Source organism: Biomphalaria glabrata, chromosome 12 (assembly GCF_947242115.1).
Source record: "Biomphalaria glabrata chromosome 12, xgBioGlab47.1, whole genome shotgun sequence".
NCBI classification, from domain to species: domain Eukaryota; kingdom Metazoa; phylum Mollusca; class Gastropoda; family Planorbidae; genus Biomphalaria; species Biomphalaria glabrata.
This window is the reverse complement of record NC_074722.1, coordinates 34,118,245-34,240,140: the sequence shown is the minus strand read 5'-3', so window position 1 is coordinate 34,240,140 and position 121,896 is coordinate 34,118,245. Positions and strand designations below refer to the sequence as shown.

Sequence of the window (121,896 nt, the reverse complement as noted above, 5' to 3'; positions counted from 1 at the left end):
TCTCTTTCTCTCCTTCTCTTTCTCTCCTTCTCTTTCTCTCCTTCTCTTTCTCTCCTTCTCGCTCCCCTTCTCTTTGTCTCTTTCTCTCCTTCTGTTTCTCTCCATCTCGCTCTCCTTCTCTCTCACTCCATCTCTCTATCCTTTTCTTTCACTCCATCTCTCTATCCTTCTCTCTCATTCACTCTCTTTCCTTCTCTTTATTTTACTCCTTCTCTCTGTCTCCTCTCTCTTTCTCTCATTACTAGAACGGGTGCGTGGAATTTAGGGGATTGTATTTAAAAAATTAACCAGGATCTAGGATGTAAGTACAGTGTTCACATATAACGAAGAAGATTCCTCTGAACGATCTCTGAGGAGACACGTAATAGCTTATTTAAAGTAAGTCTATATAGATAGAGGCGCTGTGGCAGAGTGGTTAAGCGCTTGGTTTCCGAACCTGGAGTCCTGGGTTCGGATCTCGGTGAATACTGGGATTTTGAATATAGGGATTTTTTTACCTGACCTGAAAGTAAAAGCTGGCCACATGACACTGTGCTCATTAAACGAGGGCCTTAACATCATCTGCCCTATAGACTGCTTGGTCTGAAACGTAAACGAGGGCAGACGCATATTTGACTCTCCCTCCATATCAAAAAGCTCCTGTCACCGCCCTGTAGATTATGTCAGCTAATAAATATATATTATGATTCAACCTCTCTTAAACAGTATGTATCTTTATCATATAAAACATTCACTCCAGGCATTTAAATTTATCAGAGTGTGTGATAAAGTGAAGTACACTATCTATTCAGGCCAAAAGAACGCCCGCAAAATTTACAATTACGTTTCATGATAGTCCGCAAAATTTACAGCTATGTTTAATGGTGGTCCGCAAAATATACAGCTAAGTTTCATGGTGGTCCGCAAAAGTTACAGGTACGTTTCATTGTAGTCCGCAAAAATTACAGATACGTTTCATGGTAGTCCGCAAAAGTTACAGCTCAGAATATTTAACTACAATGATTTTTTATATGTTAAATCTAGATGGAATGTCATCAGAGAATGTCAACAAGGCCCTTAACAATTGTGTTCTCTATCTTGAGGTTCGAACTGGCACCATACCCTATATTTAATTTCGGGATCCACCCAGCTTTAATGGGTACCTGGCATTAGTTAATGAAAAGTAAAGGCGGTTGGTCGTAACACAGTAACAGATAACTTTTACATCATCCTATAGACGGCAGAGGGCAGTATTCGAGCCTGGAACCGTTGAGACCACTAGACGACAGTCCAGAGCGCATGTCACACGACTAGGCAGCCATGTATAAACAGGGCCGGCCTTAACAAGTGCAGGGCCCTATGCGATACGAATTGCGCGTGGCCCAGTCTGGGTAGGGAAAAAGAAAATAAGTGAAAATTAAGTTTTGTATTAGAAAATAAATTCGTCTTAATATTGTATTCATTCTTTACTAAGTACAAAATCATTATCAAATTTTAAGAGCCTTGCATGTAGCGAAGTCATACTGTAGGCCTATATCATCAAAGTTCTTTTTCCTACATAGATCTCGCTCAGTAGCAAGAATCACCAAATTGTTCAATCTATCTTCGTGAATTGTTGAACTCAATTAATTCTTGATAAGTTTCGAGCGCTGGAAGCACCTTTCCCCATATGCCACAGTTAAAAATACTCTGCATTCAAGTAGTTTGGTAAAGCAGTGTATCTTTCGTTAGTGGACAGATAAGTTAATATTTCTACCGGGGTTTTGCGGTATTTGATAGAATATGCCTTAAAGATGACAATTTTGTCTATTTTTCAGGAGACATTTATGGATTTTAATAATTTCAGGAGATTCCCAGGAGCTCCTGGAAAATCAGGAAGCCTCGAGAACCATCGTTATAAGTTATAATGGTTTTAATTTAATAATAAGAATTAGCGCTGGGCCTATGAAAGTGTGGGGCCCACAAGGTATAGAGAGTTCCAGACTGCCGATATCTTTGCAGTTACCAACACCATGTCTCCCCATAACACCTGGCCATGCGCTGAAGTCATTCCCATCTTGAGTGTTCAAGTCACCCAAGACAACAAGTTTGACCGTGGTGTCCATTGCATTTTTCCGAGGACTCGCATCAAGTCGCCATAGAAATTTCCTTCGCGTCCGGTTCAGCCAGCAATGAGAAGCATATGGGCGCTAATCACTGTAAACAAAGAATTTTAGGCCATCCAGTGGGAGTCTAAGTAACATTAATCGATCAGCGAGACCAACAGGTATGTCCTGTAAAGCCTACTCCAGATTGTTATTTTCCTAGGGGGATATTATATAGACCAATATAACCTAGAGCATATCCATTTCCCTTTCCGTCAGTGACCCTCAGTTTAAGCGACATTTCACATTAGATTTATGTTATGAACCTTCTTTCGGGGTGTAATGTGTGGACATCAGTAGACTGTAATGAGTTTTATAATCTTGTACTTAGATCTAGATCTATGCGAATTTCAATCCGGTCCGTTCATATCCTGATTAATCGCGTTCCTTAGCAGTTTGTTTTTTTCCTTTTAGACATTGACAATGTATAGAGGCTAGTTCTAAAATCAAAGGGAATGTACTCTTAAAGAAATGATTTAATTTCCGACCGAATCGCACATGCGCAATTCACAAAGTAGTTATTTACTATCGAACCCGTGTATTTTCACATTGTGACGTCTGGCTGTTAGGCAACAGACGAATTAAATTTGCGGGCATGGCCCATGAGCAAGCATCACTTTTGCTTAGCAGACAATTAAAAGGTACAATTTTATAACATTAAAAAATTACAAGTGTAAATCTAGAACATCACTGTGACTGTCTTTGTTTGGGTTAGACTTAGAGTCAAGAGACGAGTCATCACATCAGTCACTGACTGAGTCTGTGAAACTGTCTACACTACATCACTACACTCCTCCTACAGTCTCAGTCTAGACTCTAGTCTCTAGGTCAGTAGTCGTAGACTCTAGAGCTAGACTCTTAATTCTAGACAGTGAGTTGAGTGAGTAGATCTAGTCCTAGACTACAGTCACTAGAGACTAGTAGAGTTCACTAGACTAGACATCAAACTCACATTACTCAGTCTCATGAGTCTGCAGTCATGATGAATGATTATTTCAATATTTGGTATAATTATTTTTTTTGACACTAGACTTGTAGACTGATACTGATAGACTAATAATATTGTAATATATTATTACTTTTTTAGATTTACTCAAGATAAAGTATTATAAGTGCTCCTTCATCCCTAGTGACTAGTCATGACTAGTGCCATTACTAGCATTAGTCTCATTAGAGAATGGAATGGGTTGCCTGAATCAGACAGAAAAACCAACATTGATTAACATGTAGATCACATGGGCATGGGTAATTTCCACAATTAACTGGCATATTTACATCTCTAGGCAAACCTGGCAACCACTGGCCAGATTTTTTGTGATGATTAAGCACTGAATCAAGACAAAAATATTTCCAAGGGGAGATAACTGTGTTGATTTTTAATATCGCCAGCTTAAAACATTCGAAGAGAGAGAAAACAAAACATATAGAAGTAATAGAATTAATGGTGCTGTAGAGAAAGCAGACTCACAGACCTATATAAATATTGCCAGCTTATAACTGATCGCGCGAGAGAGAGAGAAAATAAAACAAATAGAAATAATAGGAATATTACAATATTAGTAGAAGTGGTACTTTTAAAAAGGGAGGGGGATACTAATATATTATTCTTAAATTAAAATGAGATCAATAACATGATACTATCATTGGAATCTTTAGCTTTATAGTTTAAAAGGGGGGGGGGGCTGAAATGGTAAAATTCAATATCCTACCCTCAAACTTGACTTTGCATTTACTAATGATTTATGATTGGCTGAATTTTAAATTAGAGAGAGGTAGCGACATAATCTATAAATAATTTTTAAAATAATATTAACAATTATAATTAATCTAAAGGGTTGCTGGTGGAAGTGAAGCAGTAAGTTGGGAAGCATCGTTACTTCCCCTCCCCAGAATCCTTTGATGCTTAGGCCTAAATTATATAATGTGATTTTCCCCCGCATTCTTGTGATTGTCCTTTTTATTTTTGTTTTGTCCGCTTTTCTTTTGAATCATGAACATTCTGTTGAAAATTGTTATTATTGGTATTTTCGGAATAAAACATGCTTCAAAATTAAGTCTCTATTGAAGAGTGCCTAATTTTCCACCTTGTCATTCAAAAAGTGCCTGATTTCCCAGTCCCGGGTGCCTAAATTACTGTGAGCTTAAATTTCCAGACACCAGTCAGAAAGAATAAAATCATAAGCTAATAGCAGAACTGAGTTTGTCACCCAGTCCACCTCCTGTACACACACACCCTTTTCCATTCATTTGACCAAGACAGACTCAACCTTGGGTCACAGAGGTCATTTAGCTTCCCTCCCCTTATCGCTGGTAAAGCAAAGAGAGACATCCATGAGCCGCTATCCAAAAATGCCATCATCGGACGTCTTAGCTAACTTGTGTTCCCCCCCCCCCCCCTTTTTCACTTTTTACTATTAAAACTTAGTTTTCTTTCCTCACTTTCTCTTCCCTCCCCTCTTCTTGACATTCTTTTATTTTCTCCCACATATGACTCCCCTCCCCTCTTGTGATTGGTGTGCGTGTGAGTCGTATCGTATGAGTGTGACTTATATAAGGCACCTGTGGTGCATTGCTCCAGTGGTCAAAAATGGTATGCCTAGTAAGTCAGGTATGTCTTTGATGGTTATGAGATATGAACAATATGGGTATTTGGCGCAGTAGAAAGAGGAAAGTGGGCACTGTTTTCTTGTTGAACTTCCAGACCGCCGATCAGCAACATCAGAACAGAATTATAATACGACAAATTTCGTATTTATCACTAACTACCAGGATTCACTTGTCCAGGTACTATGTAATGTTATAATTATCTTTGACTCAACTCTGTGTTTTGACACACAGAAAAGTCAGCTCTGCAAGTGTTTATAGTGCTTTGTTAACAGCGCTTTATAAATTAAAGTATTATTGTATAGTTATTTGCAGGAGCTTGCATACCTAGATAAAAACCATCTTAAAAGCATTATAGAAAATCAAATACCAACTAAATACACATCAAACAGAATAAATAAATGCTGGTTTAATAATAGACTAAAGAAGCTTTGTAAACAGAAGGAAAACCTATATAGAAAATTTAAAGAAACTAATGCAGAAAGAGTTTACAAAAAGTATATAAAAATTAAACACTTAACCCAAAAAGTAAGCAGACAGCTGCAGAGTGAATACATAAACAATGTAATATCTAAAGACAACAACAAAAACCTATGGTCATACATTAAGTCTAAGAAAATGGAAACAACAGGCGTAGCGCCATTAAAAGATGAACATAACATAATACATAATGATAATGAAACTAAAGCAAACATTCTAAACAAATACTTTGCATCAGCATTCTCAGCCCCAGGAGACAAAGACATATTACTGAATTTGAACCAAGTAGACAACATAGAAGATATAGTAGTACAAGAAAATGGAATTCAAAAACTATTAGCCAACACCAAACCAAATAAAGCTTCTGGACCTGATGGTATTCCAGCTAGATTACTCAAAGAACTAAGTAATGAGCTAGCCCCAGTGTTCAAAATACTCTTTCAGGCTTCACTTAACCAGGGCAGAGTACCAAAGGACTGGAAAGAAGCTAATGTCACCCCCCTATTTAAAAAAGGAGAAAAATCTGACCCAGGAAACTACAGACCAGTATCACTTACCAGCATCACATGTAAAATCCTAGAACACATAATATGTAGCAACATCATAAACCACTTAGACAAACATAATGTCCTCACACCATACCAACATGGCTTTAGGAAATATAGATCATGTGAAACACAACTAATAGGACTAATTGATGATTTTTCAAAAGGTTTAGATAATAGTGAACAAATAGATGCTATCTTACTAGATTTTTCTAAGGCTTTTGACAAAGTTCACCACCATAGTTTGCTTAAAAAATTAAAATATTTCGGCATTAATGGTCCACTGCATCAGTGGATTAAAGACTTTCTGATAGGGAGAGAACAAACTGTAATAATAAATGGCTCTAAATCAACACCGATAACAGTAAACTCAGGTGTACCTCAAGGAACAGTCTTGGGTCCACTACTATTTTTAATTTACATAAATGATTTACCAAATTGCATTAGTTCAGGAACAAAAGTCAGATTATTTGCAGACGATTGCATAATATATAGAACAATAAAAACAACACAAGACACAGATATTTTACAAAGAGAATTAGATGAATTACAGAAATGGGAATCAAATTGGAGCATGTCTTTCCACCCAGAAAAATGTCAGTTGTTAAGAGTAACAAAAAAACTAAAACAAATTAATTCCACTTATCTTATTCATGGCAAACCAGTAACACAGACTAAAAACGCAAAATACCTAGGTGTTATAATAAATGAAAAACTGTCATGGAATCCACATATTGATGAAACTACAAAAAAATCAAACAAAGCATTAGGATTTATTAAAAGAAATTTCTATAAATCAAATAAGAACATAAAACTAAAATGTTATTTAACCTTGGTTAGGCCAATAATAGAATATGCATCCTCTGTTTGGGACCCCTCAACTCAAGAAAACATTAAGAAACTAGAACAGACACAAAATAGAGCAGTGCGATTCATAACAAACGAATATTCACATTTGACTAGAGTAACACCTTTAGTAAAATCACTAAATTTAGAAAGCCTTCAGGACAGAAGGCTCAAAAGTAAAGTAGCAATCATACATAAAACACTGAACCATAATCTTCAAATACAAAAACAAAATTTAATAAAATACTCTGAAAGACACAAAGATAAAGGCACATTCCTCGTCCCATATGCTAGGACAAATTTGTACAAATACTCCTTCTTCCCTAGTGCTATTAGAGCATGGAATGGGTTGCCTGAGCTAGCCAGGAAGGCCAGTGACTTGGCAGAATTTAAGTCATTGGTTAATATGCATGACTAAATGCATGACGCGTAGGACGTAATCATCTTCTTTTTTGAAGTAACGTCTGTATTATATAAGATAAGATAAGATAAACCTAACCCTAACCTTAATGGTACCAAAACCGTTATTATGAAATTAGGCCTATACCTAGAGGCAAAATGTCGGTTTTGCACATTAACGTGACCGGTAGCAAATCAGTTAATAGGGGAGATCTGCTAGCTTAAATATATAGCTCCTCCTTCGTAGCTGAAGATGAGATTATTTCTCATTTTCTGAAGATGGCTATGGAAGTCCAATTTTTTCTTTTAAAAAGCCGACCACATAGATGGCATGGGTTGCTTGGGTCTGCTGCAGATATGCCTGCTTCTTTTCTCACTTTCCTTTTTTTTTTTCAATCTTAGACCAACATTCTTTGTTGATTACCGAGCTCCTTGCCTTATATCAAGAGACACAACACTCACTGTCTCAGGCAATGAGAAAGGATCGAGCGCTATAGTTAAATTGACCTTCCCAGGCAATTGTTGCTGAGGCATGGATACTGTTTATCTGTGACAACTCGAGGATTTCAACGTCTGTTATGCGGTCAAGCCAATAAACCAAATGGATTATTCTCTAATGCAACTCTAATGTTTGCTTATGCTCCAATTATGTCCAACCCAAACCAAAGATTAGCTAGGTAATGTGCACATTCATGGATTTTTAAGCTTTAGCGGTACTGTATCAGCTTGCACTTGTCTCCTCTACCGCCTTAAAATCGTTTTCAAATCTACCTTAGTCTGGTCCCCTGTCTGGAATGAGAAAGGAGGGGGTGGTGGAATTAATGTCTCAGTAAGTGTTTTACCATTAATAAGATACCTTGTAAGTATTTTTTTAAAATCTCAATAATTTCAAATAAAACACACACACACATTTTATATATATATATATATGTGTGTGTGTGTGTATTTGACTGTTACTATACTGTACCGGTACTCTATACGAACAAGAAAATAAATTACACATTTATAAAGTCTTACCACACATACACACATAATGAAATAAAGCATCAGCAAATTTTTAAAAAAGGAACATCCATAAGAAAAGAAAAAAGAGCAACACTAGTGTTAAAACTTGTGTTAAAGAATACTAAGGAAATCGTCAAAACATAAAAATAATTATACATAGACCTAATAGATCTTTTCCTCCTCAAAATTTAGAACTCAATAAAAGTTCAGTTGATGGATTCTCTGCTGGTCTAATTGATGATGATGACTTGTTTAAATGGGAGACTGTCATCTATGGCCCTCCAGAAACTCTCTAGTAAGTATAAACTCATTGAAAATTTTGTATTTCAATTGTATCTGCAGTGCTTGGCATTTTTTTTTTACTTCATACATGAAGTCATAACTCTAAACAAAGAATGTCTTTAAAAAAAATATATATTATTAGAATCTTCTTATATTTACCTTGATTCAGCTTCAGCTATTTTATCATGTAATTATTTTTTCACATAAATGGCAATTTTCATATTTAAGCAAGCAATTCATTGTACAAAAAAGTGCAAAAAAAAAAAAAAATTTACACAGTTTGGAAATTCTATAAAAATGTAGACAGACACATACATTGAGTAACTTTTTTTTTTTTTTTTTTTTTTTTTTTTTTGCAACTATTTTTCATTATAATTGTATGTCTTCAGTGAAGGTGGAATGTTTAAAGCCCATCTGATATTTCCCAAAGAGTATCCACACAGGCCACCAAAGATGAAGTTTGTGTCTGACATGTGGCACCCTAATAGTAAGTTAGGTTTTAAAATTGCAAGTACCTTGTTGTGAGGCACCTCTTTTCAGTGTTGTATATCAATATGTTGTGTAGCCCATATAACACATTTTTTTTTAAGCTTGTATATCATTTTCATTTTTTGTTAGGTTTAGTTCTAAACTATGTGTTTTCCCCTTGTTCATTGTCAGTTAAAAATTCAAGCTCATTTCTCCAAGTTTGTTAGCAGCAAGTAGTTTTATATTTACTTGTCCTTGAAAGCGTTTAGGTAGAGGGCACCACTTTCAGATTTTGAAATCACTGAGGGTAGATTATGTAAAGCTCATGTTTCTATGGCTAATGGTTAAAGAGGGTCCTAAGTGGTCAGCACAATGAATATCTGTCTTTAGTTCCTTAACATATGTCAGATACTCATTAGAGTTGGGTGGATTTAATGGCATCCTGATTTTCTAAATTACAGGGATACGAACTTAAGATTGCTCTGTTTGGAGGCCCATTGCTTTACCACTCGACTACCCCGCCTCATAAAGAACTATTAACGCTTGTGAATTTTCTTCTGAGATACCCCTTGGTTAAGTGCATAATTTAAATCCAGTCATGTTAATACATGCAAATTATTTTTAAAAAAATATATCTCATGACATTGATTTCTATTTCTAGTTGACCAAGAAGGCAATGTCTGTATTTCTATCCTCCATGAGCCTGGCGATGACAAGTATGGGTACGAGAAGGCAGCCGAACGGTGGCTGCCAGTTCACACTGTGGAGACCATTTGCATCAGTGTGATCTCAATGCTTGCAGACCCCAATGATGAATCTCCGGCCAATGTAGATGCTGCGGTGAGTGCTGATTGTTTTTATTTTGTTATGAGCTTTCAATGATATGTCTAAACAGTTGGGCCACATTGATAATTACTTTTGCATTAATTCTCAGAAAATGTGGCGAGAAAATTTTGAAGAATTCAAGAAAAGAGTCACCAAGACTGTTCGTAAAAGTGTTGAAGAATTATGATAGCCTTCTGTTAGGAATAAATGTGCTTTAAAGTAAGTGAAGTTTGAAGTGAAGTAAAGTAAGGGAAGTTTGAAGTATTCTGATCTTGTCCTAGTGAGCACTAAAACATTTTTATATCTGAATGAATTTGTGTGTGTACTTAGGTCAAAAACTGACTAGTATTAGTAAAGTTCCCCTTTCAGAGCATGCGGTCTATAAGGCAGCTAATGTAAAGGTCACCTGTCTCTGTGGCCCTTGGCTAACGAGGGTGTCATGTGGCCAGCACAATGACCAACCGCCTTTACTTTTCCCTAATTTGTGTCAGGTACCCATTAGATTGGTAAACTCAGGGGCTCTCTAAAGATACAGAAATTAAAAATCCCAGCATTCAAACCCGGGACACTCGGTTCCGAAGCTAAGCACTTTACCACTCAACCACTGCGCCTTCTGTCTAGTATTAATGTTACTTAAATAAAGTATCTCAATTTTAAATAGCATACTGGATATATTTATAAAAGACTTAATTTTTCAATTTCTTTTTTTTTTTTGTTCTCATTTTTCATGTTGGAGGGTTCAGATCAGTAATCCCATATCTGAGACCAACTGCTCAGTGGTCTCTAAATCAGACAGTTCTCTGTATAGTTTTTCTTCTATAGTAGGGTTTTAGGGACCAGAGTCTTTTTTGGGCCATTTGTTTAATGTTACTTGTATAAAAATTCTTTATTGTTAAATACATCTATATATGGAAAATTTAATGTTTCACCTGTTTTCAATAACTTTCAAATCAAATAAGTGTTGTTTTTTTTCTCCCCAGCTGGTCCCTGATAAAGTAACCACACTCACTGTACTGGCAGCATCCGTCATGGTCACGATGATGTTCTGTAGTTTATTTTCCTTGGATTTAGCCTTTGATGATGACCTCAAAAAGTTCTAGCGATTGGTAGTTTTGTGTGCATGAGAGTGATTGTTAGATGTTCCGAGAGTTTTACTATTATTGCTGATTGTGTGGTATTTTTTTTTTTTTTTTGACAAAAATTCAATATGAAACTTGGAGAACTGAAACATTCAACTGCTGTTGTTAACTTCCTTATAAATGTAAAGATGAGTGGTATCGCTGAACTTTTCTTTTTCTGTCAATATGATTCACTTTAAATTTGCATATCTCTGTAATAAATTTGTCTATGTGTGGTTCAAATTTTTAATATTTAAATGAACACATGTTATCCTGTGATTGGCTAAAATAACATTGAATTGTGCTGTGTTGAAAAGTTTAAACTGTAGGCATTTTTAAAAGGTTTCTAGCAAAAAAAAAGAAAAATTTCAGGACTTAGTTTGGAAATCTTTTTAATCATAATGTATATAATTTGTCCTTAAAAACTATATCTAGTGTTTGACATTGATTTGAAAATTTTGATCCACATGGATATACATCACTTTTTTTTTTTTTTTTTTTCAAATTTTTATTTCAACATGTCACTCTGAAATATTATTGACTTGAGAAAAATTTGTTAGCGTAACATTCTTGTGTCTCATTTTTTTAATTTTTAAATTAGAGATACAATGTCAGTGAACTTTGTGGTGCCTGCATGTTTCATGGATGCAGGACATATCAGTGTATTCTGCAATATGTAAAAATTGTTTCATGTATTTATCACTTGTACATTTTGAAGCCCATGATCTATATTACTCAGACACCTTTGATTATCTCCCTTCCAGTTAGCTTGCAGATTTTCTTGATTAAAATGAGATTTTGAATGTTCTGAAGCAATATATAAATAATCCTACTTTTTTTTTTTTAAATGCTAGATAACTCCATTGTGTAGATTAATTTTGGTAACTATTTCTGAAATGTTAATTTAAAAAAGCTAAAAATGAAAATCTAGGCCAGTGTATTCTTTCCTTTTAGAAAAAAAATTTAGTTGTAGTTGTCTTTATTTTGTAACATTCTGTAAAATATCCCATGAAATCTTTTAATATTGCCGCCTTAATAAACAATAAGTTCATACCATACATCATTTTTAGAATTTGTGATTACTTTTAGTTCATAGCTTCTGAAACCTGTCTAGCAGCATTGGCGGCACCTGAGTTTGTATAACACAAACTTTTTTTGTGTGTAATCTTATGATTAATTTCACTTGATTCTTCCGTGTTTACATCCTGAGATTTCTTGCAGGACTTAAAAGTGGCTCAAGTGGCCTGCTTAATCATTTTCTTTTAATTCTTACAAATGCATTTTGGGAAATGAATTTGGACTGTGTCAAAAATATTAATGATATTTTTATTTTCCAGAGTCCAGATGTTTTGTTGTACAGCTGCATACAATGTTATTTGATATTTGAATGGCAATTTATAGCGATGTCTTTTCTAAGGATTTGAGATTTGACACAAGGTCTTGCTCTAACTTGTTGATTGCTATAAATACATATATTATATATATAAATATCTACAAATATATTTCTACCTAAACGATGTCATTGCCAATTTGAACTTGTATTACATTGTCCTGAAAGTATCACATCATCAGTAGGTGGCCTGCTAGCATGCCTAAGTTTGTCCAGATTGAGAACTCATGGTTTTTAAAAATAAAACATTACTATGCTTTTTTTTTTTTATGACTTGTTTTTTTTGTTTTTAGTGTTTAATTTTTATAACAGGTCTTTAACCTGTTTGGTTGAACAATGGCAACGTTTCTGAAAATTGGGCACAACATTCTGGCAGCAAGAGGGAAGGAAAGCTGGAATAATTAATTGTTTTTGTAAATATATAATTTTTGAAACACTGTTTCAACTCAGAAAAAAAAAAAAAGACTAAAACAAACTAGTTTTAATAAACATTCATTATTTAAATTAGGATTCCAATAGTAAATATATTTGCAAAGAAAAAAAACAGGAAAATAAGTTTTAAGTTCTTTTTTTTATTACATTCTTAACTTCACCTGTACCCTGCTATGCCCTGACTGACAACTGGCTAATGAGGCAAACTTTTTTTTTAAGCTAGTGATGCGCCACAGACATAAGTTTGAGAAACATTGATTTATATTTGAATAGAAATTGTTACCCCTTGTTCTGTGTACAAAAATACAAGTTCACAAAACACATTAGTGAATGTTTTATGCAATAACAATTGAAAATTGTAATAATAAGGGTTTTCTAATCTTGACTAAGACTGCTTTATTGATCCTTATGGAAATTTGTTGTGATAACAAGGACTCTTTTCCCATATAAAGAAAATTAGAAACACACATAAGTAGAACAGACACAACATAAACAGTTCATTCAGCAACTATACACAGGCATCTTGATCTTCCAATATTTTTCCTAGACCTTTTTTTTTTCCATAAAGTTGATTTAAATGTGATTTTTGATGCCCCTTTTCATGATGTTTTCTTGGAGGCGCAACATCTAAAGCCCTTACAGATTTAAAAAAGACATTTTTGTTTACTTGTAAGCATCCAAAACGCAATTTATTTTTTTAAACATAAAAGGCACACATTAGGAAGACCAAGACCTTAACTAGATGTTTTTATCTATAAGAACAATTTGATCTGTAGGGGTATAAAGTGTCCCATAAGATATATAAAACTGAATAACTGTAAGCATCAAAATGTGCATACAAAAAGCATACTCCATTTTAAAAACATAATTGTATACTAAATAAAGATACCCATCATTCCCTATATGTACTTTATTATTACTTTTTGCTTGGATCGGTCTTATCTATGACAACAAATATTAACAACACTTGAAATAAATTTCTAAAACAATGTTTACTCTTGAAACCAAAATGTCTCACATACAAGTTTTTACAACAATGTTTACTCTTGAAACCAAAATGTCTCAAATACAATGAACTACAGTCCACACTCGCTGGCATGGACTGGTAATATATCCTGGGGATATCTCTCTAAGCAAATGGGACATTCAAGATAGTCAACTCTGTCATCAAGGAGAAATTCTTCATTGGTGAAACTATTGGCGTTCCTATATTCAGCTGAAGGTGGAGAGCAGAATACTTGGTGGGTGCCAATATCATGGCTGGGATACACAGCTTTATTAAAAATGAAAACAAAAATATATTTATGTTGTAAAATTTAAAATAATTTAGGAATTATTATTTTTTTTAATAAGTTACCGGTACCTAGAAATTAAACTAAATTTAAAAGGACATAAATCCAAAAAGCAATGGTATCCTTTTCAAATCTTGCATATCGAAAATCTCTTTTACCTAGTCCAAATAAGAATACTAAGGGCCTCAAAGGAGATTTTTTGGAAATTTCGAAATATCTTTTTCTTATTGATCTAGATTGAGCTTTAAAACGGCTCCAATTTCATTAAAATACTTGCAAGACATTTGTGTGCCTCTTTGAGTGTGGGTATCCAAAAGAATATTGTAATGACAACATAAGTATCATTTAGTATCTATCATCATGTGAAATAAATTGCCTTAAGGCACTCAGCAAGCAAAACTCAGCTCGAGTTGGGATTCAAATTGGAGCCCCTTTGATAGAATGATAGGAGGCTTAGTGGTTTGTGCCACCCAGCAACACATCTATTTCAATGATATTCTTTAAATTCAGGTTCAGACTTTTAAAAGACCATCAAACAGCATACTATATAGATCCTGGGTATAAACATACTCTATAGATCATGGGTATAAACATAACTACAGTTTTTTAACTTACCAAAACATTTATCACAGATTGTCGTGTCTGATTCTGAAATAACAGCACTTGACTTTCTAGAGGTAAAAAAACAAACATTACATCAATCTAAGATTACAAATAATTAAATACCATATTTACAAAGAACTGTGAGATAGGATTATGTAGTAGGAATTGGAATTAACTCTAAAGAGACCCAAGTATTGTTGATTTAAAAAAAAAAAAAAAAAAGAATTGAGTAAGCTTACAATATTAATCTTTATCAGATTTGTTTAGATGTACTTTGCACTCCATACCAGTTTTTTTCCATAAAACTAATATCTTATTACATCAACAAAAAAGTTTCAGACAACTGATATGATGAGTCAGAGTCCTCAGCTGTCTAGAGAATCTTTTTTTTTTGTACTCTTTAAGATATCATTTTGTGTTTTGCAATCCCACAAATCAGATGTTTCAGTCTACAAAAAACATTTTGTGACTCAATCACAGTTTAAGTGAATACGGTTTTTCTCATGTTTATGTCTGAGAAAACTTAATAACAGCATAAGAACTAGTTCAAATTTCATTCAAATTTTAAAATTAATATAACATTCTGGATATCCTAAGCCAGAACTAAAGATACCTTTGGAACATGCTTTAAACATACCTTTATTTTTTTTTAGTAAAGTTAGTTTCTATGTAAATCAAGTCAAAAAGTGCTATTTGTAATCAAATGCAAACTAAATTCTCAGTCATAAATTCTTAAAATCCATCTAAAAACTCTATTGAGACTTGTGACAGAGCAGGAGTTCTATCATATCGACTCTTATAAGTAAAAGTAAAGTTTCCCCTTTCAGACCTTGCCATCTATGGGGGCAGATGGTATTAAGGTTGGCCAAGGAATTTAGAGCAGGGTGTCAGGTGGCCAGCAAAACAACCAACCTCTTTTACTTTCTTCAACTAAAGTCAGGTACCCATTAGAGTTGGGTGGACTCAGGGGGGGCCCTAAAAATCCTGCAATTCAAAATCCCAGTCTTCACAGAGATTTGAATCCAGGACCCCAGGTTTGGAAGCCTAGGGCTTAACCACTCAGCCACCACGCCCCCAATCGACTCTTTTAGTGACTTCATAAGTATTAAAAGATGTTTGTTTTATAACTATTTTGGTGGCATAATGAGGCAATCAATGTTTTAACTGCCATCCATTAGATCTGAAAGATTGAGTGTAATTGGAAAACTAAAGGAGAAATGGTAATTTAAAAATTTAGCAAGGGGAATAATCTTTTACCTATTTTGTCCTTTCCCTTTCCTTGAACTCCAAGTTGACTTTATGTTTTGATTGGTTATTACACCTGACGTGTCAGCTATTTTTGACGTGCTCACCAATTTACTTTCATTTAATTTCAGCTGTCTCTGACTTGTCACAGCTCTGACACCCTTGAAGGTTTTGCCAAACGGCTTGTGTATATTGTCTGTAGATACATTGGTGGAACCATCCTTAACATCATTAGATTTTGTCTTCCCTCTACTGTTTCTCATCTTGCCGGAAACAGGGGGCATTTTAACACATTTGTTGGAACGCTTACGATGTTGCTTCACAGTTGTGTCTTCAACATGTGCTGGTTGATCATTATCATTATCACTAGAGCTTAAATATACAGTCTCAATAGTTCGATCACAGCTTTTATCCAGGTCGTCTTCAAACAATGAATTGTTAAAATTCAGGTTGAAATTTACATCTTCTTCTACATCACAAAATGAAGGGTTAGATTTATATAACTCATTTTTATGCTTGACTATTTTTTTAAACTTACTCTTGTTAATATCTAATGATTTACCAGAAGATGTATCAACAACACCCTCATCGTCGCCTGAAATAACCTCATTTATATCTGCATCACCTGACCGCCTTTTCTTTGTAGAGCTTGAAAACGAATCATTATATTTTTCAACGCAGCGTAACCTTTTATTATTTGGTGGGGTCTTGTGGGAATCCTTGAGTTCATTCTCACTGCCATGAGAAGCACTGGATTGTTTTAATCTCTGAGTTGATGGACTAGCAACATTCTTTCTCAGTGTTTGAAAGTTTTGTTTACAACGAGGGCTGTGACCAGGGTCATCCAACACTGGAGGCTTTGATTCATTTGCTGCATTCTCTTGGGGCTCAAATAAATCGCAAATAAAATTTTGGAACATTGCTGAAAAAATTTTCTTTTCTTCTGTAGTCAGTTTTCTGCGCTTCCTTTTTTCAAATTTATGCCGAAGATCTGAAGACAAAACAAAAGTTTCACAATTCAAGGCAATTTCTTAATTTATTCTCAACAAGTTGACATTCTAACATTTAGAATCATAAATCAAAGCAAGTATGACATTGTATACATATAAAGATTTCATTTCAAGATCAAATTCCCATACAAAGAACTTAATGACTAGGCAGAGATGAAGTCTTTATTTAACAACATGCACGGCTAGATTGACACATGGCTAACTATAGTCTTTGAAGGAACATCTGTAATTTATAAGATAAGATCAGCCAGGAAAATAGACTTGTAGAGCTTGCATAAGATATAATTTTTTTTTATTTTTAGATTTTTGGCACATTGGCACAATTTAGGTCATGTCGTACCCACAGTCAATCAAGGGTTACTTCTCCTATATAGGTCAAGTGCTAAGAGTCACACAACTGATGTATTGCAAATAAAATCAACTCACAACTCAAATAATAAAAATTTTAGTAATCTCATAAAAATATGTTGTAAATATATATATATATATATATATATATTATAAGTACTTTATCCGATCTCAACTCAAATTTTAACAGTCAGCCCCACCTCTTAGATAAAGCCCAGTATTTTTCCAGGATCAAGGCAATCAAACAGTGTTTTGAAGTTGTCTGTTCTAAAATGTTTCCCTCTAATATCCTGGTAGATGGAGCAATCAAGGAGGATATGCTCTATGATGTTTGCACAAGTGTCTAACTAACATGCACAACTATCAAATTACCTGCAATAGTTACTGTGTCTAAATCTTGATGTGAAATTCTTAAGGTGGAAAGAAAACTGCTGACATCAGTTTCAAACTGTAATTAACAACAACAAAATTTTTGTTAGCATCTTTCTTGTTTCTGTACTTTATTTGATTCTTAAAGTTACACCTTTATCTTAAATGCATCAAGGAGGAAAAGGTTATGAAAGCAGAACTAAAATTTATCCTTAAAAATGAAAAACTATAGAGCATGAGTAAATGCTTATCAAATTTTTTTTTAAATTATACAAAGTAGGCTTACTAACTGGCACTTCATTTTTCTTTGCCAGATGTGCTGAAAAAAGTCCCTTATTAGGTTGGGCCAAAGCTAATGGATGCTTAGGGCTACTCTCTGTGGCCTTCAAGACAAGTTTGGCCGTGCGGGACAGGGCATGTTCATGGTCGCTACCGTTTTCAGAACTTCCTGATATCTTCATCAAGCGTTGTTTAAGCATCTCTTTGGGATTTGGACTAGAACAAAATAAATATACATTTATATATAACAAGCAAATAAAATATGATGACCTTTCAATTCATGTCTACAGAAGGAACTAAATTAAAATAGCAATTTATAAGGAGACATTTACCTATCCATGTCAGAACCAGAACTTTCTTTGTTCCCACAAAGTTTTTTGAAGATACTGTCAATATCATGAGTTTTTTTAACCTCAGGTTGTACATCAGAACCCTTGTCATTGGTACATGGTTCCTCCTCTGGCAGATCTATACTCTTAATACGCACAAAAGACACTCCAAACTGCATGTCTTTTCTAAATGGCTGCCGACATATCAACTGCAGTCTGTCCCATTTTTGACAAATAATTTCTTTGGAAAAATCAGCTGGGGGGGAGGGATTCAGTGGTTAAATATTAATGCTAAAAACATTTGCCAAAATAATTGTACTAAGAATAATTTGCAATTATTTACCTTTAGTGCCACTGGTAGACATTTACTTTTAGTATAATTAGTAATTTATCTTGGTATATCTAATAAATATTTACCTTTAGTATACTTCTAAAGATAAACATCTAATTTATATGGATACTAATTTATTATATTAATAATTTCAAGAAAAACAATGTCTATTATTAAGTAGCCTGATAGGACCAGGGTATAAATTTCAACTAAGAACCAGAAATAACAGAATGAAACAATACATGTACCAGAAGCTAAAAATAGGGACTAATAAATTTTGCACTTGTGGAGTGTCACCAGAGAATGCTGACCATGTCCTTCAAAGGTGTATTATAATTCTCCATCAGGGGGCCAGAACAAGACACTTATCCCATAACATCACTAGAGAAGAAAAACTGTATGGAGATCAGTGTGATCTTGAAATTTCTGGGCAGTTCATGTCATCTATCTATTAGTCACCTGAACCCTCCAACATAATAATGAGAGCGTAGAAGAAGAAGGACATCTAGTATCACTAGTAACTTTGGATCTTATTTTTTGCCTTTAGTATTATTGGTACCTAGATACTTATTAGTATTATTATTATTTCTACTAATTAATTCAAATTAACAATTCTTAGCTTAGGACTATTTTGTCTCACTAATCCTTATAATTTATTAGATCTAGATCTAGTCTATATTTATTATTATATCCTTAGATTTTAGATCTAGTCATAGTCTGTCTAGTGTTAGACTTAGACTTTAATTAAGGCTTTAGATCTACTAATCATCTACTAATACTACTAATAATAACTAATAGTAATATTCTATGTAGTTAGTTATACACGTAGATATATTGATCTAGAATTAGATCTAGAATCTAGATCTAGTCTAGGTCCACATTTTGAATTTAATAAACCATTTGATTTGATTTAATTGTCATTGTAAACTAGCTTTCACTTTAGATTTAGACTTAACTTAGGCATTGTAAACCTTAAACTAGATTTAGACTAGACTCCTTTAAAAACTAAAATCAAGAACAGTCATCATGAAATTGCTCTGGCTATTTATCCTAATAATCACCAAATGCACACTAGCTGAACACAGAACTAGATCTACCTTTGTCAACACTAAACTTAAAAAGGAAACAACAGTCATAATCAATCATCACACTTTAGAACAATGCAACTTCAAAAATAACCTAACATACACATCTATAACATTAAAGAAGATTACCCATCACAAATGGAAGTTCTCAATCAGACACAGCAGAAATAAATACCTATCACTGTTAATATTAATGGCAGGAGATGTAGAGTCAAATCCAGGGCCTAGATCTAAAGATAGATGCAACATCTGCAAAAAAATATGCACCCTGAAACAGAAAGCCATTCAATGTGACACCTGCGATGAATGGTACCATGCATCATGTCTCCATATGAATACACCTGTGTATTATGCCTTAGGCAACAAAGACGCATCATGGCACTGTGTACCGTGTGGGTTACCTCAGTTTACATCAGGACTGTTTGATTCCTTTGATGCGGACACTTCTAACCCATACAACATCCTAAACACCATCCCGAACCAAACTCACCAACCACTAGCCAGATCCACTCCTGTTAAACCTAAATCTACTAAAATTAATACAACAGCCTCACTAAACAAACCTACTAAAGAAGTAATACCAAAATACCTTAAAACCTTAGTTATAAATTTTCAAAGCATTAGGAACAAAACAGCAGACTTAGAAATTTTATTAGCATGTGAGAAACCAGACATAATTGCAGGAACAGAAACTTGGCTGCATCCTGAAATTTATAATGCAGAAATTTTCAATAGTAATTATGAAATTTTTAGAAAAGATAGGGCTGATAATCATGGAGGAGTTCTTTTAGCAATAAAAAACACTCTTATAGCAGAAGAAATTACCTTACCTAACTCAAAAAATGTAGAATCAACATTTTGTAAAATTAATACCACCTCAACATCCCTAATAATAGGCAGCATTTACAGACCACCAAATTCTAGTTTAGAATACATGCAGGAACTATGTAATCAGATTACTACACTTAAAGAGACAAATAAAAATGCAGTTTTTTGGATTATGGGTGATTTCAACCTACCTGATATAAATTGGAAAACACTAACCATAGATAAACACCAAAACCTTAAGGACATAAATGAGCTTTTCATAGAAACTTTACACAACCTAAGTTTAGATCAAATCATTAAAAAGCCAACTAGATTAAACAACACATTAGATCTCTTCTTAACCAACAGACCTGGATTAGTAGTTGATTATGAAATTATCCCTGGTCTATCAGACCATGAGATCATAAAAATACACAGTCAGATAAAAGCAGTAGCCAATACAAAACCCAAAAGAAAAATCTTACTCTGGAATAAATGTAACCTAACACAACTACACCAAGCTGCACTAAACTTTCAACAAACATTCTTATTAGAAAAAGACATTAACCAACCAGTCGATGACCTCTGGAATTTCATTAAAAACCATCTTAAAAGCATAATAGAAAATCATATACCAACTAAATACACATCAAACAAAATAAATAAATGCTGGTTTAATAATAGACTAAAGAAGCTTTGTAAACAGAAGGAAAACCTCTATAGAAAATTTAAAGAAACTAATGCAGAAAGAGTTTACAAAAAGTATATAAAAATTAAACACTTAACCCAAAAAGTAAGCAGACAGCTGCAGAGTGAATACATAAACAATGTAATATCTAAAGATAACAACAAAAACCTATGGTCATACATTAAGTCTAAGAAAATGGAAACAACAGGCGTAGCGCCATTAAAAGATGAACATAACATAATACATAATGATAATGAAACTAAAGCAAACATTCTAAACAAATACTTTGCATCAGCATTCTCAGCCCCAGGAGACAAAGACATATTACTGAATTTGAACCAAGCAGACAACATAGAAGATATAGTAGTACAAGAAAATGGAATTCAAAAACTATTAGCCAACACCAAACCAAATAAAGCTTCTGGACCTGATGGTATTCCAGCTAGATTACTCAAAGAACTAAGTAATGAGCTAGCCCCAGTGTTCAAAATACTCTTTCAGGCTTCACTTAACCAGGGCAGAGTACCAAAGGACTGGAAAGAAGCTAATGTCACCCCCCTATTTAAAAAAGGAGAAAAATCTGACCCAGGGAACTACAGACCAGTATCACTTACCAGCATCACATGTAAAATCCTAGAACACATAATATGTAGCAACATCATAAACCACTTAGACAAACATAATGTCCTCACACCATACCAACATGGCTTTAGGAAATATAGATCATGTGAAACACAACTAATAGGACTAATTGATGATTTTTCAAAAGGTTTAGATAATAGTGAACAAATAGATGCTATCTTACTAGATTTTTCTAAGGCTTTTGACAAAGTTCACCACCATAGTTTGCTTAAAAAATTAAAATATTTCGGCATTAATGGTCCACTGCATCAGTGGATTAAAGACTTTCTGATAGGGAGAGAACAAACTGTAATAATAAATGGCTCTAAATCAACACCGATAACAGTAAACTCAGGTGTACCTCAAGGTACAGTCTTGGGTCCACTACTATTTTTAATTTACATAAATGATTTACCAAATTGCATTAGTTCAGGAACAAAAGTCAGATTATTTGCAGACGATTGCATAATATGTAGAACAATAAAAACAACACAAGACACAGATATTTTACAAAGAGAATTAGATGAATTACAGAAATGGGAATCAAATTGGAGCATGTCTTTCCACCCAGAAAAATGTCAGTTGTTAAGAGTAACAAAAAAACTAAAACAAATTAATTCCACTTATCTTATTCATGGCAAACCAGTATCACAGACTAAAAACGCAAAATACCTAGGTGTTATAATAAATGAAAAACTATCATGGAATCCACATATTGATGAAACTACAAAAAAATCAAACAAAGCATTAGGATTTATTAAAAGAAATTTCTATAAATCAAATAAGAACATAAAACTAAAATGTTACTTAACCTTGGTTAGGCCAATAATAGAATATGCATCCTCCGTTTGGGACCCCTCAACTCAAGAAAACATTAAGAAACTGGAACAGACACAAAATAGAGCAGTGAGATTCATAACAAACGAATATTCACATTTGACTAGAGTAACACCTTTAGTAAAATCACTAAATTTAGAAAGCCTTCAGGACAGAAGGCTCAAAGTAAAGTAGCAATCATACATAAAACACTGAACCATAATCTTCAAATACAAAAACAAAATTTAATAAAATACTCTGAAAGACACAAAGATAAAGGCACATTCCTCGTCCCATATGCTAGGACAAATTTGTACAAATACTCCTTCTTCCCTAGTGCTATTAGAGCATGGAATGGGTTGCCTGAGCTAGCCAGGAAAACCAGTGACTTGGCAGAATTTAAGTCATTGGTTAATATGCATGACTAAATGCATGACGCGTAGGACGTAATCATCTTCTTTTTTGAAGTAACGTCTGTATTATATAAGATAAGAAGATAAGATAAGATATTTAGCTTTAGGATTACTAGTAGATATTTAGCTTTAGGATTACTAGTAGATATTTAGCTTTAGGATTACTGGAAGATATTTAGCTTTAGGATTACTAGTAGATATTTAGCTTTAGGATTACTAGTAGATATTTATCTTTAGGATTACTAGTAGATATTTATCTTTAGGATTACTGGAAGATATTTAGCTTTAGGATTACTTGTATATATTTAGCTTTAGGATTACTAGTAGATATTTATCTTTAGGATTACTTGTAGATATTTAACTTTAGGATTACTAGTAGATATTTAGCTTTAGGATTACTAGTAGATATTTAGCTTTAGGATTACTAATAACGCTTCTTGATGAACACTTTAACTAAAGATGTCTGCATTCTATCATGAACATATTATGGTAAGACTGAACTACAAATAGCGATGTTATTGCAAATGCAGGTATGGACACTATAGAGGGACTGCTAATACTTCAACAGTTATGCTGGGCATGGCAGCAACCTGAAAGGTGGTCAGAGTAACAGTGATGCCCCCTGGAAGTATTTTAAAGACTAGATAAGGCACCAACTTGCTTTAACTGACATAGAAGAGAGTACTTGGCCGCAGGTGGCTTACGAACAATAAAGCTGAAGATTTCCTACAAAGGCTGCAGGTAACACACTCAAGTCCAAAAGAACAGACATAGGGGAGAAAAGAAAAGATAAAATGACCACTGGTAGACAATTGTTATGCCACTGGATGTGGCAAAATATGTTTGTCGCAGCTGGGACCGCATAGTCATGTGAAATACTGCACTCGTCATTAATCTTCCAACTTAAAGACAAGCCTTATTATTATTATTAGGACTCAAAGACAAGCCTTATTATTATTATTAGGACTCAAAGACAAGCCTTATTATTATTATTAGGACTCAAAGACAAGCCTTATTATTATTATTAGGACTTAAAGACAAGCTTTATTATTATTATTATTACTGATAACTATTTTCTTTAGTATTACTAGTAGATATTTACCTTTAGTAAACATCTTAGTGCAGCTTGTTGCTCTGTTGAGTAAACAATCCATTGGTGACATCAAGTTGATGCTTGGCACCAAAGGTTTGTATTCCATAGACTGAGGCCAGTCAGAGCATCCTACTCTTATTTCAAGACTGGCGCACCACTGAGTACCTGGAATAAAAATGATACTGTTAGCTGTCTGGTGTTGAAAAATAAATCCCACAAACAGAACTGGATTTAAGACTTGAAAAGGCCCTAAGCTGTGAGATTTGGGGTCCCTTTTAATCAACATAAACTATAAGGCAATTTATTCCTTAGCCTTTACCACAAAAATGTTTTGGGCTTAAGCTATAGCTTATGTTGCCTGTACGTAAATTTAACATAGCCCACCTATGTATCAGGTATTCTAGAAATAAAATCATACATTCACAGGACTCCTTAAGGTGATGGTGTGTAACTTTGTAGGTACTAATGTCCATAAAGTTCCCCTTTCAATCAGACCTTGCGATCTATGGGGCAGATGATGTTAAGGTCATCTGTTTCTTTGGCCAACGGTTAATGAGCAGGGTGTCATGTGGCCAACACAACAACCTTCTGAACCATAAAAAAAAAATTACCAATGTCAACGTAAGCAAGTTGAGACGCTCTATCTAACTGTAGGATGACTTCCAGTTTTCCACTCCTATCTTTTGGGTGAGACAGCCAACATTTGGTCCCATCACTGTCCATGAGATTGTTAGCTTTGTGATTGTCATCCTAAAATTAGAATTTTAAAAGAATATAAATAATATATAAGCTATGTCACATACTTCACATAGACCTAACTTTAAACTTATCTGATCATTATTCACTATGTGTATGTTTAAAAATTGTTTTCATTTTGTACTTATTTAAAATTTAACTTATTTATTTTATTATCATATTATTAATTATCATGACTTATATTTATATATTATAATATTATTATTAGTTATATTTATATTTTTAAGAAAAATTACCTGTACAAAAATGGACTAGATCTAAATTTTATCTTTTTTAAGTACGGTAGGTCTTGATCTATAACTAGATCTATAGGTATACCGATCTATAATCTACCCTATAATCTATATGATACATCTTTTTATACAACTAAACAATCTTGTATTCAGTGTTAAGATTACCTGAGAAGAAAATGAAACGATGTATTTAATATTTACAGGCGCCATTTTATGTGTTTATGTTTCCCGGGAGTAAAATAAAAAGTGTGAAAGTAAAGTGATTTGAAACAATTTTTATAGAGAAGTCAATATTTCGTGTAACCATGCAACATTTTATGGACGCAGACAAAACCTTATTCGACAGGAGTCTGGAGGAGGGGGGGGGGGGTCAAAAGTTACCTTCCTCTTTGGGTCTCAAGTGTTTTTCCCGAGACCTTTGTAAGAGTTCTCCAGCTGTATCTTCCAAAAACTAGATCTAATTGCTGCGATCTGTTTGCCTCTATCTTATCTTATCTTATATAATACAGACGTTACTTCAAAAAAGAAGATGATTACGTCCTACGCGTCATGCATTTAGTCATGCATATTAACCAATGACTTAAATTCTGCCTCTATAGTCTATTATGTCTGCCTATATGTCAGTGATTAGGCCCCCAAGAAATATCTAGTACTGACATAATATCTAAGTTTATTGGCGTATCAAGGTAGGCTATACGGTTTACCCGAGTTCAGGAATACGACGTAAGGTCCCCTAGTCATGTGTGTGTGTGTGTGAGAGAGAGAGAGAGAGAGAGAAGTACAACGTGTTTCTCAGGGGGTAAACGAAAGCAAAGTTTTCAAACCTCGGGTGATTGGTCAACCACGCAACTTGCTAGGATTCCGATTCACATACAGAATCTGCAGATATTCTAAGTGTAAATTGTTTGTCACTAGTTTATGAACCTGAAGAAACTGTAGCCCTACTAACTGAAGGTCCAATGAAAAAAAAATCGTTGGTAAATGTGCCTGTACATTCATTTTTTTTTTTTTTTTTTTGGTTAACTTTTAACATCTAGGCTACTTTAATATGAATATAATCAGAATTTCAAATTATTCAGCTTCATAGCTTTCTATTATACTCGATCTAGACTCTTCAGCCTTATTCACTACAAGGTGTTTCGCTTTAGCTTCTTCTTCTTTCTCTGCCTGTTTTTTTCTTTTCTCTTGTTGCACTGGACTAGGTCCTGTTCACAATAGAGAGGGTTCTGTGAAATTGAAGGTTGGGAACTGAGTCATATTGACTCATAAACTCTCTCCAGATTGTCAAGCATTTCATTCATCAGTGCTTCACATTTGAGACCAAAAGAAAATCCGCTGCAGAGGACAGACGCAGACGGCGAAAAGAAAATCTTAATCGACCACCGGCGGACAATGGTTATGCTTGCCCTGGATGTGGCAAAATATGTAGGTCACAGCTGGGGCTGCGTAGCCACGATTCCTAATTAATCTTCGGACTCGAAGACAAGCATTATTATTATTAACTATTGTATCTAGCTAAGATCTAAGCTGCAATTTCTATTTGGTTAAGCAGAAATAAAAGTGGGACACCTGACATGAGTCTACATCATCAGCTGTTCCTTGACTTGCGTCGTAGGTGTGTTGTGATGGGTCGGGTAACAAAATCCCTCAACTTTTCCCGGTCAGCGGCTGTCCATAGCAGAATATCAACGGTTAATATTCTTTCAAGTTGTCCAGCCAGCTTTTTTTTTTTTTTTGGATGACCCTTTCTCCGTGCTCCCTCCACTGTGGCTTGAAGGATGGAGTTTTAACCCTTAAAACGCGTGTGGTAGTTTAGCCTCTAAACATTAGAATTGTGTATGCACTCATTGTAAAACAGTTCAGCACTTTAAGGGTTAACTTTTATTTATTTCACTTTTTAAATTTATTGTACCTACCAAAACATGAACTAACAAGGTTACAAAAGACAGTTTGTGTGGAAACACAAACTCAAAATCGGCCCCCGAAGTGGTCCACCCAGGCAGGCTTCAATATTTTCAGAAAGAACATCCGAATGAAATTATATCAAAGACAAATGAGAGATAAGAATGGAGAAAGAAGGTTAACAGATCTTGTGTAGTGCCCCAACGGTCCCGCAAAGGATAGGTGAAAGTGAATGTAAAGTTAGATGTGAACCTGGCCTAACTAGTTCCCCTTTCAGTCCTTGTGGTCTATAGGGCAGATGATGTTCATCTGTTTTTGTGGCCTACGGTTAACGAGGGTGTCATGTAGCCAGCACAACGACCAACCGCCTTTACTTTTCCCCAACTAATTTCAGGTACCCATTATAGCTGGGTGGACTCACCCAAAGATTCCAAAGTTGACCACCGGTTCGGAAGCCAAGCGCTTTACCGCTCAGCCACCGCGCCTCCCCTGGCGTAACTGATGTCAAATAATTGATCTAATTTCTAAGACTCAATCTGTTATTCGAATCTTTTTTTTTCAAATTGATTTCGAACATTTTAATTGTCCAGCAGATATAATTGTATAATTTAAATTAATTCAGATTAATGAATAACGTATCGTTACAGCTTGTCTATGGTCTATTTGATTTGGAGTCATTCTCACACTTATATTTCGTAACTAGGGTTAGGATTTTAGTTATTCGGATCCTCAATAGAAAGAGTGGAAACTATTCCTGATTATAATAGAAAATTTTAGGAAAATGAAGTTTACAAGATTACTATTCGTTTTAAATTAGGTGTAACTTATAATGCATACTAATTAGCTTTTTCTCTTTAAAAAACTGCTTGCATAACAGATTTTAAAAATTAGATTTTTTGCTTTCAGGAAAAAAAAAAAGTAGCCGTTGCATCAGAACTTTAAATGGTCTAAAATATTGTGATGTCATATTTTCAATATCTTTTCTAGTTTACGAGATCTAAACGGGACGGACGGACAGACATTTCACACAAAACTAAAAGCGTCTTTTCCCCTTCCCCTTTCGGGGGCCGCTAAAAAACAATGAATTAATTATTGGTATTTATTTTTTGTTTCATATCAAATATGAGAAATAATTTATACATCATTGATGTAGTTTTAAAAGCTTTGATTAAAAAAAAATGTTTTTTTTTATTTTGCTTGTCATTAAACATTTTGATTGACGCCTACATTGGCTAATAAGAATGTTTGTTCCCATTGGTTTAAAAAAGGCATATTTTTAGTTGATAGAAATGAACAAAGTCAACAGGTTCAACCAACTACAGTTTGTTCTGACAAATGGTTCACAGACAATGGGTTAACCATCTTCTTTTTTGAAGTAACGTCTGTATTATATAAGATAACCATCACTTTGCTCACACAAAAAAAAAAAAGGTTCACACGTACCTAAGCCTATATCAACTATTGATACACTGCGCTTAAATTAATGATAAAACTTTTTTAACTTTCAAAATCCAAACAGATTTAAAAAAAAATACAAGTTTACAAGCCAGTAATGTTTCAACTAGAATTTTATTTCTTTCAATTCACAGAGAAACTAGTACATGTATTCAGAATTCTATTTCAGTTTTACTACATTCTGTAACCATGAAGTGCATTAAACTGTACAAAGACCAATTCACAACAATCATTGTTATTACTTTGTAGCACCTATTTGTGTAGATAAACCTTATAAGCTTATCAAGATAACAACAACAAAAAAATGAAATAAATATATTTACTTCTAAAGGCAATAAATTTAAAATATGCAAAACAAGCCATTGTAACACACAAAAAAAAAGGTGGATATTAAGATACAGAGCTTTTAGTTTTTAAGTCACAAATATTTCATCGCAAGTAGTTTAGAAAAAAACAACAAAAAACTAAATATCAACATAAAATGAATATCACATTATTTTTGTATTTATGACATACACTGATAAATAAAATAACTGGGAAGTCAAATTTGTAGGCAAATAATCAACACCAAAAAAAAGTTACAACTGAAAGAAATAAACAATTTCATAAAATGTGCACCAGTTTCTTTTTAAAAATACCAAAGTATTAGTATTGTTGAAGAACAACAAAAGATCATGTTGCTGTTTTTCTCATAATTGTAAAAGGGTTTAAAGAAGACAAGGACTTGAAAATTATTTCTTTATTTTTACCTAAGTATTTCTAAGGGCCAACAACAAGCCAATTATTATCAGTCATATGGTAGCATACAACAGAAGAGACTTTTAATGACAAAGTTGGGATGCAAAAAAAAATTGTGTGATTTTTCTAAAAAAGAAAAAAAAATAATTTGTGAACAACTGACTCCTAAATCCAAAACCAGCCTTTGTAAGTTGAAGGTGTGACATTGATCATTTAGGGTATTCACTGAAATAGTGAGCATCCATAGAGTAAGAGAACAAATGAAATGAAAACTAATTAATGTTTTGAAACAACTAAGACATTAGTAAAGGTGCTGCTTCTTCCCTTGTGTAATTAGAGCATGGAAGGGGTTGCCTGAATCAGCCAAGAAAACCAACAATTTAGCTGAGTTTTAAGTCTCTAATTAATATGCAGACTAGATTAACACATTGATACACATAGGACATAATTATCAATTATCTTTTCTTTTGAAGAAACATTTGTAATTTATAACATAAAGATAAGCAGAAAAAGAAAAAAAAATTCAATTATTTTTGTAAACATTTCCACTAAACTGACACATTCACCCCCTTCTTTTTTTTTTTTTTTTTACAACATGGAGATGAATTAAAAAAAAAAAGTAAAATAAATTAATTTAAACCATTTATCTCAAATGTTAAAATTTTTTTTTATGAATACAACCCAAAAAAAAAAAAAAATAGAAAAATAAAAAAAAAATCAGGTTTAACAACAAATCAATGTACCAGTATGTTTTTTTTTAACCACAGGATTAAAAAATATATATATGTAGGACAAACATTTTTTTGGGTGAGAACAATTAATTAATTACAACATAAAATTCTTTGTAAAAACTCAAATAGGCAACATTCACATTTTTGTTTTACCATGAACTGATGAAACTTTTTAAGCCAATAAGCTCAGTGAATGTTCAATAGCTTTAAAAAAACAAAAAAACAGAAAATCACAACTGAAAGACATACAAAAAAATTTGCTTCAAAACTAAATCCCATTTTCTACTAAAAAAAAAAAAAAAGCCAAAAAATTATATAATAACAGAACATTTAAACAATTTTTTTGTTGTTTATTGCAGCAGAAAGTAAACAAATAGGAAGCGTTCAGTGAGACAATCATTCTATGCGAATAGATACACACTCATATAAATACAGTTGAAGGCTAAGGTCGTGGATTCTTTGTAGAAGTATCCAACTCTTTGTGACCTGGTTGAACTGACTGACACCAGGCTCACCTTCTTAAGAAGGTATAAATCTGTCCTTAAGTGTTAGTCTATCTCAAGCCAATACAAAACATATCAGGTAATGTATCCTATTCTGACTAGATAAATACATGCCTTACTTAATGTAAATTGAACCATCACTTTACATCAGCATTTTTAGATTTGCCACTCCAAGCATCCAATAAATGTTGTCCATACATGTAGACGTCTAGATACAGACGTAAAGGCTTAGGAAGTGGAAGGTGCCAGACATTTTCAGCAACGGAGGTGTGGTCTGCTCTGAATAGGGCTTTCCTGATAGTCTGCCTGCACATGGCTTGCAGCCTTGTGCAATGAAACTCGCCCCTCTCCACTTTCTCTCTGATTCTCATCACGATGGCGGGTTCAAAGGTCTTCTCCATCTTCACATACTCTTCTGGCAGGACCTCCCTCCCCAAGAGAATCAGCAGAAAGAAATCAAAGTTGAGCTCCGCCTTATTCTGCAAGGGCCGCAAACCGCTGTTTGTCTTCACGTTGACGTTGAGGCCAAGGTCGTACAGGATTAAATACTTGTGGGAGTGCAGGAAGGGGCAGTGCATCAGTGTGTTCCCTGAGTAGGTGCGCATGAAAGGGTCAGCGCCTTTGCGCAGGAGGAGGTAAAAAAAGTCAAGGCGGTTCATCAAGAAACTCTGATACAACGGGGTGGAACCGGAATCGTTTCGTATATCAACCTGTATATTAGGCAAGCTGAGTACCAGTTGCACCATTTCATAAGCAGTTTTGGTATCATGGTGAGATATGAGTAGGCTGAGCACTGTGGATCCCCTATTGTCTTTGATGTTAGGGTCCAGCCCTTGATCGAGGAGGTATTCAAAGATGGAGAGGTCTGGGAAATAACACGCTAAATGTAGAAGTGTTCTGCCTTCGGTGTCAACTATCCTGTGCAGCCTCTCCCCCATCATGGGCAGCAGTTTCTTCAAAGTGTCCACACACCACTGGTCATATCTCTTAAAGTAAACGCTGTATTCCACTTCCAGCCCATACGGCCGTTTCATAAGGTCACGTATAGAAGACTCAGGGTCGGCCCCTTTCTCTATCAAATAATCCACAATTTTGGTAGAACGGCAGCGAATAGCCTTGAGGAGAATGCAAACACCAAAGGAAAGGGTAGAGTTGACATCCACACCTTGCTCTTCAATCAGTGTCGCCATCTTCCCCAACAAGTCTTCTTCTAAAGCCTGGGTTAAGCTGAAGATTATTTGAGAATTCTCTAGAGAAGAAAAAGACAGAAATAAAATGAAACAATCAAAATTAAAAAAAACAACAACTTTTTAGGACTTTGAAAAAAGTCAAAAGAGGTACAGTAGTTGTATGTTATCTAGTTTTAAATTGTACTCAAAGACATATAAGTGGATTCTAGACTTTCCTTATGAAAATGTGGGTTACTATGATATCTTTTGTTACAACAATGGCAATTAATGCTAGAAATAATCCTTTTCACCACCACTTCAGAGCACTAATATCTAATCCACTCTCACAATACTGAATATTGTTTGCCAAAATGCTTTCTTTAATTTAATGTTATGATCAAGCAAAAGAGCTCAGTGGATTTTTAGAATTTCCTAAAGCATAAAAAATGCTGTATTTAACATGATTATAGCTCTAGTTATGTGATGTCAAAAGCCACATTAAAAAAAAAATTATATATAGGGAGGTATTTAGTGAGACAAGCATTAGTTAAAGTGAAATAATAGCAAGGAGGGTGCTAAATAATAATGAAATACATGATAGTAACTATGCTTTTTCAATCATATAGGCTTGATAAATTAGTCATCTTTTTTTTTTTAGAAAGCTTATATCAATTAACTTTTCTGTCTGGTAAATAGTAAAAAGTTTGTAGTCAATCCAAGATCAAGCTGAAATTTTGCACAATATTTTCTTTAACCTGACAACACAAGAATTGAAAAAAAAAAAAATGAAGTTAACTATTGGCAATTAATTATTGTTTGATATCTTAAAAAGGGAAAGAAATTGTACTTGACTGAAGAAGTGGTATAATTTGAATTAGTCTTATTTTAAAGTAAGTTTGAAACAAATAATACATAACTATACAATCTTCAATGGTCATAAGTACCTCACTAGAGAGTGGTTAGTATGTCGGCATGAGCCATTTCAAATTCAGGTCCCTTTTTTTTTGTAAATGCTTTTAAAAAACCAATTACGATAACATTCACCCAGATATTCCTTTCTTTCTCCCCCCCCCTCCATTTTCCCACCTGCTCCAGACCAGATAAGTGATAGGATCATTGCGTATTGAGAAAACTAAAAGCATGAAATAGCACAAAACAAAAACAATTCGCACAGATGTATTGTTGTTGGTCTAGATCTATTAAAAATTTAATAACATGACTGATCCAAACTAATTGTAGCAACTAAACTTCATATAAGCTTTCTTTTTTTAAAAAGTATTTTTTAAGTTTTACTTGTTCACAAGTGGGAAGAACATCTTCCAGGCTTCTTGTTTTGAAATAATTTAAATAATTTAAATTTTGTTACTAAATAATCTATTTCCAAATAAAGTTTTTTAATGGGAAATGTTGCTGCTGTTACATCTATCACATGTCCATGTTTTCTTGATGAACACTGATTAAAGATATTGTCAATGTGTGAAGTGTTTAAGTCAACAGCTGAATATAAAAGCTAAAATTAAGAGTATCATTGTTATGCAGTGTAAGCACACAGTTTCTAGCAAAATTGTATAAAAAAGTTTGATAAGCAATGGTAAGGATGAAATAAAACAACTGAATGTTAGTTGAGCTAGGGCAGATAGAAGTTTATAGATATTTTATGGGACAATAAGAACAATAAAGGAGCTTTTCTAGACATGGCATAGGCTCATGCACTGGTCATTTTCTTCAAATCAGGCTGCTCCCTAATAATCTTAATATAATTATTTTTTTTGTAATTGAAATAATTGTAATTGTAATTGGACCGACATAGCAGATCATACGAGTGAAATAAAAGTGCGTAATATAGCATTTTTTCCCCTAATTCTATCACTAATAGTAAAGTTCCACTTTCAGACCTTGTGGTCTACAGGGTAGATGATGTACAGGTCATCTATTTCTGTGGCCTACGGTTAACAAGGGTGACATGTGGCCAGCACAACGACAAACCGCCTTTACTTTTCCCCAACTAATGTCAGGTAGCCATTAGAGCTGGGTGGGCTCGAAAATCCCGAAATAAAAAATCCCAGTCTTCACCAGGATTTGAACCCGGGACCCCTAGTTCAGAAGCCAAGCACTTTACCATTCAGCCACCACACCTCCTATCACTACTGCAATAAGCTTTAATACCTGATGGAAATTTAATTTAAAATTGTACATTTCATACTCCAATTAAAGGAAGTACTTTCATCAAATATTTGTAAATGTGATATGATGTGCAAAAGAAAATGATTTTGGTGTCTGACTTTTTAAAAATAGCTGACTTGACCTTATGATGCCAAAGGATAACACCAATGCTTATCTTCAGAATTATGCCAGGAGTTTTTATTACCTTTTTTTTTTCACACCCTTACAAATAAACATTCTGTTCAACAAATCTAATATAAGGAACTTTAACTTGAACATTTATGTTGAGCTTAAAATGATCAAACAAAATTGTTGTCTTAAATCTCGTGAGTACACCTTTCATTTAGTATCAGCTCGAAAGATAAATGTGTGTGAGTGAGGAGGGGGAAGGTAAGGTGAAATATAAAAACTGCTTAGCATTTTGTTTTGTCCTCCATTACCCACCCAGAAGAGTTCTTCCTCTAGAGATCACTATATTCTCCGCTGGCCTATCTTCTGAGAAGTAATCAAACAACTATACATACAACAGTTAGAACTGAGGTCTAACTCATACTTTAACTCAGCTCTTACTCATATTTTAACTCACAAACTCTTGTAACATTTCTTCACTCTTTTTACTCAATCTTTTTTTTTTAACCATGTTTTCAATAAACTAAAAAAAAACAAACAAAAAAACTAACAAAGTCGTAAGTTGTGAGTATATATTTTTATGCCATAAGTTCTAACTAAAACTAATATGCAGTTTATAGATGAAATACGATTAAACTTATCATGAATAGATTGTTTTAAGTAAAGTAAAGTTCCCCTTTCAGACAATGCAGTCTATAGGGCAGATGATGCAAAGGTCATATGTTTCTGTGGCCCACTGTTAATGAGGCCAGCATAACGAACAACGCCTTTACTTTCCCCCAACAAATGTCAGGTACCCATTTAGAGCTGGGCTCAGTGGCGCACTAAAAAATTAAAAATCCGAGTCTTCACCAGGATTCAAACTTGGTACCCCCAATTCGGAAGCCAAGTACTTTACCACTCAGAAGCGAATACAGTACTGGATTCTTTCTGAAATAAAAATGTGTTACCATCTTCAGACTCTTACTTCTTTCAACCCCAAGCCTACGTGTTCAAGACTACAGGTACCCATACTGCCATCCTTCAACAAAAAAGAAAATTGTTCATCAAGCATTCAACATCAGAAAACTTTTCACCTCTCGTAAACAAGCAAAATATAGTTTTCTGCTGTGACATAATTTCTTGAAAAGTTTTATTTAAAAAATCCTCCACAGTCTTACTTCTTTTAATCTATATCTGACCCTTTTTTTTTTTAAACAGAGATGTTGCAAAGGGTATCAAGGCATAAAAAGCTTTTTTTAATTTCACTTACTAGGAACATATAGGCTAGCAGCTTCCACAACAAAGAGCATTGAAAGTTATAGAAAAGAAAACAACACTGTTATACCTTCTATCGGTGATGACAGACCCACCTATAAAATCATCTGCTAATTAATTTTTTTAGTTCACTAATAGGAAAATCATTTTACACAACTTACAAAGACAAGTTCAATTTAGTAAACTTTATGGGTCCTAGGAATATATTATTGCTTTATAAGACTATCAATGATCTATGTGAACCCTGATAAAAACTTCATACCGTTGACATGAACGCTTCTTGTTATTTCTTGGACACATATTATGGGTGGAGGAAGAGGAGGTGGAGGAGGAGGCTGAGGCAGCTCCGAAGTTTCTTTACATATTTCCCGATCACACATCATGGAGTAGGCACTTGAGATACAATGGATGAAATCTGCTGAATGCAAGAAGGATTTAGGTAGTATCAAATGTACACATATTTGTACTCAAAAATTCAGATGCAGTATGTCAAAATAAAGGTTAAAGGCTAATAATGGATAATCCAGTATTAAATTTTATCTTATAAAATACAGACGTTACTTCAAAAAAGAAGTACATGCTACGCATTATGCATCTGGTTAACCAATGACCTAAATACTGCCAAGTTATTGGTTTTCCTGGTTTTCACATGAAATCATTAAGATGTTTTCAAACAATGCATAAATACGAACCCAAAAAAATTAAAATATTAACACAATTATTCTACAAAAAATTAGGTTACTGGGATAGTGACTTCTGCACCGACTTTTAGACTTATTTTATGTTTGCATGATTAGATGTGTGTTGAATGTTTGTGTTTTTTGTTTATTAATTTAATAAATTTCTAATACAGATTATATGACCTTTTGTAGTATAGTACAGGTTAGGATAGCCATTCTTGCCTAACTGAATCCTCTATAGTCTCTCTCTATAAATCTAGATCTATCTAGTAGGTCTAGATCTAAGCATTTAACTTCATTCAATGTAATAGCTCACTCCAAACATTTGCCCATTTATTCTCTATTAAAAAAACAACGAACGAACAAATATAATATAAGATCATTAACATTGATGTCCAAAACTGGCTGTCCGAAATAAATTTTGGTAAGAAAATCGTAATTTAATTCAGACACCTTATTAATTAATTTTTTTTATGGAATCAAACAACTTGGCTTATGAATCAAATAAATCAGCTCTGAAAACAGAATAAGTATTGCCGGGCTCATTTGTATAGACTTAGCCAATCAAAAAATATAGTCTTAACCCTAGGAAGAGGTAAAGTCATCTGGGTAACAAAGGAAAAAACAACAACATGACTAACAAATTTGAAATTCGTTTTTCTTACATAAAAAGACAGCTAAATGGAAGGAAATTGGGTCAGAATCATTGGAAAATGGACAAGGACATGATTATACAGCGTGCTAGTTTTAAAATATTATTAATAAATATTAAAACAATTATTTAATGACCACAAAAACAGAGAATGTCCGAATTCATGTTACGTCCGAATCAAATAAATTACTATATAGATCTATAATATAAGATAAGTAAGATAAGATTAAAAACCAGTCTAACTAAATTTTTAGCAAACAGTAATTTATATTACAGTCTTTAGTAGTACTATAATATGTCTAGTAGTAGTCGATCTAGTTACTAGTATCTAGTCTACAACTACAGTACAAGTACAGTTGTTTATGTTACACTAGTTACAGTAACATAAATTTAAACATTAGTGATTAGGTCATTAGTAACAATCATTATTAACAATGATCGTCGTTACAATGCCGAATCATGGCGAATGGCAAAGAATAGATCATAATAAAATACAGTACAGTAAATACTAGTGATAGGTCGATCTAGATTATCATTATTTATTTATTATTATTTTATCTAGATATAGATCTAAACTAGATAAAAAGCTGTAAGATTACATCCAGGATCCAATAGGGGCAATCCAGTTGATGTGTGCACTGCTAGACAACTGGATTCTTTATCTTTTTACTTTCACCTTCTGAACTTCATTTCCGACAAAACAAAAAAAGTTACCGGAAATTGGCGATGTAAGGATAGAAACTTAAAAATTGTGGAGTTTCCTTCTTACAACATAAAACTTGCTCTCTACAGTTTCTGACTAAGCATCCACGAAAGGATTAGATTCTAAATCTAGACTAGGACTAGAATATCTAGATGAGATATAAAAACTAAGAAAGGTCTAGATATCTATCCTATATCGTCGTCATATATATTTATCTAGAGTTAGAGACTAGAGTAGATGAACTAATACCAAAAAATAATAAAGTTTTAATTTTTATAAAGTAAATTTAAAGTTAAAATTAAAGTTTAAAGTTAAAGTATTGAATCATTGAATTGTTATTGATCTAGATCTAGAAAAAAATCTACTTAAAAAGTATTTAGAAATTTAGTTAGACTGTTTTAAATTTAATTTTATATATCTACTAATTTACTATTACTAGATCTATATATAAATTATATACATGAGTGTCATGACTATAAATAGTAGATCTATAATATTCTATTCTATAAAGTATAAGATTTATAAGTATAAATAAATTTATTTTATATAAGACTTTACTCACTACTCTTTAGTCTAGTCTATACTTATAGTGTTATAGTCTATAGGCAGTATACTATAGGTCATAGGAGATAGATCTATAATTATTTTTTTTTAATAGATATAATAATAAAAATAGTTTTATACTACAATAGATTAGAATGACTATTCTATAGAATCTAGTCTAATACTCTATAGACTAGAAGCCAGTGTCACTATTACTGAGTATCATCATTATCATTTTTCATACTAGATCTATCACTGACGTGTCACAGTATGTCACCATGTCAATATCATTAGTATCATGACTATGTGACATGTTTAATAACTTAAATTTTAAACTTATTTATATACTAGAGTAAAGTGCGAAATTCGATCGAATTAAGCCAGCTAGCAGCAATTTTCAGTTTTGGATTTTTATAGCGCCGTAACGGTCTGACCTGTGAAAAAACTGATGTTATCTCTGAATTCCTCGTCCTTTTATCTATAAAATAAGATCTGATTTAATGTATCACTAGGCTTAGTTAAAATTAAATATGAGGTCAAAGAGCAAAGAGGTGTAGGGTGGGTATCGCCAAGCGTACTTTTCCTCGATCTGTTTTCTCCCCTAGTTACTAAGCTCGATCGCAAATATATCTAAAACATGTTTTAATCTTTAATTTTCACTATGAAGTCATTTTCTTTTTACTCTAGTGCAAGAACACCAACTACTGCCACCTTTTTCCATGCTCCACAACTTCAAATAGTCTCTTTGAGCTAATGAGCCATCAGATTTAAAAATAGCCATAAGCCCATGACCCATTTCCTTCACTACCGGGTAGTAAAAAATAATAATTCCACACCTCTTGAGATTGACCTCATCATGAACTTAGCCTTTACAAAGAAAAGGAAATAGTATGTGTCGAAAGTGAAGAAAAAAGGTGCACAGTAGTAATTTGGTAAACCTTCAAATAAAAAAGGTTTAGCAATAAAAAGTGAACGGATCGAACCTCTATACAAATCGGGGCTGATCGAGCTTTGCACTTTACTAGATATATAGTTATTTATAAAGTCTAGCAGAGTAATCAGAGTTGTATTTCTAGAGTAGATCTAGATTATTATACTAATCTAGATTCTAGAGTGATAGACAGTTACGGTCAATCTAAACCTACTAATCTAAAACACTAGCTTCTAAATCAGAGATAATTAGTACATTAAATGTCAATAAATAAATAAATAAATCTAGATTTAGATCTATAGTGTATAGTCTACACTACCTATCTCTAGAGCAGCGGTTCTCAACCTTTTTAGCTTTTCGACCCCCAATACGATTCTCCACTAGGCGGCGACCCCAAGCATAAAATTTGTTTCCGCCTTAGGCCTAAGTAGGCCCCAAATGTGATTTTTCTAACATTATATATCATAATAAATTTTTAAAATTTATGATGTATTTAAGCTTTATTATCATTGTATAAAAAATTGTGCTTAATTTACTAAAAAAAATGACTTATGACTTTCATTTATTTACTTTTCTATTGCATGTTTATTATATTCATGTAACGAATTCCGCTCTATTCATAACTCGAACATTGTCTTTGACCGCTGGCAAATTTAACTCCTTGTCAATGGTGTGAGATTTCATAGATCTGTCTATTCAGAGAGAAACCAAATAAGAAGTGACAACAGCCGATGTTTTGATTATGAGTTTAGATTTTTTGACTCCTTGAGCATGAAAACTAAACTACTCGATGTCCTTATCGGCAAAGCTTAGACGTCTCAGTTTGCTCTGACTTCATAAAATGATGAAGCAAAAAATCATCATTAAATTTTTTTCTAACATCCTTTTGTTCAAGATCCATGTTCATGGGATGTTTTGTAATGAATATATTACCTTCAATAACATGGACTAGAAAACAATTACACATTAATAGTTTCCATTAATTGTTTCAAGACTAGCTCAAATCTTCACCATTGGAATAATGTTTGATTCCGCCATGGAGTTCAGCAAAGCGTTTAAAAAAAGGAGTAACTACCAATAAAAAAAAAATGTCTACCTTCAAGCAATGCTGTTACACTCACTAAAAGTGCCCTCTGTATCATCTGGTAATAAGTTCGTGTTTTAAACTATGTCTCCTCCCAATTTTTATTTCATTTAATTGACGCTTCACAATCGTTTAATGAGTTATCTTACATAGTCTTACTCTGAGTAATATCCCTTTACTTTTTACCTTAGATTGTAATTGTACATCCTCTATGGTACAAATGTGTTTGTTACAACATGTAGGAAATCACACACACACAAATTCAATGTAAAATTGATGAAAAAACAAAATTTACTATGGTCTTAGGCAACACCTGGCAAATGGTCATTCGACCCACCCACAGGTTGAGAACCCCTGCTCTAGAGCGATTTATTTATAAATTTGATTTTGAAATGATGAAGGCTTGAAGGAATTCTAGATAGATCTAGATTTGAGTCCCTTTCTTAGTATCTAATTCTAGTAATAAATATATATATCCATTATCATAATTAATATTATTATTATTAATTATTATCTACTCATATTCCATAGATTCATAGATCTATCCAATTAATAATTAAATCTAATTCTAATATGTCTTTATTTGTCTATTATTTAGACATCTATAATCTATATAGCTAAATATAATTATTGAATATAGAGGAGTCTAGATATATATAGAATTTAGTAGAATAGACTTAATAGATCTAAAATCTAGAGTTAATAGTCTAGATATATATATATATTCAAATAATAATGATAATGAATCATAATTCTTTAATTAAAATGATAATAAAACAAAACATCTTTGTGCTAGAATCTACTCTAGATCTATATCTAGATTGTAGATATCTATAATTGTATTTAATTTAAAATTTTATAGTCCAGGTCTATATTTATGTCTATATCTAGTTAGTTCTAGTTTAACAATTTTAACTTAAATGATCTTTTATTTACTCTTAAAGTATTCTACATGATGACAATTTTTTGTGTCTGTTTAATTTATTTTAGGTCTGTAGTACTGATGTCAAGTACTTAAGCTTAATGAATGGGGTAGAATAGGAGGTATAATAAAACCCCTTGCAGTTAGCTTTCAGTTTATTCCTGTATGAATCAAGGCATTTGAGTTGTTACTCTTAAGGTGCTGTCACACATATTGATATACTCGGGTGCAGTGTGGTGCCAACCTAGTCAGACCCAGTGGTGGTGTGGGATATTAACTTTAAAAAAATGTCTGATGGGTACCGGGAATATGTGTGTGTGCTCATCCGCAACGAAGACAATAGGTTTCTTCTCACGGATTATAAAGACAGAGGCCTTTGGATGCCGTTTGAGGAAAGAATCGATCCCCTTCCATGCAGAAGCGTAGCCATGAAATTGATTGAACGGGTAAGAAATTTTTTCTTTTTTTTTTAACCCTGGTGGAATTTTATTTATCAAGTAGAGAAAAAAAAAATAATTTGTAGATTTCATGCATACTGGTTAGTTTGGCAAAAGTTACTTTTAAGTTTAGTATTTATTTGAAATAGTGATTGTTACATTTTCTTTACATGTTTGTATAAGTGAAGCTGAGTTTTCTTGTTTCTTTCACAATATTGTATGAAGGTGTCATGTGGCTAACATAATGGCCAACTGCTTAAATTTTTATAAAAACTAATGTAGCTGTAATCAGGATTAGGGGTGCACCGGATAGTGGCTCCGGCTTCTGCCGAATATCCGGCGTTTTTTACTATCCGGTGCTATTCGGCTCCGGTCGGATATCACTACCGGATAGTAAACCGGATAGTAAAAAATACACATATTTAATATGCATAAAGTGGACCTCGTTCCATTAATGTCTGTTGTAGAATGTATTAATGTTTATATTAAAACAAAATAATGTGCTTAAAAATAGGGCCATTATGAATAATGCACCAAACATCGTTTATTATAAAGACAAGGCGTGTTAATAACTTATTATAAATGAAATGAAACTTTACATCATAAATGCGCTTTAAATACAGAGCAGCAATGGCTGACACTTTTTTTCAATTTGTCTCGACCTTTGAGTAGGTTAGTTAACATGTTAAAATGCTACATTCCTTGACTACGTCATGCTGACCAGACGTCTGTCTAGCTGTGCGGGTATATCTCCAGAGGTAGAGATGAACAACTCCCACCCCTTTTATTTGTTTAGTCCATCACATTAAGTTTTTTTTTAATAGGTAGGTGACCACAAGTTCAATACGATGGACGTAAGTTTACTGTCAGCGTATTGACACTCTCTAGAGGTTACACCTTTCGAGGGAACTGAGTTTGTTTATTTAGTAGTTAATCTTTATTAGGGGGGCTGGACTACAAGAGCCACACCTCTAAGGTAACCAGGTATATTTCCAGATGAACAACACCCTCCCCCTTTTATTTGTTTAGTCCATCCCATTGAGTTCATTGATTGACAGGTGACCCCAAGTAAGATACGATGGATGTAAGCACTCTCTAGAGGTCACACGAGGGAACTATGTTTGTTTACTTAATAGCTAATCTTAATTGGGGGGGGGGGGAGTGGACTGGACTTCAAGCCTAACATCTACAGGGGTATCCGGACAAAGAGTATGCTTATTTGGAGAAAAATCTTAATCACGTGGTTGGGCTAGAAGCCACACCTTTTCAAGTGTGCCGAGTTACTTGAACATAAATCTCAATTAGTAAGCTGGACTAAAGATCACACGCACCTAAACGAGAGACCTTTAGCTACACAGAACACAAACCGCGCGATTATATAGCCCAGTGAGCCAGTAACTAATTATTTTGTAGAAGACACGACCAGAGCTATATCTTGAAATGGAGAGCTAAACACCCCCTACTCTTTATTTCTTTGGTCCTTGACACCCAATGTATTGATAGACATTGATCATTTTTTTAAGCCAGAATGAAAAAAACACAACGTGCTAACAAAGATATTACACTGTCAATAAATATTTTTCTAACGTGTTAACTTGAATATTACTCCTGCAGTTAAGTGTCTTGATTTGATAACAATATTCTTAATAATTTGTGACAGTCAATTAACTCCCTGTTATTACTAAATTTTTTTACTTAAGATGCGTGCTTAGCCACTGTGTATCAGGCTAGGACGACTTTTACACACCTGACATCCATAGGCTTACTATCGTTCCCTTTTGTAACAGTTACTGAAACCACGAATAAAATAATTAAATAAGTAATAATTAAGGAAGCTTTTTCTAACATACGTTCTTTGCATTTAATGTTTCTTACGTACGTTCTTTGCACAATAAAATAAAACAAAGATGTGCATGTTTGCGTGTGTGTATTTTTTTTGCCTTGTATTAAAACCTTTAGAAAGAAAGCTAATTTCATTGTTTAATTCTTTTGACTTAATAAATAACGGAAAATCTTACAGTAAATTTTAAAATCGCATAAAATAAATTGAATAATAGTACCGCAGTTAGATCTAGCAAACAAAGAAACAATATGCTGGAGCGTAAAAAAAAACAACCCTTGACCTCTAACTAGTGGACGGGTATAATTTATCTATAGGCTTGACTGACCATGCCAATGTGTTATCTTTTTTGACTGACACCCAACTCTATTGCGTGCGTATGCTCAAGGAAAAAACAATGCGTGATGGTTAACACAAACAACTATACACACTACACTAGGACTACATGTGTAACCTCACTAGGTATATCTGACCAGGTTGTTGGTCTGAAATTCATGAACACATACATCCGACCACTATACAAGGCAGATTGCAATTTACTTATGAGAGATTTACATTAGTAACTAGTTAAATATATACTAACATTATTTACATTGACCTTCCTACACACATCCTTTACAGTTGGTGGCATCGTACATACACACAGACACACTCATGCTATACAGATTTTTAGAAATACTGTTAAGCTTGAATAAATCAATCAGTAACAGAGTTTAAAACAATAAGGTATATCAAAGGAAAAAAAAATAAAACCAACCAATATAGGTATGTTATTTAACAGTTTCGTAAAATGTTCAGCAACACAAGCTATTAACAAGACACTTAGGTATCCGGCTCCGGCCCCGGCCGAATATCAAATTTTACTAGCCGGTCATATCCGGCTCCGGCCGGATATCAAAAAGTACTATCCGGTGCACCCCTAATCAGGATGATTATATTTGTAAATTTAGACATTGTATGAAGGTGTCATGTGGCTAACATAATGGCCAACTGCTTAAATTTTTATAAAAACTAATGTAGCTGTAATCAGGATGATTATATTTGTAAATTTAGACATCTCTCATAAATGATTAAATAACTCCTCTTACAGTAGACACTTTTTATAAAGCTCTCTCTTTTGTCTGTTAAAAAGTTTGTACACGTTATTTCACCCAATCTCAGATCAAGTGGAAATTTTGCACATTTATTTCTTGTACTTGGCAAAACAAGAACCAATTTAAAAAAGTCACCAATTAGTTAATTAAACCAAGGAAAGAAATTGTACTTGACAGATGTAGTGGTATATAAGCTTTGTTTTGTGTTTTTAAAGTATTTTTTAAAATGTTTTTCTTGTTTATTTGTGTGTGTCTATAGTTTACTGGAGGAAAAGGAAGCTTAAAAGGACTTTTAAGAAATCAATTTATTAGATTCTCAAACACTCCTCCTCATCTTTTCATTATATTTCTAGCCACTAGTGCAGATTCCATCAAGGTAAGTAAATAATTAAGGTGTGTTTCTTAATGACTTATAAATACTAGTTACTGATGTGCGGAACTCTGTGATCTTGTATATCAGTTGAGAAGATTCAATGGGATTAATTCCTCTTCTTTGTTTTAGTAATGTTTCTTGTCTGCTAAATCAATGACACCTTTAAGAAACACTTATTTTCAAACTTTAAGCGTCTCTTTAAACAAAGAATGAAACATTAAAAAAAATATATATATTTTAGAATTCTTTTTAACTAGAAAAAAAAAAAAGAATTTTGATTTTTTAAATTCCTAAACGGAAATTATTATTAAATTTTCTTTATGTGGATAGTGCAGATAGACTTGTGATAATAATCTACTAATAGTCATAATTTTTTACCTTTTTTACAAAGCCTATATCAACTCGCTCTGTCTGTCTGATACAAAGTGTGTACATGTTATTTCTTCCACACCCATTCTCTGATCAAGTTGAAACTTGGCTAAATTGGTTGGGTTTAGTCCCCTTAAATAATTGGTATAGCTATTTCTCCCTCAGGCATTCTTCAAGCCAGTTGATACTTTAAACAATTATTTTTTGTACCTAACAAAACATGAATCTATGAACAAAAATACTCAATTAGTCCATTAATTATTGGTAATTTATTATTTTGTTTCATATCGATTATGGGAAATAACCTGTACATTATTGATATAGTTTTAAAGGCAGAGTTCTTCCCATTTAGATAACCTTTGTTTTTTTTTTCAAAAGGATTTTTCTATATTATATTTTGCTTGTTTTTTTTTTAACAATTCAGCCAATCTTGTATTATTATCATATTTTTACATCAAGGTATGATTCCTAGGTTGTTTTTTGCTTGCTCAGTTCAGCCTTTTTTTTCATTTCTTGTTTTTAAATATATTTTTAGGACTTTGAAGATGGATATTGGTTAGATGAGGATGCAATGAAGGCAGCGATGGACCCAGAAGCCAGTCTTCATCTCCTTGGTGCTGATATTATCAAACTAGTTAGCCATGTTTCGGAACACAGAAGTGAGTAGACATGACACTCATGGTACTGTTTTCTAGTCATTGCTTCTTAATGGTTAATAACATATTTTGTAGCAATAGAAGGAGGGCAGAGAACATGATCTGGGGGGTGGGGCGTGGGCTGTTTTATTGATTATTTAGATTTTTTTTCATCTCATATTTTAATTTATGTAGATTAAAAAAAATATTATATGCTAGATGCTTATCTCTGTCTTGTTCAAGCTAATCAATGAATTTGTTTGATGATGTAATTTACTTCCTGGCCGTAGTTATTTATTAATCTAGGAATGACCATAAACAAATTTTTTTAATAAGTTTAAGGCATAGAAAATCTTTCAATTAATAAATATCTCTGTTGGATTTTGTATGCCTTTATATTGGTATTATTTAAAATGTCCAACATTTATTTAAACAAAAATTTTTGTAAAGAGAATAATAAAATAATTTGTTTTTAAATTTATACATATAATTTGAAGATCTATAATTATTAGCCCTAAAACTTCTTTTGGTAATCCCACAATACATACTCTAAAACTAACTACCCCTAAAGATAATTCAGTCCTTAGCACAGAAAACAAAAAAGGTAGTTAAGCTAAGCACCCAGCTTCGAAGAATTCCCCCCCCCCCCCCAAATCCCAAGTTGTTTTCAATATTATGTGTTGTATATGTCAGTCGAGTTTTTATTGCTTTAAGTTATGCAACATCATTTTTGCTTGTTTCACAATTTTGAAGCGTCCAGTTGTTCTGTGCCTCCTACAACCATGGGAGAAATGAGCGCAGAACTCTTTGACATAACCCAGGACATCAACACTGGCTCGGCTAATGAGGCCCTTGTCAAGTCTGCTAAACTAGGGGTCAAAGGTCAGTTTCCAAAAGACTATTTCTCTTTATATTACACATTGTTTCTAAATTTGTTATAAAAACTATTATAGCTAGGTTTGATCTTGGAGGCAAAATTTTTTTTTTTCTAAATAAAAAAAAACAACAATAACACTATTTTGTGCATGAAATTAGGGGCATTGCCAACTGTAAGCTTTCAGAAGTCAATGTGGTTGTATAATATGAGAAAGATGCTAAACTAGAATACATCAATCAATTTTAAAGAATACAATAATGAAAAAAAAAATGCACATAACAGACAAGTTGTCAATATTTGTTGCATGATCTTCTAGAGCACAAAAATCAAGTGTTATACATTTATTTTGCTTCTTTGAATTGTATTCAGAACAAGAGTTGCTGTTTCGAGAGTTTACTGAAGTCTGTCACCCTAGTATGTATATGAACTATACCACATTCTCATCGTACATGACCAACTTGAAAGGAGCTAGGTCATCAGACAACCTTTTATCACTGTTCAGGTAATCTTAACTATTGAAGTTTTATTAAATAGTGATATTAGTGCAAATGGCTGTTGACAAAACCTTGAACTTATCATATCTGCAAGTAAATAATAAATCTGTTAAACTCACATGATGTAAATATGGTAATCAGTGCTGTAAATTTGAGATCATTTATTATCTGTTTCTCCTGAATGTTGTTAGTGGTCATTGACTTGTAGCACTAAACTGCTAGTGGAATATATCTTAACTAATAAAACTTCAAATAACTTGAATAACTTCCTTTTTTTTGAATAAACTAAATAGAACTTTATTTATAATATAGACAAAATCAACTTGTGATCAAATGAAATAAATGTAGTAAACTTTAGTGATAATATCTTTTAACAAAATGTAACTGACTACAATAACACAACCTATCAGTCTCACGTTCTGGAGTCGTCTCCCAACTAACACGAAAGGGCGACAACTCCACCTATATTGCATCATTCACAACCAATCGCTAACCTCTTCCCACTGTCACCTTATAAATACACACACACTCCATAACACTGACATGAGTTAGGTTGCATACTGTTATATAGCAAACTGACTGACGTATAATTTATTTCTGTTATTTTATAAAAATAATTTAAAAAAATAATATTGTCTTCTCTCTCTCACACCCATTGGCACTAAAACACAAACTATCAACAAGCTGGAAATCTGCTTTTATTAGTGTTCCTCCGTCTCTTTCTCCTGATGTGGTGCCTAGCAGTCGTAGCCTATGCCATGTATATCTTCTTCTTTTGAATAGATGAGCTTTTCATTTCCATTCTTGACTACTTCTGTTTAATTCTTCATTTGAAATTTTGTTTAGCCACTAGATTAGCAACATGAGAGACAAGCACTTGTTCTGATAAGCTTGGTGTTGTTTGGCTTTGACACAGTAAACATACTACTTTACAAAAAACATAAGCACAATACAATATTAAAGGATATATATTTTAGAGGCCAGGCTTTATATTTTCATTTGTTCTTTGTCATTTGAAAGGAGATGTTTCCCATCTCTTTAAAATTGTCACTAACATTTTTGACCCAAATAGTTTTCTATACTTTGTCATGTTGCTATGTTCTTGGGGGAGCAGTTCATTCAACTTAGATACAAGTTTTCGGGTTATTCTGGTGTTAATCTTTAGGGCTGTCATGTCAACATTCTCTAAGTTTTTGGGTTATTATGGTGTCAATCTTTAGGGCTATTGTCAGGTTGCATTTTAAGCCTTAGCTTCTTTGCCCTGGCCCCTGACATTCAACATGCACTTCATGCGTAAAATAAATAATTAACTAGATGTTAACAATACATTGTTTAATGAGATGAAAGTAATTTACAATGGACAAACTGATCAAGTACTATATCACTGAATTTTACAAATATTTTACTATATCTGTTATGTTAATCAAATATTCATTCTGCACCTTGCTGTCCCACAATACAACACATTAGCATACACAACACTGGCCCACTGCTGACTCTAGTCTCTAGTGTAGACGTTATAATCCCATATCTAACTCCCTGTAGAGATGTAAAAAAGACAAATTGAGAAGTCTAGTCTAATACACTATGGCAGGGAAACAACTGCGAGATGCAATAATGGCTTTGATACTCACCCTAAACAGGGGTACACAGACGAACCTCAAAGAAACGTTACATCAGCATAACAAAAACCCTTCATGGGCTTAAAAGCAAGGCATCAGGGCTATCTTGTCAACATTCTTTTTTTTTTCCCTTCTGTTGTATGTCTCTCTGTCTGCTTGCCAGCAATCTCAGACTATTTTGCATAATAAAATTCTTTTAGGATAAAAGTAAATTCCATTGTATGCCTTTTCCTCATCAAAAATTCTTTGGAAAAACCAGTTCAATTGAAACAATAAAATGCATCCCTTTAAATGTTTGTAAAAATGTTTGACATGTTTTGGATGTTCCTTCAGATTCTGAAGATAATTACATTCCTAGTCCAAACCTCCTGCAGGATGATGGTGGATGGCAGCAGGCAGGTTTCAAACCGGGGACCTTCATGACCACTGAGCGTCAGTCCAGTACACATACCACTCAGCCAGATAGCTGTAAACTTGTGAAACTTTTGTTATTTGCTGCTGTATTCATCCTACATTTAAAGTTGTTCTTCAGTTTTGTCATTTGACCAGTGTGATACCATTTCCTGTTGCTTTAAGATATTTTTCATTCACTTCTTCCTGTCTCCATAAAAATCATGTTTTGATAGATAGATTTGGTTTCTTAAGCTAACCTCGCTCTTTTTTTTTTTTTTTCTGACTTCTTCTGAACAAGTCGTGAGTCTAAGAGAGGACGCTGAGTTGGCAAATAGTTTTTTTAGTTGCTTACTTAAATTTTATTTTCCTTTTTTTATTGCATATGTGTTAATTTTAAAAACAGAATTATTATTGAATAATTGCTGCTGTTATAACTACTGATGTAATACACAGAAACTGGAATTTATTTAGCTTATTTCATTTCAAGTATCTTATGGCTTTTTGTTTATTATATGTTGCTATTAATGAAGTTTATATGAATCTCTATAGTGTTATAGACAGGCTGCTGGAATCTCCTTACTTGACATTGGTGTTTTTTTTAGCCTTGAAATAAGTAAAAAGCATTAGCAATGGGCTACAGTATTGGCAATCCAAAAACATCATGAACACATAACATTCAAGTAAACTGAAATCATTTTGTCCTACCCATAGTTGTTTGAATGTAAAATTTGTACTATTCTTGTCATGGGTTTCCAAGATGCCAGTAAGAAACAGTGAAGGAGTCGGTACTTGTTTGAAATGTGTACATCTAAATAAAAAATCATATTAATACATATATTTCTTTGTCGACAGGGCTTTTGATGCCAGGAAACGTAACTCTCTGTCTTTCAAAGATGTGCTTCATGGCCTTGCTGCCCTAGAGCCCTGTACACAGCATGGTGGTCTTCCTGCGGAGATGAGATGCCGCTATATGTTCAGATACTATGACAAGAATGGGGATGGGTTTTTACAGTTTGATGAGTTTAAGTATGATTCTATTTTGTTCACTAAATTTAGATTAATTAACTATAATTAATATAATTAATCATTTTAATTAAATATAAATAATTGGTTAATTAATTTAGATATTCTAGTTAATTAAATTGTTTTTCTACAGACATTTCTTGCTAACTATTAATGAATATATTTATAAAGCATAAAGTAGTTATTTGGTTTAGCAGTTTTAATGGGATTCTTCAGTGCCTTCTACTTCTAGAATCTGGACATTGATTTGCTAATATATTTGCATTGAAGATACCATAATAATTTGTTGTAAAGAAGCTTGCACTAAGGAAGTGTTATTCTATTGTTTAATAAAAACAAATTTATTTTATTATTTGAAGCGATAGAAAAGAAGATTATATTTAGCTAGGACATTTTTATGTTGAAATTGTTGGGTTTAAAACTCACTCTTTTTATTTTGTCTAGAAATTTAGTTAAAGATATAAGAGACCATAAAGGACTTCCCAATGATGAAGCTTCCTTGATGGAGGAGGCTATTTCAAGTGCCAGGTGAGTGTCTGTTCTGATAATAATCATTCATCATCATCACTCCTTTGAGTTCCTCAGTGAACATAGGGCCTCGACAAAAACACACCACTCTCCACTGTCTCTTGCTAGTTTTTTGATGGTTTCCCAGCTCTTCCCGGTCCTCTCGGCTTCTTCAAGTACACTGTGTCACCATGTTCTTTTTGGTCTTCCTCTGCATCTTGTTCCCTGGGAGTTCCACTCTAAGGCCTGTCTAGCTCTGTTGCTGGTATCTTTTCTAAGATTGTGACCAATCCATCTCCACTTCCTCTCTAAGATCTGCACTTCTATATTTTTCTGTCCACTCATCTCCCATCTGATAATAATAATCATAATTAAATTTATAGAGCGCTGTTTACAAACAAACTGAAGGCTCAAGGCGCTGCGATTACATTACAAACATAAAAACTAGAGCTAAAATGAAAAACTAATCTAAAAAAGTTTTGAACAGATAGGTCTTAATTTTCTTCTTGAATGTTGAATGCATGTTGTCTGTCTGAGATCAATGGGGAGTGAGTTCCATATCTTTGGTCTGTGCACTGAAAAAGCCAGCAAACCGTAGCTTTTGAGGGAGAAACATGGCACCACTAATGTTGATTACAATGAGCACAGGGCTTTCTGAGGGACATATGTAGTGATCAGTTCATTAAGATACTAGGGCATTTCTTTAATATAGATGCACTGATGACAAAGTGAGGCCATAATGGGGATGATAAACCAGGTTTTTTTATCAAGATTTTAATTTTTCATATATAATGGTTGTCTGGGGTCACCTATTAAGTATGATAAACTGTTTCTGCATCTCATGTGAAATAGTACAATTGTTTTTTTTACAGTGTTTAAATAAATGTGTGTATATATAGAAGCACAACTTATTATTTAGAAGCTGTGCTGGGTAAGGCATCCTATCCTGTAGATCATCCTAGAGATGCCTCTATATCTCTGATAATGTCTACAAATAAAAACTTGTAAGAAATAATTTTGAAGCAGACATCTAATTAAAAAATCATAACATAATCCTTTATTTATTCTGATTTTTCTTTCAAATTACTTCTAAAAATAAAAATTTGTGTACAATAATAATAATAATAATTTTATTTATAAAGCGCTGTTAACAAACAAAGTGTAGGCTCAAGGCGCTGTAACAACATTACAAACAAAAACACGAGAGCTAAAATGACAGTTAATCTAAAAAAGTTTTAAACAGATAGGTCTTAATGTTCTTCTTAAAAGTGGTGTAGCATGTTGACAGAAAAGCATAGTTTTAGAGTAGATTTACTCGTTTTTGGATTATTGAAACGGCTTGTAAAAAATGCATTTATTAATTTTTTTTTAACTCTTAGAATATATTTGTTTGAAGAAGTATGGTTTTTATTTTTACTTTGCTTTTGAAAACTATTTACTTAGGCGCGGGTGAATTTAAAAAAAAAATACATTTTTACCTCGTTTTGTTTCAGAGTGTTTGGGGAAGAGACTAAAAATAAACTTCCGAGTGCAGATTTTCTTACTGCTGTCGGCTCACTCAAATTTAGAGGGACTTCAATTTTATTTCGTTTGCATCAGTCATGTATGACAAACATAAGAATGTAAGTGTTTGTTGTTTCCTTATACATGTTTGTTGTTTCCTTATACATGTTTGTTGTCTCCTTATACATGTTTGTTGTTTCCTTATACATGTTTGTTGTTTCCTTATACATGTTTGTTGTTTCCTTATACATGTTTGTTGTTTCCTTATACATGTTTGTTGTTTCCTTATACATGTTTGTTGTTTCCTTATACATGTTTGTTGTTTCCTTATACATGTTTGTTGTTTCCTTATACATGCTTGTTGTTTCCTTATACATGTTGGTTGTTTCCTTATACATGTTTGTTGTTTCCTTATACATGTTATTTGTGTTTTTTTTTTAACCAACTGTTAGTAAGCCAAACAGCTAAAAGGAAAACCTGGCTAGCACAACTTTTTTTTGTATGACAGTCATGTCATAGAACTTAAGAATCACAAATAATAATAATAATTATAGCTATTATGTAGCGCTACTTTCACGCTTATAGCTTGCTCAGAGTGCTATGGTCTAATCTCATTAGTGGACCAGTTGGAGGGAGGGGGGGGTATCTGGGAGAAGGTTTTCTGTGCTGCATTTAGGCGCTCAGCAAACACAACTCTGCTCGAGTTGAGTGTTGAACCTCGAGCCCCCTTCATAGGTAGCCAAGCCAAGTTCAAGCATACTTAGCCTTTCGACCACGCTTCCCACTGAAATAGTTGGGCAGATTATTTAAACAAAGTTTGTATTTCATTTGTTACATTGTTATAGATTTTAATTAATTCATGCAAACTTAGAAACACTCAACTGAAAAACTCAAGATCAGAGAACTAAAAAAAATAGAGTAGCACACAAAAAAATAACTTTTAAGTTAAAAAACATAACCTAATAAAATATTCTTAAAGACACAAAAACATTGCTTATTCTTTATGCTAAAAGAAATTCTTACAAATTCATACTCTCTCACTCTCTCTTCCGATGTGCCATTAGAGCATAGAATGGGTTGTTTGAATCAGCCAGGAAAACCATTGACATGTTATAGTCTCTAATTAGCATGAACCACTTACGATGGATAGGTGTAGGACATAATAATCTTTTTTTTTTTTCTTAAGAAATGGATGTAATTTAAAACAGAAGTAGCCATATATTTAATATCTGACATTTCAATTATTGAGAAAGTTCATATTTTGAATTATGTTGAGGCCATTTTCATTATCTACCTGACTGCATCTCAACATTAATATGTGTTGGATCTTACAGAGCAAGGGAGAGCAGTCCATATAGTGATAGTGACAGTGACAGCAGAGAGGAACCACCAACCAAAAGGTCAAGGCCAAAACTTATAGACTACAAAAAGCCCAAGGAGAAGGCCGTTGAAAAAGATGGTGACTACTCTTTTCATTAGAATCATTCTCTTACCTCTCTGGGGTAATGTCTGGTTTGTAACACAACTAAGAGCTCGTAACTAGAGAGTGATTGACTTAACACCCGACTAGGGACTGACTGTCTACCGTCAGTGTGAGGTTAGGTTCACTGTAAAACCTATATGAGTGCTGTGAAATTATTTCGCTAAATAGGATGTTGGGGTTTACAACGTGTGGAACTAACTTTGAGCTGGTGACAACTACAAAAATTTTTCTGTATTTGACAAAATGATAAATGTTAGATTTCCTGGGCTAATAAATATTTTATATAAATTAGAATGGATTATTTTCACTTAAGTTGGTGGTGAGATTTAATGTCACTTGTTTTTTTTAAATAAAATATTTAATTTTTTAATGTCCCTTTTTTTTTTTCTTCTTTTTAGAAACTGTTTTTAAACAGCCAGAAGGGAGAGCTCCATCAGCTGCCAACTCTAAGATTGCTAAATATGAGTTAGCCACACACACTGTCAGAGTGAAGAGAACTGGTACACTTGCAGAAGTGATGGCATTGTGGGATTTACAAGGTAAAAACATGGACTTTCAGAAAACAAATAAGAATCATGATTTTTCCATGTAACTGTGCTCCGGAAGGGAACAAAAACACAAAGTTTCAATCATGTTAAAAAAAATAGTTTTTTTTTTCATTACCAGGAACCAGAGTTTGCTTGTCATTGTTTTAATTTCTTGCTAATTGCACATGATGGTTGGTTGTTGTTCATATTAAATTCTTGTTACCCATTCTGGTTGTTTATTGTTCCAATGACACACTAACTTTGATATTTTGTTGATTTAAAAAAACTCAAATTCACCTGCCCTGTGAATGGCATCATCTTAACAGGGCCTGGTGGCCTAGTTGTGAATTATTTAGCTTATAAGCAGCAAGTTATGAGTTTGAATCTTGCTGAAAACTGAAATGCAAAAAATGCAGAATTTGAGAACCTCTGTTGAGTCCACCCAGCTTGAATAGCTCCCTAGCATATTCTTAGATAAAGTAAAGGATGTTGATTTTTGTGATGGACACGTAAAACCTCAATAACCGATGGGTGAATTTCACATCCTATACCTCAAAGAGTCTAGCTTATGAGCTACATCTTGCAAATGGACTATTCAGCTTTAAACTACTAGCCCACCAGTGTTCTTCTTCTTCTTCTACTTCTTCTTCTTCTTCTAGCCAGCTTTATTGCTGTGAGCTCTTTTGCAGACTGTGCCAAGGAAAAAAAGTGTGCTGTTTCCACCAGTGTTATCAGTGATAGGAATTTTCCAAAAATTCCTATAATTTCCTTAGTTCTTTTTTTTTTTCTGATAATGACTTTCCAAACACAAAGCTTTAGAGTTGTTTGAGAGATGGTGCCATAACACTGGTTCAAACATATCATGTTCAGACTTCTTGGACCAGATGTAGACTCCAAGTGCAAAATATAAAAAAAACTGTTACAGTTCCCCCATCTATTTGTACCAATTTTGCTCTGCATGTTTTGTGCAGTAAATCACTAGTAGTATAACATTTACATTGTTTTAAAAGATTTAAAAAAAAATACTAAATTAATTAAATATATTTTCACAAATACAGTTGTAGGGAGGTGTGCATGTTTTTCAACTATTTGGAGTACATTTTATATCAAGATCAAATTGCAGTGTTTGGACGGCTGATTTATAATGTGCATGCCATGTAGTTTTTTAAAAAGCCATGTAAAAAATGAGTAAAATGTATTTTAAGCTTTGTCTTCAAAAGTTTGGTTTGAACTTCCAGGGACACCTGCTGTCAGCGGCAGTGCCAACAATCATTTAGAAGGTGATGTCTCAAGATTTCAGAGGCTTTCCTCTATCGATGCATTCAACCAGGTCAGTAGTTACTTTATTACCACTACAAATGTAGTTACCCTATAACCACTGCACATGTAATTACCCTATAACCACAACACATGTAGTTACCCTATAACCACTACACATGTAGTTACCCTATAACCATTACACATGTAGTTACTCTATAACTACTATATATGTATTTAGTTGGCCAACTGTTTCAATATACACATGGATGCAACATCGCCGGCTATAGCAAGAATTTGAGAATTTATATATATATATATATATATATATATTGCAAAAATAGTGGTAAATGTTTTCTTTATTTTGTGAATATATACGTGGCATCATGCTTGCAGGTTTTTGGGGTTGCTGACCCCCCTTTTGCAGGCAAAACGGGGCACTGTTGCTTGCATCCATGAATATACAGCACATATAAGATTAAAGACTGGTCACAAAGAATGCTAGGTTGTTGTTTTTTTATCATGTAACTTTAAATTGCATTCCTTACAGAGATCCCATCCTAATGAAATGCTGACAGGACTTAGATATTTTGAAAGACCTGCTAAGGGAGATAATGGAACAATAGCTAAGGTCAGCCACATGTTTTTATACTACACATAGATATACAGTACTGTAGCTGCTTATTAGCCAGAACTAAAAAAGGATGTTTTGTAAATAAATGTTTTCATTTTTTGTTTTGTATTGTATTTGTTAGGACAGGGTTAAATATTTCAGTTTGTATTTGTCAAATGGTCATAACATATACCATCTGTACTTTCATTTTTTGTTATTAATAATTTAGCCCTTGATATATAAAGGGAGAGTAGTCTCTAAAGGACTACAGGCACAACCTGGCCTAAATTGTGCCGATGTGCCAAAAACTCAAAACTCAAACTCAATTAATTTTTGATCTATGATATTTTTTATATACAATTTTAATATATGTCTAAATAACAGTTCAAGACTATGAATTTTTCTGGGTATTTAAGAATGTCTACTGTGATGTTGCTTGTTCAGGCTGTCTTGAAGTCAACCATGGATAACTGTTGGATTTCAACCAATTACTCTGCAGGCGTTTGGGTGTAATTGTTCGGGTGTTGTATTCCGTGTAGTTGAACAACAATCCAGATAGAGCGAGACAAACATCTATTTTAACTAGTGAAGAGATGTAGTCGACTCTGATGAACAATTGTACATGGATTTATTCTGATAAAAGGCCACAGTAGAAGTCTCTGTCACTAAACACGTCGTTACCCTGGAGTGTTCTATCGCTAACTGATTTTCCGGTCTCTAACCCAACATATCCCAAACGTCACTAGTCCCGTTCAATATGCGTCTTCTATGGTGCGTCGCTAAATAACTAACCTATATAAATAAGGTGTCTAACAGATTCCTCCCCCCCTTGAAAAAAAAAATATGTCAATATTTTTCCACTACTGTCAAGTCTTACAAGGGCATTTTCAATTTAAGGGGAAGACAACAAACATAAAATCTTGACATCATCTTGACTTGACAGTTCCTCATATTCATGTCAATGTTCATAACATTCCTGAATCATCTTCATTAGTACACAGTTCATCATAAAAGAAAATGTGGCATCTTATGGGCACGTCATACATTACAAATGTTCTTCACTGGCAGTAATCTGATAAAATACAATATTTCAAAAAAACAATTATAGACTTTATTTACACATTCAATAAATTTTTTCTTACCACCCTTTTATACGCTTTTGTCCATTTTTCTTTTATACTCACCCTTTTCCATAGAACTAACTTTCGTCAATGATATATGAAGTGATTCACACAAAAAAAAATATCCATACTTACTTTTAAATGCTTAACATCAACTTTACTTATCTCCCTTTTCCATAACATATAAATGGTGTCAATATATTAATATATATTACATACTCAATATAATCATAGTTTATTTACAAAATTATTTCACTTCAATGTCATTCTAGACAATAGATCAGCTACAATATTCACAGATCCACTAATAGCTTTCACTTCAAATTTATATTCCTGTAGTGCTAAGAACCATCTATAAACACGACTGTTTTTCATGCTCTTTTGCTGTATATACTGAATAGGTTTATGATCAGTTAATAATATGAATTTCCTTCCTATTAAATAGCTCTCTAGCTTAGTAATTACCCATATTACAGCTAAGGCTTCTCTTTCAATGACACTATATTTTTTCTCTGCCTCTGACAATTTTCTGCTTACATATAATATAGGATGTAAGTTATCATAGTTCTGCATTAGACAACCACCAATAGCATTACCAGATGCATCAGTTGTGACATAAAATATTTTGTCTTTATCAGGTAGTCTTAATATTAATTCATGACTAAAAGCATCTTTAATTCTGTCAATAGCTTTCACACATTCCTCATTACAGACTACTTTTTGAGGTTTTCCTTTTTTAAGTAAGTCATTTAATGGATTCACTATTTCTGCTAAGTTCTTTATAAACTTTCTGTAATAATTTACTATTCCCAATATACTTTTAATTTGTCTTTTTGTTGTAGGTATTTCAATATTAAGTACTTTCTTTATGTTATCTTCAATAGGGCTAATCATGTTGTTATTTACTTTATGTCCTAAGAAAATTATTTCCTCCAATCCTATTTCTACTTTTTCTGCTTGAATTGTAAGTCCACTTTCTTTTATTATTTTGAACACTTCTTTTACATCTACCAAATGTTCCTCCCAACTATTATTAAAAATACATATGTCATCCAAATAGCAAATAACATTTTCTTTGTTTCCAATTATCATGTTCATCATTCTATTAAATGTGGCAGGTGCATTTACTAATCCAAAACTCATATAATTCCATTGAAAAATACCATATGGTGTTACAAATGCTGTGTAAGGTTTTGCATTTTCTGTTAAAGGTATTTGCCAATAACCTTTAGTTAAATCCAATTTAGTAAAAAATTTTGCTCCATTTAATTTATGTAAAATATCCTCTATATTTGGCATTGGATATGGGTCAAATTCTGTGATGTTGTTAAGTTTCCTATAGTCAATACATAACCGTATATCTCCATTCTTCTTTTTGGCTATCACAATTGGTGAAGCATAAGGAGATGTTGATGGCTCAATTATACCTGATTCTAGTAAATTGTCTATTTCTTTCTTTACTTTGTCTTGTAACTGTAGCGGTATTCTATATGGCTTAAGCTTGATAGGTTTTGTGTCTGTTACTTTAATGTCATGTTTAATAATATTTGTTTTTCCTGGTATGCTGGAAAAAATTTCTTTGTATTCCTGTATTATTTTAGTTATATCTTTTGACTTTTCCTTAGTTAAATTATTAAGATTAATCTTTTGCCAAGTTTGATTCTCTTTTGTTTCTATTACAGGTATTTCCTTAATATCATTTTCATTGTGATTTTCATTTGTTATTATCATTAAGCATTCTTCTCTTTCTGAAAATGTATTTTCTATTTCCTCCTGAATGTTTTGTATCAACTCATCTTCTCTATCATGATATAGTTTCAAATTATTTATGTGATATGTTTTAACTTTCCCATTTATTTCAATTTGATAATTCACATCACTAATTTGTTTTATCACCTTAAATGGACCTTTCCATTGTTTACCAATTTTATTTTTCAGGTCATTTATCAATATTAATACATTGTTTCCTACTTCTAGTGTTTTCAATTGTCTTTTCTTATTTATATTCTCATGAGCACTTTGTTTGTACTTCTTATTGTTGTTATATGCTTGAGTCCATATTTCTTTCAATTCTGTTGTGATTGTTGTTTCACTGTCATTATTTAATTTATTCTCATTGTCTATTAGATTTTCTTTAAAAACATCTAATTCATCTCTGGGTTTTCTTCCATGTATTATTTCATATGGTGAAAATTGTGTTGCTTCATGGATGTTGTTTCTATGAGCAAATAGTACATAGTTAATGTAATGATCCCACTTGTTCTGATTATTCTGAATTATTTTTGTTAGTGATCTTTTTAATGAACCACCATATCGTTCACATAACCCGTTACTCTCTGGGTGGTAAACCGAAGAGTATATGTGTTGTATATTGTATTGTTTAGTCCATTTCTTAAATTGTTCTGACTTAAACTGAGATCCCTGATCACTCAATATAATTTTAGGTATACCATGTCTTGTAATTACTTTTTGAGTTATGGCATTAATGATATTCTCTGCACTTGTATTTGATAATGGGATTGCCTCTGGATATCTACTAAACATGTCTATTACTGTTAGAATGTATTTGTTATTATTTTCAGTTTGAATTAAAGGACCTATTAAATCAATAGATACTTTCTGAAATGGTGCTGTAGGTTCATCCATTTCTTGAATAGGTGCTTTATTCACTAGGCTTTTGTTAGATCTCTTTTGACATATGTCACATGAGTTTATGTATTTGTTTATTGTTGCTTTCATTTTGGGCCAAAATACTTGTTTTGACAAATTCCTATAACATTTCTTTACTCCCCTATGTGCTGCTAAATTATTATCATGTGTCATGATTAAAACATCTTTCCAATATTTCTGTGGTAAGACAAGTTGTTTTATTTTCTTGTTATCATTACTTGTTTGTCTAAATAATATTTTATTCTCTATACAAAATTTCTCCATTGGGTTATTATTATTTTTGTCTGATATTCTTGAATATATTTTCCCAATAATATTGTCATTCATTTGTTCTTATGCAAATGTGGGTATTGTTTCTTTTTCACTTTGAGATATTTGTGTTTCAATACTATTTTGTGTTTCATTTTCTATCTCTCTTTCCTTACCATCTGTATTTTCTATTTGTATTACATTACTGGTTTCTTTTTCTTTATCATTACTTATTACATTTATTGTATTTTCCTGTTTCTCATCTTGTTTATCCATTGATCTTGTTATTACCATACTTGTTATATTTTGTGTTTCTATGTTTTCATGATTTTGTCTTATGTTTTTGTATTTGTTTTGCCAGTCTTCTAATTCTTTTCTTGAACATTCTTTAACTCCTTTTATGTTTCCTACTAACATATCATATCTCATTTCTGGTATTGCAATGCCATCACAATAACCAGTGAAAAATGGAGTTTCAATGTACACCCTTATAGCTTTAAATTCCCTTACGGTGCCATCTGCTAATTCTACTTTCTTAGTAAACCCTTTATACCAATGAGGTTTGACAAATTTAGTTTTTACTGCCAAAGTGTTACAACCTGAATCTCTGATTAATTCCACCGGAATTCTATCTACAAACCCTGGGTACACTGCAAAATTGTTCCTATTTCCTTCCATGAAATATACCCTATCTGTCCCTTTATTTTTGTATTCCCTACTGTAACTCCTATTTCTATAATTTCCCCTGTCATTCCTATCTCTACTCCTATATCTATTGTTATTTTGTTCATTGTATCTATTTCTACTTCCAGACCTACTATTCCCTCTTCTACAGTTAGCTGCTATATGACCTTTTCCTTGACATTTAAAACAGGTTATTTCACTATATTTTCTATTTCCACTATTTGATCTGCTTCTATTTTTACTTCTATCAACATTTTCTTTGGTGTATCCTATTAAATCTACTTTGCTCTTATCCCTATCAGAAAATGGTTTATTTGGATAGGCATTTTTGTATACTCTCATTATCTCTGTTATTTCATCTATAGTTTTGGGGTTTCTTTCTTTAATAAAAGATTGTAACTGAGGATCACATTTATTTACAAAGTTGTCCACTAGGATAAAAATTTTTAATCCCTCATACGAGTTTATCACTTTTTCTAATTTTACCCACTTATTGAAAAAATCCTTTTCCATATTAATAGTAGTTTGGGGATCTATTTCTAATGATGGTATATTGTCAAAGTATTTCTTTCTAAAAGTTGTAGCATTATGACCATATGCATTCAATAACTCTCTTTTTAAAACTTGATAGCTATCATCAATATGATGGTCATGATTTTGACATATTGTTAGAGCTTGACCATGAACAAAGTCTATCAGTATTTCAGACCACTCTTCTTCAGGCATATTAAATGTAGACATTTTTGCCTCATATCTTTTCAGAAAATCACCAATGTCATCCTTCTGTTCATCAAAACTTTGTATCTTTCTCTTTAGCCATGTCTGTGAATTAGGGTTGTCTCTTTGTGTGGTAATATTATTTGAGTTATTTGTGTTATTTCCTTGTTCAGTTTGAGCTCTGGCTTGTGCTGCATCCAATCTCATCTTCTCCATTTTAGCTTCATGTTCTCTCTGCCTTTCTTGGTCCTCTTTTTGCTTTTCATATTCTTCCTTTCTGATCCTATCATGTCTCTCTATCTCTTGTCTTTGACGTTCTGTTTCTTCCCTCACAACTTGCTGTACATAAGCTGCTAAGTCCTTTCCTTTTAACTCCATGGCCTTTCCATCCTGCATAGCTGTTTCCTTAACCTCCTTAAGGTCCACATATGATGATGTAGCCATTGTATTTTATATTTTATATATATTTTACTTAGCCTATATTGGTTATGGCTATACTTTAAAAGTTTTTACACACTTTTATACAAGTTTTAAGTGTTATGCCTCTATCTATAGATTTAGTAAATGTGTAAATCTAGTCTGAGTTATTTTCAGATCTGTTTATTAGATCTAGTATCACACAAATTTACATCTAGTATATTATAGTATATATAATAATACAATTTAGATCTAGTTATCAAGAGCACTATGACTATTAGATCTAGTATGAATAACTATGATCAATTTTAAAATTTGATGTGACTGAAGTGTCTAGAGTAAATTCAAAGACTGTCTAGAGTCTAGATCTAGAGTAGATTATGGTTCTATTTAACCATATGAAACAAATATGTTTATACAATGTCCAATATATCTTCAACAAGATATATATATCTAAAATGTACTACCTTCATTCATCTTTCAATTAATAATATTTCAAATTAGAGTCTAGATGATTTAATTGTACCAAAGAGATGTACAACAATTTGCAGATCTAAATTTAGCCAGACGACAGTGTTTGACTACATAGCCAGTTTCGGCATTATTCTCATGGTAAAATCATATTTGATTTTAACCGCTCAAACTAAAATTATTTTAGTCTGATTCACAGTAAAAGAATCCTACCCGCACTTTCTATCATTAAGTGAAAAAAAAAATACAGATCTAATTAAATTAATAAAAATAAATAATTTAAAAATAATATAAACAAATGAAATAATTAAATGAGACTATCACTATGGGTTGGGATATGACAATATGGCACACAATGATAACGTCACGAAGTAACTAGGCAACAACGGATATGACGTTTACACAAACAAAACAATTACAACCCTAAACGTATAATATAGTTTTTCATCTAAATTATGTCTTTTTCCCCGAACGGGTTTAAGGCTTCAGCACCACCTGAATTTTACTCAGGCTAACATACCAAATTTAGACAAAATCTATTTCTAAGGGCAATCTAAACATATACTAATAAGAAAAATGGCACTTAGCTTTTGATAAGAAAGATCCCTTTGTTCGGACTCCCGAATATGCTAGATCACAACAAATTCCACTGCCTCTCTTCCAGTTCTGACTCTGTTCTCCGGTGCTACCAGTATCCCACGTAATGCCACAGATGTCCTGATATGCCACAGCAAAATGTTTCAGTTTCTTCGGCGACTGTTGATGACCGTATGTGTGGTTCCGACGACTTTGTGTACACAGTTACTGACGAATAGGTTAACGGTTCTTCTGGCGACGACTTGACTTGTGTAGACGACTACTGACAAATAACAGTCTCTTGACGGCAACTTGATCTGGACGACTGACGAATAACGAATTTCTTGACGATGACTTGATCTGGGCTGACGAATAACGGCTTTCTTGACGATGACTTGATCTGGGCTGACGAATAACGGCTTTCTTGACGATGACTTGATCTGGGCTGACGAATAACGGTTTTCTAAAATATTTCACTGCTTCTGCTGCTACTCTGGTAGTACGACGAAGTTTGCTGTTGTACTCTGCTTCACTAGACCAAACTGTCCAATGTAGACTAGGTGAAACCAAGGTCACCTCCGACGACGTTCCGTTAGACGATTAACGGTTTTCAACGAAATTAAGTGGATGTAGCTGTTTCCACAACTTCAATATCAGCACGTCTAGATATCGTCTAGACCAACGAATACTAAATAGATCAATGTTCAGTACTGTTAAATATTACTTCACTAACCTTCCAAAGGTTAAACACAGTGACCGTTATAAAAGTGGCAAGCAACCGGTTCAATGAGCAAACTGCTCCACAAGAATCTCTCAAAGGGTAAGACGACAGAGCGATTTAGTTAGCTACCAAACTTGTAGTACTCACAATACTTCTGACAGCGGGCAAACTGTCCTTCTCGAAACTGATGAGGTAAAACTTGATACTCGATGTGGCTCCTATGACGAAGAAAAAAAAATATGTCCAACAGGTTCACTAACGATCTCTCACCCGTTATGAATGAACGGTTTCTCTGGTTGTAGGTCGATTCAGCATATGAAGATCAGGCTTTGATAATATACTGGTTAAGTAGACCAGACGTTACGATGATTACTGTCCTGACGAAGGTCACCCTGAGTTAACGGCTCGTTGAACGTGCGATCAAACAGGCGACGACTGTATGTAGATCTAGAACAAAGTCACTCTGCGATGATGCTGTGTTCAGCCGTACTCCAATGAAATCTTATATCTTCGAGTGCACGACCCTCACCTGAGTAAACGTTCTGCTTCGAGGTCCGGTTCGATGTTCGGTTTCGAGGTTCGGCTTCGAGGATCGGGGTCGCCACTGTGATGTTGCTTGTTCAGGCTGTCTTGAAGTCAACCATGGATAACTGTTGGATTTCAACCAATTACTCTGCAGGCGTTTGGGTGTAATTGTTCGGGTGTATTCCGTGTAGTTGAACAACAATCCAGATAGAACGAGACAAACATCTATTTTAATTAGTGAAGAGATGTAGTCGACTCTGATGAACAATTGTACATGGATTTATTCTGATAAAAGGCCACAGTAGAAGTCTCTGTCACTAAACACGTCGTTACCCTGGAGTGTTCTATCGCTAACTGATTTTCCGGTCTCTAACCCAACATATCCCAAACGTCACTAGTCCCGTTCAATATGCGTCTTCTATGGTGCGTCGCTAAATAACTAACCTATATAAATAAGGTGTCTAACACTACTCAGCTTTAGGATCTCTAGTTTAGTGCAGGATGTTCACCCAACTATAGCTTTGTTTAGGATGTTTTCAAAACTTTAGTGGCGATGCGACATAAAAAGGGGATATAAAAGGTGGTCAGTAATTCTGCTAACCAAACAGAACCTTTGTGAACTTAGAAAACTGGTCACTCTTTGTCATAGTTTGCCATAGCAGCCTTTTGTAGAGGAAATATGAATATAAAAAGAAAAAGTAAAGTTCCCCTTTCAGACCTTGTGGTCATCTGTTTCTGTGGCCTATGGTTAACAAGGGTGTCATGTGGCCAGCACAACGACCAACCGCCTTTACTTTTCCCTAACTAATGTCAGGTACCCATTAGAGCTGGGTGGACTCAGAGGCGCCCGAAGATCCCGAAATTAAAAATCCCAGTCTTCACCAGGATTCAAACCCCGGTCCCCGGTTCGGAAGCCAAGCGCTTAACCGCTCAGCCACCGCGCCTCCTAAATTTTAATATACTCCCAAGTAAATGTATTTTTTTTCTCCAGCAAGCCTTTGAGTGGGGCCAGGTTGATAAGAACGCTCAAGCCAAGTGTCTTTTAACTATTTGTAAACAAGTCAAAGAATGTTTAGCTGATGAGCCGAGACTTTTGAAACTCAGGTCTCCAACTTATATTTTAGGTACACTTTGATATTCTTCTTAGGTCTTAATGCTGGTTTCATTTGAAAGCTTTAAATGATTTCCAGAATATACATTCATCTGCCGTACTCTACTATTAAAGTCTTTTAATGCTGACATCAGCTGATGCTGTCTTTTTTTAATGGGACTACTTTTAAATTGAATATTTTAGATTTTTTTTCTACATCCCCCATCATGCCTGAAATGCAAATAGAAATGTTTAAACTCAAATTAAAAAAAAAAAAAATTTATTTGTCATATTCATTAACATTTATGATGTAATTTGTAATTTGTTTGTTTTGTTTTATCTTGTTACTAGGAGATATCCATGGAAATTACTGTGATTTAGTCTCTTTTGAAAAAGCTCTGTGGAGACTTGGTCCAAATCTTACACCAGCTTCATTTCTTTTTCTGGGAGACTACGTGGACAGGGGGGATTATGGGATTGAGGTTTGTGTTTAATCTTTAATCAAACTACATTGCCATTCATTTAGATTAACGAAACAGTCTAATCTCAGTATTTCATCTAATAAATAATGTACCTATATTTAATTTTTTTTTTCTGTGGCTCGGTACGTCTTAAGAGGCAATTGATATTTCTAGAGCTTCCCTTCTTGGTAGAATTCCTGCATCCTAGAAAAAGGGCATCATTTTGATGTGTCCATCTCTTTACCTTATCGACATTTCTGTGGCATTTTGCGTCTCAAGAGGCGATCTTTTCCCTTTGCAACTTCTTGTGTGACTAAAGAGGCCAATTCTTGATACACAGCTGCGGTCACAGGGTGGACATATGTAATCACCAGGCGCTGGTGCATTTTCACCCTTCTTTCTGCTACTGTTGTGAATGGCATACTTACCGACATACTCAACAAAATTTATGTTAAACTTAATTACAAGCCCTGCCATAAGGTAATGATAACACTTGATGGAGCCCCATTTGCATTGTACCTGACATTTTTCTCCTGAAACATTAGCAGCACATAACATGTATTTTAGATCTCATGGCTTCTGTCATTGATGAGTTGATTTACTAAAAAGCTGACGATGCAATCTCTTCTTGACATTAACTGCTCACATGTTAGTAGAAGCCTGTACTATACAATTCTGAAAGTTGCTGAACATATCATTTAATAGTATTTTATGGAGGGAGCTTCTCCAGACTGACATCACTTACTAGCTGTGACATTTAACTATATGTATCATAGTCTCCATGTTTAAAGTTTGCCATTTCTGTTGCAATTGATCTCTTTATTACTTATTCTGTACAGTTAAATAATGATTTTCCCAGCACAGAGTCTGTGTCATTTTTCTCTCCTGTTCACAACTAATTGACAAGGATACATAGATTTACCAATTTTTTGTCATGAATCCATCATTTCTAGTCTCCCTTGCTATCTTCTCTCTGGCCCTGTGCCCTGTAGGTCTGACCTAGAAACTAGAAAGACTGTTAGGTCCATGTTTAAATGTTAAAATAAAAGACTTAAATGAACATGTAATGGTTACAGTGTTTGTACTAAAACATACATCTGTTTCAACCTGTAGCCCTGACTTGATTGTTTCTTGCTGCAGGTGATTTCCTACTTGTTTGCTCAAAAACTGCTAGCACCAAACAAATTTTTTATGCTGCGTGGGAATCACGAGCTACGCAGCGTACAGGAGATGTTTCACTTTAAATCGTAAGTATCCTCATGAGAGTTTAAAGGTTTAATTATAAATATACATTCCAGTTTCCAATTTTTTATCAATTAGTTTTCTTCCGCTTTGGCACAATTATCAATTAGTTATTTGTTTTATAGAGAGGAAAAGTTTTGACTCAAAGAAAATGATGCGACTAGTAAAAACTAGACTAGGTTTTGAGGAAGAATAGCGAAAGAAAAAACAGATGTAAACAGACTACTTTTGGCGACTTTAGAAGGGCAGCCTTTTATGAACGTAGAGATTTAGCTTGAAGACATTCTGTGGTTCCCTTCATTATTATTAAACTTCTTGTTAGATATTCACTACCAGCGTCGACTAACTTATAGTGTTGGCCTTTCGCCTGTGTTATTGGATTCCGTTATTTGAGTAGCTACTTTCATTTGACCTAGCCCCATAATAAACAGCGTGGAAGCACTTAAGTACCCAATGAACCTCTCTGACTTGCGATCTATGTGGGCAGAGCTATAAAGAATCTTCTGTTTCTATGGCCCATGGTTATGAGGATGTTTTAGGCTAGCACAATGACCAACTGCCATTTCTTCCCCAACTAATGTTGAGTGGACTCATCATCACCGGGGTAATAACTGTAGTATACAGGATCAATGGTTGTAGAAAGCTTCACTGTTTAATTTCTTTTGAATACATATTGATTTTAATTGTTAAGATTTAGATTTTTTTTTTTATTCTGTCCAGAGAATGTTTAGAGAAGTTTGGTGATGTTTTGGGATTACAAATCTGGGAAACTGTTAATGAGTGCTTTGATGTGATGCCTATTGCAGCCACCGTGGACGACAAGGTCAGTATGTGACTTTTACGTGGTGAAAGAAAAAAACATGATTTTACTCCTTTTCCAAAATAGTTCCCCTTTCACACCTTGAAATCTATAATGCAGATGATGTAAAGGTCATCTGTTTCTGTGGCCCACGGTTAAAGTGGGTGTCATGTGGCCAGCACAACAACCAACCTTTTTTAGTTTTCCCCAACTAATTTCAGGTACTCATTAAGGCTGGGTGGACTCATAGACGCCCAAAGATCCTGAAATTAAAAATCCCAGGATTCAAACCCTGGACCACAGTTTGGAAACCAAGTGCTTTACTGCTCAGCCACTGCGCCTCCCCTTTTTTCCAAAAAGTTTAATCAAAAACATTTGAGCATTAATGCTCAGTGTCTTTGAAATGTGTCAAGTCTCAGGATCAAATCAAGAAGAAACACCAAACTTGTTTTATTTTATAACAATGTTTAGAACTGTTAAATAATGTCATGATGTGTCTAAATTGAGTCTTTGAAACAAGTTTCCTGATCATTTCATATAGAAGTTCAAAATGTAGTTTGTAGCACTGGTTCGAACTGTGTAGTAATGTCACAGGATGTCAAGATTGTGTTTTCAGTTGGAAACCTGTAAGCATTGAAAAACATTTAGTGTTATAGAAATGACTTTATTGTTATTACCATCAGACGAGCTGATATTCTCTGGCACTGCTGAGATCAAATTTTGTTACAGGGATACCAAAGTCATTTTTGTCTCCTTTGAGATAAGCCACTGAAGAATTTTTTGATGATCTGGCAGTTCTGCAAGGATTTCTCAATTTTTAAAGTTTCAAAGCAGTTATCTTTCCTTGCATTGTTATCTGTTGCTTTGATTTATTCAACTTAGACCTTAAAACGTTTTTCCCCTGACATTTAAATCTTTGAATCAAAGCCAACTTTCTAATGTTCATTTAGCATGTTATGTTTGATTGTAACTGGTAAGAATGCATATTTCATTCCCTACCGTTGTAATGTTTTGTACATGGGAGATGTGAATGTAGTCCACATGTCAGACAATCGCCTTCCCAAACGACTTCTGTACAGGGAGTTGTGTGCAAGAAAGCGCTCCCGGGGGGGGGGGGGAAGGGGTGTCAATACAAGCGCTATAAAGACACCCTCAAGAGCTCCTTGAAGGTGTGTGATGTTGACATTCACTAGCTCTCGATTGCTCCTCATGGCATGAAGCTGTGAGTCTCGGAGTCTCGAGAATAGAGTGGCCAGCGTGAAAGAGCGCTGAACCATCATAAGCTCAGAGAAGAAGCAAGCCTATCTGCAACTGACCAAACCTACCCATGTCACGTATGCAGCCGGCTTTTTAAAGTGAGGATTGGACTTAAGAGTTATCGTCGAGTTCATAGGATATGAGAAATGTCTTCATCTTCGATCACTAAGGAGGAGATATATCTATACTGTTTTGTAATATGTAATGCACTGTTGTAAGCCACATTTCTTCTAGCCTCTACTTGAGTATGTCACTGTTTTGTTTGTGTTCAGGTGTTTTGTGTCCATGGTGGGATACCAAGTCCAGAGAATGAAGGAGGAAATATCGAGGCTATCAACAAGATTCCCTCCCCTTTATGTGACCCAGAATTAGAGTCTCCTTTAGCCTGGGAACTTTTGTGGAGCGACCCCTTGAGGTAATTTTCATTGATGCATTTCATTATTTTTATTTTTGCTTTAATCTTGTTTTCATTTTCATTGTTATATTTTAAGTCTAAGTCCCTTCAAATACTACAAAATTTTGGGATATGGTGTTACATTGAATGGTGTATTATATAATTGCTATGATAAGATCTAGCAGATTCTTTTTTCACATATAAATATAACACAGTTCCTTAACCAATAAAGCACCAAAGGTTACCTATGAATTGACATTCTTTTTATCATATCTTATCGCTATTTCCTTTCACCTTTTTTACAAAGCTAATATCAACTCACTCTGTCTGTCTGGTAAAAATTGTGAACACGTTATCTCTCCCACACCCATTCTCGGATCAAGCTGAAACCTCACACAACTATTCATTGACAAAACATGAATCAATAATAAAAAACAGTAACCAATTAGACAATTAGTTACTGGTAATTTTTTTTAATAGTTACCAGGGAAACTAATCCTTCAGTATTCACAGAAATGACTAAATTTGATGGGTTTTGTCCCCTTAAATAGTTGTTAATGCTGTTTCTCCCTCGCGCATTCTCCGATCAAGTTGATACTTTAAACCAGGGGCGGGCAACCTTTTTGTATCGAGGGCCGCATTTTTTAAAATTTGGGAATGGCGGGCCGCATATGTATATACAACTTAGAGAGATACTCTAGCTAACTGTGTAGAATGTCTTTTAATTCATATTTACACTGTATTATATTCACTTTTTTTTTTCCACACTTCACGTTAAGAAATTACAACAAGAGTTAGAGCAATTTTTGAAACTGATTTTACGATTTGTTTGTTTTAAATTGTGTTGTCTTATTATATTACAATATCCCCACAAATATACGGTTGTAGTTTAATTTAATGTGCAGTATTTTACTTTCTACATTCGTGCATAAAGTTCCGGAACTGTGGAACTAGCTTACTATTTGTTACCCTTGTGACTGCTCTCAAATTACAGTCAGCCAAAATCGACCAGTAATTATACTGTTTTAGTTTCCACGAAGAAAAAATGCTTGTTCACTAAATGAGACAATATATGTTCAGAAAGTTAAATGTCAGGTCGAGCGAAACTTGCCCTTGTGGAGCATCACCAGATAATGCTGACCATGTCCTTCAATTGTGCATACTAAATCAAGAGACCCAAACCCGACTCTGGCCCCAAAGCTCGCCTATGGATCCAAAACTATTTGAACTGCCATATCTGGAAACCACAGCACAGTTCATCTCAGATATTGGATTACTGATCTGAACCCTCCAACATATAAAATGAGAATGAAGAAGAAGAACTGATGTATGTGTACCCAAATAGCGTGAACAGCAGCAAATTTTTTAATGTGTGGAAATACAGCTTTTGGCACATAAGACTCCTGCGGAAGTATTGACTGGAACTTCTCTCTGCTTGGAGTTATGTCCTCTGGAGCTTAATCAGCCTCTGCACTAAATGTGAACTGATGGTATTGAAAAGTGGTTCTTGTCTTAATAAGTGCTATACTTTTAATCATTTCAATAGAAATAGTTTCACCTTTCAACAAAGGAAAAGGATAAAAACTGTTTTCTTTTGTTTGCTTGTAGAAATGGGAAAACCTTGTTTGAAAAGATTTAACATGCATTTGCATTTCATATGCAAGCAACCCATTGCTATACTAATTATGAGAAACATGAAATCTGTCTTCCACTCTTCTTTAGAAGTATTGGTAACAAGGTTACAGTCAATGTCCTTCAAGTAACATAACAATTTCTTCCTTGAGATTTTATATTCTTCTCATTTGCCTTGCCCATGCTAAGATAGGGGATGCATTGGATTATTTTGTTCCTAAATCGAGAATACCTGTGGTTAACACCCCTGCTTCTAAGATGCTCGTGTACTACGGTTTTTTGCCTGTACTAATGATATGTAGAAATGTTTTGCAGCTTTGTGCAAATTTTCTTGTTTAGAGTTTATGGTTGGGATATATTTTATATTAAAAAAAAACTATTTTACTCAGTCAATGATCGAGCTCCATCAGTTGTTACACTTGCCTTCTTGTTCCAAGCATACCCAACATTCAACACAGTTCTTCATTAGCATTGAATAAATACTGTTCAGGTATTGTGTCTCAGACTGAGTATATTGAAGTATAGTCAATAATCATAATCTTCCTTTACTTGAAACTTTTTATAACGAGACAGTTTCAATCGTTTAAATAGATATTATTTCTAATATATTTGCATTTTTATATTTATATACTGTGGGCACACCTGATTTCTGTAGGTGTCGGTGGGCCGCATAAAACACTCCGGCGGGCCGCATGTGGCCCGCGGTCCGTAATTTGCCCACCCTTGCTTTAAACAATTATTTTTATTTTATTGTACCTAAAATAACATGAATCAATGAACAAAAATACTCAATTAATTATTGGTAATTTATTATTTTGTTTCATATCGAATATGGGAAATTACTTGTACATTATTGGTAGATATATTTTTAAGGACAGAGTTCTTTAAAACAGAACTCCCTTTAGAAAAGCCTTGTTTTTTGTTGTTTTTTTTTTTTAATTTTTTTTACATTTTGTTTGCTATGTCTCAGAATTATTGATACAGTTTTTCATATCTTATGTACTTAAAAATGCTAAAAGTGAAATGGAAAAAACACTTACCAGATCCTGCAGATGCAGTAGCAATACTGTTGCCTGCAAGCCTGAGAGGTAACTTCCAAACATTCAACTGTACTTGGAGCTATAAGACAGCTGTTTTTTTTTATTCTCTATTTTTAAGTAGCAGCTCTGACAACCTCACAGAAGCCAGCATTCTAGAGTTAAAGAAGAATCATGGATTCACCTTTAACACCAGGCGTGGAACAGCTCATTTCTTTAGCTGCGAGGCGCTGTGTAATTTCTTAGAGAGGAATGGGCTGTCTCATGTGATCAGAGCTCATGAGGTCCAAGAAGCTGGGTTTAAAGTAAGCAGGCTTTTTATGTTTTATTGTTAACTTTTATCTGACAGCCCAGAAATACTTTTATATGACAGCCCAGAAATACTTTTATCTGACAGCCCAGAAATACTTTAATATGACAGCCCAGAAATACTTTAATATGACAGCCCAGAAATACTTTTATATGACAGCCCAGAAATACTTTTATATGACAGCCCAGAAATACTTTTATATGACAGCCCAGAAATAATTTTATATGACAGCCCAGAAATAATTTTATATGACAGCCCAGAAATACTTTTATATGACAGCCCAGAAATACTTTTATATGACAGCCCAGAAATAATTTTATATGAAAGCCCAGAAATACTTTTATATGACAGCCCAGAAATGGTAACTAAGCTAAGATTCTAACCAACTTCTTACTTAATTAAACCATCACCCCTATTGAAGTAAGGGTGGCCAACAATAGATCTCCATGATGAGGGCCTTCCTCTCCATCTTGTTCCAGGTGTAACCAAACAGTAAGGTGTTTGCCTCTAGTTCATGACATTGTTGCTTTTACTCTTCCCGTTTGGGTTCCACTTCAGTGAATACCTTCTTCTTCTCTAGGAGTTTGGCTGGTTCTTTGCTGTTACCGGTGGTGTCTGGACGCAGATGTGAAGGACTCTACATAGGCGGCTTTTCTAATAGCAGTTTTTGGTTCTTTTGCTTCATATAGCGAAAGTTCTTAACATCCATGTTAAAGAGTTGAATCTTTCTTGCCAAGGAAATCTCTCTTGCAGTTCATATTTTCTTGATCTGTGTGAAGGTGACTCTTGCTTTGTTAACCCTTTCCTACCAGCTTCACCTGTGCATACTGTTGGACTATGGGGAAACACACTTCATTTGTTGACCATCTCTCTCCTTTCCTATCTTTCACCAGAGTATTTCATTGACAGGCTTGCCCATTCCTTGGTGTTATCTTCCCATCACTTCTTTTGTCTTCTTTTGTCTGGAACTGTTCTCTGCAGGAAGATCTTTGCAAGCCCTGAGGATCTCATGATAAGGTCGTACAGCTTTTTAAAAAATTTTGGACCCATAGTCAAAAAGTCATCATGGGGCCCTATCTGTTTAAACCGATGTGTAGGAATAGTGATTGGTACCTTGCTATTTTGTAATCAGGAGAACTATTTTTGTTAGTGCTAATTAACATCCATAACAGTAGCTATGTATGGGCAGTTTATTTTTACAAAGCTTATGTCAACTCACTCTGTGTGTCTGGTAAAAAGTTAGAACATGTTTTTCTCCCATTCTCTGATGAAGTTAAAACTTTGCACAATTTTTCTTGGAATCTGATAAGACATGAATCAATAAAAAAAAGATTAATTGTTGGTAATTATTTTGTTTGATTTCAAAATAAAAGTGAAAATGCTACTTAATGAGAGATGTGGATATATATATATTTGTTGTAACTCAGCTCCCGCGCCACACTGATGGTCCGCATCAGAGCACCATTCAACACAATCAATAGAAGACATGTTTATACTAGGAAGAGGACTGTTGTAGATCCGACTGAAGTGATCTGCAACTCATTAGAGTCTGAGCTGTCTTGGCTCAAGAGCCGTCCTTTGTGCTATCTGTGAACTGTATTGAGGACCTGGGGTGGCCCTGGGAAGTGTGTCTGTGGTCTGTACTAGTATTGAGATAGAAGAGGACAGGTGGAACTTAAGATAAGACACTCTGGAACTTGATAGCTGAAGTCTATGCCTGTTTGTTTATACTAGCTGTAAATAAATACATCGGCTGTAATTACCTCCTTGCTTTCGTTGAGTATTTGCCTTAGATTTACAACAATATATATATATGGATTTAATCCCCTTTTTATGTTTTGACACTTTGTTTTTCTACCAATTCCATTCTCGGATCAAGTTTAAATTTTGCAAAATTATTCATAGTCAATAACAATACATGAATCAATCCAAAAATCAACCAATTCGTTAATCATTTAGTACTAATTATTTTGTTTTATATAGCAGAAAGGGAGCTAAATCTTATAATTTTCAGATAAATGGTTGTAATTAGCGCTATTTGCCCTTAGATAAGCTTTGGTTTTAAAAAGTATTCTTTTTTCTATTGCTTGTTTAATGTGTTTTAATGACAGATTGTTTCTCTCCCCCCAGGTACAGCAGCAAGGCAAACTGTTGACTGTTTTCTCTTCATCTCGTTACTGTGGTGGCTCTAACGAGGCAGCCTGTGTTTTGGCGGATAATTTCAAACTGCGACTTATTCGCATAGACACGGCGTAGCCAGTGGTCCCCGTCTCTAGTGTGTATTACTAAATCTAACTCAGCTTCATACGTTGGTCTGTTTTGCAGCATTAAGGCGCATTCTCAATACATCTGTTTTTTGTTATTTTTAGAAATTCGCTATTTAATAAGATCTAACCAAAAAAAATTTCTGTACCAAAGTGACAGAATAAGTCTGAAATATTGTTTTGACTTTCTATGGATGAACTCTGAAGGACTTTGTTGTTGTTTTAACATTGAAAAGGCTGTGTTGAAATAAGACTTTGTTTAAATTTTGACTGTGTTATCTCCCCTAACAGACCAGAATCAATTAGAAGTATAATTCCATTTATTCTAATATAAACGTACGTTTTTTTTAATGATTTGCAAGAGAGTTCAAATTAACCAAAATTATGCGATTGTGATTTTCATTAGTTCCTTTTACAAATCTTATATCAATTCACTCTGTCTGTCTGGTAAAAAGTTTGTACATTGTTATTTTTCTCTGACACCCTATTTCGGATCAAGCTGAAATTTTGCACAAGAATCAATAAAAAAAATTAACCAATTAGTCAATTAACTATTGGTAGTTAATTATTTTGTTTGGTATCACAAACAAGGGAAAGAAATTGTACTTGACTGAAGTGGTGGTATAAGCTGAATTATTACCCTTTTTAGGTCGCTGCTTTAAAGTAAGTTTGAAACAAACTTCTTCTTCTTCTTCTTCTTCATCGTTCTCATTGTTATGTTGGAGTGTTCATATGACTAGACCAATACATGAGATGAACTGCGCAGTGGTTTCCAAATCAGGGAGCTCTCCATATAGTTTTCTTTCTATTGGGGTGATTTGGGGCCAATGTCTTATACGGGCCTCTTGGTAGAGAGAGCAGTTTTGGAGGACGTGGTCGGCATTTTCTGGTGATACTCCACATGGGCAGATTTCACTGGTTCCAATTTTGAGCTTCCGGAACATGTGTTGTCGCATTCTGTTGTGTCCGGTCCTGAGTCGAAAGATTAGACGTTGGTCTTGTCGGGATAGCTTATAGTAAGCATCATCTTTCTTGTGATTTGGATGGGAGCTCGTCCATTTCTCATTTATTTTATCTACAATTAATTTCTTCATTTCTTCTGGATAGAGAGCAGAGTTTACTTGTGAGTTTGTTCTCCCACTCTTGGCGAGTGTGTCAGCCTTCTCATTTCCTGCTAGTTGTATGTGAGCTGGTATCCATTGAATGACAGTTTTTTTGCTGTTGTGGTTGAGCTTTGTGAGTGCTGTTCTGAGGTTTTTAATATAAGGGGAATCAGAGTTTTGCAGGCTTTGGAGGGTTGTTTTTGCGTCTGTTAGAAAGACAATCTGACTGTGAGGGGAACTTGGATGATTTGCTAGCATGGTAGCAGCTAGTGCTAGTGCTTCCCTTTCTGCTCTGTGACTGTCAGAGAGCTCTCCAGTTGCAAAGGATTTTTCTAGTTTTCCTCCATCTGGCCATTCGATAAGTATTCCAGCTCCTCCATTTGTGGTGGCTTTATGGGATGAGCCATCCGTGTAAACTCTGATCCACTGATTGCTAGGGTAATTGGTATGTAGAAAACAGTTCACTATTTCCTTGAGCTCTGTTGGTCTGTAATCAGATTTTCTTTTTATGTTTTCAATATGGTCCCTTATAGTAGGAAGAGGGCTTTCGTCCCAGGGTGGAGATTCATTATAGTATATCGAGGATTCCAGAGTAATTTTTTCAAGTTGGTGTTTCTTTTTTAGGTTTAGAGATTCCTGTATGAAATTGGTCCTTTTGAGACGGTTTTTTGTGCCAGTTTTGTGGATTTTTGTTCTGAGTGGGTGCCTCTCCAAGGTTTCCAATTTTGTGAATTGGGAAAGGATTTTTATTTCTCTTCTTTCATCCAGAGAGATCAGGGCAGCGGTTTCCTCCATAGCTCTTATGGGTGTTGTTTTGATTGCTCCTGTCATTATCCTTAGACCAATGTTTTGAACCTTGTCTATTTTTCTAAGGTTGGTTTGGGCTGCTGAGCCCCATGCTGTGGCACCATATTCTAGTACAGGTCTTACATAACTGGTATAGGTCTTTTTCAGGATGTTGTGATTTGCTCCCCAATCTGTGCCAGCTAATTTTTTCAAGAGGGATAGTCTCTGGATGCCTTTACTCTGTGTTTTATCTATTTGGTTTTTCCAGGTTAGTCTCGGGTCATAGGTGACTCCAAGATAAGTAGGGCTGTCATTTTTTTCTAAAGCTTCCTTATCTAATGTTAATTTTATTGTTTGTTGTTTTGTTGACAGTGAGAATATGGTATATGTTGTCTTTTTTGTGTTAATGGACATGCCCCAGTCTTTGGACCAATTATTGAGTTTATCAAGAGCATCTTGTAATCGAAATTTCGATGTTCCTACATATTCTTCTGTGCTAATTAAGGCAAGGTCATCTGCATACATGCTGCTCTTAACTTTTTTGGGTAGGTTTTGATTTAGATCGTTTATGAGTATTAGGAAAAGTGTTGGGGATAGGACTCCTCCTTGGGGGACACCATTTTTTATACCCACTGTGTGGCTTCTTTGTCCTTGCATGCAAACTAAGGCTTTTCTATTATTTAGGTATTCCTTTATCCAGTTGTAAATTCTGTGGGATATGTGATGCTGGATTAGCTTGAGCAAGAGACCTTGTTCCCATACTTTGTCAAATGCTTTTTCTAAGTCAACCCACACAATTGTTGTTGGTTTCTTTTCTTGAAAGCCGTCTTCTATTTCTTGTGTGATGAAGGCAATTTGATCTTCTGTTGATCTGCCTTTTCTGAAGCCAGCCTGGGCTTCAGTGAGTAGGTTATTTGACTCAAGGATCCATGTCAGCCTTCTATTTATCACTCTTTCCATCAGTTTGCAGGTACAGCTAGTGAGGCTGATGGGACGGTAGCTATCCAGTTTATTTCTTGGCTTGCCGTGCTTTAGTATAGGGATCATAATGGCTTTTTTCCAGATGTTTGGAATTCTCCCAGATTTCCAGCTAGCATTGAATAATTGTAGCAGTTTTCTTTTGGCTTGAGGACCCAAGTGAAGAAGCATGTCATTTGATATTTTGTCTGGGCCCGGGGCTTGTTTTGGTTTGAGGGCTTTTAGGGATTCATCTAGTTCCTTCATTTTAAGATTAGTGGTCATTCCCAAGGAGTAAGCTGGATTGTTTTCTTTGAATTTATCTTGGATTTCTGAGTTTACATCTTTATTTCTACTTTCATTAATTTGTATTTGTCCTACGCTTTGGAAAAACTTAATGAATTCATTAGCTGCTTCTTGGCCTTTCAGGGGTTTGTTGTCCTTTTCTATTACTATAGGAGTTGTTCTGTTTTCTTCCTGGTTGAGACATTTGGCTATACGCCAGAGTTTGTGGCCATCTCTATCTACGTTTAGTTGTTCTGTTTTTTCATGCCAACTTTTCCTCATGGCGGAAAGGTAATTTTTCCTGAAAACTGCGTTAGCTGCTTTTAGATTTATGTTATTTTCTATACAAGGGTTATTTTCTACTGTGTTTCTGGCTTCAATAGTGGCATTGTGGAGTTGTTGAAGGTGATCAGACCAGTTGGGGATATAATCTTTTCTTGCTCCTCTAGGAATTGATTCCTTAGCTGCTAGGAGTATTGCTTTGGAGAAAGCTGAGAATGACTTATTAACCTGATTTGATTTGCAGTTTATTGAAGTTGTATATAGGTCTGTGAGCTTTGAGAATAGGTGCCAGTTGGCTTTTTTGTAGTTCCATCTGGGGATGGTGGAGTTTTCTGATATTTTGAAGGAGGTAGCGATACTGATCAATATGGGTCTGTGGTCGCTGGTGGCTAGCTGGTCTGCAACTTCTCTAGTGCACTTTTTGGATAAGTTGTCTGTTGCAAAGGCTAGATCTGGAGTGGTTGATGTTAGCCAGGCTCTTGAAAAAAAGGTTGGTTTGTCCTCAGGTTTATTTAGCAAGATAAGTCTGTTCTCTGCTTGCCATTCTTCAATTTCTTCTCCCCTGGCATTTAGGTCTGGGTATCCCCAGCTCTGAGAGTGACTATTCATATCTCCTAAGATTAGACAGTCTTCTTGGTCAGGTATTTGAATGTGGTCAATCTCTATTTCCTTGTCTGGTGGGAAGTAGCAGTTAAATAGATTAATATTTCCATCTGGGAGAATTAGCTTAGTTCCCATTATTTCTGATTCTGAGGAGTTGGGCATAGTTATGTCTGTGGTAGGGATATCATTTTTAATGAGGGTGAGGATTCCTCCTTTAGGTCTGATTTCTCTATCTTGTCTGATGCAGGTGTAGCCTCTAATGGAGAAACGAAGATTACTGTTCAAATGAGTTTCTTGGATGCAAGCTACATCAATTTCTTTCTCATGCAGAAATATTTTTAGAGCTTCTTTTTTCTTTTGGATGCCCTCTGCGTTCCATTGTAGGATTTTTAGACTTTTTGTCTTGGAGTGTTGGCCAGTAGTATTTACTTTCTTGTCCCTGCTCCTGGCTCCACAGGCAGAGATAGAAGAACCACCAGCTCGCTTGTGTGGGCTCCTTCGAGGCGGAGAGCCCGGCCCCCTACCTGCGCGGCGGGATTCCACAGGCAGGACGCCACATCTATTAGAATCGTTACTGAACTCCAACATAGATGAGGTTGCGTGTCAATGTGTTATGCGCCAGGAGGCCCATTGACTCCGACTTCAGCCTGCTTTTCTTTCTGGGTGTGCTCCCATAGCCTTTGATCATCCAAGATCATCTGCAAGGCAGCAGGTGTTTATTTTCGGAGTTTTCTCTCCTAGATGAACTGCTATCCCTAGCTAACGGGTTTCATCTACCCGGGTTTAGAGTTAGAGCGCCCTATACTCGCTTTTTGCAATCATTTCCCTGGATTTCTGAGATGTTTTTAGTAAATATTCTAACCACTGGAATACTTCACCTCATCCTCCATGACTGCAAACCAGTTGGTCCGCGGCTGTTTATTTGCTATTCACAGCTAACCCTTATATCTAAGGGTCTTTCCCCTATCCGCCACCTGGGGACGCGCTTGGTAGAAGGTGGTAGCTCCCCCAAGTTGAAACAAACAATACATAACTATACAATCTTCTATAGTCATAAGCACCTCACTAGCAGAGTGGTTAATATGTTGAGGAGGCGTGAGCCATGAGTTTGGGCTCAGTCCATTCTCTTCCCTCCCCCCCTTTTTTTTTTAAATTGATTTCTTTAAAATTCGTCCAGATATCCCTTTCTTTCTTTCCCCTCCCCCTCCTATTTTCCCATCTGCTCCAGATAAGTGATAAGGTTATAACATATTGAGAAAGCTAAAACCATGAAATAGCAAAATCAATAGGTAAAATATTTCTATACGCACAGATCTGTTGTTGTTGGTCTGGATTACATGACTGATCCAAACTAATTATACAAGTACACTTGGTCTACGCTTTTTTTTTTATTTAAGTATTAAAGTGTTGTTTTTTTATTGTTATTGTTGTACATTTTGTTGTTTAATTATCTTAAAAAGTTGATCTTCAACATTCAGTTTGAATCATGTAAACAGGTTTTCAAATGTTTTATAAAATGTTATTTGATCAAATTAATGTGTTTAGATTGCTAAAGAAACTGACATTTTTTTTTGACTGAAGATAGTACAGAAACATGAACACTGTTTTATCATTAAATGTAAAAGTCAAATTTTTAAAAAAATTAGCAACACAAGTTTTGGTTTAGTTTTATTATTATTATTTATTTCTTAATTATTTTTGAGGTGAACACTGTTTGGTTTAATATTGTATTAAATTGTAACATGCAGTAAAGAACTTAACTGCAGTCTCTATATAAAAGATTTCTCTTTAACTCATTCTGTAGATATGGAGGCAATAATTGAACTTTGACCTAATAGAAATTTCCCTACTTCCCTTTTTCTTTTTATCGCCGAAGTTTTTGCTCATTGTTTTGTATCAATAAGTAATAGTCATTTTTACGATGAGAGTTTTTATTTTACTTAAGTATTTCGCTTTCTGGGCTTCAGCTCAAAAGCTTGGAAGTAACAATTGAAAAATTTAAGGTCTGGGACGTGCTGTAAAGTGTGATCAACACAAATGGCATAAAAAAAACGACCCCTATTTCTAAGTGATGCGTTAACAGTGTGCTGAACACCTAGTTTTGAAATAAGTGATACTTCTGTTGTACAAATAAAGTTTACTCTGGGACGGTGGTAACTGAGAGCATACACTTTTTGTTTGGTGTTGATTTTTTTTTAATGGACCTAAACATTTTAAGGGGTTGATTGAATGCAGAAGTATCATTTATGTTTTAAAATTTTATTTTATCATTATTATATTATATTTTCATATTATTGTATAATTATGTTTTAATGTGTCACATTTAAATGAACTGGCAATAATCTCATTGCCCTACTATACTTAATAAATGTATCTTGGATTATTGTTTGCACACAAAACACTTATACATACACAAATTGTTTACATTGAAACAAACGACCTTTTTTGTTGTCAGTATTACGACTTTTATAATTATGTGTTTGAAACAAATTAGTTTTTGTAATTAGCCCTCTTTCTCAGTTCCTGTCATTCATTATCTAGACATTCTGTCACCCTGATGGAACAAATAGCCAGATTCTTTTACATGTTTCTACCATCTGCATTTAACTTTTTTTTTTTTAACTTAATGTACATTTGTATTTTCTCCTGTTTATGCTTTATCAGCATTTCAAGAGTAAACAAAATGAGATTAATTTTAGATTAAAACGTTTAAAAATATTATTCAGTCTAGAAAGTGAGTCGATTGACAAAATTCTTTTTTTTTTTTTCAATGAATCTAATAAGTGGTCTATATTTGAATAGACGTAATAATTAATTACAATGGTTATTCATTGTACAATGTGCCTGTCACTAAGGAGAAGATAATCCCAATGCACTGCTTCAGAAATTGCCTTTTTTTATTGTACAGCCTATTTATAGTCTGCATTCATTGTCGTCTTAGAATCTTTTTTAGTCATTTGTGATTCATTCTTAAAGATTTGTAGTCTAGGCTCTTTACCTGTTTCCATGACAACCCTCTATTTTCCCCTGACTATAGGTATCTGTATGAATCTGTAGAACAACCTTTTATTTTTTTGTTTCTTCCAGTTGCTCTAAAGAAGGGAGGTAACTGGCCTTTCCTAGGCTATATAAATGAAAAATTGAAATTCTGTTTATTTGTTTACATTTTTAAAATCATATTTCAATTGTACAGCAAATGTTTAACATATTTATAAAAAGAAAATTCAAAATGCTGTTGTTTTAAGATGTTTAATTTTATTTTAAAATAACATTATTTCTACGTGATATTTTTAAAATGTGCATTCCCATATAACCTTTGACAGAATGTATTTTTATAAGTATTTGTCTGCTGATATTGCAATAGCTAGCTGCCAATGTCTGTAAAACTAGAGTTGCATAGAAAGATCATGTTTGTTAAGGTAAATAATATGATTAGGCTTCTCACTTGGAATGTTAAGATTTGTATGCCTTGATCAGTTTAATAAAAAGTAAAGTTCCCCTTTCAGACCTTGCCAATCTATAGGTTTCTCTGGCTGACAGTTAACGAAGGTGTCATACAACAACCAACCACTTTATTTTCCCCGACTAATTTCCAGTTCCAGGTACCAATATAGAGTTGGGTGGACTCACGGGACACTCTAAAAATCCCAAAATTAGAAATTACAGTCTTCATCCAGATTCGAACCCGGGACTCAAGATTTATACCTCTCAGCCACCACATGCCTTGATCAAGTAAACTTCAAATGTTTTGTTTTAAAATGGCATCAAACATAAAAAAAGATATTAAAAAGCTATTATATTTGTAATGATGATTTACAGAATAATAAATAAATGCGCTATTTTGATGAATTCAGTTTATTTCTAGATGGCCTATTCTGAGAAAAAAATAAGTGTAAAAAAAAGTATATGAATACAGCTTTGGATTTCTTTATTGATAAAATAATTTTAAGTCATTTATTTTTTTTATAAATGTATTTCATTATTACTGATGAAGTTCCACAAAATATTTTTTTTCAAATCTTTTAAAAAGTAATTCCCATCTGATGTTATGCCAAGATTTAACTAAAATATTGAAAATCTTTTGCTAACATCTGCATCAATTTGCTGACCCACATGGTATAGTACCAAGACTTTTCCTTTCTAAAGAAGTCACATTTTAAATTACATTTCTTACTAGAGTTTAGGTCAACCCAAGCTATACATGTTTCTGTTGAATGAGATATATGATGGCTGTATGATATATGTCTCTAATTCATTATTCCTATAAATATCTCTATATTCCTATATCTATCTATCTATGTACAGAGAGAGATCTAAAGAGAGAAGTTTTTGTTTGTGTCTTTATTAACCCTACACTTAAGAATTCTCAATGAATGCTGATCTAACATTGGATGCTCTCCAGCTGACATACTCGATAAATTCTTCAGTTGTTATAGTTTGTGTAGGAGTCTTGTTGAGTTCTTCAGTTATGATTTGTAAATGGGTCTCTTGTAAAGCTCTTCACTTGTTTGTTATGTTTTGTCTCTTGTAAAGCTCTTCACTTGTTATGGTTTTGTTATGTTTTGTCTCTTGTTCAGCTCTTCACTTGTTATGGCTTTGTTATGTTTTGTCTCTTGTTAAGCTCTTCACTTGTTATGGTTTTGTTATGTTTTGTCTCTTGTTAAGCTCTTCACTTGTTATGGTTTTGTTATGTTTTGTCTCTTGTTAAGCTCTTCACTTGTTATGGTTTTGTTATGTTTTGTCTCTTGTTAAGCTCTTCACTTGTTATGTTTTGTCTCTTGTTAAGCTCTTCACTTGTTATGGTTTTGATATGTTTTGTCTCTTGTTAAGCTTTTCACTTGTTATGGCTTTGTTATGTTTTGTCTCTTGTTAAGCTCTTCACTTGTTATGGTTTTGTTATGTTTTGTCTCTTGTTAAGCTCTTCACTTGTTATGGCTTTGTTATGTTTTGTCTCTTGTTAAGCTCTTCACTTGTTATGGTTTTGTTATGTTTTGTCTCTTTTTAAGCTCTTCACTTGTTATGATTTGTTTCTCATAAAGCAAACTTCTACATTAGGTTTTTATTGATTCACTTTGATCACATTTTTGGCCCCAAATGTTAAGTTGTAGAGAAAGAAAGAATGGCCTCAAATCTCTTCATTGACTTCTGGGCAGGCTGCCATATATTAGTGCAATCGGACATAAGTATTTTATTTTTGACGGACTGTTTTGTTTGTGAGAGTCATCTGTTGACCTTGATCTTTCATTCCTTTTACCGTTTGTCTTTTGACAGATGACATTACTTTGAAATTAGAGACAATTACTTTGATTTGAATCATGTTGTCAGCACCTTAAAATGGCAAAAAGGATTCAAACTATTTCACAGTCACATCTTTTCACTTCAAACTGATTGCAGCAGAATCTTTTGGCCATCTGCTCCAGGCAATGTCTTCTTTTAGTGATTATTTGTTATAGCCTCTGGTTTTGCTCTTGCTGGTCTTTTTAGCTTGTTAGAGGAGAAAAAGTGAGCAAAAGGCATCAGAGCAAGATAGAGTGAATGCAAAAGGATTTTATCCATAATGGGCTCATCCTAAAAGCCAACTCTTAAATTATTGCTTATGCACTAGTGCTTTCAGTGAATTAAATCTGCATGTTAGTTTTTTTGTTGTTGTTTCCAATGTCTTTAAGCTCCACATAGAAATGTTTCATCAAGAAAAACACATCATCTTAATTGCTTGTATTATGTTTCAATCCAATGGGATCAGTTTCAGTACTTCCATGTTTATTAAACTCTTTAATAGAGAGAGTTCTGCTCATCATTTCAAATCATGTGTTTGCTTACTTTATCGTTACAGATGGTAACAGACATTTGTCTTCAATGAAACAAAAAATTTGGCAGCTTGTTGTCCAGAAGTAGCTTGACTTTTTTTGCCTATCTTTTTAACCCATTCTTACATCTCAATCAACCAAAGCAGTTCCATCATGTTTGTATGTAGCAAAACTTTGAGACTAGTGACTAGTTGTAAGTGTTAGTTTTTATGGACATAAGTGTAAATATGGAACATGGTTGGCCTGGGCCTAGAAAGAATTGGTGTCTAATCACATAAGTATTTGTCTGTTGCCTCTGTTCTTTTTTAATTTAATAAATTGTAGGGCTATCATGTGAAATGTGAGAGAAATGATTCAAACCATCAGCTGTGTTTGTAGTGGGAGCTAAATGATACAAACTATCAGCTGTGTTTGTAGTGGGAGCTAAATGATACAAACTATCAGCTGTGTTTGTAGGGGGAGCTAAAAGATACAAACTATCAGCTGTGTTTGTAGTGGGAGCTAAATGATACAAACTGTCAGCTGTGTTTGTAGTGGGAGCTAAATGATACAAACTATCAGCTGTGTTTGTAGTGGGAGCTAAATGATACAAACTATCGGCTGTGTTTGTAGTGTAGCTAAATGATACAAACTATCAGCTGTGTTTGTAGTGGGAGCTAAATGATACAAACTATCAGCTGTGTTTGTAGTGAGAACTAAATGATACAAACTATCAGCTGTGTTTGTAGTGAGAACTAAATGGTCTGTCAGTTTTTATTGACGTGAAGTGATATTAATATATATGTCTTTTTTTCTGTTGATTCAGTTTAAAACATTTGCTTTGAGGTAAAATTCTGAATCAGCTATTTCCAATTTGAAAAAAAAATTTGATTTTCAATGTTGTTATTTGTTTCTACTACCCAGTCGAAGAAAAATAAAAATATATCATTTTTAACAAAAAATTTTCAACATTTATTTCACGTAGTTTTTACAATCACATTGTAATTAGGTTTGCATGGTCAACTCTTAATGTATAAAAAAAAAAGGTTTAAACTCTGTTCATCTCTCTATGTTACAAATAATTTAGAAAATGTGAATGTATTTTCTCCATTTTAGTTCCAAAGGTTTTAAAAACACATTTTTGATCAACTGTTGCTCTTTGTAGAGCCATTTTTTATAAAGTGTTGTTTAAGTTGAGCCGAAAAATGAGCCCTTATTGCCCAGTATTAGGTGAACATGCTGTGTACCATGATGTGTATTGAGTTCATTGCTAAAGAGACATTATCATTATGGCTTTGTTTTTGATGTAGAAGGATTAGTCCTATTGTTTTATTGAGAATACATTTTCTACACATTCTTTTAATACATGTATTTATAGTTTTTAAATCATAATTTTTTTTTGTATCCAGAAGTGCTAAGATGTTTTGTGCTTGTTGTAAATAATAAAAAAACAAAATATTTTCTACTTTATGGTTTGTGTTGACATTAGTTTTGTGCATCTTCAGTCAAAACTCACACAAGACATTATCCTTGATTATGAAGATGAGTGCAATATTTCATGTGACTGCACAGACCCAGTTATGACCTGCATATTTTGCCACATCTGATGCTGAGAAAGCAGTTGTCTGTATATTTAAGTTCTCTTTTTGCCATCTGCGCTTGTCTTCAGAAAGGGCTTTAATTGGATCTCAAATGTGTCTTGTGTTCTTAATGGCATCTCACCATAAGTCTCTTTCAGAGACCTAATTTTTTCCTGCATGCTAGTGATGGCAGAAAATTTGATCTTTATAGTGCTACAGAGAAGCACCTAAGTTACGCTGTCATTTACCATGCAGCGATTCCCCTTAAAGAGAAATCTAATGCATCTTAGTTTTAGCCTTAAACAAAGCCAGAGCTTTGTCAGTCTTGGCTTCCAATTTAGTAGTGTAGATCTGATACCTAATGGTGAATCATAGCAGGGAATGCTCTGAGTGATTTTTATATTCTTAAAAGTAAAATAGATTATTGAAACCTTTTAACCAAGTTATTTTTGGATTCATATGCTGAACAATGTAAATATAATTTACTCATTTTGCATAGTAGCAAGTAGAAAATAAAAGGTGTAAAGATGATATTGACTCGCCCATCTCAGAGGAAACAGGAAATAGTCAACAGTGATGCTCTGGTACACTCTATTTCTATGGCCTCCTTCAGTTGCAAAGTCACTGCCCATGCAGCTGATGTGTCCAAAAAAAGCAGCCAGGTGGGACACAGGTTCTGCCAGAGTAGTGTACTCCTGCAGCCTACCTCAAGATTGTTCTTATATGTAGAATCACAAAGCTTTTCTCATGTTTGGGTATATAGCTGCTGCAACCTAGCAGGTAGTAATGTATATCTGACTTATATTGATAGAGAAAAGTTGGGCTGATATTGTGCTGATCACAAGATCTTCATTTTATATCATAAAATGTATAAAACATGCTTGAGGACAAAGAAAACTTTCAACTTCACAATGTAATATTCAAATAAATCTTTATTGCACATTAGTGGAATAAAAAAAAAAAGTCCAAATCAGAATATCAATAATGAATGTAAGACATATACATTTGGATTACAGATTTAAAAAAATAAGACTTTGATTGACATGGTCAGTGTCATAGTTAAAAATACAATCAAGAGACAAAAAAAACCCATTCAGGCAGTGTTTCAGAAGAACAAATGTAAGGACTTTTTTTTTTCTTTGAAGTTCTGTTGGTGCTGGTTTGAACACTGGCCTACATTTCCAGTTGTGAGGTTTGGAAGAATTGAAGTTTAGAAAACTAGAGTAGCCTTCTCTTGTTTTCCATATCAAAGCTCTTCTGTGCTCCTACATCAAGAGACAGACACAAGATCTAGGACAGAAGGGAGAAGTCGCCCTCTGCGTTCATACACAATAGAACAAAGACATAAAGACATTCAGGTGTGTTATAAAACTATATATGTAACAGCCAACATTTTCTCAAGAGAGACAAAAGATATTAGGGCAGGTAGGTGTCAACAAAGATTCATGAGACAGTCATCAGGTAAGGGAATAACACAACAAACATTTTTCTTTGATAAAATAGAGAGGGTAAAAAAAAAAAAAAACAATAACGGGCATTAACATGAGAGACAAAGCCAAGGGAAGCTGCTAAGTGGTTAAAAGGATGAATGCCCCTGTTTTGAACCCTGCTTATGATTGGTTTAGTCACAACACTTGGCAGAAGGCAGTGAACAAGAACAAATGAAGTGCTGAAGCAAGTAACAGAGAGTCATCAGAATCTACAAACAAATAATTTTTTATAATAGATTCTGTTTCTTTGATGCATGACAAAGCTCCATGAATTGGAATAGTAAAATTTCCTTTCAAGGCCTTGCCTTTCATGGGAAAAGGGGGGGGGGAGAGTATAATGTAAAGGTAAGATAGTGGTTAACTTTTATATAAACATCATTTAAATGTGGCCACCTATTGACAAATGTTTTTTTTTTATGTGACCAAGTTTTGACATTTAAGTGGTCAACTCAATGGCCAAGTACCTTTAGTTCAATAAAAAAAAAACAACGTATTAGAACTGAATACATTAAAGGATTTTCTAAAAATCTTGAACTGAAAATACTCCAGTATTTTATTTAAATAAAAACATACAAAAAACAGCTTCTGGAAGCTAAGTCTTCAATCACCAAAAGCAAAAACTTTATTTTAAACTTGTGTCCGAATTCTAAAAAAATCAAGATAACTGGTATGCCAAAGGTTGTTAGCTTCAATTACTAATAACTCAAAGTTGACAAAAACGTAATCTAAACAAGTAATATTTTCAAGCAAAGCATATTTTTACAATGATTTCTTGTTTTGAAATATAAAAAACTAGAAATTTGATTCTTAAAGGCCTTGTTCATCCCAAAAAAAAAGGACAGCTGCTATAACTGTTTTGTTTCTCTTGTAGTTAGAGACACGCATAACCAATATTTGAAATGTGACAATGCTCACATGGAATGCTTCTAAAGTAGTGACCCAAGGAATGTTTTTTTCAAATAGATGGCCCTTGGAATGCGACTCGGCTGTATCAAGATGAGATACTGAACTACAAATGTAGTCTTGAAGTGATTTCATTTCTAAATTTTTAAAAGTTCTGGAAGTATATGTTGTTCTTCATTTTAAAAAAAGCACAATTATTTTCAAGTAATTTCTACAAAAAAATTGACATCAGGTTATCACTATACATCAATGAAAAAAATAAAACACTTTGACTTTTATTCCGCTTACAAACTAACAATATGTTATGTATACTTCTGAATAATTTAGTGAGCTATTGCTACAAATTATTTTTAGACCTAGTGAGTTTATGGAATCGGGGTCAATCGATACTTACTAAGCCATAGTAACTAAGTTGTGTACGTAAACAAACATCAGATATAAAAAAGAATCATTCAAAAGACTTATTTCGTTGTGTTTAAACATTGTCTGGATGAAAGGATCGTACGATTCAATATGGAGGAAACTGTCACATCAGGCAGGGGAGATGATGACATTGCAGTGGACAAGGGAAAATGAGTAAATATGCAAGCAGACAGGAAAAGAAAAAAAAACCTATTCTAAAGGACATGGAAAGACAAAACAATATTCAGTAGAAAAAAGGAAACACAATTTCAGGGCACGTGAAATAGGAAATACTATTTCAGAATCATTATGTGATAGAAGAAAAATGAGACTTTGAATAAGGTAGGTAATACAATATAAGTCAATGTACAAGAGACATCAACATTTTCAAGATCAGGAATGTTTCAAAGAAATTCTAAGACTTGAAAGATCAAAGTTACCAGCAAATTAAATATTTGTAATGACCAACAGGAATACATATAAATTACAATTTATAATTAAAATAAAAAAAAATAAAAAAAAATAATTAAACAAACCAAAAAAACAAACAACCCTGAAACATAAAGGTTAAGCATGCTGACCCACTTCCAAACTACAGCTAATGCATCCTAGCAACAGGGTTAGAAAATAAGTCTGCTACACAAATCTGGTTCTATTTAGAACTACACAAACTTAAGACATTCCAAAAAAATCAGAGCTTCAAACTGAACAACAAAATGAAACATAAACATTGGAGCTTTATTACACTGATACAGCTACCTTTTTTTTTTGTTGCCTAATATTATTACATTCCATAAAAGCCTTAAGAAAATACATTTAAAGAAAAAAAAAAAAAAAAAACAACTTAATCACAGTTGTAGAAAAAGAGCAATTATTATTGCTGAGAACACAAAGATTACAGTATAAGAAAGAGAAACAAATATTGCTGAGAAAACAAAGATTACAGTTATTTGTACAAGAAAGAACCAATTATTGCTCAGAATACAAGGTTAACTGCAGAAGAAAGAAATAATTATTGCTGCGACATCATGGATTACAGCCAAACTGCAAAAAAATATATATATATAGGTTCAGGCAGTCTTTTTTTTTTATAATAAAACTTGAGATTTTATAGACAAAATTCTAAGAGGATTCTGGAAAAACTGTGTAAAAAAAGATTAACTGTTCTGGGTTGTAATTTATACCAGCAAGAGAGATCAAAATACTAACCCTTTCTCAAATAAAAAACTTTATGCGAGATATTGTTGAGCACATGAGATGACTGTATGGTTCAATGCTGACTTTAGACATCTTCATATACGGAGATATTAAATTGTAAATTTTAAAAATATATAAAAATGAAACAAATAAATTATTAATCATTCCAACCTTGGTAGAAAAAAAAATTCAATAACTCTATGACAAAAAAATCTTTGTTGTATTGAGAAATATTTTTGGAATACCAATTATTGAACAAGATCTAATTAAAAAAGTCAGACAAAAAAAGTAAATGATGATAAACAATATTTTGTATTTTGATTCGCGATTATAGATCATTTATCAAATCCAACTTTTAATTTTTTTTTTTAATCAAATTTATTACATTTTAAGACAAAAAAAATGTGTAAGCCAAAAAAAAAAATATTTTAAAAACTAATTTACAGGGCAAACAGTAGAAATAAAGGCACACTGACAAATTTGATGAAAAGGTCACAGTTCATAATGCATGGAATTCCAGGTCACATTAAAAGGGAGAGAAAAATTGAACCATGAGTTATCGGAATTCAAAGAGGTGTGGCAGGGCTGCTGGCAATATACAAAGATTTAGGGCATTATGCAGAAATATAGAGAAACAATGATTGCACTCATTATGGTAACACTTAAGTATCAATGCTAATAGATTAAAAAAAAAACATTAAAGAATATTTATTATTTATTCATTAATAAGTACCTCTAGTGAAATGGTAGAGACAGAAATACAGTTCTTCAATACTTAGTATATACTCCCTATATATTGTGGTTGATAAACTGGTGACGCGGGTAGGGGGTAGCCATGTGCGTGACCAGCCAACAAATGTGATACAGGCCAGCATACAGTGAGCAGCCCAGTATGACAAGGAATGGCTATTCAGGAACAGACTTGTTAACACCTAGCATGCAAATCACCTGTGATCATGCGATCTTGCAACTGGCTCCTGGCATTTGTCATTTTTGAGAAGGCTTTGGAGAAAGAGAGAAATAGCAGAGTTGAGACAGTTTGGTCCAACTGTTGAGTTCAGTTGCTTGTAAAAATATTTGATAGTTATTACAGAGTTAACTCTTTCTCTCCTAATAGACAATATCATCATTGATTTTACCCCATTCTGCAGCCTAATCAACTATATTATCATCAATGCTTAACTCTTTATTTCCGTAATTATTTTCCCTGTTTCGATAGAATTATTCATTTTGCTCATTTGTATTTCACTATCCTGTTATGATTAAACTTCATTAATTTTTTTGTTTGTTATCAGAAAATATTATATTTGGTATTAAATTGTTAGAGAAAGCATGCTCTCTTTTACAAAAAAATAAAAGTTTATAAATCCAAAAATCCTTTTAATTTAATGAAGGTCAAATCAAAATTGGCATATTCAGTTAGGAGAGAAAGAGTTAAAAAGTCAGGTGTTTTGTTTACTTTCCTTACAAATTGCCTTAAATTGATTATAAATAAATCTTGAGTAGTTTCCCTTTGAAAAAAAAAACATTTTTTTAATTTTCATTATGTTTTTACAAAAAAAATGTTTTTAAAGTGTGGGGGGCTAAAAAAAAGGCTATATTTTTCTATATTAATTTTTTTATAGGGGGGTGTGACATGGGATAGTGACCTCATGACAATTAACATGAATATTTTATACATGTAATATTTAAAGTTTTGTGAAAATGTAAATAACTATCATAAAAAATGACTTTTTATTCAATTTGGATAATAAAATGTTGCCTAGATATTGTCTAGATCTAGTTTAAGGAAGACTTGTCCACAGTCATGAAGATTTAATTTTTAAGTTTCATTATTCAAAATAAACTTTTATTTTGGTTTTATAAACATCAATTTAAATTACCTAAAAAGGGTGCGCATTCTCCTTTAACTGTATAACATTTTCTGACAACAAACAAAAAAGTTATTAAAGTTTAATCCTAACAGGGTAGTGAAACATATCTGAGCAAAATGAACAATTCCGTCGGCAAAATAATTATAGAGAAAGAGTTACTAAAGTACCACACAATCAGAGATTGAGTTGTCAAGTTCTTAAGTTGTGTCTATGTTGTTTGGTGTTAGCAGAGAGCCAGACAGAGAGTCGTAGCCATATATATACATGTATGTAAGCACAAGTGTTATAAGAACAACAACAGGCAACATAAGCTGCAGGTTAATGTCCCCAAGCAAAAATGATTCCAGGGATATTTTCAATCATTTTGAAGAGGAACAAAGGAGAAGTTGCCTTTTATTAATTACAACAGACCCAATATCTCAAGTCTCAATCCAGCCCTGAACAAGAGATATGAGAAGGAAAGTTGCCAACAATACTTTCTGCCAAAGTGTGACTACTAATACAAGACTGGTGATTAGGTTACAACATCACTTTCCAATCCAGTCAATAATACCACAAGCTGGAAATGTTAAGTTCTTCCATTCTGTCTTGTTTTATCACAAACTGTTTAAAATGTATTAAGTCATTCCTAAACTAAATCATTTCTAACTACAAAGAACTAAACTATGGCATAAGAAATGATCTCAGAAATATAGTGGACTTTTAAAAGAAGCTGTGCTCTGGGTCTAGTTTGGTTTCAGCTGCTTGACAGCCCCAACAGATAGAACAGCATTTATGTGTTTCAGTTAGAAGAAAGAAACACTGTGCCCCTGTAACAAATGCTAAATAAATAACAGAGATGTTGCTAAAAACACCCTGTTCAAAAAAAAAAATCATTTTGGCACTTTTTTTTTTTGTAAGAATAATTTGTTTTGTTTTTGTTTTGTTTTCTTAGTTTCAGACGTCCCGTCAGAAATGAAGATTCCTTACGCCCTAGCCCAAAGCTCATGCAGGAAGAAATGGAAAGTGTTTGAACCATTGTGATGACAGCCTGAACTTCAAACAACATGACCAGCAGCCAAAGGATGACAGAATTGTGAAAGAAGAGCTATATTGCTAAATCCAACATTTCATCTGTGTAGCTTTTGGGGAGAAAAATGGAAAAGAAAAAAAAACAAAAATACATTCAGTTCTACATTGGAATGTTAACTCATGTATGGGAAGTGATACATTTTAGGACTCACATTGGCTGCTAACTGCCAATGACAAAAAAAAAAGGTCAGATGAAAGTAATATTTCCCTATAATTTTAAGAAACTTTTATCAGCGATGAAAGCAATTCTCAGAAGAAAGCATAAAAAAACAAAATACTTATTCCATATCAATCAAAACCCATCAAATGAAACAAACAGATTAAATAATATAATAATCTTAACAAAAAAACTGAAAGTCTAAATAAATAAAATGTTGGTCAGTAACTCATAACACATTTACATTTTGAGAAAAGGTCTAATATATTGACCCCCTCCCTACACACAATGATAACGGATGATCAGATCCAATAAGGGAACTTCTTTCTTGCAAAGGTTAAAGGACAGATGATTAGGATCCATTAGTTTCTTTTAAGTGTAGAACATACTAGTGAAACTGGGTCACTAAAACTTACAAATGTGACTGAGCTGATAGCAGATACATATGAGACAGGGTTTCTAGAACTTAACAAGTGCAACCGAACCTACAATTGTGACTAAATTTCTAGGACTTCGCCAATGTGAATGGGCTGCTAGAGTTATAGGACATCCTCTTGTCTTCAGCATAAAAGCAACACTGAACATAGATTAAATAAACATCACATTAATGCATCAAAGTGGCAAAATGTTAATGAAGTGTGAATACACAAATGTAGCAATAGCTTCTGAGGGAAAGATAAAAATATAAATATCTTATAATAGGTCTGTGTATACATGAATATGTGTGTGAGAGTAAATAGAAAACAATCATATCATTGCCCTGGTCCAGTATATCACAATGGAAACAGTTGGAAAATAAACAGATATTGTAGTACTAAACTGGTCTATGTAACATAACACATTGAATAGTCCTAGTGGAGAATAAACAACAATCGGTAAAACAAACAAGTCTACAACAGCGAACAAAATCATTTTAGATAGAAAAACTCCTGAACTTTTTTGTTTCTCTTTAGTTTCCTGCATGCACAAAAACTTAAAAAAAAAAAAATTATCAGTCACTGTGTAAGCATACTTCATTGAAGGACAGACGTCAAAAGTTTGTAGTTACATGGAAATCAATATAAATTTCTAATAAAAAGGAAACTTCAAATAGTCAACAATGTTGATATGACGATGCATTGTTGGAAGTGTTATTCAGTTTTGTTTGAAGTTTCAGACTAAAATATTTAGATCTAAACAGAAAAAAAAAAAAGGTCTCTAGATGAGGCTGTTAAAAAAAACAACTGAGCTCTAACTGTCTGACAATTAAAAATGTATATTTCCATTTAATCCTTGTACTCGTTTATAGTCAATTAAAATTGTTTACTTACTATAATTCAAAATCAATTCTGTTTCCTTTTTCTGGAGAAAAGTTTGAGACTAGGTGACACTTTTGTCAAACACCATGAGATCACACCATGAGATCAAACCATCACACTTTCATTATTCAAAGAAAGAGAAGAAAAGACAAAGACCAAACTGCATACAACAACAAAAAAATGTAGTTCCCACATTTTTTGTATCCCACAATATAATTTGAATTAGAAGGTAGAAAAATGAACAATAAAATTTATTAATTAAGTTAAAGCCACTGTATTTACATCTAGCTGTTGTCCCACTTTATAGAAACCATGAACACCCAAAAACAGACCCCCCCCCCCCCCCCCCCCCCAAAAAAAAAAAAGTTAAAGAGGGGAAAAAGTTCAAAGCCAACAAAAGTCTGCCTTTCTTATCAATATCATTTGGTCTTTATTCTATATGCTTATATTTTCCTTTGAGTCCCATTTCCTTTATTGGTGTGACACTTTTAGGAAACATGATTCTACAAAACTGTATTGGGTATTGTTATGGCATGATTAGAAATTAGTTATTTGTTTCGTAAATAGGGGAAGCTTTGACTTATAGACAATGACGTGACTAGTAAAAACAAGGATAGGATTTGAGGAAGAATAGCAAACCGTAAACAGATTACTTTTGACAGCTTTAGAGAGAGGAGCTTTTTTATGAACGTAGAGATTTAGCTTGAAGACATTCGACGGCTCCATTCGTTATTATAAAACTTCTTGTTCAATATTCAATATCAGCGTCAACTAACTTATATAATTGGCCTTTGCCTGTGTTATTTGTGTTCGCTATTTGAGAGTTAACTTCATTTGACTTATGTGTATAAGACACAGCGTGGAAGAGCCTAACAGTATTGAATCACTTATGTAACTCTGATGTCATCAATTGGTTAAATCAAAAATGTCTGGTTGTCCATAAATTAACACTAGCTTGTTATAACTTTAAATGTAAGAAACTGCTAAAACTAGTTTCACATAAGTAGCTTGAATTCTAAACAATTCAAAATTGAGCTTGTCCAAAATACTACATGATAAAAGTACTTCATCCTAGGCGCTGGCTTTGATAAACTTATAATCATTACTCCAGTACTTCATCCTAGGCTTAGGCTTAAATAAACTTACAATCAATACTATAGTACAAAATAATATCAAAAATATTTCAAACATCTGTAAAATTGTTATGCTTACAAATACACAAAGCAAACAAATGAAAAAAAACAATCTTCAAAGTTACAAAAAACAAACAAGACAAAATACTTTCTAATCCAGTTGAGACAGGTCAATCCAAGATGAGAAATATGCAAACAAGCATGACCAGTTTAAAATTTGTGTTTTGTTTGTTTTAAAGCTGTATAATATATGGCACAACTTTTGAGTTCAATACTGATAATAAACAATTTTAGCCATCATAGTGCTGCCTAAATAATATTAGTAAGTTCTGGTCATATTATGACATTCAGTCAGAGAAGTAAATATTAAAACAAACAAAAAAAACTTGCCAACTTTCAATAACAACAAATTAGATCTATGTACAAAAAGATGCAAGTCTTTTATGCAGGTGTTAGAACCCAGAGAAATACAAAATAGGCGTAACATTAAAAATTCAATATCCACAACAATTTTTGTTGTTAGGGCAATGTGTGTTTCATGTTGTACAACAAGGAATGAGACGCAGGCCAGGTGTCGTTCAACTCGGAATGGCTGGTCAGGAGGCCTGGGAGGGACATTTCCACACAAAAAAAAAATGGCTCATCTGGCCACATGGAGTTAATTAACGTGCAGAAGCAGCTAAAATTGTCCAATAAAAGTATTAATAAACCTCTATGTCATGGAAACATATTTTAAAGGATACCATATATACACAGAGACATATACAAAATATGTAAAAAAATTATTTATGTATATCAGTGTTGAGGCAGGGCTAATACAGGCTGTCATCTCCGCTAACACTGCTGCTGACACTTCGTGACCTAAGGCTGTGGGACAATCTGGGGCTGGACTCGACAAAGGTTTGGTGTGACATGGCCAGCTGTTCAGTAACATCCAGCAAACCAGACACCAGGGATAAGCTAGCCATGGCTGCATCATTCACATCCCTGTGATTGGTACATTTGGAAGGGTCATTGCCAGCTAACGACATACGAAGGTCATGCTGCATTTTCCTGGAAGGAAAAGAACAAAATCTTAAATTCAAAATTTTAACACTTTGTTTTTCAATGACAGTATTCTCTGGGAGTCACACCTGTACTGCTTTTAAACTAGAGCCACAGGAAAGCTGCCAAATAGTGTTTATTGTCAGACCCATTTCAAGTTTCATGAATGAAGCTTTAAAACCTTCAACCAAAGAGTACTAAGTTAACTTTTTATAAATATATTGGAGCCATAGAGTGCTTGGCTTCCAAACCAGGAGTCCCAGGTTCGAATCTAGGTGAAGACTGTGATTTTTAATTTCGGGATCTTTGAGCACCTCTGAGTCAACCCAGCTCTAGTGGGTACCTGATATAAGTTGGGGAAAAGTAAAGGCAAATGGTTCTTGTGCTGGCTACATGACACCTTTGTTTACTGTGGAACACAGAAACAGATGACCTTTACATCATCTGTCCCATAGACCACAAAAATGTTCAACAATTTGAAGATTAACTCCCCTTGTCTAAAAGAAATGGAGAGATAAAGGCAAAGGATTAAGAAGAAAAGAATCAAACATAAGACTGGGAAGCATGGTGGCTTATGAACTGACAGGTCACAAGTTTGAATACCAATGAAGATAAGAATCCTAAATTTAGGGATTTTCACATTGCTACTGAATTTACTAAATTACAAGGGGTACTTGAAATGACTTAGGGAAAGTAATAATATGAGGTTTCCCCTAGTTATAACATTGTTTGTGAGAAATCATTCTTTACGAGCAACTCACATCTGGCTCAAGAAAAATGGCTCAAGAAAAACTGGTCGCCTTCACCTCCATTAAGTGGATGTAATAAAACAGGACCAATAAACATTGATACTGACCATTGGGAAGACATAGCCCTAGACCGCACAAGTTAGAGAGAGACGGTGACCAAGAAAGCTATTGTAGTGAAAACACATGGGCCTCAGCTCTAGAAGAAAAGCGTGCCATACGAAAAATGGCTGACTCCTCTACCACCAAAGTGACAGCCATCTTAACCTGCGATATACCTGGACGGGCTCCACAGTCACATGAAAAAGTGTTTGAGATGAACCATGGTCATTCTACAACTGAAGGAGGTCAACTAAACTGTGAAAACCAGAGTAGAGAAAATGTCAGTGGACACTGAGCAGGTTGCGTAACATGACCCTGGGTGATGATAAGGATCCAGTCCAGATAACTCTACTGACTAGAAAGGTTCTTTTTTGGGGACTGGGATAGTAAAGTCAGATGTTAGGCTGATCACTGGTCACTGCTAAGCAAAGTGATTGTTTCAAAGTTTATGGTTTGAATTCTCATCACAGCTTCTCTATTTTAACCAAACCCTCTTACCCTTCTGTCAAAAACTGTTTTTTTTTTGTGTGGACACTCTTTCTATTCTGGCAAAGAATTAAATTTATTACTTTGTCAAATTATAGTATAACATAATTTTAATCATTGGTTATACACATTATTTGATTATTTACTAAGAATTTGTATCTTGACTAATAATCTAGTCAGCTCTAACAGTTACCATGTTTGTCTTTTCTGACAAAATGAAAACAAATTGTTTGTATACATAAAACAGCTGACTTTAATAAAGTCAAATATAAAATGCAATAAATATGAATTACTTCTGTTGAAATCCAATGATACCATAGCAAAAAAAAATTAAAAAACACTGAATTTTGGTTCTTTAGTAATTCTAGTCTTTAGATATTATTTATTATAAATCTTGCCAAAAAAATGTTTTTTTTTCTTGTTCTGTAATAAATGAATTGTTTTCACTTACCTGATTTTATCTTTACTATGTGCAATCTGACTGTATATGATCTGGGCATCAACATCAGGGTCTAGTGGGTCCTGCCAGTCTCCTAATACAACACCATGGTAGGTGGGGCTGCAGCCAGGGGCTGGAGAGAAAACAACATAGGGGCTGCAGAACTGAAGCAGAACTGATGCTTGTGAAAAACTTTGAAATTTAATTCACATTTCAATTGTCACCAAGTTGCCTTCCCATAATACCTCACAAGTCAGTATATTGGCTTTATTAAGCTTTCTTTTGATTTTCCCATTCTTAGAAAAGGCAAGAACAATCTACACTGCATTCTTTTCGTTATTAGCAAAACTTTTTGATGAAATTTTTCTCTTCTAAAATTACCCAGAGTGTTAAAAACTTTATTTTACAAAACAAAATTGTAAGAAAACGCATTAAATTTTAAAATACTGACCAAAGAAAGAATACAAATAAGATAATCAAAAAGTAAAGTACTAAAAAAAAAACACAAGGTTGCACTCTATAACCAAACCTAAATAGTTTACAGCCAACAACCCGATATAACAATTATAGTTGAATTACCACTACCCAGCATGCAATGTATGCAAACTTAAGTCAGTATCACTCACCTATGTCTTGCTCTCGGCGACAACAATTCCATTTATCTCCCTTGAACACCCCAGGGTGAAATGTTTCCACTCTGCATACATTGTATTTACAAGTCTTCCTTATAGCAGATATCCAAGCTGTGAGCTCATTTACATCCTAATAGACAAATTCACTTGATACAAATGGATTTAAAAATAGAAAAATCTAGATCTACGAGAATTTGTTAAAAATAGAGAAAAAAACAACTTCATTTGAATTGATTTCAGTTTCAGGAATTTAGTGAAATATATTAATTGTTATGAGATTTTCTAATAAAAATAAAATATAATCAAATTTCAGTTTGATGATTTACCATTATCAAAAATATAAACTATAGTGTTAAAAGTGTTAAAACATTACACTTTTTTTTTAATAACAAATATATCTAGTATTATCAAAGCTATGTGACATGAATGACAGAACTAGATCATCTGATCTTGCTCAAGGTGTTGGATTTAAATTTTCATGATTTGTGAATGTATATTGGTCCACTTGGAGCTCTTACAGTAGCAGACACATGTTACATCAGAAGGTTGTAGCCTTGGACACATTAAACCCATTCAAACATTAAGCCATTAGAATTAAGTGAATTCAACTTTATCTTCCACCAAGACTCAGGTTCTGAAGGGGAACTTTATGAACTAAGTTTTGTTCTCTAAATATGAAAGATTATTTATTATTGTAGCTTTAAAACAACCTGAGATGCTGTCTGGTCTCTAGTGACCATGAAACATTATTAATTTAGAAAATCTATATTGGACAATCATAAAAAATGGGTTTTGACTTTACTTTACATGATTTAAAAAATCAGCCAATAAGAGAGAAAAAATAAGGTTACATTTCTGGTATTCTCATTTTGACTATAATCTTGATTTACTAAACAAAACAATTAGCCTCCCAAATGGTTAGGAGAGATGTACCTTTGCTTGGAAGTAGATGATGGCTGTGCTCTCATCTGAAGTTTTGTGGATGATCTGCCCCATGTTGGACTTCCCCAGAGCGCCATAATCCAATTTCTCCACAGCGCAGATGTTCTCAACCATGACCATGGTGTCTTCCTGTGAGTACAATTTTCCATGTTAGGTCAGATGACATTACATAATCTAATGAGATTTAAAATAGTTGCATTAATGAGATTAAAAATAGTTGCACACATGACTAGTAGCTTAGTTAATCATAAATATATAGTTCCTTAAGGTTGTTATTGTTGGAAGTGGTAATGGATATTACCACTACCAAGCTTCTCAACTGCTGTTAAGTTACATGTTAAAAAAAGGATTAAAGACAGTAATACATTTCTTCCTTTTTTGAACCCCAGTCCTTATCCCTTCAATACTAAATAATGCCATTTTGTGTACCACTACTTGATTGGTTCAACCATTTGTATCACTAGAAATAGAAGACAAGGGGAGACAACTTACATCTTCTGGTGTTTTCCTGTAGCACAGCATGACCCTGGTCAGGTAGAAGTAACACTTCTTCAGGACGATGGGTCGGAACAAGCGCTTGCAGTGGTAGTGGCACTTGTACAGGTGCCCCTGAATCAGCACCGTCTCATTGCTCTGCTGCCTGACCAGGTACCTATGGGCAGCTGTAAACACATACACAAAGTTTAGACACTGAGACCAATGTCTAGCAACACAATTAACAAGGTGCATCATTTAGAAGCAACGGCAGTGAGTGGCTCACAGAGGGAGGGGTGGGAGGAATAAAATTAAAAAGCGAATAAAAAGATATTGTAATCTTTTTTTATGGGGGGGGGGGGGGGGTTCTAACTTAGCAAGTCATTGACAAAACATGTTTAAAGAATATACATAGTAATGTATCTAGCTAGATAGAGATATAAGGGGCTGTTATCAATATCAATTGTTCCTGCTAGTAATAGGCCTAATGGGCTTACACATGTATTTAATAATTTTGTGTGTGTAATTATCTCTGCTGAAAATAAGTTAGTAAGTTAAACCTAAAGCAACAAGCTGTCATCTATAAACATACTTGAACGACCTAAATGGTCTATGTGCCACATGTGAACGTACTTAAATTTTCTTATTAGCTTTAACCAAGAGATAGTTTGGCCATACAGGGACAGCATATTCACAAAATGTTTATCAAGCAAAAAAAAAAACTTAACACTATTGCATAAAAACACAACTAAGAGGACAAAGGAAAGATAACCATATTCAATAACAAACTTTTTCTTCCAGTTTTAGGAACTATCATTGTCACAAGGCCAAAATAATAATGAAATTGAGAATGTGTGACTGAGTGACTTGGCTACCTAATTAGAGGGCTTGAGTATGAATCTCCATGTAGATAAGGAATTTCAATTGAGGGAATTGAATTTAACTGGGTTGAGTTTGCTGAGCGCCAAAAGTAACACAGAAAACTCCCAGTTACCCCCTGCATGTCCACATAATAGGTTGGATCAGGGAACATGGAGGGTCAATTTAGACTAATTTGTTATTAGGTCTAAATAGATTTAAGCATTGACTTGTCTAAGGTTTGTCTTGTAAATATGTTAATGCCTAGTCAGACTGATTAGCTGTAACTGTAACAAGGTTCAAGCTTAATTAGACCTTGATATGTTTTTAACTTGATGTAGGTTTAGGCTTATCATTAGAAAACAAAACGGAACACAGAATACAAACTAACCAGAGAACTCGCCCACATCTACCAGAAGATCCAAGTAATCCTTGACCTCTGTGATCTTCTGTGAGATAAGAGGCAGAAGTGGCTCCATCCAGACCTCCTTTCCTAGTGACCCTGGGATCAGGTTGCCAATACTCTGGACAATCTATCAGAATACATTTTAGTAGTGTCAAGTGGACACAATAGCAATACAGCAATCAAGCATTATACCTTTTTAGCCATAATCATAGACTATAAATTTCACTGGAGTGTTAACTTTATATGTCACAACTCATTTTCTTATTCTTAAGTCCAGCAGAACGAGCATCTTTGAAAGAGTGGCATTGTGTATTATTTGTTTTTGCCAATAGTTAACATAGTAATCCTGTTGTAGATAATCTATAGTCTACATGTAGAGACATTTTCTTTAACCTTTTCATATTAAGTCTTTATTTGATACTGACAGGTTGATAATTGATTTGCTAATTTTGTTAAACTATATGCATAGACTTTTTATAACTGTGCTAAGCCATATTTTAGACATTCAATAGACCTAAAAATGTAGGATTGTGTAAAATATCTGCCATTATTTACACAAAGCCAAACAATATGGACATCACAAATGAAAGCAACTTACTTTGGCCAATAAGGTAAATGTCCGAATGACCTTAAGGTTAGGATGCTGGTCACTGACAGAAAACAATTTGGGTGACATCACAGCTGGGGCAAAAAACCTGAGAAAGATGAAACTGCTAACAGCTATATACGGGACATCCTGCAAGTTAAAACAGAAATACTGATTAGTGAAGAACTCTTAATTTTATTTTTGTTCTTGATCAAGAAAGGAAACATCAGTCATACAACTTTTTTCATGCCAAACAGTACAATCTACAGAAGACATATCATGACACTGGCTAATCAGTTGTGTAATTTTGATTTGATTTTATATTTATATGTTTTGGACATTCAATCAGAAATGAAGATTATTATGCCAAACTTCCTGCAGGATGGCAGGAGATGTGATGACATACCACACAACCAGGCAGCATAATGATAAAATGAGTAAATGGTTATCTAGTTACATCTGTGCACTATAGAATAATAAAGATTCTTAAAATATGATTATTTGTTTGCTTTGTTATTACAGTTGTAGATCTAACTCTGAACATAAATTATTAACAACTGGGAGGTCATTGTAGATATTGTAGATAATGTAATATATAAAGTTGTTTTGAAACACACACAAAAAACACATCAGTTCTAAAGAATTTCCAGAAACTATGATATATGGCTAAAAGAAAATGTTCTCTATTTTTTAAAGTAATGTCTTCCACATGCATGCGAGACATGGAAGTCATCTGCCAAATTAGAGAAAAGACTCAAATGTGGCTCAACAAAGATGGCTAAGTCGGATTTTGGGAGTCAGTTATAGAGATCGAGTTTCAAACAAGGAAATCCTTCGCTGAACTGAGAGTCAAACACTTAGTGAGGTTGTGACAGAGAGTCGCATGAGGTTTGAGGGACATGTTCTCTGACAAAATGAATTACGCACACCAAGAGTTGCGAAGACATGGAGGCCAATAAGAGGAAAAAGCAAACAAGGATGTCCTCATATAACCTGGCACCACACTTTCATGGAAGACCTCAGAGCAGTGGACACCAAATGGGAAGAGACTTCAGACAGATCTCTGTGGAGACAGCTTGCCCCCTAAGGTGGGAGGATCTAAGTCTAAGTTAAATCTAAGTCTTCCATATGATCACCAGTAGACCCCTCATTTATATATATATATATTTCACTTTATGTCTGGCAGGTCATATGGTAAGCATTTTAAATTGCAAATATAATGGTTTCTTTTTGTCCGGCTGTCATATCATACACTTTTCTAATAATTTAAGCAGTACAACACATTGTTCTTGAGAAAAACACATGCAGCTTATAAAGACACAATGTCTTTTGAAAGTCTTAACAGACTTATAAAACCAAACAACTATTTTACTGTGTAATTTATGAAGACACACGGCCATTTCAAAGTTTACCACCTTTGTTTGTTTTTTAGAGACGCTAATTAGTTTCAAAGTTTATCCACCTTTAAACGAAAAATTACCTCAAACATTTCTTCTGGCCATTTCTCCCTGACTCTGACCTGAATATTCTTCAAGACCCGCCTCAAGACCTGAGGGCAGTAGGTAATGGAGCCAACAATACTGTTAATGATCTCACAAGTGTAGTCCTCCAAGGCTTCTAGACTGTGATTCACAAAACTTTCCTCTGACTCTCTGTGAAGGCTGTGACGTCGACTGATCAAATCAAAGAAAATGTTTCTTTTCATCTTCCACATCTTTTAAGCTAGTTTGTTAAATTATTAATACAAAAAAAACTCTCAATGTGATGGTGACCCACCGAGACTGAAGTTAAGATTAATGATCATATATTGTAATCTTTATTAGGATTTCAACTTTCTTGAATAATTGGATTTATTTAAATATTCTGTGAAATGAATTATAAAAGGACTAAATATTTAACAAAAAGTTATCCCCACATGTCCATTTTAGTGTATAACTTAATAAACCTGCATGTTGCTGCTCTATCAAGAGACAATCATACAAACACATCTAATCTCAAACAAGAACAACACACAGGAATATAAAGTACTAGAAAAGGTGACCAGTCATTTCATCCCCGGTCACTTCATGCTGGTCATTTCATCCCCAGGTCATTTCATTCCCAATTAAATATTTGTCTTTTTTCATTGTTTAATTGTGCTGTTAAGGCTTTGACTTTAAGCCCTCATTTCATCTTATAAATATGATTATGTAGAATGCTTTGTGATATTTTTTGACATGTTACTAATGCGTTTATAGTGTTCCCTCTTCCACTTTGGATTCTTGATGATAAATCTTATAATATATTGTAAATCTGGGTGTGTACTTAGCTATAGCCTTCTATTGGATGTGGGGGATGTAATATTATAATGTTATCCTGCGCATGACGTAATGATCAAAGGCCAAGGTTTGGTGGAAGTAGTGAAAATCAACTGAGAGATAGAAGTGCGATTAGAATAATTATGACCATGCCGCTGATAACTTATCATCAAAGGCCAAGGTGTGGTGGAAGTACGACATACCTAAGAAAGATGCATTAATAATTTATATTAATAATGCTTGCAAATAAGCTACAAGCATCAAGTTAATGTCACTTTATCAGGCTATATAACATTTGTATGCTTCTAATATTTGTTAACTACATTATTATAGATTCATTAAAAAAATAGTAAAAAAAAAAGCTTAAGTCTACTTCAAAGTTGGTTAGCACTATTACAAGCTCAATTCCTGACCATTTGCAGGCACAGATTGCCAACCATCAAATACAGATACATGTTAGTCTTAACCTTGCACTGTGACTACTTAAGTATCTATGTTAGAATGGATAATAGTTTAGTAACTCTGGTATGTGATATTTAGTATTCAATGTTTTCTCATGTAATTGCTTTCTCAAAGAAAATGCAAATAAAATTTATTAGCTCAAAAATTGATATAGTCAATATACATTAAAAACTATATCACAATTCCTTAAATTTGTCCATGTTTCTTGTAATAAACAAAAAAGATGAACCCCAAATTATTCAACTTTAATTATAAAATAATTGCAGAAAAAAAATATGTGATTACTTGTAAACAATTTAAATATTTTTATGTCATTATATAAAGTTCAAATATTTATTAATAACATTTAATTACATTTTTTTAAAAAGTATTTAAAAACACTTAAAAGTCATTTTTTAAAGGAATGTGCTTTTTGGTAGAATTCTGTACCACTATGTGAGCCAGTGCTGATGTTGATGTCTTGCGAAAATGTCAGCAGCTCTTGGAGCTGCGGGGAGGCATTACTGAAGGGTCATTTCAATGGTATGGTAGCTATTCAGCACTATGCCAAACAGCAGATTCCAGACCAGGGATTTAGGGAGACCAAGGTCTCCCTGCCTTGCCACCAATCGGAGTTCATCTCAGATGTTGAAGGACAGATTGAAATAGAAGAACAACACTCGACTTACCCACGCACACTGTTGACCTTACAAGGGTCCAACTCAACAGTTTTCTTCTCATTGATGATTCGGTCTACTGTGGGTTTTAGCACCTTTTGTAGGTAAGGCATTGCTAACACCTGATTGGTGGAGACATTGATAAAGTAAGACATAGCTAGCACCTGATTGGTGGAGACATTGAAAAAGTAAGATATAGCTAGCACCTGATTGGTGGAGACATTGATAAAGTAAGACACTGCTAGCACCTGATTGGTGGAGACATTGATAAAGTAAGACACTGCTAGCACCTGATAGGTGGAGACATAGATAAAGTAAGACATTGCTAGCACCTGATAGGTGGAGACATAGATAAAGTAAGACATTACTAGCACCTGATTGGTGGAGACAATAATGAAGTAAGACATTGCTAGCACCTGATTGGTGGAGACAATAATGAAGTAAGACATTGCTAGCACCTGATTGGTGGAGACAATAATGAAGTAAGACATTGCTAGCACCTGATTGGTGGAGATTTTGACAAGCCATAATTGGTTCAGCTATTCTAGCTAACTCTTGAAGAGATCTGCCTGGAAAGCCTAACAAAGTTCAATGACTTTATTAGCTACGCTACCTAAGATCAATAAAACTCTCAGAGATTGTAATGGATCATTAAGAAAAGGAGCCATTCTAAGCACAACAAATCTCAGCCCTCCAGATCAAATCAACGTAAATAAAGAAGACTTTCTATTAGAAAAGACAAGAAAGAATGCTTGAAGGATGTGAAGAAGAGGCCATTAGACTGCAATAGAAATAAGGTAGGTTCAGACAAAACATAATTTTAATCAGTCAAATGACTAAAACAACAAAGAGGGAAACTACATCACAGGTTTGGGTTTTCTCTCTGGACATATAAAAAAGTATACCTAATTTACATACTATTTATAATCATACTATACCATTATATTAGCACTAATTGTTGAATGAACATCAATATATTAATTCCCATGTCTCATAATAAGTTATTTAGTAGTAATCATATTAGTTATTTTTAATCAAAATCTTACTGTTAGTGTTTATTTAAAAAAAAAAGCTAAATAATCCCAAATATTAAAAATGTACAAAATAAACAGTTCAGTACTTGCAATCAACACCAACTAGTAGCTACTCATAATATTTCCAAAGTTGGCATCACTCACCTTCATGAAGTTATCCACTGCCTTAGTTCCCAGCGTGTTGCCTCGGAAAAGTGTGTTGACATCTTCTGTTTTAGCAATATCCCTGACGATGACAGCATCCAAGAATTCAAAGATCAACTCTTGGCTGAGGTAGAATCTAACCAGGGCCATGGCGATGGCTCCCAGCTCAATTGTTCTGTCTTGTTCAATCATGTCCCAAATAAGGTGGCCCAGATCCTGGCTCTTAAAAAAATTATTATATTTATTAATGTAGCTGGAAAAAAAAGAATTTAAACAACATATTTCAAATATCCACAATTTTTAAGAGCCGCAAAATTACTTTTAGGTGCACATTATAATTACATATTTTAGAAGTAATTAACAATCAAATGCATCATTAGGAATCATTTGACAATCTTTTTACACTATCTTTTTGCTAAAAAAGGTTTGATCATAATTTGTTTTTTATTGTTTTGTATCTAACTTTTACAGACTGTTCCAAATTTTCATGAAAAAATAGTCACACTGTTTGAAAATTACCATTTTAAAATATAAGCATAAAAAATGAAGATGAATTACTTTGACAGCCTCAGCAAGGAGTTCGTTCAAAGGTCTGTAACAAGATGAAGGCAAAACTATCTCTTCCAACAGCTGGAGTTTCACCCGAATCTTTCCTCTATCAACTCGACTGAAACAATTAGAGTTTTGACATTTGGTTGGTTTCTTTTGACACTTTAAACGGTAGGAGATAAATTAATGGTTTCTTCAGTAAATGATTTTGATATATCACATTCTATATGGAAAAGATTTGGCTCCAGATGGATCCTTGCATGAGTATCTTAATTTCTGACATGTAAGCAAAGAGAACAGCCAAGAGATACAAATAGAAACTTTAAGCAAATGCAAAGCAAGATGAAATTTAACCAAACTTTGACAAAGTAAATCCCCACAACTATCTCTATGCATATACAGGTAAAAGTAAAAGGTTCCCATTTCAGACCTTGCAATCTATAGGGCCTATGATATAATGGTCAACACTTTCTGTTTTGGTTAATGAAGGTGTCATGTGGCCAGCACAACACAAACCATCTTTACTTTTCCGCAACTAATGTCAGGTACCCATTAGAGCTGGGTGGACACAGAGGCACCCTAAAGATCCTGAAATTCTAAATTCCAGTCTTCATTAAGATTCAAACCCGGGACCCCCCCTAGTTTAGAAGCCAAACACCTACCACTCAGCCAATGCGCCTCCATACATACAAATGTTTGCTAATCTTCATTTCCTATGAAGGGGCTTGATTGCATTTTATTTTTCTTAATCTGACTTTACAATGTAATTAATGGAAATGAGCATATAAATACTAAATGAAAAAGATTTAATATCTTATACATTGTACAAGTCAGTCTTTAAGGGTCAAAATTGTTTCATTTAAGTCAACAAACAGTTTGTGTGAAAACAGATGGCGAAGAGTTCAATCATTTCAAAGTCCATTAATTATTTTATGTAATCAAATGATAAAAATTTTAACCTAACAGTGACAACATATTTGTACCTTGCTCTGCGAGCCCATCTGTCACTGGTTGGTCTCCTGGCTACTGCATGCCAATTTCTAATTGTTCCATGAGTCACATCTTCAGAATCTAAATGTATCTGTAACAAATGAATGGGAACATTGAAATAAAAATGTCCTTTTTTAAAGAAGCACTAAGATGTTGGCATAGATAATAATTATACAAAAGTATTACCTGTCCCATAAAGTCATCACTACTAAAGTTGTCTTTGTCCCAAACAGTCACAATCACACTCAGGTCAGCAATACAAGTATCCTCAGGCAATAAAAACTCTAATGTTTCATTCCATTCTGGGAATCTGGTTTTCTTTTGTTTCTGAGAAGAAGAGTTATACACTGTCTGCTGAAAATGTTGTCATCAATAAATATAAGGAGATATACACTTGTGCACTACATGACATCTCAGAACATCCATCACATTCTGTTTGTAGAGATGTGCAGTTCTAAACCAAGTAAAACCTTTGACATTTAGTGATGTGGAGGATAAGCTTTCCCCTTGCAGTAACTCATGCATCTAATGAAACTAAAGGTACTGCTGTCAATCATTCTTTCCACATGCGAAGTAAGGTGATTTTTTTTTATGCTGTGGGGGGTAAATGACTTGAGCTAGTGTGTTAAAGTGTTAAGTAGCTTTACTGATGATTTTTTATTTGTCGACTGAGGATTGAGGATTGTTTTTCTTTCATTTGTGAATTAATTTTTAAAATTAATTAGTGAATCTGGATATGTAAATTTCAATTGGAGCATCGTAAAATTATTTCTTTTTACCGGGAATATTGACTGATTATAGTTGGATAGTGCTTCTGCCATCAGAGAGATACCAGCGACCCGAAAATTGGTGAATTATTTTCTTTAATTCATTCCCACATCTTAACAGTACAATCAAAAAGAATACAAAAAGGACCATTGTGAGCTGGCATAGAACTGTTTCTTTTCTTCTTTGCCTCACATGTTCTTTTTTTTTTTAATGACAGGGATATCTCTTCAAAATAGTTGTTCTCCAAGTGAGCATATTCTATGCCAATAGTTCCCAGCTCTATACTAACTCAGCACTAATGGAACAAACAAATAAACAGTTATCTCTCTTAGAAGACAAATAGGTTGTGAGACACTGACCTAGATTGATATAAGCTTTTATAATGCTTAAGAAAAGTGAAGCAGATATAGATCTAAAGTTTAAGAGAGACTCCAACTTACAGATGTTGCTTTTGTTTCATCAAAGCATGTCACTGTCACATAGGGATCTGAATAGCCAGTTTTGTCTTTAGCAGCCAAATCTCTGTATAATATTGAAACCATTACTTATAGATATACTCTTTTTGAAATTTCATATGCCATAATAAAGTTGTGCTCTAAATTGTCAAAGTAGATAAAAGTAAAAATATTTAATATTTAATTAAACAAATTACCTCATTTAAGCTTAATGCTCCTTAACAAAGAAATTTCTAATCAATTATTGTAAAAAAAAATAAAAAAAAACAGTGGAAGTACAGGTACTTATTAATTATCTTGAAGTTATAATTACAGCATATAAATAAAATAAGATTATGAATACAGTATTTTCTTGAAACGTCTGTAATTTATACGAAAAAATTTATAAAAGCTTTATCTTTATGGTGGCACGGTGGCTGAGTAGTAAAGGGCTTGGCTAAAGAAGCAGAGGTCCCTGGTTCTAAGTCTGGGATTTTTTAATTTTGGAAATTTAAAGGTGCCTCTGAGTCCACCTAGCCTGCATACGTGACATTAGTTGTGGAAAAGTTGGTCATTGTACAGGCCACAGGACGACCTCAATAAACATGAGCCACAGAAACAGATGACCATAACATCATCTGCCCTATAGACCGCAAGGTCTGAAAGGGGAACTTCACTTTTTTTTTTTTTAATTTTTATACAAACATGCAAAACTAGTAATAAATAATCTACACTATTTATTCCTTCAGCTTTGACTACCTCCTCATGATGTGACATTAACACTTAAGCCCCTCCCCCATCTTGCTGGTTAAAAGAAGACGAAAGTCAAGCGCCATTTACCTGCCCTCCATAACAGTCACAAAGACATAAGACTGTCCTGTAGCCTCAGATGTCCTGATCCCGTACTCTAAGAGCATCTCTCCTTGAATCTCCAGATCTTTGTTTGCTTTCTGTAGCGGAAGCCAAGTTTCTAAACCTGAGCAACAAACATACAGAAAGAATAAAAGCTAGACAAATGTGTGTGGTAAATGATAACAGCAATACTTTGAAACTTTTAATGTTCACAGAGGATAATGAAAGTCAACTTAGCAACCCTTTTTATTAAGACGATGCATCAACAACAGAAGTTGTTCTGTAAAATTACATTTTGGAAAATTCCAGACAAAATATATGGCAAAATTTTATTCTTTCTTTCAGTTCTCAGTGGTTCACACAGTTTAAAGAAAATAAATTTAGAGCAAGGTATATATATAAAGGAAGTAAAGAAAGTTTAACCAGTCCATGCTTTTTGTATCTGTTAGCCTCCTTCAGTCCAAGAACAACTATGGTTCATCTACCAAATTTGTATCTATACATTCTTCAAACCAAGTTTATTCATCAGGTTTTAATTTCCCATTGACATCAGTGTTCTATTTACAGACCCACATCACACATGAAAGTCACTACATCTAGGATTACTACAACAATCAATGGGGCAACTTGCTCGGCAGCGAGGGCAAAAGCTTTCTGCTGCCAAACTACTTTTAAAGCTTGTCAAGAAGAACCTCATGTCACCATTGTAATAGCTACACCCTGAGTAAAGGGAAAGGCAATGATTACCTCCTACCCCCTGCAATGAAGTTCTTAGGGCCAAAGCTATCATGATCTATCAGGTCAAGCAGGCCCACCGCCAGAAATGTGCCCCAGACAACTGAGTACATGTGGGCCCTTCTGCATCCCCCTCACAAACATGAACATTTTAAATATGTATACGAGGAGCATCCAAAAAAAGCGTGAAGGCCCCAGACCCTATTTGTCCCCCCATGACAGCGTGCTTAGGTCAACTTAGATTCTGGCAAGTAGGATGAGGAGAAGCATGAAGAAACATCATCCCCAGAAATTGAAGAGTTCTAGTGGCATTAAGATCACATGAAGCAATATAATAAGCTCTTCAGAGTTGCGGATCTCATAACATATGCTACTAAAGGCCAGTGTTATCCATAAAATGACATCACAAATTTACTTAAAAGAATCAAGTAAAAAAATATGTAAATGGGTTAACCACAAACTTGTAATATAACCATAGGATTATTAAAACTTTAATTCTATTACTTAGTCTGTTAATTGAAGGCAAGCAATTAAATTATATAACTCAAATGTACACACATTTTTAAAGTTTTACCTTTTGGATTTTTATTTTCATACATATAATCTCTGGTGACGGAAGCAACCCCAATAATATCATCTCCACTGAAAAAAATAAGAGTTACAAATATTTATTTTAAAAGTGATGGCCTGGCTAGAAAAAAAGTTTAATGACTTGAAATTGAATGTGAAAATCAAAAATAAAATTGTGGAAGAAGTGGATGCGATGTTTTTTCTAGTGGCTATTTGAAAGGTAAAGTACACATCATATGCCGATTGCTTTATTCTATGTTTTGTAAGTAAAGGTAAGTAAGTTAAAGGTAATCTGTGGGCCACAGAAACAGATGACCTTTAAATCATCTGCCCTATAGGTCACAAGGTCTAAGAGGGGAACTTTACTTTTTTTTTTCGTAAGTTAAAGTGTCTCCTCCATACCTTCAAGTCAAAATGTTCTTTGAAACTGATAACACTTAAAGAATCAATATCTTCAAGATATGGTCCAAAACGCAAGTGTTGGCTAGATCTACAAAGTGGTGCAGCCAAATCAATAGACAACATATGGCCAGTTAAAATATCAATTTGGGTCTATACTTATGGATTCAGATATAAGCTGAAGCATATGTTCAAAACAATATTTTTTATAACACACTGCAAATTTCAAAAACAATATTATTTATAACACACTGCAATTAAGAAATAACACAAACACAATAAAGCATAAAAAAAAAAAAAGAGAGAGACAATACTTTTTTTTATATTTAATGTCATGGACCAGGAACTATAATTACTAAAAGATGAGAGGTGAAACAAAAAAAAAGGTACTTTACTAAAAAAAAAATAAAAAAATTACTTACTTTATGCACTCAACAAACATAACTTGTGATAATTTTCATGAATATTTTTAATTCCTTGACAAAAAAAAACAACAACTTTTTAAAGAGACACCATAATATTGAGAACATGCACACGCAACTCACCTGCTGTTAGTCCAGTAGTGAAGATCAGCAAAATCAGACACACAACATTGATGGAAAAAGAAATAGACATTGAAAAGAAGAATATATTTTTGAAAATGCAGGTTACAATGGCAATACATAGGATCAAAACACAAAAATGGAATTAAATCACTCCAAAAATCTGGCGACAGTTCAAAAATGTTGGAAAAAAATTTCACGCCAAAGATATTTAGATGGAAAGCTTAAAAAAAGATTGAGAGAAAACCTTTTGAAATTCACATCACAAATACAAACACAAAAAAAAGTAACAGTATATGTCATTTTAAGGGTAGGCTTTAATTAAAAGTTTGTTTTTTTTAAAAGAAAATGTGGGGGAGGAAGGGTTGCTGTTTCATGCTGCCATGCAAAAAAAAACAAGGCTAAAATAAATGTCAAGTAAGAGATTAAAAGTAATCAGAGGATATTTATTTATATTAAATAAATGCTTAAATTACTGAACATTTAAAATGTAAATTTCATACAAACTCATTCATTTCTTATAAAATAAAAAGATGGCTATGAATTTCAAGACAATTAACACAAAAAAGCAAAATGCTTTATGGGACAATGTCTCTCTTGATGTCAAAAATGTGTAGCTTTATCTCTATATAATTCATGTTGCTGAATACTCAATGATAACTATACAGGCCATTTTATAAATCTACACTCCAAGAGCATTAATTGTACAATCACACATTTTGTAGTCCTTGGGTCTAAAGTAACATGAATCACTGATTATTGATATTGTGCATCTTTGGATGAAACTCTCTTACAATTAAAACAAATGATAAGCCAACATTTCAAAAACTTGTGATCGGCTTCTTTATTTAGGACCAATACTATTACCACAATTATTTTTTAGTAAGACTCTATCCTCCTGACATTGAACAAGTCCCTACATACATGCAAATTTGATTCCAGTTCTACGGGATTTAAAGTCATTTGAATGACTAATCAATCAGATTTTTATCATTTAAAAAAAAAGTTTTGTAGATTTGTTTTTAAAAGTTGTCTTAACTTTTTCTCTCCGTAATTATTTACCAAATTCTGGTGAAATCAACGTTGGTATTGTCAGTTAGGAGAGAAAAAGTTAATACTTTGAAATACTTATAACTTTGTTTGTATTTTTAAAAGTCTTTATTACTTTCATTTAAAACCTTATTTTATAAACTCCATTAGTCTAAACATATAAAAATGTATTATTTACACATTTGAATTTATATAAACTGGTTTATCTTAAGTTTTCAGTTTAATTAAAGTTGACTCTTTCAAACATCAATTGATTAATTGACGAAAAAATAACAACATTTTGACCTATCTTTTCTTCAGGGGTTAGGACGGAGAGGGAGACAAGAAGCTTATTGATCAAACTTTCCAAGTCAGAAATGTACAGTCAAAGATACCATCCTCATACAAAATATTAATAACAAAACATCAAAAACAACAGATTAGGGCAACATTAGTAAACACATTGGAGGTAATTGTTTTCTCTTTGTTGGCTTCTTACAGAGAATTTAGTTTTTCACAAGAAAAAGCAAAAAAGAAATGTAAATAAAATATTTTGGAAAAATTGACAAAATGTGGAAAAAAAAAACTGTTTTAAGTAAATGGTCACTGTACCTGACTTTATCAGCATCATAGATATAAAAGCTTAGAATTTGGAAGCCACTCGGCATATGAAGGATAAACTCTTCACCCCATAAAGGATCCAATGTTTTGTAGACAGTCGCTGTCCTGTGGGAATTTATTTTTAAAATGAGAAACATGACTTATTTTGTTGTCATAGATTTTAATTTACTTAAAAATAATAATACACACTGAAACAAGACTACATTTATCAGCATCATAGATATAAAAGCTTAGAATTTGGAAGCCACTCGGCATATGAAGGATAAACTCTTCACCCCATAAAGGATCCAATGTTTTGTAGACAGTCGCTGTCCTGTGGGAATTTATTTTTAAAATGAGAAACATGACTTATTTTGTTGTCATAGATTTTAATTTACTTAAAAATAATAATACACACTGAAACAAGACTACAATGATACACATAGAAACAAGACTACAATGATACACCTTGAAACAAGACTACAATGATACACACTGAAACAAGACTACAATGATACACCTTGAAACAAGACTACAATGATACACATAGAAACAAGACTACAATGATACACATAGAAACAAGACTTCAATGATACACCTTGAAACAAGACTACAATGATACACATAGAAACAAGACTTCACATAGAAACAAGACTACAATAATACACATTGATACAAGACTACAATAATACACATAGAAACAAAACAACAATTATACACATTGAAATAAGACTACAATGATACACATAGAAACAGACTAAAATGATACACACTGAAACAAGACTATAATGATACACATTGAAACAAGACTACAATGATACACATAGAAACAAGACTTCACATAGAAACAAGACTACAATGATACACATTGAAACAAGACTACAATGATACACATAGAAACAAAGACTACAATGATACACATTGAAACAAGACTACAATGATACACATAGAAACAAGACTTCACATAGAAACAAGACTACAATGATACACATTGAAACAAGACTACAATGATACACATAGAAACAAGACTACAATGATACACATAGAAGCAATACTACAATGATACACATAGAAACAAGACTTCACCTAGAAACAAGACTACAATGATACACATTGAAACAAGACTACAATGATACACATAGAAACAAGACTACAATGATACACATAGAGCAATACTACAATGATGCACATAGAAAGAAGACTACAATGATACACACTGACACAAGACTACAATGATACACATAGAAACAGAATAGAATGATACACATTGAAACAAGAGTATAATGATGCACATTGAAACAAGACTATAATCATACGCATAGAATCAAGACTTAACATAGAAACAACACTACAATGATACAAATTGAAACAAGACTACAATGATACACATAGAAACAGACTAGAATGATACACATTGAAACAAGAGTATAATGATGCACATTGAAACAAGACTATAATGATAAACACTGAATTAAAACTACAATGATACACACTGAAACAAAACAAGACTACAATGATACACAAAGAAACAAGAATATATAAAAATGTTGGGGGATTTTTAGCCACACATTGATTAACTTATTGTTTAAGTAACAATAATGCCCATGAGTTTGTGATCGCTAAGCTAAAGTGCTTTTCTTCTGAGACAAAGAGCCCTTAGTTCAAATTCAAGTAAAGAAAAGGATTTGAACTACATTTTTTAGGGTGTCCTCAGCTCTAGCCAGCTTTAATGCCTACACATGACAAGCACAATAAGAGGTGGTTGGTTGTTCTGTCGCATGAAACCATAGTAAAACATGTATACAGAAACAAGTAAAGCATCTACCCCATACATAACTGGATTTCAAACTGGAACTTTTATACTATAATGACTATAACATTAAAAAAAGGAAACTGACCTTGCAATGACCACATTGTCTACCTTGATAACACAATAGGGGTCACTCTTTCCATTGCTGTACACAGAGATTGATTAAAGAGATAAATATACATTGTGTTTATGACTACAAAGCTAATGTTTATTACACAATATAAAAGACTAAGACTAAGACTGCTTTATTGATCCTTATTGGAAATTTTTTCTGATTACAAGATCAAGGACTCTTTTCTGAAATCAAAACAACAACAAAAACATTCACATAAATAGAACAGACACAAACATAAAGAGTTCATTGAGTGACTACACATAGACGTCTTGATCCTTTTCACGTTTCCTAGTCAACTAATAGCACTGATACAGTCTGTCGAAGTAAGGAACTAACAAGTTTTTGTACCATTCAGTTCTAGTCTTCATTAACAGAAGTCACCCACTTCGCGACGACTTGACGTAGTTATGATAAAAAAAGTATCTAAAAAAACCTTTTTAAAAAGATTTAAATAATATAATGATTCTCTTATCAGACTTCATGTATGACAACATGGACATAAAAACAGATAAGTCAAGCACAACTGTAATTTCATCAGTGAGATGGTGAGTCATTTAGTGTGCATTTTGCAAGTCTGTGAGTAGCTAAATGAGAAAAGCATTGTCAAACAAATATTGAATCAACATAACTGCATTCCTCAATCTTCTGACTCGAAGACAAGCCTTATTATTATTGTTTATATAGAATAGATCTATTTTTTATGTCTATAATAATATTATAACAATATATGAATATCAATATGACCTAGATCTATATAACTTAATATAAGAGTATATATACCTTCTACATCATCTTCATCTATAGCTAGATCTAGAATCTAGATTCTAGATCTAGATAGATGTCCACAAAAGTTAAACAATACTCTTTAATTTTATACTACTTACAGTATACACTATTTACAGGGTTAATATATTCAATTTTCTGCAGTCTGATAGTAGTGTTAGTGATAGTGTTATTGTTAGTCAGTGTCAGTGACAACAACACAATATTACACATTACTATGATTACATTACTCACTCAGACGACTCAGTATGAATCAAAGTGTCAGTGACAATAATCACTCTTGTATTTACTAGATATATAGTTATATAGACATAGTCTAGATGAGTAGATCTACTATTGACTAGATGATGATCATTTAATAATATTTAATTCTATTTATTTATAATTTATTATTAATAATATTAGATCTAGATCTATTAATTAATTATTTAGATTCTACTTCTACTTACAAATCTTTCGCTAAAAGCTCCTTTGCCTCTGAAACTCTCAGGTAGAGAGTAGTGTGTGTAGAAACCATCCTGTGAAACTAGAAACTTTCTGACTAATAGTGACCAAAGATTTTGTCGTTCATTATGATCACTGGGAACACCTCATCCGTACATTTTGTTTATTGATTTTTTTGCTCTCAAGACTCAAGAAATGTTATGATTGATGTCGGAAGTGATGTCATGAAGTGTACCAGTCAATAGTGGATTAATTGAATTATGTCCCCTGACTGAACAAAATAAAATCCATTGAGTGTTTGTATGTAGCAGTAGCCTACTTGGAACAGAGGCCGGAGGGATAGTTACAATTACTAACAAGTTACAAGTTTTGATGTTTACAAATGTACAACTACACAAACAAACAGACATAAACTCTACGATCGTATGGACCTGGTCCAAAATTTGATCTAGATCAGAGGCGTAACTAGCAATGTGCGGGGTGGTGCAGAGCGCAGGTGGCATCAAGTGGTGTGGGGCATCAACAGTAACTGTTAGTTTAAAAAATAAAAAAAGAACACCATTGTACAAACTGCTGTAGGCCTATATGAATTGTAAACTAAAATATATTTAATTTGGTACTCTGTTAATCTCTAACACCTTTTTTTCTTACTTAAATTATCGTCAAAAAAAAAAAAAAGATGATTACGTTTTTACGCGCATCCATAGGTCAATCTAGTCATGCGTGTTAATCAATGACTTAAATTTTGCCAAGTCATTGGTTTTCCTGGCTGATTCAGTCAAACTTATTTTTTTATACTAGCAACGCTTTAATAATGAGTATAGGCCTATATTATTTTAGACAAAAAAACGTTTTTTGTCGTTTTATTTCGTTTATATATCGCACTGAACATCATTTACCCTAGCAACGCCGCACACTGACCTAGATCTATGTCGAAGCCAAGACAACAGCAACAACTGTTCAGACTGTCTTAACTTGAAAGCCGAGTACTGTTGCAAGTACTATATGCAGTAGCGGCCTTAGGGGGTGGCAAGTGGGGAAACCGCCCCAGGACCCGCGCCTGACCGGGGGGGGGCGCGATCAGATATTGTCAACAACTTCAAAAACCAAATCAGTTCTTATAAACTAGGACTTGTTACTCAATATTTTCCCAGTATCTTTATGATACCAATTATCATTTAAGCTCTTAACATACATTTTTGGTTTCGAAATACAGTTCTGTTTCGGTAAAGTCAGCAACTTATTACCTGCCGATTCTAAGAGACTATCATCGTTTAACAATTATTAAGGAGTGTGTCGTTAAAGCTGCCGAAATAATTTATCAAGAAAAGGTGAAAGCATTCAAAGAAATAGCGTTAACTAGGAACACTGTGGCATATAGAATAAATGACATGTCAGTCAGCGTGCGTGAAAAAATAAAAAATAAAACAGCTGATTTTGAATTCTTTTCATTGGCTCTCGTTGAGTCAACTCATGTAACGGGCGTAGCACAGTTTGCTATATTCATTAGGGCCTGTGACAAAGAGATACATGAGGAACTACTTGAGTTCTGTTCTATGCATAACACCCCAACAAGCGAGGATGTTTTTGATAAATAACAGGAGGTGATATTGCAGTACAGGACCTTTGGTAAAGCTAGCGAGAGAGAGACTGATGCTAATTTTAAATTTACTCATTTTCTGTGCAGCAAGAATTCTTGCTATGTTTGCAAGCACTTATCTCAGTGAGCAGTTCTTTTCCATAATGATTTTGTATTCTATTATATTGTTTCTAATTTACATAAAATTAGTAGGCTATGGTCATAGGTTCGTTTTTTTGTGTGGCCCACACACCTTAATGAGTTTGACACGCCTGATATAGATTCTACTTTTACACTGGACAGCTTATTCCTTCATCGGGGACGTACTTGTAACATAATAGTATTATATGTACATTTGCACACTAGCGCGTCAGTGCAACACCGCTTGTGTTTACGTAATAAATAGAGTTCCTAATATGTCTTCCCTCTTAAACACTAGTTTGTTATTTGTGTAATACAAATATTCTACATGGTGTCAGAATAAAACGTGAAAAGCTGTCCAGACAAAGGTTTTTATTAATCTAATAATGGCTTCTTTTTATTTTGAGCAACCAATCTTGAATTGGAATGCTAAAGATCTGTATCAAGAGTTTTTAAGATTTCAACAGCAGGTGAGCTTTTGTTTCAAAGGACCGTTAGCTGGTGCCGATAGTAAACAAAAAGCCGGTTGGCTGGGAATGTGGATAGGTCAACAAGGCCGTGAGGTTTACAAAACTCTAAATATTACTGATAGTGAAGAGGGAGATCCGCAATTGCTATTAAAGAAAATAGAAGACTACATAAGGCCAAGACAAAATAAGAGAGTGTCTAGATTTAGAGCACATCAGAGAAAGCAGGTAGAAGGAGAAAGTTTTGATAACTTTGTTAAAGACCTAAAGCTTCTCATTATGGACTGTGAGTATGACAACCCAGACGATATGCTTATTGATTTGATTATTAGTGGAGTCATACACGAAAAGGTACAATTAAGACTACTTGATCAGGGACAGAAGTTGACCCTTAGCAAGGCTATAGAAATTGGACAACAATATGAATTGTCACAAAGCCAAGTGAAAATGTTTAGGGGCCAAGAAGTTCTAGCAATCAAGAGACAGTCACACAGTGTACTAAAGCAGAAGTCTAAAGACAACTCAGATAAATTATGTAGTAAATGCGGCAAGAACCACGAAAAGGGAAAATGTCCAGCAATAGGAACCACATGCGATTTCTGCAAAAAGAAAAACCACTGGTTTCAAATGTGCAGAAAAAGACGCAACGTCAATCTAGTAGAAGATGACAGTCACAGTGATGAAAATATTATACCTGTTAGCACTGCAAGTAGCCAGTATAAAAAGGGTAATATTGAGAATATCAATGTCGTTGAAGACAAGTGGACTGTAAAACTAGTCGTGCATGGCAAGACATTAATTTTTCGTATCGACACTGGTGCAAGATGTAACATTCTTGTCAAGTCAGAGTTTGAAAAGCTCAAAGACAAAGTAAAACTTGCTTATTCAGCAAAGTCGCTCAAGTCTTACTCTAATCATGTTATTAAGACTTTAGGAGCAGTGGTGCTACCTTTGAAAAATAATATCCAAGAGGTGAAAGCAAGATTTGAGGTAGTAGACATTAGCCAAGAGAACATTTTGAGTGGTGACACAGCAGAATGTTTAGGACTACTACAACGGATAGACAGCATAGAATCCAAGGCAGAAGACGAGTTACAAAGAGAATTTCCTGAAATGCTGAAAACAACTGGAACACTGCCAGGAGAATACAAGATTCAGTTACAGGAAAATGCTAAAGGAGTTATCCATCCACCACGTCGCTTAGCAGCATCACTACGCAATAAAGTTGAAGAAAAACTTAAAGAAATGCAAGCTGATGGATTTATTACTCCAGTACATGAACCTACTGAATGGGTTAGCTCCATGGTTGTTTCGTTCAGGAATGACAAAGTGAGAATATGTATTGATCCAAAAGATCTCAATAAAGCAATCAGACGGGAACATCACCCGATGAAAACTATTGAAGATGTGATCACTAATATTCCAGATTCGAAGATATTCTCAGTTCTCGATGCCAAGTCAGGGTTTATGCAAATAAAGCTTGAAAGAGAATCTTCATTTCTCACAACTTTCAACACACCTCTGGGAAGATATAGATGGTTACGATTACCTTTTGGAATCAAATCAGCGCCAGAAATTTACCAAAGAATTATGGATGAAATGCTTCAAGGAATTGAAGGAGCATATGTCATCATAGACGACATTCTAGTAGCTGGTAGAGATGTTGAACATCATGATCACATTTTGAAACAAGTCATGCAAAGAGCAACGGAGTACAATCTAAAGCTGAACTATGATAAGTGCAAGATAAGGCAAAACAGAGTACCTTATATGGGCCATATCTTGTCAGAGAAAGGTTTAGAACCAGATCCAGCAAAGATAAAGGCAATTATTGACATGCCAGCTCCTCAAGACAAAGATGGAATCAGAAGATTTCTAGGTTTAATTCAGTACCTAGCAAAATTTATTCCTAATCTAAGTCAAGCAGATGCTCCAATACGAAAGCTTCTAAAAGATGATATAGAATTTCAATGGAATTATGAACAAAACAAGAGTTTCAAAGAATTGAAACATCTTTGTACAAACCCTCCAGTTTTAGCATATTATGATGTCAACAAGAACGTAGAGATAGAATGTGATGCATGTAAAGATGGACTGGGAGCAGTATTACTCCAGGAAGGTCGTATAATTGCATACGCATCAAGAGCTCTCACCGATACAGAAACAAGATATGCTCAAATTGAGAAGGAAATGCTCTCAATTGTGTATAGTACAAGCAAATTTCACTGCTACATATTTGGTAAAGAAGTAACAGTTTATAATGATCACAAACCTCTGGAGCAAATCTTCAAGAAACCTCTATTGTCAGCACCAATGAGAATACAGAAGATGCTAATAAGACTGCAGTGGTATGATCTGAAAGTCTGTTATAGAAAAGGCAAGGAAATGTTTATCTCTGATACACTTTCTCGTGCACATCTACCAAATACTGATACACAGACATGTGAATTTACAGATGATTCAGTGCATATGATCTCTGTAAGTGATTCGAAATACAGTGAAATTAAAGACTGTACAAGCAAGGAACTTTCAATGCTTCTGGAAGTAATTATGACTGGTTGGCCAGACACAAGAAGCGAGACTCCAATTGAAGTCAGGCCATATTGGGATTCAAGAGACCAGTTATCAACTTCGGATGGTATTATATACAAAGGTCTGAGAATAGTCATGCCACCAAGCTTACGTAAATACATGCTAAATCTGATTCACAAGTCTCACTTAGGAATAATCAAGTGTAAGCAGCGAGCCAGAGAAGTCATGTATTGGCCAGGCATGAATGCAGACATTGAAGTG

At 33.9% G+C, this 121,896-nt stretch overlaps 5 protein-coding genes and 1 long non-coding RNA gene across 12 annotated transcripts; 2 read left to right on the top strand and 4 right to left on the bottom strand.

Annotated features, from left to right (window-relative positions):
- Positions 1–2,609: 2,609 nt before the first annotated feature.
- Positions 2,610–12,346, top strand: LOC106068387 (probable ubiquitin-conjugating enzyme E2 7). Its single transcript, XM_013227731.2, has 6 exons — positions 2,610–2,764; positions 8,195–8,297; positions 8,674–8,771; positions 9,414–9,592; positions 9,687–9,796; positions 10,558–12,346. Exons 1-5 carry the CDS (start codon positions 2,719–2,721, stop codon positions 9,762–9,764), a joined length of 504 nt encoding a protein of 167 aa, XP_013083185.1. The 5' UTR covers positions 2,610–2,718; the 3' UTR covers positions 9,765–9,796; positions 10,558–12,346.
- Positions 12,347–13,490: 1,144 nt separating this feature from the next.
- Positions 13,491–25,144, bottom strand: LOC106068386 (uncharacterized). Its single transcript, XM_013227729.2, has 9 exons — positions 25,001–25,144; positions 24,458–24,596; positions 23,856–24,011; positions 17,996–18,248; positions 17,675–17,879; positions 17,388–17,463; positions 15,670–16,648; positions 14,425–14,480; positions 13,491–13,790 (listed from the first exon to the last, which is right to left on the bottom strand). Exons 1-9 carry the CDS (start codon positions 25,043–25,045, stop codon positions 13,594–13,596), a joined length of 2,106 nt encoding a protein of 701 aa, XP_013083183.2. The 5' UTR covers positions 25,046–25,144; the 3' UTR covers positions 13,491–13,593.
- A 3,143-nt stretch (positions 25,145–28,287) lies between these two features.
- LOC106068385 (poly [ADP-ribose] polymerase tankyrase-2-like) lies at positions 28,288–36,972 on the bottom strand. Of its 4 annotated transcripts, none has more exons than XM_013227727.2 (4): positions 36,814–36,972; positions 35,145–35,300; positions 33,941–33,991; positions 28,288–31,413 (listed from the first exon to the last, which is right to left on the bottom strand). In XM_013227727.2, exons 2-4 carry the CDS (start codon positions 35,263–35,265, stop codon positions 30,302–30,304), a joined length of 1,284 nt encoding a protein of 427 aa, XP_013083181.2. In that variant the 5' UTR covers positions 35,266–35,300; positions 36,814–36,972; the 3' UTR covers positions 28,288–30,301. The 4 variants fall into 4 exon arrangements, with proteins under 4 accessions (XP_013083181.2, XP_055861425.1, XP_013083182.2 ...); XM_056005450.1 differs by having other exon boundaries at positions 33,941–33,988; XM_013227728.2 differs by having other exon boundaries at positions 35,145–35,297; positions 36,814–36,957.
- Positions 36,953–74,763, top strand: LOC106068384 (uncharacterized). 2 transcript variants are annotated; one of them, XM_013227726.2, is made up of 20 exons: positions 36,953–37,092; positions 40,466–40,843; positions 44,028–44,144; positions 45,046–45,169; positions 45,899–46,027; positions 46,392–46,524; positions 49,384–49,557; positions 49,999–50,082; positions 51,555–51,683; positions 52,899–53,023; positions 53,446–53,586; positions 54,813–54,904; positions 55,382–55,462; positions 64,587–64,719; positions 65,037–65,167; positions 66,287–66,393; positions 67,109–67,211; positions 68,717–68,859; positions 71,632–71,812; positions 73,948–74,763. In XM_013227726.2, exons 2-20 carry the CDS (start codon positions 40,685–40,687, stop codon positions 74,071–74,073), a joined length of 2,412 nt encoding a protein of 803 aa, XP_013083180.2. In that variant the 5' UTR covers positions 36,953–37,092; positions 40,466–40,684; the 3' UTR covers positions 74,074–74,763. The 2 variants fall into 2 exon arrangements, with proteins under 2 accessions (XP_013083180.2, XP_013083179.2); XM_013227725.2 differs by having other exon boundaries at positions 71,629–71,812.
- LOC129921975 (uncharacterized) lies at positions 56,056–64,139 on the bottom strand. Its single transcript, XR_008773903.1, has 2 exons — positions 61,770–64,139; positions 56,056–56,516 (listed from the first exon to the last, which is right to left on the bottom strand). It is a non-coding gene; the product is annotated as an uncharacterized LOC129921975 (long non-coding RNA).
- A 19,446-nt stretch (positions 74,764–94,209) lies between the features above and the next one.
- Positions 94,210–117,172, bottom strand: LOC106068382 (rasGAP-activating-like protein 1). Of its 3 annotated transcripts, XM_056005449.1 has the most exons (20): positions 116,922–117,172; positions 115,663–115,719; positions 113,777–113,890; positions 112,139–112,141; positions 111,199–111,266; positions 109,878–110,013; positions 109,044–109,125; positions 108,022–108,162; positions 107,829–107,926; positions 106,855–106,963; positions 106,297–106,518; positions 105,131–105,240; positions 103,184–103,376; positions 101,716–101,853; positions 101,103–101,244; positions 99,872–100,041; positions 99,371–99,508; positions 98,432–98,567; positions 97,818–97,938; positions 94,210–96,041 (listed from the first exon to the last, which is right to left on the bottom strand). In XM_056005449.1, exons 1-20 carry the CDS (start codon positions 116,987–116,989, stop codon positions 95,801–95,803), a joined length of 2,487 nt encoding a protein of 828 aa, XP_055861424.1. In that variant the 5' UTR covers positions 116,990–117,172; the 3' UTR covers positions 94,210–95,800. The 3 variants fall into 3 exon arrangements, with proteins under 3 accessions (XP_055861424.1, XP_055861422.1, XP_055861423.1); XM_056005447.1 differs by lacking the exons at positions 112,139–112,141; positions 115,663–115,719; positions 116,922–117,172 and having other exon boundaries at positions 111,199–111,269; positions 113,777–113,952; XM_056005448.1 differs by lacking the exons at positions 112,139–112,141; positions 115,663–115,719; positions 116,922–117,172 and having other exon boundaries at positions 113,777–113,952.
- Positions 117,173–121,896: the final 4,724 nt, after the last annotated feature.

Coding starts and splice junctions, on each gene's coding strand:
- LOC106068387 (XM_013227731.2), top strand. CDS start 2,719: ATGGCCCATGAGCAAGCATCACTTTTGCTTAGCAGACAATTAAAAG. Junction 2,765..8,194: donor GCTTAGCAGACAATTAAAAG/GTACAATTTTAT, acceptor CTCAAAATTTAG/AACTCAATAAAAGTTCAGTT. Junction 9,593..9,686: donor CGGCCAATGTAGATGCTGCG/GTGAGTGCTGAT, acceptor ATTAATTCTCAG/AAAATGTGGCGAGAAAATTT.
- LOC106068386 (XM_013227729.2), bottom strand. CDS start 25,045: ATGGCGCCTGTAAATATTAAATACATCGTTTCATTTTCTTCTCAG. Junction 24,597..25,000: donor TCGTTTCATTTTCTTCTCAG/GTAATCTTAACA, acceptor TTCTAATTTTAG/GATGACAATCACAAAGCTAA. Junction 24,012..24,457: donor ACTTGCTTACGTTGACATTG/GTAATTTTTTTT, acceptor TTTTTATTCCAG/GTACTCAGTGGTGCGCCAGT.
- LOC106068385 (XM_013227727.2), bottom strand. CDS start 35,265: ATGATGTGTGATCGGGAAATATGTAAAGAAACTTCGGAGCTGCCTCAG. Junction 33,992..35,144: donor AAGAAGCGTTCATGTCAACG/GTATGAAGTTTT, acceptor ATTACTTCTCAG/AAGATAGGCCAGCGGAGAAT. Junction 31,414..33,940: donor TAGAGGAAGAACTCTTCTGG/GTGGGTAATGGA, acceptor TTTCTTCTCTAG/AGAATTCTCAAATAATCTTC.
- LOC106068384 (XM_013227725.2), top strand. CDS start 40,685: ATGTCTGATGGGTACCGGGAATATGTGTGTGTGCTCATCCGCAACGAA. Junction 45,170..45,898: donor CCATGTTTCGGAACACAGAA/GTGAGTAGACAT, acceptor ACAATTTTGAAG/CGTCCAGTTGTTCTGTGCCT. Junction 46,525..49,383: donor AACCTTTTATCACTGTTCAG/GTAATCTTAACT, acceptor CTTTGTCGACAG/GGCTTTTGATGCCAGGAAAC.
- LOC106068382 (XM_056005449.1), bottom strand. CDS start 116,989: ATGGTTTCTACACACACTACTCTCTACCTGAGAGTTTCAGAGGCAAAG. Junction 103,377..105,130: donor AAGGTCAACAGTGTGCGTGG/GTAAGTCGAGTG, acceptor TGATTTGATCAG/TCGACGTCACAGCCTTCACA. Junction 100,042..101,102: donor AGATGTGGGCGAGTTCTCTG/GTTAGTTTGTAT, acceptor ATGTGTTTACAG/CTGCCCATAGGTACCTGGTC.